Here is a 144,179-nt window from a genome sequence, read left to right on the forward strand (position 1 = left end):
AACAGATCAGGAATCAATGGCAGTGGGTAAGGATTGCGTACCGTAATTTTGTTAATCTCACGAAAATCCAGACAAGGACGTAAACCGCCGTCCTTTTTTTTTACAAAAAAAAAATCCAACCGCCACAGGAGACTTAGAGGGCCTAATGTGACCGGCGGCCAAACTTGTCTGTATGTATTCCTCCAAAGCCTTCCTCTCAGGAATAGTAAGGTTAAATAAACGACTTTTAGGAAGAATCGCTCCAGGGACAAATTCAATAGAACAATCATAGTCTCTATGGGGAGGCAAAACCTGCGATTCTTTCTCAGAAAAAACTCTCCAAAAATCCTGAATAGGAACAGGCAATTCTCCCCTATCCAAAGCTGCAATACGCCCGTTACAACACATGTCATAACATTTATGGCTCCAGGATTTAATTTCACTGGTAGACCAATCCAGTACAGGATTGTGAAATTTTAACCAGGGCAAACCCAATATTACTGGAGAAGGCAAGTTATTCAACACTACCAAATCCAATTTCTCATGGTGAACACCATTAATAGTGAGAGGAAATTCACTGACCTTGAGAGTAATATTCTTCAAAGGGGAGCCATCCACAGAAACCACAGCAATGGGGGATGATAAAGGTTCAGGTTTTAAATTGAGTTTTTCCACGAATCCCCCATCAATTACATTCAGTGTAGACCCGCAATCAACAAACACCCGAAATTCCATTAATTTTTCCTGAGCAATCGTGGAAGCAGCTAAAAATATACCCTTGGAATTTAAACAGGCAATACGGGCGTGACTGACCATTTTTTTTTCTTTCTTCATACGAAGCTCACAGCCTTTAATCAAATGACCAGATTTTCCGCAATAGAAACACAAGCCTTCCGAAAAACGACGGTCTTTTTCTTGAGAGCGAGGTGCCACCGATCCAATCTTCATCGGTTCACCACTGTTAGTACACACATTATCATAACCAGAAACTGACATAGCAGAGGATTTGCTCTCATTAACCCTAGCACGCAGTCTTCTATCCACCCGTATAGCTAATTGCATAGCCTGTTGCAAATCCTCAGGTGTAGGATAAGCAATTAGCAGGTCTTTAACCCTTTCACTGAGCCCAGCAAGAAATAGACTTTTCAGAGCAGAATCGTTCCACCCTGTTTGAGTGGACCAACGACGAAAATGAGTACAATATTTTTCCACATTACCTGATCCTTGTTTTAAACGTCTCAACTCAGTCTCAGCTGATGCCACACGGTCAGGATCATCATATAATAATCCTAAAGCAGAAAAAAAACTATCCACTGATCTGAAGCATGTATCACTAGGTTGCAAAGAAAAGGCCCACTCCTGAGGCTCTTTGCGCAAAAGTGACATTATGAACCCTACGCGCTGGGATTCATCCCCAGAGGACTTGGGTCTCAAACGAAAATACAATAAGCAAGCATTTTTAAATGAAAAAAATTCTCGATGTTCACCAAAAAATAAATCCGGCAAGCATACCTTAGGCTCCAAGAAATATGCTCCAGGACAGTTACTCACGTGCTGACGGAGCTCGGCCACTTCCAGAGAGAGTCCCTGCAGGTGTTTAGCCAAATCCTGAACCGACACCATGATGGAACAAAAAAAAAAAAAAAATCTTTCCTTAGAGAATTTGCAGGCTGGACTTACTGTTATGTTCTGCTACCAAAGCTAAGGAAAGAGAGGAGATCTGTCCCTACTATAGGACTCAGCTGAATCCCTACGATGTAACAGGGAACCTGATCCTGCGATCAGACCTGCTAAAGTCCTAATCTAGTCTGTACGGAGACCTATAGATGTGGGGAGGGAATCCCTACAAGTACTAAGGACTGGGAGGAATATGGGACACCTCCTAACAGAAATAGTAGCAGACAGACGAACAAACAAAATAGATAGAACATAGAGGTCCGAAGACCAAGCAAACTAACAGAGCTAGATACAGAGCACAGGCTAGCTAGAAAGTAGATATACAATGAAGTCCAGCAAAGCCAGAAGGGCGGAGCAGGATTAAATAGGCCAACAAGGTCATGTGACCAGCAAAGAAAAAAAAACCTAACAGCAAGGTTCTAACACATACTCTTATATTGGGATCCCTTCTTCCTCAAATTATTAGTAACCATCTGCCAAATGGTGAAAATAGAAGATAAAAATTGTTCTTCCTCTGGTAATCAAGAAGAACGATTACCATTAAAAGAACTAAACTGAGGATGGAACCCATATTCCCCGAAAAACGGGGACTTACCAGTCGATTCCTGACAGCGATTATTTACAGCGAATTCAGCTAATGGTAAATAGGTAACCCAGTCCTCCTGACTTTCAGAAACAAAACACCTGAGATACATCTTCAGATTCTGGTTAACCCATTCCGTCTGTCCATTAGACTGCGGGTGGAATGCGGAAGAAAACAACAAATGAATCCCCAGATGGGTGCAAAATGCCCTCCAAAACTTGGAGACAAACTGCACCCCTCGATCAGAAACAATATCGGTTGGGATCCCATGTAATGTAATTATCTCCCTAACGAAAACTTGAGTCAAATTTCTGGCATTCGGTAAAGCTAGTAATGCGACGAAATGAGACATTTTACTGAACCTATCAACCACCACAAAAATGACAGAACTCCCTGCCGACACGGATAGATCTGTGATAAAATCAACCGATAAGTGAGTCCAAGGTCTGCTGGGAATCTGGAAAGAATGAGGGGTCTTAGAACTCACGCAGAAACTGCAGGCGGCAACATCCTCATGAACACCTGGCCATCAAAAATGCCGGGAATGCAAATCAGCTGTAGCCTTATTACCAGGATGTCTGGCCAACACTGTATTGTGATGTTCTCTAAGGACTCTAAGATGGATATTTACAGGAATAGACAGTTTGCCAAGTGGACAGGCAGCAGGGCATCCCCCTGAGCGTCAACAACCTCACTTTCTAGATCAGAGCAGGTAGACTCCATAGCCACTCCCTTTTGAAGAAAAGGTACACAATTATCTCCTACCCTAGAGAAGCAATGGGATAAGGAATCTGCCTTAACATTTCTGTTCCCCGGCCTATAAGTGACGAAGAAGTTAAACCTGGTAAAAAACAATACCCATCTAGCCTGACGAGGTGTTAGACATTTAGCCAATTCCAGGTATACCAGATTCTTATGATCCATGGTTACCATCACATGGTGGACTGCCCCCTCCAAAAAATGACGCCACTCCTCAAAACCCCATTTGATAGCTAAGAGTTCCCTATTACCAATGTCATAATTCCTCTCATCAGGCGACAGTTTTTTAGAGAAATAAGCACATGGTTGCAATTTACCAGGAGACGCACCCTGCGACAACACCACCCCCACTCCCACCTCAGACGCATCAAACTCATTGATAAAGGACTGGACCACCTGGAGAAGTCCGTCCCCTTCCTGGTCATATCCGTAAGAGGTTTGGCTACTACCAAAAAGTTTTTTATGAACTTACGGTAGTAGTTGGCGAAACCTAAAAACCTTTGTAATGCCTTCAAATCTTCCAGAAGATCCCAATCCAATACCGTCCAGACTTTCGCTGAATCCATGCGCAAACTGGTGGAGGACAACACTTATCCTAGGAATGGGATCTCCTCAACTGAGAACATACATTCCTCAGGTTTAACATATAATTTATTGTCCAAGTATATGAAATACCTGTCTGACGTGTACCTGGTGTGACTCAAGGTCAGAAGAATAAATCAGTATGTCATCAAGGTAGATAACCACGAATCTGCCTATCAGGTGGTTAAAGATGTCATTTATAAAGTGTTGAAAGACGGCTGGTGCGTTCGTCAACCCAAAAGACATCACTAGATTCTCATAGTGTCCTTCAGGCGTATTGAACGCCGTTTCCACTCATCTCTCTCTTTAATGCATATAAGATTATACGCCCCCCTGAGGTCGATCTTAGAGAACCACTTAGCCCCTACAATTTGATTAAAGAGGTCTGGAATGAGCGGAAGCGGATAAGGATCACGCATAGTGATCGCATTGAGTTCATGGAAATTCAGGCAGGGACGTTACCCCCATCCTTTTTTTTTACAAAGAAAAACCCAGCGGCAAGGGGGAAACAGGATGGTCTGTTATGACCCTTAGCCAGGCTTTCCGTTATGTAATCCTTCATGGCCTGTCTCTCTGGACTAGATATACTATAGAGTCTGCTCTTGAACTGCTTGGCCCCATGCACGAGATTTATGGCACAATCATTGGGACCATGGGGAGGGCATTCTTGGCACCCCTGCTCTGAGAACACATCCCCAAAATCAGACAAGTAACTAGGCACAGACCGGGGACCCACCCTAGCCAACCAGGTACTCAAGCAGTGTCCTTGGCAAAACCCACTCCACTTAACTACAGTTATATGAAAAAGTTTGGGCACCCCAATTAATCTTAAGCTTAATGTTTTATAAAAATTGGTGTTTTTGCAACAGCTATTTCAGTTTGATATATGTAATAACTGTTGGACACAGTAATGTTTCTGCCTTGAAATGAGGTTTATTGTAGTAACAGAAAATGTGTAATCTGCATTCAAACAAAATTTGACAGGGGCATAAGTATGGGCACCTCAACAGAAAAGTGACATTAATATTTAGTAGATCCTCCTTTTGCAAAAATAACAGCCTCTAGTCGCTTCCTGTAGCTTTTAATGAGTTCCTGGATCCTGGATGAAGGTATTTTTGACCATTCCTCTTTACAAAACAATTCCAGTTCAGTTAAGTTTGATGGTCGCCGAGCATGGACAGCCCTCTTCAAATGATCCCACAGATGTTCAATGATATTCAGGTCTGGGGACTGGGATGGCCATTCCAGAACATTGTAATTGTTCCTCTGCATGAATGCCTGAGTAGATTTGGAGCGGTGTTTTGGATCATTGTCTTGCTGAAAGATCCATCCCCTGCGTAACTTCAACTTTATCACTGATTCTTGAACATTATTGTCAAGAATCTGCTGATACTGAGTGGAATCCATGCGTCCCTCAACTTTAACAAGATTCCCGGTGCCGTCATTGGCCACACAGCCCCAAAGCATGATGGAACCTCCACCAAATTTTACTGTGGGTAGCAAGTGTTTTTCTTGGAATGCTGTGTTTTTTTGCCGCCATGCATAACGCCTTTTTGTATGACCAAACAACTCAATCTTGGTTTCATCAGTCCACAGGACCTTCTTCCAAAAAGAAATTGGCTTCTCCAAATGTGCTTTTGCATACCTCAGCCGACTCTGTTTGTGGCGTGCTTGCAGAAACGGCTTCTTTCGCATCACTCTCCCATACAGCTTCTCCTTGTGCAAAGTGCGTTGTATAGTTGACCGATGCACAGTGACACGATCTGCAGCAAGTTGATGCTGCAGCTCTCTGGAGGTGGTCTGAGGATTGTCCTTGACTGATCTCACCATTCTTCTTCTCTGCCTTTCTGATGTTTTTCTTGGCCTGCCACTTCTGGCCTTAACAAGAACTGTCCCTGTGGTCTTCCATTTCCTTACTATGTTCCTCACAGTGGAAACTGACAGGTTAAATCGCTGAGACAGCTTTTTGTATCCTTCCCCTGAACAACTATGTTGAATAATCTTTGTTTTCAGATCATTTGACAGTTGTTTTGAGGAGCCCATGATGCCACTCTTCAGAGGAGATTCAAACAGGAGAACAACTTGCAAGTGGCCACTTTAAGTAGCTTTTCTCATTATTGCATACACCTGGCTATGAAGTTCAAAGCTCAATGAGGTTACAAAACCAAAAAAAGTGCTTTAGTAAGTCAGTAAAAGGTAGGTAGGAGTATTTAAAACAAGAAAATGATAAGGGTGCCCATACTTATGCACCTGTCAAATTTTGTTTGAATGCAGATTGCACATTTTCTGTTACTACAATAAACCTCATTTCAAGGCAGAAACATTACTGTGTCCAACAGTTATTACATATATCAAACTAAAATAGCTGTTGCAAAAACACCAATTTTTTATAAAACATTAAGCTTAAGATTAATAGGGGTGCCCAAACTTTTTCATATAACTGTACCTTCTGAGTCTGCCAATCTATCGCTGGATTGTGCAGAGCAAGCCAAGGAAGACCCAGAACCACAAGTGAGGGCAGACCCTCTAGCACATAACAGTCTAACACCTCAGAGTGTATGGCCCCCACCTGAAGCCGCAAATTATGGGCAAAATGAGTAAAGTGCCCCTGACTCAGGGGGGCGGAGTCGATGGCAATTGTGGGTATGGGTCTGGACAGAGTATGTGGACTGAGGCCTTGGGCCTGGACAAACTTAGTCGATCAAATTAATCCTTGACCCCACAGTCCAGAAAGGCCGACACCTCCACCTTAACACTAGAACTACCGGAGGGGTCATTTTGACCCTTTTGCTATTTATTTTTCCTATCTTTTCTAAAATTTTAACAAATGAGTTCTGAGTTTTTGTGACTTTTATTTATTCATGGTAGTGTATATTTTAGGACACAAAAATGAATTGTAATTTTTTCAGGGGCCCGGATTTTACAATTCATACCTATAAGTACTGAAGGGGTCAATTTGACCCCATACATAAAAGTAGTAGTAGGCAAGTCACCTAATATTACAGAGTACAGAAAATCCCAGTGCTTCTCCCTAATTATAGAGTGTAATTGTGTCTTTGCATATCAGGGATGATTCAGCATTTTGTTTTGTCTAAACTTGTCTGAACATGTTTGATCCATGTCTCTTCTAGCGATTTCTGTCTGCACTTCAGTAGCAAACATTACAGTTGAAGCTACAACTCTGTATGTTTGTACAGTGTCGTTTTATTACTTCTGCGATCTTACAAGTCCCTTTTTGCAACGTATATTTGAAGCATGAGTAAGCAGAGGGGTCTGACAAGTGATGAAATTTTGAAATGTCTTCAGAATTTATCTGAAAATGAGTCAGAAGAAGAAAATCAGGAACAAATAGACTCAGAGTCAGACTCAGAGTCTGATGAAGAATATTTTCCTCATGATATTTCCGAAGAATCAGATTCAAGCAGAAACAGTGATATAATTGATGATACCGAAGATTCTGGAGAGGATGATGGACGTCCTACTATGTCAACAAGATGTACGGCCACACCACAATTGCGGAGAGGTAGAGGAAGAGGGACCCAACCACAATATTTTGGATATGGAGGGAGAAAGAAAGGTACAGTGGACATTCCACCTGCTGTGGGCCATAAAGAGTCTTGTGGAACTGTGTGGGAAGTTGTCCCAATTGCTTCTGCATCTACTGGTCGACTGTCCCAACAAAACATTCTACGAGAAACAGCTGGACCCACCCCTTATGCCAAACGGGAGATCATCAATGGGAATGTATCAAGTGCATGGAGGTTGCTAATTGATGAACCTATACTGCGCCACATAAAAAAGTGTACAGAAATGGAGGCTCGCCAGAAACTTGAAGATGATAAATGGACAGTTTCTCTAATCGAGCTTGATGCATTTACTGCAATATTATATGCGAGGGGTGCATATAATGCAAATGGTCTTTCTGTAAAAACCTTGCGGTCAAGTACTTAGGGTCCTCGCTTCTTTCAAGACACTATGCCAAGAAGTAGGTTCGAAGAATTGATGTGATTTGTACGATTTGACATCAAATCCACCCGATCTGATACATTGAAGAATGACAAGTTTGCATTATTTTCTGAAGTGTGGAATCACTTCATTGGAAATTGTATACTGTGTTACAAACCTGGACAAAACCTGACAGTTGATGAACAGCTTTTTCCAACTAAATCAAGATGTCCTTTCACCCAATATATAGCCAATAACCCGGACAAATTTGGAAAAAAATTCTGGCTGGTAGCTGACGTAGAATCCAAATACCTCTGCAACGGGTTTCCATATTTGGGAAAAGATGAACAACGACCGGCTGATCGGTCTCTTGAACAACACATTGTTCTCAATTTAATGGATCTGACGCGCCCCTGGGCCTGTGTCGCGCTGCGTTGCGCACGCGGGAGCTTACCCGGAGCCGGATCTCATGAGGGTTGTAGTCTCGTGGCGGTGACCCGGTCCGTGCCCAGGGAGTCAAACTGAGCGGCGATGTAACAGCGGTAGATGTAGGACGACTACGCCACCCGTTGAATGCAGCTATGGAGCTGCCGCTGCAAGACAGTCCGCTGAGGCCGGTGGATGGATGGTGCAGCGTAGATGGTATAACCCCCAACGGGAGGGGTATGGCCTCAGGGCTGCAGATGTGGATGATGGGGGTAGCAGGAACCACTCAGAGACGGTGCGGTGTAATTCAGGGTCTTTACTGGTAACAACGATAGACCCTCCCGGAGTACTTGCTAGTGAACGGGGCCTGGTCAGTCCTTGAGCAGATGGGATCTCCCCTGGCCAGGCGGAGCTGTAGGCCTCCCAAACTGACTGTACTCTTCTGGCTACCTTGCTAGAAGCGGATATAAGTAGCCCACGTCCCTGAGTGTACCGTGTGGTGCTCACCCGTATGGCCGGTGACTCGGGGCCTTCTAATGACTTCCGCTCCACGATGGCGGTGCTGGTCCCACGCGTGTGACTGTGCCTTCGGGTTTCTGGGCCTGAGGACCTGAAATCCCCTGCCGGTCGGCTTCTGCTGCTGGGTAAGAGTTAGTCCCCACAGCCTCGGACGCCGGGTCCGGTAAGAAAGCTTCTCAGTCAGGGCGAGCTCTGCAGCTGCCAGCCCCTGACTCGTAGTAGTATTGCTTCTGCTGTTTCTTGTCTCTACTCTCCTTGACTCCAGGCTCAGGCCCCTGGACAGGGCCTGCCTGTGGAGCAGAGCCCATAGAGCAGCTCTGCTCCCTGTCTTCTCCTCTCAGAACTCACTAACCCTGCCTCAGCCCCAGGTCTATATAGGGGAAGTCCTTCCCCTCCCAAGACTGGGCAGGAGGTGTGGCATGCACAGGATCCCTGACCAAAGGACCTCCCACCTGCTCTCAGACATAACATTACATTACTCTGGAAACCAGACCCCTGGGGTGCCACATTCCCCCCTAGTGAAATTTAGTACTCCGGGACTAAACATATTTTTGTAAACATAACAGAGTACAACCAAAACATTATAATAAAGAGACACATAACGATGGTCACGGCGTGTCCGCAACCGGGTGCAGTCTTTGAGGAAAAACAAGGTGTCCATTTCACCAAAACAGGGAGACGGTGTCCATTTCACCAAAACAGGGAGACGTAACCAGGTAGGGGTTTGTCCTGCCCCAAGTCCTTAACAGTCTTTAGTCCATCCTGGGTTACGCTCCAACTATGTACAAAGGATTCCGGATAATCCAAACTGACACCTATAAATAACTAGAAACACATTATTATTTACAGGATATGGCCGCTCTCAGTCCTCGGCCAGTGGGGATGAGGGATGGCTGTTCACATTCCTCAGCCTGTGGGAATAAGGGATGGCTGCTCACAGTCCTCAGCCTGGTAAGGGATAGGGACACACGGGGAACAATTCACACTTGTCCCAACGAGGACCATATTTTAATTAGCAGCAGTCCTTGTACCCTGACGGGTAGCTATGTACAGTTCCACTTTACCGTACTTCAGTAACGGTGTCCTCCTGATGCTTCCTCCTTGTACTCTTCAGACCCGTCCGGATCCTCAGGGTAGTATGTGTCTGGACGATACCGCAGCTCCTCCTCAGTCAGACGGTGTACATGGAGGGCGTACAGTCCTTTGGCACCCTTATGCCGGGTGAAGGTAACCACATCACCCGGATAGAGATCACGTCCGCGGTGCCCGTCCGGGCTGGTATGTTGTGCGAAAAGATCTGCGCCCAGGGGTGGCACTGTGGAGGTTGAGGGCGCCGTAGGGGCGGCAGCGCCCGGGGCTACTCGGCCTTGCGACCAGGCCGGGGGTGCTTTGGAAGTAGAGGGCGCTGTTGGAACAGCGGCGCCCTGGTTCACTAGGCCTTGCGACCGGGCCTGGAGAGGGTCGCCGTTGATGACGCCCGGGGTCAGAGAGTGCGACTTTGGGCCTGGGCGCGGGCTGGTGGTGGCGGTGCCCAGGGCTGGAGGGCTCGGCCGCAGGGCTTGTTGCGGGGGCTGGAGCAGGTCGGTGTTCGCAGCGCCCGGGGTTAGCGGCTCCACCAGGGGGCCCGGGAGCAGGCTGACGCTGGCAGCGTCCGGGACAGGGAGACTCCTCTTACCTGCTCCCGCGACCGCTCCTGCGTCACGCGTCTTCTCCTGGTGCTGGTCGGGGCCCGCGACGGCTGGGGCGCTGCCGATGCTGGGCAGCTTAGTCTGCTGCCGGTCCGCCATCTTGCTGTCCGTTCCTGGTGTCCTCCTCCCCCCTAGTGGACCGTGGCCTACCTTGCGATGATCCTCTTCCGTAGGCCGCGGCTCCGCAGTGGATCGTCAGGGTTGAGGACCTTCCGTCGCGCTCCTGTGACGTCGGCGTCTGCTGGGCTCCTTCCAGGACCTTACGCAACGTCCGGACGTGAGGCGGGGCTTCAGTTCTCGCGCGCTTTCGGAGTCCACGCCCCTCTTCTTCCCGCGCGGTGTCCTCAAGATGGCGTCCAATGGCGGGAAAACTCCACGGATGGCGGGAAGAAGGCAGAAGATGGCGCCGGATGGCGGGAAACTTCACCGATGGCGGGAAGAAGGCTGAAGATGGCGCCGGATGGCGGGAATCTTCACCACAGGTAAGTTTGAAAAGTCTCTTTTTCAGGCACGCAGTACCCGGTGGTTGCGGGCACGAAATCCTGCCGACTACGCCAAAGTTGACGCGCCCCTGGGCCTGTGTCGCGCTGCGTTGCGCACGCGGGAGCTTATCCGGAGCCGGATCTCTTGAGGGTTGTAGTCTCGTGGCGGTGACCCGGTCCGTGCCCAGGGAGTCAAACTGAGCGGCGATGTAACAGCGGTAGATGTAGGACGACTACGCCACCCGTTGAATGCAGCTATGGAGCTGCCGCTGCAAGACAGTCCGCTGAGGCCGGTGGATGGATGGTGCAGCGTAGATGGTATAACCCCCAACGGGAGGGGTATGGCCTCAGGGCAGCAGATGTGGATGATGGGGGTAGCAGGAACCACTCAGAGACGGTGCGGTGTAATTCAGGGTCTTTACTGGTAACAACGATAGACCCTCCCGGAGTACTTGCTAGTGAACAGGGCCTGGTCAGTCCTTGAGCAGATGGGATCTCCCCTGGCCAGGCAGAGCTGTAGGCCTCCCAAACTGACTGTACTCTTCTGGCTACCTTGCTAGAAGCGGATATAAGTAGCCCACGTCCCTGAGTGTACCGTGTGGTGCTCACCCGTATGGCCGGTGACTCGGGGCCTTCTAATGACTTCCGCTCCACGATGGCGGTGCTGGTCCCACGCGTGTGACTGTGCCTTCGGGTTTCTGGGCCTGAGGACCTGAAATCCCCTGCCGGTCGGCTTCTGCTGCTGGGTAAGAGTTAGTCCCCACAGCCTCGGACGCCGGGTCCGGTAAGAAAGCTTCTCAGTCAGGGCGAGCTCTGCAGCTGCCAGCCCCTGACTCGTAGTAGTATTGCTTCTGCTGTTTCTTGTCTCTACTCTCCTTGACTCCAGGCTCAGGCCCCTGGACAGGGCCTGCCTGTGGAGCAGAGCCCATAGAGCAGCTCTGCTCCCTGTCTTCTCCTCTCAGAACTCACTAACCCTGCCTCAGCCCCAGGTCTATATAGGGGAAGTCCTTCCCCTCCCAAGACTGGGCAGGAGGTGTGGCATGCACAGGATCCCTGACCAAAGGACCTCCCACCTGCTCTCAGACATAACATTACATTACTGTGGAAACCAGACCCCTGGGGTGCCACAGATCCTTTTTTGAACAAGGGAAGAAATGTTACTACAGATAATTTTTTCACTTCATTGAAACTTGCCAATACACTGAAAGCCAAGAGAACAAGCATTGTGGAAACAATGAACCGTGCAAGAAAAGAGATTCCATCTTTGGCAAAAAACCTACGAACAAATACATATGAGACTACTCTGATGAAGAATGGTACATCACTCTTACAGTTTACCAAGGTAAACCAAACAAGAATGTCATTTTGCTCAGTAGTCTTCACCCAGATGTAGCAGTTGGAAACGACAAGGAAAAAAAAACGGAAACGGTAAAATTTTACAATAAAACAAAGGTTGGAATGGACACAGTAGACCAGATGGCTCGAAAGTACACCACAAAATCTGGAAGCCGCCGATGCCTGTTCAGGTGTTTTGTAATGTACTTGATTTAGCAGCTATAAACGCAACAATACTCTATAAAACAGCAACTGGGAGTCAAATTAGCAGACAGGAGTTCATTCTTCAGCTGGCATTAGACCTTCACATGAATTATTTGGAATCAAGAAGTGGCCCATCATCCGCAATGTCTGAACCACAAACAAAAGGACAAGAAATCCGCAAGCGTCGAAAATGTGGAGTTGGAAGATGCAACGAAAACAAAACAATTAAAACTTGCGCAAGCTGTAACAAACCAGTTTGTGGAAAATGCACTGGGAAAGTGGAAGAAAGTACTGTTTGTGTTAACTGTTGGACACCGCATGCTATGACCATGTAAAAGGAAAATGCGTTTAAACTGCTGTACTTGATCTTAACACTGTTCCTACTAAGTTAAAATAAATGTTCTTTAATTTATTGCCAAAAAAAAGTTATTTTTACTCCAGAGTCAGTACTTTTGATTGGGGGTCAAAATGACCCCTAATGGTAGTTATAGGCATTATGAAACATGCGGTAGTTCTAGTGTTAACTCCCCCCACAAGAACTATGGCTGGTGGAAAAAACTGTGTTTTACTCAAAGAGGTGATAACCCCCTCGCAACCCGGGCCACCTAGTTTTCCGGCGGTTGCTTATTTTGGGGTCGAAAAGGACACGTTCCCACGAAATGGCCCCTTTCTTCCACAAAAGAAACACACTCCCCCTTATGCCAGATGACCTTCAATTTACCAGAGGGAGATGCCGCACCCACCTGCTGCATGGGTTTCACAGGTGACTCCATGCTGACCTTGCTTGACTCCAGACCCCCCCCACACACACGGAGTTGACTCCCTATGTCTCTGGCAAAGACAGCGATCAACCTGAATTGCCAGTGACATGGCTGTCTCAAGGGAGTTAGGAGTCACATACAGAGCCAAAGTGTCCCTCACCCTCACTGTTAGCCCCTCACAGAACTGACTACGAAGATGGGCCACTTGGTATCCATGGCCCATCTCCTGAACTCAGAGCAATTACCTCCACCGGACGGTCTCCCTGCCGAAGTTGGCGCAATGTGGCCTCAGCTAAGGAGACACGATCAGGGTCATCATATATAAGGCTCAATACCTGAAAAAAAGCCTCCTCCATCTGAAGCAATTGTGAGTCAGATGAGAGAGAAAATGCCCATGCTTGGGGATCCCTCTGAAGGAGCGTGATCACTATCCCAACTCGTTGCTTCTCTGAACCCAAGGAAACCGGACGTAGCCTGAAGTACAGTTTACAGGCCTCTCTGAAGACAACAAACTTGTCCCACCACCCAGAGAACCTGTCAGACAATGCGACCTTGGGCTCAACTATGGCTTGTTTGAGAGACGCGCCTCCCACAACAGACATATTAGGGGACTGCAAGACCAACGTGCGTAAATCCACCACCTCCAGGCTGAGCTGTTGTAATTGCCCCATCATGGCAGTGATAGGATCCATCAAGGATCAGAATAAACGGCTGCGATTAGAGTTAATGTCACGACACAGCTGTCAAAAGATCCGGGACCAGGGGCACCTACCCTGTCTCTAACGCTAGGGGGTGCCCTAGCTCGCCCTACCTCCTAAATATGCCCTCTGCCTCTTCTTCTTCCCAAACTGGGGAAGAGAGGAGCTACTGTGCACCATAGTACACTAACCCGACGAACAGGCCAACACAGAGAGGGGTAAACAGAAAATCCAGGCACACAAAATATTCACTCACATATAACAGAGGAATGCACCGGGGTGTGAATGTAAGGAAATAAACCAAAGTAGAGAAGGTTAAGGGATAATCACGCATGAAAACCAAACAACAGTCACTGATTACTCCTCCAACTCTCCTTCTCATAACAACTCCTCTCCCTCCGTTAGCCATGCAGCAAGAGCTAGCTCTGACAAGGATTAGTTTCTGAGCCGAATTATAAAGGGAAAAAGAGTGGCTAACCGAGCTCAGCTGTGAACACAGGGATTTCCAACATGGCTGTTTAATCCCTGTTCTGCCAGAAGAAAATAAACACTTTTAAAATGTCGGAGATGTACTTTTTTGAGCTGGAGTAGGAGCCATCCGACTCTGTGGGCCTCTGGCTCCACATTGTCGCAGTAACCCCGTGACATCCGCCCACACAGTCATATTTGAATTTTGCCTGATCTGCTGCTGCAGACTGTGCTGAATGATTAAGACACTAATTTATTCAAATAGGGTATTGGGCAACTTTAATTCACAGGCAGCTGAAAAAGTGCATAATTTTGTAAGCCTTCTTGAAGCACAATAAACCAGCAGTTTAACCTATTCACACTTCATGATTAGTGATGAGTAGAGATGAGCGTTGTTCGACTCGAACTGTTCGCCAATCTCAAATTCGAGCTGTTTTGGGCGGTGTTCGAGCCGTTCGGCGAACACGAACGATTTGAAAAAAATTCGGCTGTTCGAGGTTATGTTCGATAACTGTTCGTGCACCAAAATCATAGCTGGATTTTTTCTCAGTAATGATGAAAATTAATGTTAATACGCAGTTTGAGTGTACAGTGGGGCGGGGGGAGGGGCAGGGGATGGATCTCTGCAGGAATAATGAAGATCTCCATTTTTTTTTCTCGTTCCCGCATTTACAGTGGGGAGGTGCAATCTGTCAGCCTATCAGCAGAGCACACACGGAGCGAACTGCTTTTATTCACACAAGCAAGGGCATGTGTGATTGGCAGTGTATGTCACATGTCCTTGCCCTATAAGACCAAGCCATTTTCCCCGTCGCCACCATTTTCTCACTGCTGCAGCTGCGTGTTAGACGGCACCGCTGTTGCTGTGTGCGCTATACCTTGTTAATTTAAAGCCAATTTTCGCACAAATCTACAGATAGCTTGGGAGTAGGGAATAGTTGTGATTGCAGTCCTTTTAAGGACTAGGTTACAGCATTTCCTACGACTTAACAGGCAGGTCTGTGCTCTTAAATAGATAGGTTGGGAGTAAAGACTAATTGTAATTGCAGTCCTTTTCAGGACTAAGTTACATCAGTTACTATCAGCTTTTGCCAGGCAGGTCTGTGCCAGTGCTGTGCAAGTTTTTTTCACAGCATTTGGCTAAATCTAGCAAAGCTAATCCTTTTTGGCCTATTGCAGAGTGTGTTAGTCAGTGGAGTAGCCTATTTGTGTTGCAAGCTACACCACCTGTGTATAGAATACCAATTTTTTCACTGCACCTAGTGAAGTAAAACCTTTTGGGCAAAGCATCATTCTATTAGTCCATCTCTACTGACCTCCATAAGGTTGCAAATTGAATATATTTTTTTTCTGCATCTAGCTCTGAAAAAATATTTGGGCTTCTAGCAGTGTGTGGGACTTGTTCTATTAGTCCATCTATACTGACCTCCATCAGGTTGCAAATTAAAAATAATTTTTATCTGCATCTAGCTCAGAAAAAATATTTGGGCTTCTAGCAGTGTGTGGGACTTGTTCTATTAGTCCATCTATACTGACCTCCATCAGGTTGCAAATTGAATATAATGTTTTTTTCCATCTAGCTCTGGAAAAATATTTGGGCTTCTAGCAGTGTGTGGGACTTGTTCTATTAGTCCATCTCTACTGACCTCCATCAGGTATCAAATTGAATATAATTTTTTTTCTGCATCTAGCTCTGAAAAAATATTTGGGATTCTAGCAGTGTGTGGGACTTGTTTTATTAGTCCATCTATACTGACCTCCATCAGGTTGCAAATTGAATATAATTTTTTTCTGCATCTAGCTCTGAAAAAATATTTGGGCTTCTAGCAGTGTGTGGGACTTGTTCTATTAGTCCATCTATACTGACCTCCATCAGGTTGCAAATTGAATATAATTTTTTCTGCATCTAGCTCTGAAAAAATATTTGGGCTTCTAGCAGTGTGTGGGACTTGTTCTATTAGTCCATCTATACTGACCTCCATCAGGTAGCAAATTAAATATAATTTTTTTTCTGCATCTAGCTCTGAAAAAATATTTCGGCTTCTAGCAGTGTGTGGGACTTGGTCTATTAGTCCATCTACAGTACAGACCAAAAGTTTGGACACACCTTCTCATTTAAAGATTTTTCTGTATTTTCATGACTATGAAAATTGTACATTCACACTGAAGGCATCAAAACTATGAATTAACATATGTGGAATTATATACTTAACAAAACAGTGTGAAACAACTCAAAATATGGCTTATATTCTAGGTTCTTCAAAGTAGCCACCTTTTGCTTTGATGACTGCTTTGCCCACTCTTGGTATTCTCTTGATGAGCTTCAAGAGGTAGTCACCGGAAATGGTTTTCACTTCACAGGTGTGCCCTGTCAGGTTTAAAAAGTGGGATTTCTTGCCTTATAAATGGGGTTGGGACCATCAGTTGTGATGTGCAAAGTCTGGTAGATACACAGCTGATAGTCCTACTGAATAGACTGTTAGAATTTGTATTATGGCAAGAAAAAAGCAGCTAACAGTCTATTCAGTAGGACTATCAGCTGTGTACCCACCAGACTTCTGCACATCACAACTGATGGTCCCAACCCCGTTTATAAGGCAAGAAATCCCACTTATTAAACCTGACAGGGCACACCTGTGAAGTGAAGACCATTTCCGGTGACTACCTCTTGAAGCTCATCAAGAGAATGCCAAGAGTGTGCAAAGCAGTCATCAAAGCAAAAGGTGGCTACTTTGAAGAACCTAGAATATAAGACATAATTTCAGTTGTTTCTCACTTTTTTGCTACGTATATATTTCCACATGTGTTAATTCATAGCTTTGATGCCTTCAGTGTGAATGTACAATTTTCATAGTCATGAAAATACAGAAAAATCTTTAAATGAGAAGGTGTGTCCAAACTTTTGGTCTGTACTGTCTACTGACCTCCATCAGGTTGCAAATTGAATATAATTTTTTTCTGCATCTAGCTCTGAAAAAATATTTGGGCTTCTAGCAGTGTGTGGGACTTCATCTATTAGTCCATCTATACTGACCTCCATCAGGTTGCAAATTGAATATAATTTTTTTCTGCATCTAGCTCTGAAAAAATATTTGGTCTTCTAGCAGTGTGTGGGACTTGTTCTATTAGTCCATCTATACTGACCTCCATCAGGTTGCAAATTGAATATAATTTTTTTCTTCATCTAGCTCTGAAAAAATATTTGGGCTTCTAGCAGTGTGTGGGACTTGTTCTATTAGTCCATCTATACTGACCTCCATCAGGTAGCAAATTGAATATAATTTTTTTTCTGCATCTAGCTCTGAAAAAATATTTGGCCTTCTAGCAGTGTGTGGGACTTGGTCTATTAGTCCATCTACAGTACAGACCAAAAGTATGGACACACCTTCTCATTTAAAGATTTTTCTGTATTTTCATGACTATGAAAATTGTACATTCACACTGAAGGCATCAAAACTATGAATTAACATATATGGAATTATATACCTAACAAAACAGTGTGAAACAACTGAAAATATGGCTTATATTCTAGGTTCTTCAAAGTAGCCACCTTTTGCTTTGATGACTGCTTTGCCCACTCTTGGTATTCTCTTGATGAGCTTCAAGAGGTAGTCACCGGAAATGGTTTTCACTTCACAGGTGTGCCCTGTCAGGTTTAAAAAGTGGGATTTCTTGCCTTATAAATGGGGTTGGGACCATCAGTTGTGATGTGCAAAGTCTGGTAGATACACAGCTGATAGTCCTACTGAATAGACTGTTAGCTGCTTTTTTCTTGCCATAATACAAATTCTAACAGTCTATTCAGTAGGACTATCAGCTGTGTATCCACCAGACTTTGCACATCACAACTGATGGTCCCAACCCCATTTATAAGGCAAGAAATCCCACTTTTTAAACCTGAGAGGGCACACCTGTGAAGTGAAAACCATTTCCGGTGACTACCTCTTGAAGCTCATCAAGAGAATGCCAAGAGTGTGCAAAGCAGTCATCAAAGCAAAAGGTGGCTACTTTGAAGAACCTAGAATATAAGATATAATTTCAGTTGTTTCTCACTTTTTTGCTACGTATATATTTCCACTTGAGTTAATTCATAGTTTTGATGCCTTCAGTGTGAATGTACAATTTTCATAGTCATGAAAATACAGAAAAATCTTTAAATGAGAAGGTGTGTCCAAACTTTTGGTCTGTACTGTATACTGACCTCCATCAGGTTGCAAATTGAATATAATTTTTTTCTGCATCTAGCTCTGAAAAAATATTTGGGCTTCTAGCAGTGTGTGGGACTTGGTCTATTAGTCCATCTATACTGACCTCCATCAGGTTGCAAATTGAATATAATTTTTTTCTGCATCTAGCTCTGAAAAAATATTTGGGCTTCTAGCAGTGTGTGGGACTTGGTCTATTAGTCCATCTATACTGACCACCATCAGGTTGCAAACTGAATATAATTTTTTTCTGCATCTAGCTCTGAAAAAATATTTGGGCTTCTAGCAGTGTGTGGGACTTGGTCTAGTAGTCCATTTATACTGACCTCCATCAGGTTGCAAATTAAAAATAATTTTTATCTGCATCTAGCTCTGAAAAAATATTTGGGCTTCTAGCAGTGTGTGGGACTCATTGTATTAGGCCATCTATACCAAGCTCCACCAGCTTTTAAATTAATAATAATTTTTAGCTGCATCTAGCCCTGAAAATAATTTTTCTTCCCAATAGTGGTAGCAATAGAAATATGGGGCGCGCGCCTGGCTTACAAAAATATACGCTTCATAACAAAAAACACCAGCCTAGCGCACTGCATTAATAAGATGGCATCATCGTCTCTCCCAGTGCTAGGCCTACTACCCAGGCTAGCATTCCTGTGCCTAAAACACAATGTATGAGTTCGCGCTAGCCACTATGCTGAGCGGTCTAAAGCTGCTGCTAACGCTTTATAACAATTAATTTGGCAGATTTTCACAGAGCTCTTCCACAACGCCCACCCATCGGGCAACAGTTGCCCACCTTCCCTATGGGATCCAGTGGAGAATAGTTGATGCCATTAATCAGAGCGTCAGTTGCCCCGTCGACGTGGCAAGCATACGGTAAGGCATGGGAAGAGTGGACACGACTAGTAGCAGGCAGACGGGTTGACCAATGTGAACAAGTCTGATCACAAGTCACCATAGAATTTCTCCACCAGCTAATGATGAGGGGCATATCAGGGGCGTCAGCGCAGCGGTGTCTGACCGGAGTAGCATTTCACTTCCAACTACTGAATTGGGGAGATGTGACAAAGATTCATCATCAGACAATCCATAAAAGGGTGGAAAAGGGGTCAGCCAAGTCAGGAGTGTAGACTAGAGATGAGCGTTGTTCTACTCGAACAGTTCGCCAATCTCAAATTCGAGCTGTTTTGGGCGGTGTTCGAGCCGTTCGGCGAACACGAACAATTTGAGAAAAATTCGGCTGTTCGAGGTTATGTTCGATAACTGTTCGTGCACCAAAATCATAACTGGATTTTTTCTCAGTAATGATGAAAATTAATGTTAATACGCAGTTTGAGTGTACAGCGGGGTGGGGGGAGGGGCAGGGGATGGATCTCTGCAGGAACAATGAAGATCTCCATTTTTTTTTCTCTTTCCCGCATTTACAGTGGGGAGGTGCAATCTGTCAGCCTATCAGCAGCACACACACGGAGCGAAGTGCTTTTTTTCACACAAGCAAGGGCATGTGTCATTGGCAGTGTATGTCACATGTCCTTGCCCTATAAGACCAAGCCATTTTCCCTGTCGCCACCATTTTCTCACTGCTGCAGCTGCGTGTTAGACGGCACCGCTGTTGCTGTGTGCGCTATACCTTGTTAATTTCAAGCCAATTTTCGCACAAATATACAGATAGCTTGGGAGTAGGGAATAGTTGTGATTGCAGTCCTTTTAAGGACTAGGTTACAGCATTTCCTACGACTTTTATCAGGGAGGTCTGTGCTCTTAAATAGATCGGTTGTGGGAGTAAAGACTAATTGTAATTGCAGTCCTTTTCAGGACTAGGTTACATGAGTTCCTATCAGTTTTTGCCAGGCAGGTCTGTGCCAGTGCTGTGCAAGTTTTTTTCACAGCATTTGGCTGAATCTAGCAAAGCTAATCCTTTTTGGCCTATTGCAGAGTGTGTTAGTCAGTGGAGTAGCCTATCTGTGTTGCAAGATATACCACCTGTGTATAGAATACCAATTTTTTTACTGCACCTAGTGAAGTAAAATCTTTTGGGCATAGCATCATTCTATTAGTCCATCTATACTGACCTCCATCAGGTTGCAAATTAAAACTAATTTTTATCTGCATCTACAGTACCTCTGAAAAAATATTTGGGCTTCTAGCAGTGTGTGGGACTTGTTCTATTAGTCCATCTATACTGACCTCCATCAGGTTGCAAACTGAATATATTTTTTTCTGCATCTACCTCTGAAAAAATATTGGGCTTCTAGCTGTGTGTGGGTCTTGTTCTATTAATCCATCTATACTGACCTCCATCAGGTTGCAAACTGAATATATTTTTTTCTGCATCTACCTCTGAAAAAATATTTGGCCTTCTAGTAGTGTGTCGGACTTTCTCTATTAGTCCATCTATACTGACCTCCATCAGGTTGCAAATTAAAACTAATTTTTATCTGCATCTACAGTACCTCTGAAAAAATATTTGGGCTTCTAGCAGTGTGTGGGACTTGTTCTATTAGTCCATCTATACTGACCTCCGTCAGGTTGCAAACTGAATATATTTTTTTCTGCATCTACCTCTGAAAAAATATTGGGCTTCTAGCTGTGTGTGGGTCTTGTTCTATTAATCCATCTATACTGACCTCCATCAGGTTGCAAACTGAATATATTTTTTTCTGCATCTACCTCTGAAAAAATATTTGGCCTTCTAGTAGTGTGTCGGACTTTCTCTTTTAGTCCATCTATACTGACCTCCATCAGGTTGCAAATTAAAACTAATTTTTATCTGCATCTACAGTACCTCTGAAAAAATATTTGGGCTTCTAGCAGTGTGTGGGACTTATTCTATTAGTCCATCTATACTGACCTCCATCAGGTTGCAAACTGAATATATTTTTTTCTGCATCTACCTCTGAAAAAATATTGGGCTTCTAGCTGTGTGTGGGTCTTGTTCTATTAATCCATCTATACTGACCTCCATCAGGTTGCAAACTGAATATATTTTTTTCTGCATCTACCTCTGAAAAAATATTTGGCCTTCTAGTAGTGTGTCGGACTTTCTCTATTAGTCCATCTATACTGACCTCCATCAGGTTGTAAACTGAATATAATTTTTTTCTGCATCTAGCTCTGAAAAAATATTTGGCCTTCTAGTAGTGTGTCGGACTTTCTCTATTAGTCCATCTATACTGACCTCCATCAGGTTGCAAATTAAAACTAATTTTTATCTGCATCTACAGTACCTCTGAAAAAATATTTGGGCTTCTAGCAGTGTGTGGGACTTGTTCTATTAGTCCATCTATACTAACCTCCATCAGGTTGCAAACTGAATATATTTTTTTCTGCATCTACCTCTGAAAAAATATTGGGCTTCTAGCTGTGTGTGGGTCTTGTTCTATTAATCCATCTATACTGACCTCCATCAGGTTGCAAACTGAATATAATTTTTTTCTGCATCTAGCTCTGAAAAAATATTTGGCCTTCTAGTAGTGTGTCGGACTTTCTCTATTAGTCCATCTATACTGACCTCCATCAGGTTGCAAATTAAAACTAATTTTTATCTGCATCTACAGTACCTCTGAAAAAATATTTGGGCTTCTAGCTGTGTGTGGGACTTGTTGTATTAGTCGATCTATACTGACCTCCATCAGGTTGCAAACTGAATATATTTTTTTCTGCATCTACCTCTGAAAAAATATTTGGCCTTCTAGTAGTGTGTCGGACTTTCTCTATTAGTCCATCTATACTGACCTTCATCAGGTTGCAAATTCAAAATAATTTTTTTCTGCATCTAACCCAGCCAATAGTTTTGGCCTAATACCACAGTTTGGCCACTCAGCTCTGCTCGGTTACCATCCATTTTTTTTTTGTGCAAACAACTCCAGAGTTGTGAATTAGTTAACCACCAAAATGAGTGGAAAAAGGCCTGCTGCTGGTGGAAAGGGGAATAGGCGTGTTGGGAAGGGGAAAAAAGGTTGTGTCCGTGGGGTAGGTGTTAAAGCAACAGTAACATCTGCAGAAGGAAGACCATCTTCCAGACAAACTAAAATGTCTACTTCTTTTAGCGGACAATGTGATAAGATCCCTTTCTTACGGCCACGCCAATCGCTACAAATTCCAGATGAGGCACAAAAACAGCAGGTGCTTCAACGGATATCAAGTGCACCTTTAAGTGGGCTCTCCTCCACATCAACTTCAACATCACAAATACTCCAGTCCTCAAAGGTGTCACCCAAATCGCACTTGCTTCCTCACAGCTCCCAAATCTCCAGCTGCCCGTCTGAGTATGAGGTAGAACAGATGGTTGAGTCTGCAGAGCTGTTTACTCATACTATAGCCTGGGAATCAGAGGTCGACTCCAGCGCTTCTGTGAATCCAGACGAGGAAATGATCTGCACTGATGCCCAGAATCTTTATGAGTCGGATCCAGGACCAGACGCAGAAGGTTCTGACCATAATGTAGACCCTCATTCCCAAACTGTAACTCCTGTTGGTGGAGACAATGAGGAAGACGATGATAAGACTCAAATACCTGATTGAAGCGACAACTTTAGTTTTTTGTCAGGGCAGGAACAGGTTGGCTCTGAGGACGACGGGTGTGATAACGCACAGGGTGATGATGATGAGGTCGGAGATCCCACTTACTGTCAACCCACAGTCAGCCAAGAGATGAGGTCAGCAGAGGAGGTGGAGGAAGATGCTAGTGACGACGAGGTCAGGTTGCGCCTTCCTGGACAGAGACGTAGTACTGGAAGCACGTCAACAACTGCATCCTCAAACACAACTCTGCCTCTCACCACAAGTCGTGGTGGCTCTTCAGGTCGCATGGGTGCTAAGCCTTGCATAGCCTGGGCATTTTTTCAGATCGATAAAGATGACCCAACTCGTGTTATCTGTAACATTTGTCAGCAAAAGCTAAGTAGAGGCCAAAAAATACATAGTTTGAGTACTTCATGCATGAACCGGCACATGGACATGGAGCATAAGTTGCAGTGGGAAGCTCAGTGTGCTACAATGCGGCCTAGCCGGCCGGGCCAACCACCGTCTGCCATATCTTGTGCATCCGCGGCCTCTTCATCCTCTGTGACTGGGGGGACAGCAGTCACACCTGTTTTGGGGCGCAGACCTGCCACCTCTTTACTAGAGATGAGCGTTGTTCTACTCGAACTGTTCGCCAATCTCAAATTCGAGCTGTTTTGGGCGGTGTTCGAGCCGGTCGGCGAACACGAACAATTTGAGAAAAATTTGGCTGTTCGAGGTTATGTTCGATAACTGTTCGTGCACCAAAATCATAACTGGATTTTTTCTCAGTAATGATGAAAATTAATGTTAATACGCAGTTTGAGTGTACAGCGGGGCGGGGGGAGGGGCAGGGGATGGATCTCTGCAGGAACAATGAAGATCTCCATTTTTTTTTCTCTTTCCCGCATTTGCAGTGGGGAGGTGCAATATGTCAGCCTATCAGCAGCGCACACACGGAGCGAAGTGCTTTTTTTCACACAAGCAAGGGCATGTGTGATTGGCAGTGTATGTCACATGTCCTTGCCCTATAAGACCAAGCCATTTTCCCCGTCGCCACCATTTTCTCACTGCTGCAGCTGCGTGTTAGACGGCACCGCTGTTGCTGTGTGCGCTATACCTTGTTAATTTCAAGCCAATTTTCGCACAAATATACAGATAGCTTGGGAGTAGGGAATAGTTGTGATTGCAGTCCTTTTAAGGACTAGGTTACAGCATTTCCTACGACTTTTATCAAGCAGGTCTGTGCTCTTAAATAGATAGATTGTGGGAGTAAAGACTAATTGTAATTGGAGTCCTTTTCAGGACTAGGTTACATCAGTTCCTATCAGTTTTTGCCAGGCAGGTCTGTGCCAGTGCTGTGCAAATTTTTTTCACAGCATTTGGCTGAATCTAGCAAAGCTAATCCTTTTTGGCCTATTGCAGAGTGTGTTAGTCAGTGGAGTAGCCTATCTGTGTTGCAAGATATACCACCTGTGTATAGAATACCAATTTTTTTACTGCACCTAGTGAAGTAAAATCTTTTGGGCATAGCATCATTCTATTAGTCCATCTATACTGACCTCCATCAGGTTGCAAACTGAATATAATTTTTTTCTGCATCTAGCTCTGAAAAAATATTTGGGCTTCTAGCAGTGTGTGGGACTTGGTCTATTAGTCCATCTATACTGACCTCCATCAGGTTGCAAATTAAAAATAATTTTTTTCTTCATTTAGCTCTGAAAAAATATTTGGGCTTCTAGCAGTGTGTGGGACTTGTTCTATTAGTCCTTCTATACTGACCTACAGCAGGTTGCAAATTGAATATAATTTTTTTCTGCATCTAGCTCTGAAAAAATATTTGGGCTTCTAGCGGTGTGTGGGACTTGGTCTATTAGTCCATCTATACTGACCTCCATCAGGTTGCAAATTAAAAATAATTTTTTTCTGCATCTAGCTCTGAAAAAATATTTGGGCTTCTAGCAGTGTGTGGGACTTGGTCTATTAGTCCATCTATACTGACCTCCATCAGGTTGCAAATTAAAAATAATTTTTTTCTGCATCTAGCTCTGAAAAAATATTTGGGCTTCTAGCAGTGTGTGGGACTTGGTCTATTAATCCATCTATACTGACCTCCATCAGGTTGCAAATTGAATAAAAAAAATTTCTGCATCTAGCTCTGAAAAAATATTTGGGCTTCTAGCGGTGTGTGGGACTTGGTCTATTAGTCCATCTATACTGACCTCCATCAGGTTGCAAATTAAAAATAATTTTTTTCTGCATCTAGCTCTGAAAAAATATTTGGGCTTCTAGCAGTGTGTGGGACTTGGTCTATTAGTCCATCTATACTGACCTCCATCAGGTTGCAAATTAAAAATAATTTTTTTCTTCATTTAGCTCTGAAAAAATATTTGGGCTTCTAGCAGTGTGTGGGACTTGTTCTATTAGTCCTTCTATACTGACCTCCAACAGGTTGCAAATTGAATATAATTTTTTTCTGCATCTAGCTCTGAAAAAATATTTGGGCTTCTAGCGGTGTGTGGGACTTGGTCTATTAGTCCATCTATACTGACCTCCATCAGGTTGCAAATTAAAAATAATTTTTTTCTGCATCTAGCTCTGAAAAAATATTTGGGCTTCTAGCAGTGTGTGGGACTTAGTCTATTAGTCCATCTATACTGACCTCCATCAGGTTGCAAATTAAAAATAATTTTTTTCTGCATCTAGCTCTGAAAAAATATTTGGGCTTCTAGCAGTGTGTGGGACTTGGTCTATTAGTCCATCTATACTGACCTCCATCAGGTTGCAAATTGAATAAAAAAAATGTCTGCATCTAGCTCTGAAAAAATATTTGGGTTTCTAGCGGTGTGTGGGACTTGGTCTATTAGTCCATCTATACTGACCTCCATCAGGTTGCAAATTAAAAATAATTTTTTTATGCATCTAGCTCTGAAAAAATATTTGGGCTTCTAGCAGTGTGTGGGACTTGGTCTATTAGTCCATCTATACTGACCTCCATCAGGTTGCAAATTAAAAATAATTTTTTTCTTCATTTAGCTCTGAAAAAATATTTGGGCTTCTAGAAGTGTGTGGGACTTGTTCTATTAGTCCTTCTATACTGACCTCCAGCAGGTTGCAAATTGAATATAATTTTTTTCTGCATCTAGCTCTGAAAAAATATTTGGGCTTCTAGCGGTGTGTGGGACTTGGTCTATTAGTCCATCTATACTGACCTCCATCAGGTTGCAAATTAAAAATAATTTTTTTCTGCATCTAGCTCTGAAAAAATATTTGGGCTTCTAGCAGTGTGTGGGACTTGGTCTATTAGTCCATCTATACTGACCTCCATCAGGTTGCAAATTGAATAAAAAAAATTTCTGCATCTAGCTCTGAAAAAATATTTGGGCTTCTAGCGGTGTGTGGGACTTGGTCTATTAGTCCATCTATACTGACCTCCATCAGGTTGCAAATTAAAAATAATTTTTTTCTGCATCTAACCCAGCCAATAGTTTTGGCCTAATACCACAGTTTGGCCACTCAGCTCTGCTCGGTTGCCATCCATTGTTTTTTTGTGCAAACAACTCCAGAGTTGTGAATTAGTTAACCACCAAAATGAGTGGAAAAAGGCCTGCTGCTGGTGGAAAGGGGAATAGGCGTGTTGGGAAGGGGAAAAAAGGTTGTGTCCGTGGGGTAGGTGCAGAAGAAAGACCATCTTCCAGCCAAACTAAAATGTCTACTTCTTTTAGCGGACAATGTGATAAGATCCCTTTCTTACGGCCACGCCAATCGCTACAAATTCCAGATGAGGCACAAAAACAGCAGGTGCTTCAACGGATATCAAGTGCTCCTTTAAGTGGGCTCTCCTCCACATCAACTTCAACATCACAAATACTCCAGTCCTCAAAGGTGTCACCCAAATCGCACTTGCTTCCTCACAGCTCCCAAATCTCCAGCTGCCCGTCTGAGTATGAGGTAGAACAGATGGTTGAGTCTGCAGAGCTGTTTACTCATACTATAGCCTGGGAATCAGAGGTCGACTCCAGCGCTTCTGTGAATCCAGACGAGGAAATGATCTGCACTGATGCCCAGAATCTTTATGAGTCGGATCCAGGACCAGACGCAGAAGGTTCTGACCATAATGTAGACCCTCATTCCCAAACTGTAACTCCTGTTGGTGGAGACAATGAGGAAGACGATGATAAGACTCAAATACCTGATTGGAGCGACAACTTTAGTTTTTTGTCAGGGCAGGAACAGGTTGGCTCTGAGGACGACGGGTGTGATAACGCACAGGGTGATGATGATGAGGTCGGAGATCCCACTTACTGTCAACCCACAGTCAGCCAAGAGATGAGGTCAGCAGAGGAGGTGGAGGAAGATGCTAGTGACGACGAGGTCAGGTTGCGCCTTCCTGGACAGAGACGTAGTACTGGAAGCACGTCAACAACTGCATCCTCAAACACAACTCTGCCTCTCACCACAAGTCGTGGTGGCTCTTCAGGTCGCATGGGTGCTAAGCCTTGCATAGCCTGGGCATTTTTTCAGATCGATAAAGATGACCCAACTCGTGTTATCTGTAACATTTGTCAGCAAAAGCTAAGTAGAGGCCAAAAAATACATAGTTTGAGTACTTCATGCATGAACCGGCACATGGACATGAAGCATAAGTTGCAGTGGGAAGCTCAGTGTGCTACAATGCGGCCTAGCCGGCCGGGAGAACCACCGTATGCCATATCTTGTGCATCCGCGGCCTCTTCATCCTCTGTGACTGGGGGGACAGCAGTCACACCTGTTTTGGGGCGCAGACCTGCCACCTCTTTACCCGCAACAGCCAGCGTGATTGGCAGGTCATCATTTTCTTTGGAGGTGGTAACACCAGCTGGTCTTGAGCGCTGTCCGACATCGATAGCACCACCTTTGGATCAAGGCAACCTAACATGTCCGCCTGCATCTTCCTCACAGACCAGCAGTTTGCCGGGGACACCCTTATCAACCCCGTCTAAGCACAATAGCCAGCCCTCGGTCCCTCAGATGTGGACAAGTAAAAGACCATTTCCTCCTAGCCATGAGAAAGCTAAGAGGTTGAATTTCACCATCTGCAAGCTCTTGGCTACAGAAATGCTGCCTTTCCGCCTGGTGGACACAGAGGATTTTCGAGACCTTATGTCCGTCGCAGTGCCCCAGTACCAGATGCCCAGTCGGCACTACTTCTCAAAGAAAGGTGTGCCTGCGCTCCACCAGCATGTCGCACACAACATCACCGCTTCTTTGAGAAATTCTGTGTGTGACAGGGTGCATTTCACCACAGACACTTGGACGAGTAGGCATGGACAGGGGCGTTACATGTCGCTGACTGGGCACTGGGTAACTATGGTGACAGCAGGACAAGGGGCTGCTGTCCAAGTCTTGCCGTCCCCACGAGTTGTGCGTCAATCCTCTTTATGTCAAAGTTCCTCCACTGCTTCTGCCTCCTCAACCTCCTCTCGGTCTTCCACCTGCACCCAAAGCCTGTCTGGTCATGCCACAAGCTTTCTAACTGCGCAGAAGGGATCCTGCACACCTCCTTACTATGCTGGCAGTAGGGCTCAACGTCATCAGGCGGTTTTTACATTGAAATTTCTGGGAAATGTGAGTCACACAGCTGAGGAGTTGTGGTCAGCTCTGGAGAACCAATTTCATGAATGGTTGTCTCCACTGGACCTGAAACCAGGGAAGGCCGTGTGCGACAATGCTGCAAACCTGGGTGCGGCCCTTCGCCGGGGCAATGTCACACACGTGCCTTGTATGGCTCACGTGTTGAACCTGGTTGTCCAGCAATTTTTAGCCCACTATCCCAGACTAGATGGCCTTCTGCAGAGGGCACGGTCGCTGTGTGCTCACTTCCGCCGTTCGCATCCCGCAGCTCAGCGACTTACATCTCTACAGAAGTCGTTGGGCCTGCCACTTCACCGGCTAAAATGCGATGTGCCTACCCGGTGGAATTCAACTCTGCACATGTTGCAGCGACTGTGGCAGCACCGACAAGCCCTGGTGCAATACGTTCTGACGTATAGCCTGGGCCAACGAGATTCAGAGGTGGGGCAAATCACGCTGGAGGAGTGGTCTCAGATCAGGGACCTATGCACCCTTCTGCACAGTTTTGAAATGGCGACGAAGATGTTTAGTGCTGACGATGCCATTATCAGCATGACTATTCCGGTGATTTACATGCTGGAGCACATGTTAAACAGAATTCGGAGTCAGGTGGTGGCACAAGAGGAGGTGGAGGAAGTAGAGGAGGAGGAGTTGTATGCGGAAGGGCTAACATCTGCAAGGTCCAGACGGTCGGCAGCACCAAGGCGGCAGGCATGTGAGGGTGGGGGAGATGATTTTACCAGGGCGCATGGTAGCAGCCAAACTAGTGAGGAAGGTGCAGGAGCCCAGGAAGAAGTGGAGGACGAACTGATGGAAGACTCATCAGATGAGGGAGACCTTGATCACATTTCTGTTGTGCGAGGTTGGGGGGAGAGGACAGAGGAAGGAAGCATGATTGTTACCTCGCCACCAACACAACAGGGACTTGGTGCTCCTGGATGCGCAACACACATGAGTGCCTTCTTGCTGCACTACCTGCAACATGACCCTCGAATTGTGAGAATTAGAAATAATCCTGACTACTGGGTTGCCACACTGTTAGATCCCCGGTACAAAAGTAAATTTGCAGAAATTATTCCTGCCATAGAAAGGGATGCACGCATGCAGGAGTATCAGCAGAGACTGTTGCAGAATCTTACATGTGCTTTTCCACAAAATACCAGTGGTGCACGTAGTGAATCTCACAGTTCCAACTTGCCAACCGTGGGACCGTAAAGTGTTCAGCACTCAAACCGTAACAGAACCACAGTATCTGCTGGTAACATCAATTTTGCGGAATCATTTCACCACTTTTTTAGCCCATCCTTTGCAAGGCCACAGGAGACAAGAAGTCTGACACATAGTCAACGCCTAGAGACGATGGTACAGGAGTATCTCCAAGTAAACATTGAAGCCACGACTGTGTCACTGGACCCTTGCTCTTTTTGGGCTTCCAATTTGGATAAATGGCCGGAGCTAGCCACTTACGCCTTGGAGATCTTGTCATGCCCCGCAGCCAGCGTTCTGTCTGAACGTGTGTTCAGCGCTGCTGGTGGTGTGCTGACAGATAAGCGCACGCGGCTCTCCACTGATAATGTAGACAGACTCACGTTCATAAAGATGAACAAATCATGGATCCGAAACGACTTTTCTACCCCTGTGTCATCCTGGGGAGAGTAAAAGCTTGATGATTGGTTAAAATCACCCTACCAACCGTTTTAAGACTGTTGCAGAATCTTACATGTGCTTTTCCACAAAATACCAGTGGTGCACGTAGTGAATCTCACAGTTCCAACTTGCCAACCGTGGGACCGTAAAGTGTTCAGCACTCAAACCGTAACAGAACCACAGTATCTGCTGGTAACATCAATTTTGCGGAATCATTTCACCACTTTTTTAGCCCATCCTTTGCAAGGCCACAGGAGACAAGAAGTCTGACACATAGTCAACGCCTAGAGACGATGGTACAGGAGTATCTCCAAGTAAACATTGAAGCCACGACTGTGTCACTGGACCCTTGCTCTTTTTGGGCTTCCAATTTGGATAAATGGCCGGAGCTAGCCACTTACGCCTTGGAGATCTTGTCATGCCCCGCAGCCAGCGTTCTGTCTGAACGTGTGTTCAGCGCTGCTGGTGGTGTGCTGACAGATAAGCGCACGCGGCTCTCCACTGATAATGTAGACAGACTCACGTTCATAAAGATGAACAAATCATGGATCCGAAACGACTTTTCTACCCCTGTGTCATCCTGGGGAGAGTAAAAGCTTGATGATTGGTTAAAATCACCCTACCAACCGTTTTAAGCTTTCAAATTACTAATCATGTTTATCTGTATCTTGACTGGAAAATAATTTGGGCTTTGTAGCAGTGTGCAGCACTGATCCTATTAGGCCATCTATAATAAGCTTCACCAGATTTAAAATTAAAAATAATTTTTAGCTGCATCTAGCCCGGAAAATAATTTTGGGGCTCCGAGATGCGCAAGACACATAAGTGCCTTCTTGCTGCACTACCTGCAGCATGACCCTCATATTGTCAGAATTCGAAGTAATCATGACTACTGGGTTGCCACACTCTTAGATCCCCCAAACTTTTCGATCAACCTTTTCATTTTAATAAAGACCAAAAAAATGGTAATTTTTGAAATTATAAGCATTAGCAGGTTGTTAGAAACTGAAATCAAACAGTTTTCAACTCAAAACTTTATTCTAGGTGATGTTACATTTTCACATAGGACCCCTTGTTCGAAAGGAGCTTCTGAACTCTCTCGTCCATTGAATTTGTCAGGTTTTGGATGGTTTCTGCTTCAATTGTTTTGCATGAGGACAGAATACCCTCCCAGAGCTGTTGCTTAGATGTGAACTGCCTCCCGCCATCATAGACACTCCTTTTAATGATGCTCCAAAGGTTCTGAATGGGGTAGAGGTCAGGGGAGCATGGGGGTCACACCATAAGTTTGTCCCCTTTTATGCCCATATCAGCCAGAGATGCAGATGTTTTATGTGCAGCATGAGATGGTGCATTATCATGCAGAAAAATGATCTTGCTGTGAAATACACGGTTCTTCTTCTTGAACCATGGCAGGAAGTGCTGTTTGAGAAAATCCACATACATTATGGAGTTCATCTTTAGCGCCTTCAGGGATCCTAAAGGGGCCGACAATCTCTCTCCCCATGATTCCAGCCCAAAACATTACTCCACCTCCTCCTTGTTGGCGCTGTAGCCGTGTTTGCGTGGGGTGTCCATCAACCAGCCATCCTCCACTCCATTCATCTGGACCATCGAGCGCTGCACGGCACTCATCCGTGAACAAAACAGTTTTGAAATCAGTCTTCATGTAATGTTTGGCCCACTGGAGCCGTTTCTGCTTGTGTGAAGTGGATAGAGGAGGTCGACAGGATGGCGTATGCACAGCTGCAAACCTCTGAAGGACCCTGCATCTTGTTGTTTGGGGGACGTTGGAGGCACAAGCAGCTTCAAAAACTTGTCTGCTGCTATGACAAGGCTTTTTTGCCACTTCTCTTTCAACCTGACGTAATTGCCTGTAGGAAAGAGTCCTCAATTTGCCCTTATCAGCACGCACACGTGTGTACTGTGAATCAGCTACATACTTCTTGATTGCCAAGACACTTCATCCTGATCATCGCACAATGTTGATTGTATGCCTTGACCTAAACACTCCACAATTTGTTGCTTCTCAGCAGCCGACACATCCTTTTTCTTTCCCATTTTGGCAGAAAATGTAGGCTGCTTAATAATGTCAGAGAGCCTTCATAAGTAGTCTTGCCTTTCATTGGACACACCTGCCAAACTAATTAGCACAGGTGTCTGCAATTGCTTACAGTGATATAAAGAGCCCTGACACACATCACCATCAATGAGTTTAACTGACAAACAAACAAATTCTTCCCTTATCACTCCTAAACACTTTTTGCATAATAATTTGGAACGCGGTGTACATGTGCTTTTCCACAAAACACCAGTGGTTCACGTAGTGAATCTTACAGTTCTAACTTGCCAACCGTGGTCTGTATGGAATTGTTCAATAAAGGGCCCAAAATTAAGATAACATAGATGGGAGAGGTCTCTATGAATAGGAATTCCTAAGTATTTGATACCCTGTGAGGGCCAGGCAAAGGGAAAGTTGGACTGGATGGAATCCTATATGGATTTAGGGAGGGAGACATCGAGGGCCTCAGACTTCGCTGCATTGATTTTAAAATTTTACCATGTAACAAAGTGATCTATTTCAGCCATAACAGCAGGGATGGATATATGTGATTGAGTGATATATACTAGGACATCATCAGCAAATAGAGAGCACTTGTACTCGGTGCCTCCCACCTCAATCCACCAAATATTGGGGTTATGGCGAATTGATGAGAGCAGGTGCTCCGTCACTAGGATGTATAAGAGAGGGGACAGAGGACATCCCTGCCTTGTCCCATTGGTGATTGTGAAAGGTGATGAAAATGTTCTGACGCACCCCCTGGGCCTTGGGACACCCGGAGCCGGACCCTTTTTGGTGGATGCTGGTGGTTGTAGTCTTCGTGGCGGCGATCCGGTTCCGTGGCTCAGGGCGGTCAAACCAGTGGCGGAACTATTTATGTGGTTTTGATGTTTAAATGTCCGACTACGCCACCCGTGGATTGCGGTCAGAGTGAACCGCCGCTACAGGGCAGACCGCTAAGGCTGGTGTTGTGGGTGCAGCGGAGCGTAGCATAACTCCCCACGGGAGGAGTATAGCCTCAGGGCAGTGTATGCGGAGGATGGGGGTGATGGTGCAGGGCAGCAGCAGTAACGACACGGAGTCAGTGATGCAGTTCAGGGCCTTTACTCACAGTTCTTATTATCCAGACCACGTCTGCAGGTAACGGCTGCCCACGTCGTACTGTGCTCACCAGGTGAGGGGCTCAGACAACTCCCAGATAACTTTGGAGCGCTTCACAGGACCCCCTTTGTGTGTCCTTTGTCTGGCCTTTCTTACCAACACTTCTGTCCGGCTGCCTCGGGCCTCCTCTTGGTAAACTTGGCGCCAGTTTCCCTGACCCTATGTGGTGCCTTCCTAGCGGGTGGAGCAAGGGGCTGCGCCACATAAAATGTCAGAGCCTCCGGTTTCTAGCTGAGGGTCGTTTCCTGCCTCCACTAGTTCGGGGACCGGTCTCCCCCTTTGGCCTGACCCCTCCACGCAGGTGGATTCGGGCGTGCGGTGGCGACTCGCCCGTCCGCACCCCTGGGATCCCTTCATTCCTCGTTCCTGGAGCCTTCTCCGCTCCTCTTCCTTCCTTCTCCCTCTTGCAGGCCTGGGCCTCTGTTACTAGGCCCGCCTCCGGAGCAGAGCTCATGCAGAGCCCCTGCTCCCTGCCACTTCTGCTCAGACTTCTCTGCACTGAACTAAGATGGTGCCCACGTTTTATACTCCCTTCTCAATGCACCCAGGAACTGCTTCCTCCCTGCTCCTGCACTACAGGGTTCCCCTTCCTCAGTGTTCCCTCCCCCCACTCCAGCCAGGGACAGGGACTGTCGTGCCCATCTCAGGGGCATATTGGTCGCCCTGCCCCACGGCAATGTGGTGTAATGCATGCAGGTGTCGGGTCCTGATCCACACTCCATCCTTACCTGAGAGTGAGATATCACACCTCTGGGTGAGGTGCAATACGTCTGTAGCAACCGAGCCCTCAGGGTGCTACAGTTCCATTTATCTTCAGCCTAGGTGACGTATTGCGATACAGGGCCGTGATTTTGGCTATAAAAGGGTCCCCTAGACCCCTACCCCAAGCTCTTTAAGAGAATCATATATGGCGTGCCAGGAGACTCTATGGAATGCTTTCTCAGCATCCAACGAGAGTATCTAATTACAAATTTTTAACTGCATCTAGCCCAGGAAATACTTTGTGCCTAGTAGCAGTGTCTGCTAGTCAGCGGATTATCCCGGCTGTTAAGCAAGCTACACCACCTGTAGTTTAGACACTTAATTTTTTCAAAGGAAATGCTTCGGGACCATGGGATACTTAGTGAAGAGCATCAGGAGGCACCCCAAGGCATAGGGGCTGGGACTGGCAGTAGGATGCCTTGCGGTGGACAGCCGAGCTCGATCCTTATAAAAGCTTTTTAACTGCAGAAGCTTTAGTGGACGCTACTGGAGCTGGAATTACCGCGGCTGCTGGCATGAGACTTGCCCTCCAATAGATCCTTGTAAATGGATTTAAAGTGTATTCATTCAAATTAGAGAGACAATTTAAATTAAAAAGCTTAGAGCTGCCTCCACCACAGGGGGGCTCGCTCGACCCACCAGCGGACAGGCACCAGTATTGGGAGAGGGGGGCTGGCCGTCAGGGTTCACCGCGGCTCTGGCACAAACCCGGCGACACGGAGGTGGCACGGGCAGGAGCGGACTGGCCGTGTCGGCTTCTCACTTTTTGGATTTTAGAAGGGCATGACATGCCTATATCTGTGTCTCCCCCTCCTTTTACTCCTCCACCTCTTTTATTTTCGCATGACTATATGTACTTGTCACTTTTCCATGTGTTAGTTATGCCTTCTGAGCAGTTTGTCAGCTTTTGGACACCTTTGAAGGTGTTTTCTATGTGTTTCTATGTGTTTTTGTTTGCCTGCCATTGGTTTTAACGGTGTTCGAAGGTGTTCGACGAACAGTTCGACGAACAGTTCGTCGAACACACGGGTGTTCGAGGAACCGAACCGAACTCGAACACTACGGGGGTGGCTCAACACTACTCTTTACCCGCAACAGCCAGCGTGATTGGCAGGTCATCATTTTCTTTGGAGGTGGTAACACCAGCTGGTGTTGAGCGCTGTCCGACATCGATAGCACCACCTTTGGATGAAGGCAACCTAACTTGTCCGCCTGCATCTTCCTCACAGACCGGCAGTTTGCCGGGGACACCCTTATCAACCCCGTCTAAGCACAATAGCCAGCCCTCGGTCCCTCAGATGTGGACAAGTAAAAGACCATTTCCTCCTAGCCATGAGAAAGCTAAGAGGTTGAATTTCACCATCTGCAAGCTCTTGGCTACAGAAATGCTGCCTTTCCGCCTGGTGGACACAGAGGATTTTCGAGACCTTATGTCCGTCGCAGTGCCCCAGTACCAGATGCCCAGTCGGCACTACTTCTCAAAGAAAGGTGTGCCTGCGCTCCACCAGCATGTCGCACACAACATCACCGCTTCTTTGAGAAACTCTGTGTGTGACAGGGTGCATTTCACCACAGACACTTGGACGAGTAGGCATGGACAGGGGCGTTACATGTCGCTGACTGGGCACTGGGTAACTATGGTGACAGCAGGACAAGGGGCTGCTGTCCAAGTCTTGCCGTCCCCACGAGTTGTGCATCAATCCTCTTTATGTCAAAGTTCCTCCACTGCTTCTGCCTCCTCAACCTCCTCTCGGTCTTCCACCTGCACCCAAAGCCTGTCTGGTCATGCCACAAGCTTTCTAACTGCGCAGAAGGGATCCTGCACACCTCCTTACTATGCTGGCAGTAGGGCTCAACGTCATCAGGCGGTTTTTACATTGAAATGTCTGGGAAATGTGAGTCACACAGCTGAGGAGTTGTGGTCAGCTCTGGAGAACCAATTTCATGAATGGTTGTCTCCACTGGACCTGAAACCAGGGAAGGCCGTGTGCGACAATGCTGCAAACCTGGGTGCGGCCCTTCGCCGGGGCAATGTCACACACGTGCCTTGTATGGCTCACGTGTTGAACCTGGTTGTCCAGCAATTTTTAGCCCACTATCCCAGACTAGATGGCCTTCTGCAGAGGGCACGGTCGCTGTGTGCTCACTTCCGCCGTTCGCATCCCGCAGCTCAGCGACTTACATCTCTACAGAAGTCGTTGGGCCTGCCACTTCACCGGCTAAAATGCGATGTGCCTACCCGGTGGAATTCAACTCTGCACATGTTGCAGCGACTGTGGCAGCACCGACAAGCCCTGGTGCAACACGTTCTGACGTATAGCCTGGGCCAACGAGATTCAGAGGTGGGGCAAATCACGCTGGAGGAGTGGTCTCAGATCAGGGACCTATGCACCCTTCTGCACAGTTTTGAAATGGCGACGAAGATGTTTAGTGCTGACGATGCCATTATCAGCATGACTATTCCGGTGATTTACATGCTGGAGCACATGTTAAACAGAATTCGGAGTCAGGTGGTGGCACAAGAGGAGGTGGAGGAAGTAGAGGAGGAGGAGTTGTATGCGGAAGGGCTAACATCTGCAAGGTCCAGAAGGTCGGCAGCACCAAGGCGGCAGGCATGTGAGGGTGGGGGAGATGGTTTTACCAGGGCGCATGGTAGCAGCCAAACTAGTGAGGAAGGTGCAGGAGCCCAGAAAGAAGTGGAGGACGAACTGATGGAAGACTCATCAGATGAGGGAGACCTTGATCACATTTCTGTTGTGCGAGGTTGGGGGGAGAGGACAGAGGAAGGAAGCATGATTGTTACCTCGCCACCAACACAACAGGGACTTGGTGCTCCTGGATGCGCAACACACATGAGTGCCTTCTTGCTGCACTACCTGCAACATGACCCTCGAATTGTGAGAATTAGAAATAATCCTGACTACTGGGTTGCCACACTGTTAGATCCCCGGTACAAAAGTAAATTTGCAGAAATTATTCCTGCCATAGAAAGGGATGCACGCATGCAGGAGTATCAGCAGAGACTGTTGCAGAATCTTACATGTGCTTTTCCACAAAATACCAGTGGTGCACGTAGTGAATCTCACAGTTCCAACTTGCCAACCGTGGGACCGTCAAGTGTTCAGTACTCAAACCGTAACAGAACCACAGTATCTGCTGGTAACATCAATTTTGCGGAATCATTTCACCACTTTTTTAGCCCATCCTTTGCAAGGCCACAGGAGACAAGAAGTCTGACACATAGTCAACGCCTAGAGACGATGGTACAGGAGTATCTCCAAGTAAACATTGAAGCCACGACTGTGTCACTGGACCCTTGCTCTTTTTGGGCTTCCAATCTGGATAAATGGCCGGAGCTAGCCACTTACGCCTTGGAGATCTTGTCATGCCCCGCAGCCAGCGTTCTGTCTGAACGTGTGTTTAGCGCTGCTGGTGGTGTGCTGACAGATAAGCGCACGCGGCTCTCCACTGATAATGTAGACAGACTCACGTTCATAAAGGTGAACAAATCATGGATCCGAAACGACTTTTCTACCCCTGTGTCATCCTGGGGAGAGTAAAAGCTTGATGATTGGTTAAAATCACCCTACCAAACGTTTTAAGCTTTCAAATTACTAATCATGTTTATCTGTATCTTGACTGGAAAATAATTTGGGCTTTGTAGCAGTGTGCAGCACTGATCCTATTAGGCCATCTATAATAAGCTCCACCAGATTTAAAATTAAAAATAATTTTTAACTGCATCTAGCCCGGAAAATAATTTTGGGGCTCCGAGATGCGCAAGACACATAAGTGCCTTCTTGCTGCACTACCTGCAGCATGACCCTCATATTGTCAGAATTCGAAGTAATCATGACTACTGGGTTGCCACACTCTTAGATCCCCCAAACTTTTCGATCAACCTTTTCATTTTAATAAAGACCAAAAAAATGGTCATTTTTGAAATTATAAGCATTAGCAGGTTGTTAGAAACTGAAATCAAACAGTTTTCAACTCAAAACTTTATTCTAGGTGATGTTACATTTTCACATAGGACCCCTTGTTCGAAAGGAGCTTCTGAACTCTCTCGTCCATTGAATTTGTCAGGTTTTGGATGGTTTCTGCTTCAATTGTTTTGCATGAGGACAGAATACCCTCCCAGAGCTGTTGCTTAGATGTGAACTGCCTCCCGCCATCATAGACACTCCTTTTAATGATGCTCCAAAGGTTCTGAATGGGGTAGAGGTCAGGGGAGCATGGGGGTCACACCATAAGTTTGTCCCCTTTTATGCCCATATCAGCCAGAGATGCAGATGTTTTATGTGCAGCATGAGATGGTGCATTATCATGCAGAAAAATGATCTTGCTGTGAAATACACGGTTCTTCTTCTTGAACCATGGCAGGAAGTGCTGTTTGAGAAAATCCACATACATTATGGAGTTCATCTTTAGCGCCTTCAGGGATCCTAAAGGGGCCGACAATCTCTCTCCCCATGATTCCAGCCCAAAACATTACTCCACCTCCTCCTTGTTGGCGCTGTAGCCGTGTTTGCGTGGGGTGTCCATCAACCAGCCATCCTCCACTCCATCCATCTGGACCATCGAGCGCTGCACGGCACTCATCCGTGAACAAAACAGTTTTGAAATCAGTCTTCATGTAATGTTTGGCCCACTGGAGCCGTTTCTGCTTGTGTGAAGTGGATAGAGGAGGTCGACAGGATGGCGTATGCACAGCTGCAAACCTCTGAAGGACCCTGCATCTTGTTGTTCGGGGGACGTTGGAGGCACAAGCAGTTTCAAAAACTTGTCTGCTGCTATGACAAGGCTTTTTTGCCGCTGCTCTTTCAACCTGACGTAATTGCCTGTAGGAAAGAGTCCTCAATTTGCCCTTATCAGCACGCACACGTGTGTACTGTGAATCAGCTACATACTTCTTGATTGCCAAGACACTTCATCCTGATCATCGCACAATGTTGATTGTAGTCATGCCTTGACCTAAACACTCCACAATTTGTTGCTTCTCAGCAGCCGACACATCCTTTTTCTTTCCCATTTTGGCAGAAAATGTAGGCTGCTTAATAATGTGAGAGAGCCTTCTTAAGTAGTCTTGCCTTTCATTGGACACACCTGCCAAACTAATTAGCACAGGTGTCTGCAATTGCTTACAGTGATATAAAGAGCCCTGACACACATCACCATCAATGAGTTTAACTGACAAACAAACAAATTCTTCCCTTATCACTCCTAAACACTTTTTGCATAATAATTTGGAACGCGGTGTACATGTGCTTTTCCACAAAACACCAGCGGTTCACGTAGTGAATCTTACAGTTCTAACTTGCCAACCGTGGTCTGTATGGAATTGTTCAATAAAGGGCCCAAAATTAAGATAACATAGATGGGAGAGGTCTCTATGAATAGGAATTCCTAAGTATTTGATACCCTGTGAGGGCCAGGCAAAGGGAAAGTTGGACTGGATGGAATCCTATATGGATTTGGGGAGGGAGACATCGAGGGCCTCAGACTTCGTTGCATTGATTTTAAAATTTTACCATGTAACAAAGTGATCTATTTCAGCCATAACAGCATGGATGGATATATGTGATTGAGTGATATATACTAGGACATCATCAGCAAATAGAGAGCACTTGTACTCGGTGCCTCCCACCTCAATCCACCTAATATTGGGGTTATGGCGAATTGATGAGAGCAGGTGCTCCGTCACTAGGATGTATAAGAGAGGGGACAGAGGACATCCCTGCCTTGTCCCATTGGTGATTGTGAAAGGTGATGAAAATGTTCTGACGCACCCCCTGGGCCTTGGGACACCCGGAGCCGGACCCTTTTTGGTGGATGCTGGTGGTTGTAGTCTTCGTGGCGGCGACCCGGTTCCGTGGCTCAGGGCGGTCAAACCAGTGGCGGAACTATTTATGTGGTTTTGATGTTTAAATGTCCGACTACGCCACCCGTGGATTGCGGTCAGAGTGAACCGCCGCTACAGGGCAGACCGCTGAGGCTGGTGTTGTGGGTGCAGCAGAGCGTAGCATAACTCCCCACGGGAGGAGTATAGCCTCAGGGCAGTGTATGCGGAGGATGGGGGTGATGGTGCAGGGCAGCAGCAGTAACGACACGGAGTCAGTGATGCAGTTCAGGGCCTTTACTCACAGTTCTTATTATCCAGACCACGTCTGCAGGTAACGGCTGCCCACGTCGTACTGTGCTCACCAGGTGAGGGGCTCAGACAACTCCCAGATAACTTTGGAGCACTTCACAGGACCCCCTTTGTATGTCCTTTGTCTGGCCTTTCTTACCAACACTTCTGTCCGGCTGCCTCTGGCCTCCTCTTGGTAAACTTGGCGCCAGTTTCCCTGACCCTATGTGGTGCCTTCCTAGCGGGTGTAGCGAGGGGCTGCGCCACATAAAATGTCAGAGCCTCCGGTTTCTAGCTGAGGGTCGTTTCCTGCCTCCACTAGTTCGGGGACCGGTCTCCCCCTTTGGCCTGACCCCTCCACACAGGTGGATTCGGGCGTGCGGTGGCGACTCGCCCGTCCGCACCCCTGGGATCCCTTCATTCCTCGTTCCTGGAGCCTTCTCCGCTCCTCTTCCTTCCTTCTCCCTCTTCCAGGCCTGGGCCTCTGTTACTAGGCCCGCCTCCGGATCAGAGCTCATGCAGAGCCCCTGCTCCCTGCCACTTCTGCTCAGACTTCTCTGCACTGAACTAAGATGGTGCCCACCTTTTATACCCCCTTCTCAATGCACCCAGGAACTGCTTCCTCCCTGCTCCTGCACTACAGGGTTCCCCTTCCTCAGTGTTCCCTCCCCCCACTCCAGCCAGGGACAGGGACTGTCGTGCCCAACTCAGGGGCATATTGGTCGCCCTGCCCCATGGCAATGTGGTGTAATGCATGCAGGTGTCGGGTCCTGATCCACACTCCATCCTTACCTGAGAGTGAGATATCACACCTCTGGGTGAGGTGCAGTACGTCTGTAGCAACCGAGCCCTCAGGGTGCTACAGTTCCATTTATCTTCAGCCTAGGTGACGTATTGCGATACAGGGCCGTGATTTTGGCTATAAAAGGGTCCCCTAGACCCCTACCCCAAGATTTTTAAGAGAATCATATATGGCGTGCCAGGAGACTCTATTGAATGCTTTCTCAGCATCCAACGAGAGTATCTAATTACAAATTTTTAACTGCATCTAGCCCAGGAAATACTTTGTGCCTAGTAGCAGTGTCTGCTAGTCAGCGGATTATCCCGGCTGTTAAGCAAGCTACACCACCTGTACTTTAGACACTTAATTTTTTCAAAGGAAATGCTTCGGGACCATGGGATACTCAGTGAAGAGCATCAGGAGGCACCCCAAGGCATAGGGGCTGGGACTGGCAGTAGGATGCCTTGCGGTGGACAGCCGAGCTCGATCCTTATAAAAGCTTTTTAACTGCAGCAGCTTTAGTGGACGATACTGGAGCTGGAATTACGCGGCTGCTGGCATGAGACTTGCCCTCCAATAGATCCTTGTAAATGTATTTAAAGTGTATTCATTCAAATTAGAGAGACAATTTAAATTAAAAAGCTTAGAGCTGCCTCCACCACAGGGGGGCTCGCTCGACCCACCAGCGGACAGGCACCAGTATTGGGAGAGGGGGGCTGGCCATCAGGGTTCACCGCGGCTCTGGCACAAACCCGGCGACACGGAGGTGGCACGGGCAGGAGCGGACTGGCCGTGTCGGCTTCTCACTTTTTGGATTTTAGAAGGGCATGACATGCCTATATCTGTGTCTCCCCCTCCTTTTACTCCTCCACCTCTTTTATTTTCGCATGACTATATGTACTTGTCACTTTTCCATGTGTTAGTTGTGTCTTCTTAGCAGTTTGTCAGCTTTTGGACACCTTTGAAGGTGTTTTCTATGTGTTTCTATGTGTTTTTGTTTGCCTGCCATTGGATTTAACGGTGTTCGAAGGTGTTCGACGAACAGTTCGACGAACAGTTCGGCGAACACACGGGTGTTCGACGAACCGAACCGAACTCGAACACTACGGGGGTGGCTCAACACTAGTGTAGACGTCCCATCCCGTGTCACTAAAACTGATTTCTCACATCATATCCCTAACACTATTAACATGACACTCACAATTTGAAGCAACAATCCTGTCTACTTCATTTGTGATCGCCTTCTTCGGGGCGCTATGCATAAGCGAATTAGTCCCTCAATCCAAAATTACCACCAGTGGAGGCCTATTACACCAGGACGTAGTCATAGCCAATAATGCAATACGTCTACGCATACACAAATCGAAAACGGTTCCAGCGGGCAGGGGCACTTGGGTACTTCTACAACCCACAAACGGTACACTGAGTCGGGTAACAATAGTAAAAACATATCTAACCATCAGATCACAAAGTAATTTCTTCCTATCACACATTGATTATCGCCATTATCAAGATACCAGTTCCAAGCTATATTTAATAAATGCATAACATCGGCAGGGAACCACCCCAAATATTACAGGACACACTCATTCCGCATAGGCGCGGCCACGGAAGCAGCAAGAGCAGGACTGTCAGAAACGGAAGTTCAGAGGAGAGGGAGATGGCGATTCACGTGTTTGGCAAGATACATAAGACCGGACTTGTTATCGTAACGTGGTTTGTTTCTTTTACAGGTGACGCTAAGCCAACAGTGTGGGTGATAGGCCACTCGTATATATATTGGGCAGAAAAAAGGGCAAAAGTCCACCCAGGCGGGAGGAAATTAGAGTTTCATAACACATATTTCAACTGGAGAGGTATTAGAGGCCTGCTATGGCCACAGGTACTAATGGAGGTAATCAAGGTAGGGAGAGAGGCAAGATGTCCGGTCATCTTAGTTATACAGGCCGGGGAAAGCAACCTAGGTCATCACAAGAGCGCATAACTAATGGCAATAATGAAACTAGACACTGAGCGCTTCAGAGAATTTTTCACAAAACTAGCTATAGTATGGTCAGAGATTGTGCCGATAGCGGTATGGCAAGGTGTGCGAGACATCACGGCCATCGAACGGACAAGGCGGGTAATAAATATTCGGATGGCAAAATTTAGAAGAGACAGAGGCGGTGTAGTGGTACGGCACCGACAACTGGAAGGAGATAAAGCAGGCCTCATAAGGCCCGACGGTGTTCACTTAATGGATATTGAACTGGACATATTACTGTCAGGACTCCAGGACGGAGTGGAACAAGTGTTAAGAGTGATGGGTGGGGGTCAGAGTCCTGCATACGAGTACGCAGGATCCTTCGTGGCCTGGAAATAGAAAGGACATGTTGGAGAGTTACACTTGTTGGCCAACTTGCCGGAGTGGAGACCCAGGGCATGCTGCAACAAGCTGAATTATTTTAGAAATAAAATGCCTTTCTAATGGAATGAGTATAAAGAGTTAAAAAAGCTGTGACCGATCCTCACCCATCCAGTTGTAAGAGTTACATTATTGTATTGTCAAGGAAAGGGGGGCGGTAGGGGGGCTGAGCGTCTGGGTTTGGTTGATGGTCCCCACAGTCTGCCTAGGCTAGATGCATTTAAAAATTCTTATTAGATACACAGGCGGTGCAGCTTGCTTCGCAGCTTGGCTACTACGGCCAAAGTATTGCCTGGGCAAGATGCAGTTAAAAATTCTACGCTGACTAGCAGACACTGAAGATTTGGAGCAGACCTCTGAGTAAACAGCTCTTCAGACTCAACCATCTGTGTTACCCCAAGCCATAGTGTATGTAGTTTCTTACAGTTAAAAGGGGGTGGGGAGCGACCCAACCCACCTGGAATTGACGATGCCAACGTCACGTAAGACACAGCAAGGGGACTCCAAAAAGAGTCTCTGTTTTTTCCCAAAATTGTGGCACAGACACCACTTAACCCTAGAACGCATACCTGGGGCCTCGCAGGCCCGCCCTGTTAATTGTTTTCTATTTTCTGCAAGATTACTTTAGTTAGAATTTTGAAACTCTAGGTATTCTTCATGTATATAGTTGTTTGCATTTGAGTTTGAGTTATTCCATGCTATTTGCACACGGGCCTAAAAGGCCCCAGGTATATGAAAGTGTAGATTTTTATGGTCATGCGTTCTAGGGTTAAGTGGCATCAATTGCCCCACAGTTGCTTAAAACGGTTGGTGAGTTGATTTTACCAAATCCTCAAGCTTTTAGTCTCCCAAGGATAACACAGGGGTAGAAAAGTCCTTGCGAATCCATGATTTGTTCATCTTTATGAACGTGAGTCTGTCTACATTCTCAGTGGACAGCCGCGTGCGCTTATCTGTCAGCACACCACCAGCAGTGCTGAACACACGTTCAGAGAGAACACTGGCTGCAGGGCATGACAAGATCTCCAAGGCGTGAGTGGCGAGCTCCGGCCATTTTTCCAGATTGGTATACCAAAATGAGCAAGGGTCCAGTGACACAGTCATGGCTTCGATGTTCACTTGGAGATACTCCTGCATCATCCTCTCTAGGCATTGACTATGTGTCAGACTTCTTGTCTCCTGTGGCCTTGCAAAGGATGGTCTAAAAAAGTGGTGAAACGATTCCACAAAATTGCTGTTACCAGCAGATACTGTGTTACTGTTACGGTTTGAGTGATGAAGACTCGACAGTTCCACGGTTGGCAAGTTAGAACTGTGAGATTCACTACGTGCACCACTAGTGTTTTATGGAAAAGCACATGTAAGATTCTGCAACAGTGTCTGCAGATACTCCTGCATGCGTCAATCCCTTTTTATGGCAGGAATTATTTCGGCAAATTTACTTTTGTACCGGGGATCTAAGAGTGTGGCAACCCTGTAGTCGGGATTACTTCGAATTCTGACAATCCGAGGGTCATGTTGCAGGTAGTGCAGCAAAAAGGCACTCATGTGTCTTGCGCATCCAGGAGGACCAAGTCCTTGTTGTGTGGGTAGCGAGGTAAGAATCATGCTTCCTTCATCTGCCCTCTCCCCCCAACCTCGCACAACAGAAATGTGATCAAGGTCTCCCTCATCTGATGAGTCTTCCATGCCCATCGCCAGTTCGTCCTCCACTTCTTCCTCGGCTCCTGCACCTTCCTCAACAGTTTTGCTGCTACCATGCGCCCTGGTTAATACCTCTCCCCCACCCTCCCATGCCTGCCACCTTGGTGCTGCCAACCGTCTGGACCTTGGAGATGTTATCCCTTCTGCATACGACTCCTCCTCTACTTCCTCCACCTCCTCTTGTCCCACCACCTGACTCTGAATTCTGTTTAATGTGTGCTCCAGCATGTAAATCACAGGAATAGTCATGCTGTTAATGGCATCGTCGTCAGCACTAAACATCTTCGTCGCCATTTCAAAACTGTGCAGAAGGGTGTGTGGCGCCCCTGAGGGTTCAGTCGCCACGGAGTTACTGCATCTCACCCAGAGGTGTGGTATCTCACCCTCAGGTAAGGAAGGTGTATGGCTCGGGACCCTAACACCTGCATCCAACACATACCCGCAGTGGGGGTAGGGTGAGATTGCTCCTAATGGAGAGCACAGTCCCAGGTCCCTATCTGGTGGGAGGGTCCTATGTAGTGGGTGCTTAGGGGAGCAGCTTAGGGGAGCACATGACAGGGAGAGTATAAATAGGAAGCCATCTTAGAAAGAGCAAGCCAGTCAGAGGAGGAAAAGTGACAGGAGCAGAGGCTCGGCATGAGATCTGCTCTGGAGGCGGGCCTAGCCTGGGAGGCCCAGGACTGAAGGAGAGAAAAGAGGAGTGGGAGCAGGAAGGCTCCAGGAACCGAAGGGACCCTAGGGCTACGAGCCGTGCAGAAGGCCACCCGTACTCCCGCTGCTACCAGGAGGTAGAGGAGTCAGGCCAGATAAGGGGAACCGGTCCCTCAACTAGCGGAGAAACAGCAAGGCTCAACTAGAAACCGGAGGCTGCAGCATTTCATGTACTGCAGGCAAAAGTCCACACCAGTCTCACTAAGAAGGTAGCCACATAGGACCCAGGGGACGGAACACAAGTCGCCCGCCAAGGCCCGAGGATACCGGATAGAAGTGTCACTGGGTGTGAGGTGCAGGGAGAAGGCCAGAGAATGGACACACAGAAGGGGGTCCTGCTAAGTACTCCGGAGCTTTCTGGGGCTGGACTGAGCCCCTCAATGAGTACGCACAGCACAACGGGTGAGATTGCTCTGGTACCTGTAATCTGGACTGCAACAACTGTGAATAAAGATCTTGGGACTGCATCACACGGACTCTGTGTTCATTACTAACTCCCTGCACTACAACCACCATCATCCACCCACACTGCCCTGAAGCTACACTCTTCCTGTGGTGAGTAAAAATACCATTGCTGCAAAACCACCAGCTTCAGAGGACTGTTCCGCAGCGGCGGCCCCTTTGGCCGCACTCCACAGGTGGCGTAGTCGGACATTATAAAATCCATATATACAAATTACCCTTGCATTGACCGCCCTGGGTCAAGGACCGGGTCACCGCCACAGTGACTACAACCCCCAGCATCTACCGGCCCGGCTCATGGTACCCCACGGCCCAGGGGGTGCGTCAACTTCATAGGTCCCTGATCTGAGACCACTCCTGCAGCGTGATTTGCCCCACCTCTGGATCTCGTTGGCCCAGGCTATACGTCAGAACGTATTGCACCAGGGCTTGTCGGTGCTGCCACAGTCGCTCAACATGTGCAGAGTTGAATTCCACCGTGTCGGCACATCGCATTTCAGCCGGTGAACTGGCAGGCCCAACGACTTCTGTAGAGATGTAAGTCGTTGAGCTGCGGGATGCGAACGGCGGAAGTGAGCACACAGCGACCGTGCCCTCTGCAGAAGGCCATCTAGTCCGGGATAGTGGGCTAAAAATTTATGGACAACCAGGTTCAACACGTGAGCCATACAAGGCACGTGTGTGACATTGCCCCGGTGAAGGGCCGCACCCAGGTTTGCAGCATTGTCGCACACGGCCTTCCCTGGTTGCAGGTCCAGTGGAGACAACCATTCATGAAACTGGGTCTCCAGAGCTGACCACAACTCCTCAGCTGTGTGACTCACATTTCCCAGACATTTCAAAGTAAACACTGATGCCGTTGAGCCCGGCTGCCAGCATAGTAAGGAGGTGTGCAGGATTCCTTCTGCGCAGTTAGAAAGCAGGTGGCATGACCAGACAGGCTTTGGGTGCAGGTGGAGGACCGAGAGGAGGTTGAGGAGGCAGAAGCAGTGGAGGAACTTCTAGATAAAGAGGATTGACGCACAACTCGTGGGGATGGTTAGACTTGGACAGCAGCCCCTTGTCCTGCTGTCACCATAGTTACCCAGTGCCCAGTCAGCGACATGTAACGCCCCTGTCCATGCCTACTAGTCCAAGTGTTTGTGGTGAAATGCACCCTGTCACACACAGAGTTTCTCAAAGAAGCGGTGATGTTGTGTGCGACATGCTGGTGGAGCGCAGGCACACCTTTCTTTGAGAAGTAGTGCCGACTGGGCATCTGGTACTGGGGCACTGCGACGGACATAAGGTCTCGAAAATCCACTGTGTCCTCCAGGCAGAAAGGCAGCATTTCTGTAGCCAACAGCTTGCAGATGGTGAAATTCAACCTCTTAGCTTTGTCATGGCTAGGAGGAAATGGTCTTTCACTTTTCCACATCTGAGGGACCGAGGCCTGGCTGTTGTGCTTAGACGGGGTTGAGTAGGGTGTCCACGGCAAACTGCCGGTCTGTGAGGAAGATGCAGGCGAACATGTTAGGTTGCCTTGATCCAAAGGTGGTGCTCTCGATGTCAGAGAGCGCTCAACACCAGCAGGTGTTTCCACTTCCCAATGAACTGACGACCTGCCAATCACACTGGCTGTTGCAGGTAAAGAGGTGGCAAGTCTGCGTCCAAAAACATGTGTGACTGCTGTCCCCCCAGTCACAGAGGATGAAGAGGCCGCGGATGCACAAGATGGGGCAGACGGTAGTTGGCCCAGCCTGCTAGGCCGCATTGTAGCACAGTGAGCTTCCCACTGCAACTTATGCTTCATATCCATGTGACGGTACATGCATGAAGTACTCAAACTATGGATTTTTTGGCCTCTACTTAGCTTTTGGTGACAAATATTACAGATAACACGAGTTGGGTCATCCTTATCGATCTGAATAAATGCCCAGGCTATGCAAAGCTTAGAGCCCATGCGACCTGAAGAGCCACTACGACTTGTGGTCAGAGGAAGAGTTGTGGTTGAGGATGCAGTTGTTGACGTGCTTCCAGTACTCCGTCTCTGTCCAGGAAGGCGCAACCTAACCTCGTCGTCAATAGCATCTGTGACGCCCCGCTGCGCTTGGTATCACAGATCCTAGAAGAGTGTATTGATGGAATCCTCCACAAGAGGCCCCCATAAACATTCACACATCTCCACCTTCCACCTCAGACCAGCAGAGGGAGCCCGTTAGGGATATAAATAGGGAAGGTGGAGCTACGCAGTTCAGTTCCTCTGAAGAGTTCCTGCAGTAGAGAAGCCTAAGAGAGGTCAGTCTGCAGTGGAGCTCAGTCTAGTCTAGAGAACTCAGTTAATAGTTCAGCAGTGGAGCACGAGGCTTCGGCTAGCTAGATTCAGGGAGCCCAGATAGAGCTTAAGGTGTGCCGGCGCCGTAAGATCGGTGAAGCGCAGCAAGCTGCCGTTAGTGTGTATAGCCTAGTGAAGGCCCGAGTAGGCCGAAGGCGAGTGGCAAGTTAGTACATAAGGGGCAGAGGAGCTTAACCAGCTCACCCCGAAGCATTTACCGGACACCGGATCCGAGCTTACCGGGATCTCTATGACCCAGTAAGGCATAACCGGAATCACTGGAGAACTACAAGTCCCAGGATTGCTAAGGTGTTGATACGTAACACAGCCAGGAGACGCTTAGGCCCCGCATACTGGGAGCGTGAACTCCAAGAGAAGGCCCTACCACAAGGTCAGCCAGCGCAGGACAGAGACAAAGTTAGGCCTAGCTCCAGGCAGGTCAGAAACTTACTACGCAGAGGCAAGAAACAGGAGGCCCTACACCCGCTCATTGGGGAGGATCCGGATATGCACCCTTCACCCTACAGTGCTCCGGGATGTGCCTGAATTTCCTCCAGTAAAAGGTACTGAAGTGACTACCGTGTCCGTTCCCGTTCTTGCTCTGACCCAGCTGGGTCTCGCCTGTCCTGCATTCCCCCTGCATACGCTGCCCTGAGACCTAGCTCCACCTGTGGGGAGCTATACCATCGAGCTGCCTTATCACGGGTCTCAGTGGACTGCTGCAGCGCTGGTGCTTCTCACCAGATACCACAGGTGGCGTCACGAACTCTTATAAAATTAACAATTATCCACCCTTTTAAAGAGTGACAGGGTACGGGCCAGGGAGCCGACCACCGTGACATCCCCAAGGCCAGGCAAAGGCCCAGGTACCGAGTCATCCCCATCCCCTGGGCTAGTCACATCCTCCTCCACCTCCTCCGCTGACCTCATCGACTGGCTGACTGTTGGTTGACAGTAAGTGGGATCTCCAACCTCGTCATCATCACCCTGTGTGTTATCACACCCGTCGTCCTCAAAGCCAACCTCTTCCTGCCCTGACCGAAAAGTCAAGTTGCCGCTCCAATCAGGTATTTGAGTCTCATCATCGTCTTCATCATTGTCTCCACCAACAGGAGTTACAGTTTGGGAACGAGGGTCTACATTATGCTCAGAACCTTCTTCATCTGGTCCTGGATCCGACTTATAAAGATTCTGGGCATCAGTGCAGATCATTTCCTCATCTGGATTAACAGAAGCTCTGGAGCAGACCTCCGTTTCCAAGGCTATAGTATGAGTAAACAGCTCTGCAGACTCAACCATCTGTGTTACCCCATACTCAGACGGGCAGCAGGAGACTTGGGAGCTGTGAGGAAGCAAGTGCGATTGGGGTGACACCTCTGAGGACTGGAGTATTTGTGATGTTGAAATTGAGGTGGACGAGAGCCCACTTGAAGGAGCACTTGATATCCACTGAAGCACCTGCTGTTTTTGTGCCTCATCTGGAATTTGAAGCGATGGGCGTGTCCGTAAGAAAGGGATCGTATCAAATTGTCCACGAAAAGAAGTAGACATCTTAGTTTGGCTGGAAGATGGTCTTTCTTCTGCAGATGTTATCCCCCCCCCACCGCGGGGGGGCTCGACCCACCAGCGGACAGGCACCAGTATTGGGAGAGGGGGGCTGGCCGTCAGGGTCCACCGCGGCTCTGGCACAAACCCGGCGACACGGAGGTGGCACGGGCAGGAACGGACTGGCCGTGTCGGCTTCTGACTTTTTGGATTTCAGAAGGGCATGACATGCCTATATCTGTGTCTCCCCCTCCTTTTACTCCTCCACCTCTTTTCTTTTCGCATGACTATATGTACTTGTCACTTTTCCATGTGTTAGTTATGTCTTCTGAGCAGTTTGTCAGCTTTTGGACACCTATGTGTTTCTATGTGTTTTTGTTTGCCTGCCATTGGTTTTAACGGTGTTCGAAGGTGTTCGACGAACAGTTCGACGAACAGTTTGGCGAACACACGGGTGTTCGACGAACCGAACCGAACTCGAACACTACGGGGGTGGCTCTACACTAGTGATGAGCGAGCATGCTCGCCACTATTCGGTACTCGGCCAAGCACCACAGTGCTCGGTAGGTTCGGTGCTCGGCGAGTATTTTTCAAATGCTTGGGCAGGAGCTCGGGTCCCCGCCCCGCATTTTTGGCGCTTTTTAGACAGCCAATTAACATACAGGGGTTGCCTGCCAGTCACTGTAATGCCGTAGCCATGTTGATTGTGGCATTACAGTGATTGGCTGGCAGCATAGCGTCATCAGGTCTATATCAGACCCAGTGACCCTATGCTAGTCACAAGCTACCGTTTTGACAGGTAGAGTAGGGAGAGCTGCTGCTGAGCTAGGGAGAGAATTGGCTGTTATTAGTGAGGTATTAGGTATTCCACAGCTAACAGTCCTTCTAATGACTAATCCAACTGCATATATTACTGGTGATACCAGGAGTTAGGCAGGCAGAGTTTGTGGACACTGTATACAGCAAAATAGGGTCCATTGCATATTCTGTCTACTACTGTTACAGATATTCATAGCCCTCAAAATTAGGGCTATTCATTTGCTATTAATCATGATTTTTTATATCAATATTGCCACTGCCTAAAACAGTGGTCATCAGACATAATCCGATATTATTGCGGTAATAATCGTCACATTTTTGGAGCGTGCCAAATATTACACTCCAGTTAAAGTCTGCCAGTTGTGTGTTGTTCAACCTATTCACACTTGGTCGCTGATCAATACCACATCTGTTAGGCCACTGCCTAAAACCGTGGTCATCAGGCATGATCCGATATTACTGCGGTAATAATCGTCAAATGCTTTGGAGCGTGCCAAATATTACACTCCAGTTAAAGTCTGCCAGACATGATCCAATATTACTGCTGTAATAATCTTGACATTTTTTGGAGTGTGACAAATATTACACTCCATTTAAAATGGGCATGGCGGGTGGCAAGAGATGTGGAAGTGGACGTGATTCTAATGGTGCATGCAGAGGCCGGTGCCGTGGGCAAGATGAAACTGTGCCTACTGAGGGAGCACAACAAACACCCACATCATGTCGAACTACCTTCCTGTCCCAATTTCTAAGGGGCCATAGAACACCATTCTTGAAGCCGGAGCAATGTGAAAAGGTTGTTGGTTGGATAGCAGATAATGCTTCCAGTTTGCCACCACCACCACCCTGTCTTCCACACGGTCCAGTCTCATTAGCCGTGAGTCTGGACCACATATTCCTCACCCTGATCCTTCTTCCTCCCACCATGCCGAGTGCCCAGAGACAAGTGATCCCACAATTGGACACTCTAAAGAGCTGTTCTCTTTTCCATTTATAGATTCGGGCCTCTCGCCTGGCCCACTTCAAGTGGGGCAAAAGGAGATTGCATGTAGCGATGACCAAAGAGGGAAAGTGTAATTATGGTCAGAAGAGGTGGATGATGATGATGAGACACAATTGCCTGAAATTCAGGAGGAGGCCCAGGATGCATACGTGGAAGACGAGGTGGTGGACGATGAAGTCACTGACCCAACCTGACAAGGTGATATACATAGTGTGAACAGCAGCACAGAGGGCGAGGTAGGCGTAGCACCACAACAGGGAGGAACAAGCAGTGGGGTGGCCACAGACACAAGTGTTCCCAGGAACAGCAACACAAGTTTTCAGTCCAACTGTTAGGTCTTCCAGAGTCTGGCTCTTTTTTAAAGACAGTCCAGATAAGCCCAAAAAGACCATTTGCAACATCTGCCATGCCAGCTCCAGCAGGGCAGCAAAACTACCAGCCTGACCACCAACAGCATGCTCAGGCACATGACAGCAAAGCACCCGACTAGGTGGGCTGTATGCCAGGGTTCACAACAAGCACATGTCATTGCACACTCGCAACCACCACCATCACAACCACATCCACACCCTTGTGCCAGCGTAGCGTTCAGTTGTCCCAACCTCAGTCCTTTGAATGCAAGTGCAAATATGCAGCCAACCACCCACAGTCTACAGCGCTATACTGCCACATTTCTCGACTGCTTGCACTTGAAATTTTGCCTTTTAGGCTCATGGAGACAGAATCTTTCCGCAACCTGATGGTGGCGGCCGTCCCTCGGTACTCATTCCCCAGCAGCCACTATATCTCCCGGTGTGCCGTCCCCGCCTTACACAAGCACGTGTCCCAGAACATTATTCATGCCCTGAACAACGCAGTTACTGGGATGATCCACCTAACCACGGTCATGTGGACAAGTGCTTGTGGCCAAGGACGGTACATCTCGCTGATGGTACGCTGGTTTAATATAGTGGAAGCCGGGACCCAGTCGGACCCTGGGATGGAACACATCCTCAGGACACCGAAGAATGCGAGCCCTGGGTCAATCAGGGTTGCCCCACATTCTAAAGATCCTGTACCTGCTCCTCCTTCTTCTCTTCAGCCTCCATCTCCGAAATGACCACATCAGTCGGAAGCTGGATGCACTGGAGCACTGCCTCGGCCAAGCAGCAACAGGCTTTGCTGAAGCTAATATGCTTAGGGGACAAACCGCACATCGCTGCAGAGTTGTAAACAGCTGTAACAGAGCAGACAGATCTGTGGCTGTCATTGCTGAACCTACTTCCATGCATGGTCGTGTGTGACAATGGCCGTAGCCTGGTGGTGGCTCTGAAACTAGGCGAGCTCGCACACGTACCATGCCTGGCTCATGTGCCCAACCTAGTGGTTCAGCGGTTTCTCAAAACCTGCCCGGATCTGCCTGATCTGCTTGTGAAAGTACGCCGTGTGTGTGCACATTTTCGAAAGTCAACTACAGCTTCAGCCGCCCTGGCGGTGCTTCAGCAGAGTTTGCAGCTTTCAGCTCACCAACTGGTGTGCGATGTTACCACGCTTTGGAACTTAACGTTGCATATGTTGGGAAGGATTTGTGAGCAGCAGGGGGCAGTTATTGAGTGCAAGCTTCAACACGCCCATCAGTATTTAGGTCAGCCTCCAAACATAAGAGCTGATGAGTGGGTATGGATGTCTGACATCCAAAACTTAGAGGACTCAACCAAGATGGTGAGCGGCGATGACGCCATAATTAGCGTCACCATTCCGCTTCTCTGTCTACTGAAATGCTCGCTGCTCACAATTAAAGAGGAGGCATTGCAGGCAGAGCACGGTGAGATGGGACAAGGAACCATACAGGATGATGCCACACAGCCCACCGTCATCTCAACTTGGATTGCGTGATAATGAGGAGGAGGAGGGAGACGAAGAGGCGGAGGAACAGGAGCTGTTTTCCTGCACTACAGATGGTACTACCCACACAACAATCATTCCGTCTGTTCAGCGTGGATGGTCTAAGGAGAGGGAGAAGGAAGAGGACCATGAGGAGGATGAGAAGGAGGAGAGCATGGACAGTCACCCTCTTGATCAGAACAAGAAAGACTTGGCAGTTGGCAGTCTGGCACACATGGCTGACTTTATATTCCGCTGCCTCTCTCGTGACCCTCACGTTGTTCACATTTTGGCTGACAGTAATTACTGGTTGGTCATACTTCTAGACCCACTCTATAGGAGAATTTTCTATCTCTCCTTCCAGTGGCAAAGATGTCTAATAAAATGTTGCCGAACCAGAAGGCCCTTGATGAGGAATTATTAAAAAAATTACCATCTGAAAACGCTAGCGGGAGAGGTCACAGTTTGTTGGACAACCAAGGAGAACAGGCGAGGGAGACACAAATATGATGCAGCAGAGGCAGTGGAACACTGTCAAAGGTGTTGGACAGTTTTTTCAGACCCTCCCAGTAACCAGGCACTTAGGCACTCTGACAAGGAGGTAAACATTTTGGAAGATGCTGAATGAGTAACTTGCCGACCGTACCAACGTCCTCCGTGATTCCACTGTGCCTTATAACTATTGGGTATCCAAGCTGGACATGTGGCATGAACTGGCTCTCTTTGCCTTGAAGGTTCTGTCCTGCCTTGCCATTAGCGTTTTGTCAGAGCAGGTTTTTAGTGCCGCCAGGGGCATTAAAACTGATAGGCGCATCCACCTGTCAATTGAAAATGCTGACAGGCTGATTTATCAAAATGAACAAGGGCTGGATTGGACCAAACATCTCAACACCACTGGATGACAGCAGCAGAACATAAAGTCAAATCCAGTGTCTTTTTTTGGGGGGGGTCTATTCCCATTCAGTGCCCCTCTTCACACCCAGACATGGGTAAACACTTCCTGATTTTGTCTATTTTCTGTTGTCCTCCTCCGTCTCCTTCTCCTCATCCTTCACCACCATATCACCAGGGTGACTGTGATGGTACACCCACATAATTCTTTTAAGGGTGTTTATGATGCCCGTAGGAATTTTTTTTAGAGGCCTACCTCTAAAATTCTGTAAGCTATACAGTATGTTCATGTACACCCCAGGGGTAAATGTTTTTCAGCCCATGCACTTAGTGCATGGGCATTACCAGTATAGGAGACTCACTCCTTAACAGTGGTAACAATTTTTTTTAATGAGGACTTCCTCTATGTTTCTTCAAAGGGTTATTGGAGTGCATCTAATTTTTTGGCAGCATTTGCAGACACTGCATGGGCATTACCACTATAGGAGACCCATTCATTAATAATGGGAACAATTTTTTTAATGAGGACCTCCTCGAAGTCTTTTCAAAGGGGTATTGGAGTACATACAAATTTTTGGCAGCCCTTGAACTTGCTGCATATGCATTAACAGTATAGGAGACCCACTCCTTAATAATGGGAATAACAAAACATAGCCCGCTGATGGCCCTCTAACAATAGTGAGGGGTGACTGCTGCCCCTTTAACAATAGTAAGGGTCGTCTGATAGCTTTGTAAAAATAGGCTTTGTGACTTTCACACTCCCTTCTTCATAAATGAAACAGGATGTGTCTGATCATGTCTCACACACCACATGGCCAGATAAGGTAATAAAACATTAAAATTACATTTTTCAATGTATGAATGTATTTTTCACCATTGAAAACAATGGAAAAGTTCAAAAATGCCTCAAAAAACACCATGTGTGAACACAGCCCAAGGTGTGGAGAAGCATTTTTGTTTTTGGTTATTTATTTTGCCTTATATACAATTCATTACCCTTGAAAGAATGTTCCTTAACATTTTTTCCAGGAAAATCCATTTTGGCTTTGTTTTTGTATGTTTTATTGTGAATCCATTAAAGTGGCGTAATACTCTGACAACATTGTTTATAGCAGTGACCTGGGAGTCAGAGATGCTTCCAGTGGTCTTCCCCATCCTGTTCCCATATCATTTTAGCACTGTTCCCATGGATTAGGCCAACTTTTAGGCCCCCCCCAGACCTTTGGGGGGGAGTCACCAGAAATATGCTTGGGTTTCCCATTGACTTACATTCGGCTCGTTGTTCGGGTCGAGCACCCGAGCATTACGATTTGCTCGACCAGAGCAATGAGCACCCAAGCATTTTAGTGCTTGCTCATCACTATTCATGATGGTTAAATATGTCATGGAGTATACCAGAGACTTTGTAACTTGCTCAGAAGCAGAGTCCGTTACACACTGGGCAGATGTCAGCTATATTATATAGCAGGTATTTGTCTGTATCAGCAGTGATCGGTGCGCCTGCAGATTGCTACTCTTAACCTCTTGAATATCGCTGTCAATCACAGACAGCAGCATTTAAAGGCCAGGATCCAGCCTGGACGATAGTTCGGGCACCCATCCTACCCCTCTGTGTTGCAATCGCATGTTGCTGATGGATTGCAGATCTCTGAATATTTCTGACTGAAGATCTTTTCTGTGAAGTCCAGTCTGTGGCTGAGCATCATAGAAGACTGTCAATTTTACTTTTTACAGAAACACTGCGGTATTGTTGGGTATAGAACAAGTGATCACAAATTGAAGACCCTTAAGGGGAACAACAAATTAATTAAAAGTATAAAAAAAAAGTTCAAAAATATATGGAAAGATTGAATGAATATAACAATTTGAATCACTCCCTTTTTGTACAGTTAACAATAAAGAAATGTTAAAAATATATTTAGTACCACTGTTTCCAGAGTAGTCCGATTTATCAAAATATATAATTAATTAAGCTGATTAGTACACAGTAAAAAAAAAACTCAAAACACTAGAATTGTAGTTTTTCGGTCTCCACTATACAGTAAAAGATTTTAATATGAGGTGATAAAAATATAGTATATACCCTAAAACTATGCAAATAAAAACAAAAACTCGTCATGCAAATAACAAGCCCCCACACAGATCTACCGATGGTAATATAAAAAAGTTATTGGTTTTGGAAAATGGTGAAACAAATCTAATTTTTTTTTTATTTTACAAAATTCTGAACTTATTTAAACCACTTACCGACATCCCATACGCCTTTAAATGGCAGCCGTTAATGGCTACCGAACAGTTCCTTGATGGGAGAGATGTGTCACAGAGTTGGTTATCCTCAGTGAGGTAAGCCCAGAAGGCTGGCTCCAGCACAGATAGGGATGAGAGTGTTCATAGGGCATACTGTATCAAGGGCCGGGTTTAGGAGCAGTCAAAAAGATGGGTGGGACTGGCTTTTCCCTTATCTTCACCCTTGGGTGTGGTATGGCCTATATAAAGTAGCCAGACTGTCTCATTAGCTGTCTGTGTTTACAAGGTTAAATACCTTGCTTGTGTGGCTCAGTCTCTGCTAGAGGATAAGTGAAGGACTGACATCTAAATGGGTGAGCCCTCACTATATATGGATTTTTATTTTCTGTTTTTGGTTCTGTTATACCTTTTGTACCTGTTTTGTTTGGACTTTATCTGGAAGCTTATGGATATAATAAACTTCAACTGTTATGGACCTGACCAGATTACCTGCCTGTGTGATCACTACTGTCTGAAAGCGTGTGAATCTACACACAACCTATCAATGTAGAATTTTTGGTAACTTCCAAAAAATGAACTGGAGCACACGTAAATCTCTACACACACACACACATACATATATATTGTAAGGCAGCACTAGTCATCATAATGGGGAATACTCGCTGCACCGGGTCAATTAAGCACACGTGCAATGTCCTTCTGGTATTTCCTCAATACAGCAGTTTATTGCACTTCATAAACCACAGTTCACTGGGTCCAACTCAGCGGCACGCCGACACACATATATATATAATGTTCCCGAGCCAAGTGACACACCGGCCCACTTGCTCCAGGTACAGCCTTCAGCAAGGTAATAACATAGCAATGTCCATATTAATGTCCATATAACACAGGGTATTACCTTTGCCGGGTTTAGCTGTCTCAGTCCATTACTCCGCCACCACTGTGGCTTTGCGGCTTCCCAGGTAGGGGTCTCCAGCCGTCGTTCCCTCAAAGGCCACTGACATCCACACAGGATCCAGGCTCTGCCTTTCAGAACTCTTCCTCAAACCTCTGCTTTCCAAGGCCACTAGCATCCACACAGGATCCAGGCTTTGCCTTTCAGGCACCAGGCTTCACTCGGCCTCACTAGGCCTCACACGATCGGTGTCCCACACACACGGGAACAGGCCTTACGCCTCTCTCACAGAACACACCTGTCTCCGATCAAGCAGGGTTTATATATGCATCCTGTGCACACACACACACATACTGACAGGACCTTGCTGATGTCACAGTCATGTGATCAGACAGACATTCTGTGCGCGCAGGACCTGTGCTATGTCACAGTCATGTGACCAGTCACCTGAGGGGGAAGGTACATGGTCAGGTAAAACACATCCTGGACCATTACCGTAATGCCAGCAAGTCGCTGCATTACATATCCCCCCCCTCTGTTCAAACTTGTGTGGTTGAACACATAATATACACAATCACTATAACCCCCAGTTCACATAGAGACCATCTACTTTACAATTGTGCTACTCAGCCCCTGGAACCTTAGTCAACGACATTAGCCCATTCCTTAGGGACCTACCATTTGTCACTGTCACTGACTTCGTCAGGTCACCTTTCCGGGTCATAACCTTGTCAGAGCTCCCCCGCTCCCTGCGGTCAGTTGTAACCTTGTCAGGTCTCCCCCGCTCCCAGCGGTCAGTTATGCAGCGGTGTGACTCACATGCCCTGGTATCTAAGGTCCGGTTCGACTCCGTAATGTCCCGTCCTCTATTGGGTCGTTTGTATGGGCTGCTCAAACCTGAGTTACTGGAGGTCTCACTACCTCTAAACCCACGCCCACTACTCTCAGGACATCTTGAAAGGTCCCTAACTCCAGCTATAGCTGTTCTGTTATTTAGGGGGCCCTTTCTCTGTCTGGTCTCATAATTTCTAGACGGCTGCTATCTTCTGCTACTCAGATGATGGTGTCTATCCACTCGCAGTCTAGCGAGATTCAACTGTTCTACCTCTTGCAGGTAGGTTACTCGGTACTCCAACAGCATGCGCCTATATCCCAGGCTTTCTTCTGTTCCTACAGCGGAGAATGATACCATGCCATCTTCATCTGGTATCCAGTCCTGACGATCACGTGGCCTGCTTACTTTCACCACACCAGACTGCTTGACCATCATCTGCATGGCTCGACCATTTCTCCCAACGAGCTTCCTCACCAGAACATGAGGCACCCGGATGACCTCTTCACGCATACTGCGAGCTTTCCTCATCAACTCCAGTTGTCTAAAGGCTTGTTCCGTCTTCAACCGGAGAAACCGCTTCGTGCGAATACATCGCCAGTGCATGTCACTTAGGATAGCCACCCTCTTCACTGTGACTTCGGTCGTGGACAGGACCACCAGCTGTTTAGCTTCTGAGGTCAAGTACACCTTAAAGGCTCCCACGGACTTCTTAAACTCCTCATGCACGGACTCACTGGTGCATTCTTCCCTCAAATCCTCTACGAGGCACTTGTACCGAGACGTTTCGGTCTCACCAGTGGTTTCCAGACGATCAACCAGCTCAGGTTTCAGGGACAACTGACCTCCAGCTTCTTCACCCTGTATGCTTCCCCTGAGCTGCCTCACAGCTACAAATTCACGAATTTTCGTCTTGACCACTTTCATCTCATATTTATCTGTGGTTAACACTCTCTTAGCTCTCCTCAGGTCCACCTTCTCATGGTATAATGGAGTGAGTGCAACATGTTCGCCCTTTTCCTTCTCCAAGAAGGCCTCGTTCACTGAGTGATACTTTGTCAGATGACTTTTGAGCCTGGAAACTTCTTTCTCTAGCTCCACCACTCGCCTCTCAGTGGCCCGTCTCTGAAGCTCCTCTTGCTTCCAATGGGTTTGTAGCGACTCCTTGAGCTCCTTGATCTCAGCTCCTACATCCACCGAATCATCCGAGCTCACATCTCTCGAGGAGGTATCTGCTTTATACCTCCCATCTCCAGTGACCAACTCCTGGCACTGGTCTGTGGCTTCTCCAATAGACTCCATCATCTTTTTCTGCTCAGCTTCCATCTTGCTGACCGCTTCCTTAAGGCACGTCACCGCCCTCTGGAGAGTATCACAGGACATCTGTATCTCCTTCACCTGAGCTTCCAGACCTAGGGTCTTCCTGTGGAGATCACCATTTTCATCACGGGTGTCCTGCAGGGTGGTCTCAACCACTTGGCGCATGTGCTCTGCATCCACCTTATCCTCGTCTAGCTTTACTTTAACCTTGAGGAGATCCTCATAATCTCTCCTACGTTGTTGCAGTTCCTTACCAAACTTTTCATCGCACTCCTTCTTGGAGTCACACAGTTTCTGGTGGAACTGTTCGCGCAGTCGTTCTAGGATTTGTTCACATCCAGAAACACCATCCTGCCGCGCCTCCTTCTCAAGCTTCAACTGCAAAACCTCTTCCTTGAATTTGCGGCGGTCCTCCTTAATTGGTAGAACATTTCATTCCACTGGTTAATTTCCGCGTGGCTTTGCTCCACGTCTCGCTGCCAGTTCCTCATAAGCTGGTGTATTTTCTGCTGTTCAGACTCCAGGATCAACTGGTCTGAGGACACGTTCCCCAGGTTTTCACATAATTGCTGCACATCACTCTGACCCTGCTGGCCGATATGCTCCAGCTCTTGGTCACGACTGGCCGCCTCCTCTTTCAGGGCTGTCAGATCCTTCTGACTTGGTACCGTACCGGAGGTTGCTACTGGCAACGTCACCTCCTCTTCTACCTCTAATGGAGGATCCCCACTTGAAGCAAAGGCACACAGTACTACATTCTCTTTATTTTCATTTTCAGCCAAGTCTGCAGGAGCAACCTTTTTGTGGCCCTTGCGCCGTCTACGAGATGGGACTTTCTCACCTCGTCTAGCCCCTCCTGACTGAACTCACTTTTTACTTTCATAGTGTCACAGTCAGCTACGGGGTCTGTGTCACTCCCCATGGTGTTGTGGACTAACAGGTCACCTCCCACTTTGACATCACCCCCTTCTACTGGAGTTTCCCCGTTATCAACGGTCACATTGTCATTTTTAGGAGGTACCAACCCACCACCATTAATTTTTTTTGATTTTCTATCCTCCACGCTGTTTTGAACAACCGCCCCTTTTATAGACTCCGCCCCCTTTTTAACAACCACACCGGCAGGGGAATTTTTACAAGAAAAATCAGCAATAGTCTTAGGACTTAGTTCACAACAGCTCTTACCACCTCCCCGGGCACTCTGGGACAACACTGGCGCCCCCAGAGAGTTCATAGAATGGTCCACTGCCACCATTCTATACGGTGCCCACGGCTCCTGTGGTTCCTGCACCATGTCCAGTTTCATGTCCAGTAGACGTTTCTCAAATACCTGCTCCGGTTTTAACAGGCACTTTAATCGCTCTAATCGCTCAATAGCTTCAGACTCAGTTGCTGCTCCTTTTACAGCCATTTTTATCTGCTCCTGCATTTCCTCAGGACACTATTCACACACCGCTCTCCCCGGAAAAATTTTCGTGGCCCCGCCGAGCCGCAGCAAAACTGGATTTGAGTGCGATGACAACCTTCGCAACCCCGCCGAGTGGCAGCTAGATGCTTTAAACTTCGTGAGCCCCGCCAAGCCTCAGCAAACCAGGTTTGAGTGTGACGTCAATCTTCGCAACCCCACCGAGTTGCAGCCAGATGCTTTAATCCACACTCGTCGTCCTGTGCCGTTGCCCCTAGCAACCGGGCTGCAGTTGCCCCTAGCAACCGGGTTGTCGATGCCGCTAGCAACCGGGCTGCCGTTGCCCGCATTCTCAAACCATATGTAAGGCAGCACTAGTCATCATAATGGGGAATACTCGCTGCACCAGGTCAATTAAGCACACGTGCAATGTCCTTCCGGTATTTCCTCAATACAGCAGTTTATTGCACTTCATAAGCCACAGTTCACCGGGTCCAACTCAGTGGCACGCCGACACACATATATATATAATGTTCCCGAGCCAAGTGACACACCGGCCCACTTGCTCCAGGTACAGCCTTCAGCAAGGTAATAACATAGCAATGTCCATATTAATGTCCATATAACACAGGGTATTACCTTTGCTGGGTATAGCTGTCTCAGTCCATTACTCCGCCACCACTGTGGCTTTGCGGCTTCCCAGGTAGGGGTCTCCAGCCGTCGATCCCTCAAAGGCCACTGACATCCACACAGGATCCAGGCTCTGCCTTTCAGGACTCTTCCTCAAACCTCTGCCTTCCAAGGCCACTAGCATCCACACAGGATCCAGGCTTTGCCTTTCAGGCACCAGGCTTCACTCGGCCTCACTAGGCCTCACACGATCGGTGTCCCACTCACACGGGAACAGGCCTTACGCCTCTCTCACAGAACACACCTGTCTCCCATCAAGCAGGGTTTATATATGCATCCCGTGCACACACACACACATACTGACAGGACCTTTCTGATGTCACAGTCATGTGATCAGACATTCTGTGCGCGCAGGACCTATGCTATGTCACAGTCATGTGACCAGTCACCTGAGGGGGAAGGTACATGGTCAGGTAAAACACATCCTGGACTATTACCGTAATGCCAGCAAGTCGCTGCATTGCAATATATATATGTATTTTATGTGTATATGTGCTGCATGCAACATGTATTTTGAGGGTCTCCAAAAGCCACAAGAAGGCAGTACACAAGTACAAATTGCTTCCTCCATCCCATGTTGTATCCTGGTGAGTGTTTTGTCCAAAATAAATATGAGGGGAATGATATTATAGCTTCTTCAAAGGGCTTAAATAGGCAACACACATCTCTCATCATCTGCCAATTCAAAGCCCAGGCTCCAGTTAGCCTGCTGCATGATATAATCCGGCACCGCTTTAAGTTGCTCATACAGACAATATGCAGCATCGAATTCCAGCAAGTTGCAATGATGCAATTCAGGTGGCTATCTGATAGATTATTATGTTTTTAGATTATTATGTTTTTACAAATCCTGGGGGACATGCGAGAAGGTGCAATAAAAGGTAGATAACCGCTGCTTAGCTGTGAAACCAGATGTAGCACCCTATCGTGGAGGCTTAATACCTGCCCTGATTGTGGTGATGCATCACTGTCACTCAAAACATTCACCGAGTGTACTGTCCATAGTTGCTACTCCATGTATCTACGCAATGCACATTTCACAAGTCTAAAAAGTAGCCCACATTCTCCTGCACATGAGAAAAAAATGTGGGCATCCTTCTCTGTGAGGATTAATGGCAGTGGGTGTCTTCAAACAAAGTTGAGCATACACCATCATTTCTTGAAGAGGTAGCCCCTTCCACTATGTGGACCACCAGCAATTTAACCATGTAGGAGTTGAATGGGCATCCAATCATCAGTGAGGAATAAATAACTGGTGGTGCGATTGAGAAGGAGGAAAAGAAGTTTGAGGGCAAAAAGCAGTATTTTTGGATGACAATAATAATGTTGATACCAACCCAGTACTACTTAAGGAGGTGCCCGGTTTACAGAAAGGCAAGAGTAATAAGGAGTAGAAGGACTTGAGTCTTGCTCGAGTTGCTCAACAGCTTGCTTTTCCCAAATGAGCAGGTGATGTTTCTTCATGTGCTGATGGAGACCCGTAGTTCCTAGTCTAATCAAGTCTGGACATCTATGGCTAATTTCCTGGCTGCAGAACGTGTAGGTTGATTTGTTGCTGTTTTCCATATTAGAAAAATAGTCAATGCTTAGGGCTGGCAGGTAATTTCCTGCTGATCCTTGTTTTCCAATTATGTTAAGTCATTTAAGAAGTAATCTGTTATGAAGTTGAACGTGTGGATGTATATACTTTCATTAATGTGTGTGTTAACATACATGTATGTTAATGCATGTTATGACCACTCCATTGTTGCATTGCAAGGTTAGGCTGGGACCCCCAGAGATCCATCCATCCTTTATAGAGTGATTATATAGAACCAACACATCATCATACTCCAGCAATGTGCGTCATTTGAATATTATTACAATATGTGCCTGTTAGGAATTTATTAGTTCTATTATTTTATTGCATAATAGAATTGATATTGATGATCAAATCCAGATATGGAAATATTTGACATTTTTGTTTGCTACTTATTTTATTTTTCAGACCCCTGACATGTTTTCAGTTCACTAAAAGCATTACCACTCTGTGGCAATCCTGAACTAATCCAGGTGTTTTTATGTAATAATATATTGTATAACTCTTTTTGGTCTAAAAATAGAGGGTACATTGGGTACTTTTGTTTCTCCTGATACAATTAAAACAGGCTGATTGTTCTCTAATTGAATTGATCCCATATATTTGTGTGTGTGAGATACTGTTGGTTAATTAGAAAGCAGGCTTCACTGGAGAAGAAAACAGTGATAATAATCTGTTTGCAATGCTGCAGAATTTTGGTGGAAGAGTAAGCAAAGAATTACAAATTCACAATATTTTTCATTATCTATTTTTCAAGTTAAATATAGTCATAATAATGGAAGTATCAGTTTCATATATACAGCTGACCAATACATTTTTTGGGGAGATCAATAGAAACTGTATACTGTATAGAAGAAGACAGAGGTTGGATCTTAATAGAGGCAATAGGCAGCTAAAGTATTAAAAAACATCTATGGTGCTTTGCTTAAAAATAAAACAAAGGTACTACTACTACTACTTCTAATAATAATACTAACATTATTATTTTGCAATAACATTGCGTTTGCAATATATGTTTGTTGTATGTGCAGAAAAGAAATCTCCTGACTTGCTTAATATGTGACCTGGACATGACATACAGTTATGAATTTGTGTCCCATTAAATGTATAGGTAAAAAAAAAGGAATACAGATTATTTTTGGCAGGCTTTTACATTGAAAACACTTTCATATATCAATCAAGAAATTATAAACACAAGAGTTGAATAGAATAGCATATTAACATTTTCTTTTAACATGTCTATTAACATTTAGCATATAATTGGGATTAAAAATGTAACTATATTAGGCTATGTTCACACATCATAGTTTTTCAGCGTTTTTTGCTGTCGATTTTTATGCAAATTTTCAGCTGCTTTTTGCAGTACAAGTGAAGTCTATGAGAAACCAGAATTTTCTGTTCACACATCATGTTTTTTTTTGTTGCGTATTTTGTACCTTGCATCTTTTTTTGGAAAATAGAGTATGTCACTTCTTTCAGCATTTTTTCAGCGTTTTTCACCCATTGGAAGTAATGGGTAGTTAAAAAACGCTGAAAAAAACATGAAATGTGAACATGACTATCAGGTTTTGCTGCATTTTTAGTGGAAATAAGCAAGTACATTTAGTTTTGTGAATTTACCATCTTACTGTTAGGGGGAGCGGTTGCAGACAACTTTATTTAATGGAACACAACCGACCCCGGGGTCCGCGATGCGGCCTAAAGGACTGCTGCCGAACACTTCCCGGGTGGAAAGGCAAACGACAACTAAATGATGAACCCTTCCGTGTTAACTTCACACCGGACAGGGTATAGCGGTACGCTCTATCTCCGTTTACTGTTCGGTACAGGCGCTACACTATAGGAGACGGCGCTAGCTTGCGGGTGATTCCCGCTGGGTATTCGAGCACTCAGCCGGCGTGCTACCGGACTGAGCAAACTCGCTCTATTAAACTCACAGGCGGCTCGGGGTGTAAGGGCGAACCCCCTGGTCAGAGCCAGTCAGCGAAGCGAAGATACCTGCCTCTATGAAGCTAACCTGCCTCTATGGAGCTAAACCTGCCTAGTGGAAACTATGGCTCTTTGAGCCCGGAGTCAGCGTGCACACCCCGAACAGCTAGCTCAAATGATCTGAGCGCACCGCCATGTTTGTGGGCGGGCCTTTTAAAGATTAAGCCCTGCCCCACTGTCGCACCATTGGTGATGACACCCGTGACCAATCAGGCGGTGCCAGGTCACCGGGTCAGGTGGGTGCCAAACCACCAATCTTGATCCGCCAGGTCACGGACATGCTCAGTGCGGCGAATCCTGGACTTAGACTCCACGAGCCCTGTCTCCCTCTGCAGCCTATGCTTAACACTGCTAGGCACAAATGCCTGGGAGACAATATGCTGGGCTCGTGGAACAGCTAGGCATTGAGGCTGACAACAATGCTGAGCAGTATCAGCCCTGGCTGGCCTGGAAACAGACCGATGCCTAACACTTGTCTTGGTCACTGAGATGGTTGTTTGTATTAGGAGAGTTTAATTAAATTAGTGATGTGTACACTAGCTGAGCTATGTGTGAGATTGAACAATACCTGTGGCCCAGGGAAGTATGAAATTAAAAAATGCCTGTGAATGGTAAACCCTATAATGTGAAGGTAAATAGTGTCATACAAACTCAATGCATTGCCAGTATCTAAACTGTTCCTGAACAATTCACTTCCCCCACTATGCCAATACAAAAAGGAGATTTTTTTTCACATAACTTTACGTACATGCATAAAGAGACAAAAGGACAGTGACACGCTGAAAAAATGCGTAAAATAGCAGCAAAACCTGCATTTTTGACACAGCTTCTTTCCTGCCAGAGATCAAGTTTTGCTGCAGATTTGTGATACCAAAAAAAAGATGATGTGTGAACATACCCTTAAGGTAATTTATTGCTATATGAACATGATGCATGCTGGCAATCTGTAGTAGTTCACAAAAAACGTGTGTTCTGTATGAATTAAAACAGCAAAATAAGATGTTTAGTATCTACAATATAGCAATAAAGTCATGTAACAAATATAATACAACACAGGTGCCTCATATATTGTGATACTGCTAATGTTCATAACTATTGAACATTAACAGTATTTAAGACAAAATATATACCTCTTATTCTGGTAAATATGTACTGCTATAGTCTTGTGCATATTTTGCTAAACAATTGTTAAAAGTAATCTTCTCACTTCAAAAATACATGGTTATTTTTAATAAGAATATTCTCAGTACTCAGGATTTTCTTTAATTATGTATTGTATATTAATTTAAACCTTAACATGTATCCTTATTTTTAATAATAATAATAATAATATTTAGTGCAATCCAGAAAGTTTTAAATTATTTAAACTAAATAGTAGCCACTTAACATTTGTTTTGTTTTTTTTCTTTGTCTACATCTCGGCCTTAAAGGGAACCTGTCCCCAGAAAAAAATGTTATTAATTCTGAGTATTCAGAATGGCAGCTGTAACCACGCCCCCGGCCCTGACCGACAGCCGGCCCCAGTGTAGAGATAGTGTCAGTCAGTGTCGGGGCGCAGTTACAGCCGCCGCTCTGTATTTTCAAGAGGGATGACTGAACCGTACCGGCGCCGCCTCTGTGACTGAAACCAGAATGCTGGGGGCAATAAATTTCATTTTCTCCCCTCAGCGTTTAGCTACGTGCAGGCTCCGGGTAGGTTAGTAATGCTGTTAACCTGAAGATTAGCCCCATATCTGCAGGTTAATAGCGTTTTTTCTGGTGACAGATTCCCTTTAAAGGAATGGCCCAATACCTAGAAAGCCCATTATAGATATCTATATTTAAGCCCTAACTACTTTTGTAATTATCTTTATTATTAAATTCCCTGCACTTCTACCTATTCTGCTACATCCTATAAGTGTTTGTTTTTTTCACTTTACCTTCTGTGACAATTCATTTGAGTGATCTCTCAAATGGGAAGTCGCAGGAGGCTGCGGCTGCACTCACTTCTCTTCAGCGTCTATCACCCCACCTGAAACAGGATATCATCAGGAGGTGGTGCTTCGTTCACTTATCACAGCTAATGTCACCGCTGTCCACTGATGACATCCTGATTCAGTAAAGATGATATAAAAGTGGTTACATCTTCAATCACCACCTTAGCCATCACAGTATTTGCTTCCAATATCATAGTCTCTTTCCCAGAAACAAATTGTCATCAGGAGGCAGTGATAGAATCAGTATGGGTGACACCAGTCCTACCCCCTCATGACCTTATGTTTAAGGGTGGTGGTAGAAGCAGAGTAAGTGACAGCAGCACTGCCCTACAGCATCTATCACAACCCTCAACGAGAAACTATCAGCTATCAACAGGAGTTAGTACTGCAGAGAAAAGACATGGCCATAATGGCTGTTATGCTGATGAATTGATATCTGTGATGAAGGAATATGATCAGTGGTTGTTGTTTAATTAGCATCTAAAGTTTTTTTCTAATGATGTCTTATGTGCATCGGGGCGGCCTACCAGTAGGGTCTTTTCAGCTCCTTTCCCAGCGTCCTGTGATTCTTTTACAGGTCACTGATTATTCAGTGATCTGCCTCCTTCCTGAAATTTCATGCAGTCGCCACCGCCATTGGAGTGGGCGGTGGCGAAACAGCAGGATAGGGAGTAGTGTAGGCAATTTAGTAGTAAACCTAATTACAAAAGTGGTTAGGGCTTAAAAATAGGAAATTATAAAGGGCTTTATAGGTATTGGGACACTCCTTTAAGCTCCATATTGTAAAGTTCATGATTCTTCCATTGTATGTAATCTTCTTCTTCCATCCTTTCTAATCAAATGGAACCTGTCAGGTGATTCATGCTGCCTGAACCACAAGCAGCATATATCAGAGACAGACTCCATCATTAAAAATATCTATGTTTTACTGGGAACAAGGTGACTAAGAGGACAAGTCACCACATGGAAAAGTCAGTTGATTCCATCCAATCTTATACTATAGAGAGTATTACTATTATATAGTCCCAAATTGCTTGAGAAATAAGGAAAACACAAGTGGGGTGTAAGGGTATTTCAATTATTTATGTAATAGAAATGTACTGTGGAGCATTTGTGGGCAGATGTTGCCATGTAGTGGATGGAGACAGCTGGTGTAGGCACTTGAAATAGTGCTGGAACAAACAGATTGGAGACTGGTTGCACGAGAGGAAACAGAAGCTGAGTGTCCAAGGGGCATGTTACCCGCTGTGATGCAAGGGAAAAAATACAAAAGCAACAGGGGACAGGAGAGATGGTCAGTTGTCGTCTGGACTAGTACCAAGTCACAATCTGTGGAGACCAAGCCCTAAGAAGACACATTGGAGAACGCAAGATCAGCACTGGATGTTGAATAATCAATCGGTGCTGAGTCTTTCCAGAGGATAGGAAGTCTTCTTTACCAAAGTGAAAACAAAAGATGGCAGAGGTTTGATTGTGTGAGCAGTGGTTTGATTGGACAAGCAAAGGAATAAATCATGTGAGCAGCAGCCTGATTGGGCGACCAGAGGAATCGATTGTGTGACTAGAGGAATCGTTCGAGGGACCGAAGGGATTGATCAGTGAGCAGTGGGGAAAGTGAATTAATCTCCCCTGAGACTGAAGATGATGAGAGAATATCTGTGATGCATAAAACTTCTGTCCACAGTGTGAGACTGGGCCGAGGCTTGCGGCCTAACAGAAGTGCATAGTTGTTGACTCCTACTAGCGCCTGGAGTGACGGTCGGCACTAGAAGTTGGAGCGGGCTGACAGAAGCACTTAAGGATTTGGCTTGCGGCCTAGCGAAAGTGTGTATTTGGTGGACACCTGTTACGACCTGATGTGAGCAATATCAGGGCAAGGACTAGCACCTGACTGGTAGTGACAGAACTAAGGGAGAGCACAAGGTAACAATACATAATCTGAACTATTGTTAAAGTAAAATTGTCAATTTCTTGTGTTTCCACTTGCCTTACTAATTGTGTAAATAATTAATGAATAATACCTGTTCTTTTATAACCACTGAGTCTGTGTCCTCTGTGCCGCTGCATCCACATATGTGTTTACAGGAGCTAATACTAATAAACCGGAGATCTATAAAGGCTATCACAGGAATTGTCTCTGTTACAAAATGACAAACCATTACTGCACATCCTTCCTTAATCCTAACACTAAAGAATAGTGATGAGCGAGCACTAAAATGCTGGCGTACTCGTTGCTTGGGTCGAGCAAATTGGAATGCTCGAGAGCTCGGTCCCAGTAACGAGCCCAATGTAAGTCTATGGGAAACTCTAGTATTTTTCTGGCGGCTCCCCTGGCGGTCTGCAGAGGGCCTAAAAATTGCCCAAATAAATGGGAACAGTGCTCAAACGACATGGAAACAGCATGGGTAAGACCCCTGAAAGCATCTGAGACTCCCAGGTCACTACTGTCAACAACATTGTCAGAGGTATTACGCCACTTTTACAGACTCACAATAAAACATGCAAAAACAAAACCAAAATGGATCTTCCTGGGAAATATGTTAAGGAACATCCTTTTCAGGATAATGACTTGCATATAAGGCAAAATAAATAACCAAAGCCAAAAATGCTCCTCCACACCTTGGGCTATGTTCACACATAGCATTATTGATGCGGTTTTGCACTTTTGCATTGCTTTCAACCAAGAGAAATGCATTCACCGGGAAATGTCATTTTAACATTTTACAACCTTATCTGGCCATGTGGTGTGTGAAACAAAGTCATAAACACAATTTTTACAGCTTTAGAATTCTTAAAGGGCCAGCAATCGGCTATGCTTTGTTGTTCCCATTATTAAAGAGTGGGTCTCCTATACAGTTATTGCGTACGCAGTGACTGCAAGGGCTGTCAAAAATTTGGATGCAACCCAAAACCCTTTGAAGAGACATAGAGGAGGGTCGCAGTAAAAAAATGTTCCCATTATAAAGGAGTGGGTCGCCTATAGTAGTAATGCCCATGCTGCGACTGCAAGAACTGCCAAAATTTGGGAAAAATCCCACTAACAATTTAAAGACACATAGAGCTGGGTCACAGTAATGACATGTTCCCATTAGAAAGGAGAGGGTCTGCTATCCAGTTATAGGGTATGCAGTGAGTCCAAAGGCTGCCAAAATTTAGGAAAAACCCTACTAACAATTTAAAGACACATGGAGCTGGGCTAAAGTTACAAGTACGACATGTTCCCATTAGAAAGGAGTGGGTCTCCCATACTGTTTGCTTATGCAGTGAATGCAATGGCTGCCAAAAATGTGGAGGAACTCCAGTGTCGCTTGCAAGTCATGTAGAGGTCGGAGGGCCTCCTGAAAACAATTTTCTCATTATTAGGAAGTGGGTCTCCCATACTGTTTGCTTATGCAGTGAATGCAATGACTGCCAAAATTTTGGAGGAACTCCAATGCCACTTTCAAGAGACATAGAGGTCGGAGGGCCTCCTGAAAACAATGTTCCCATTATTAGGAAGTGAGTCTCCCATACTGTTTGCCTATGCAGTGAATGCAACGGCTGACAAAAATCTGGAGGCACTCCAATGCCACTTGCAAGCGACGTAGCGGTCAGAGGGTCGCCTGAAAAAATGTTCCTATTATTAGGAAGTGGGTCTCCCATACTGTTTGCCTATGCAGTGAATGCAACAGCTGCCAAAAATTTTGAGAAACTCCAATGCTGCTTGCAAGAGACGTAGAGGTCGGAGGGCCTCCTGAAAAAATGTTCCAATTATTAGGAAGTGTGTCTCCCATACTGTTTGCCTATGCAGTGAATGCAATGGCTGCCAAAAATTTGGAGGAACTGCAATACCCCTTGCAAGAGATGTAGATATGGTGATATGGAGGAGGATGTGGAGGATGAAGATGAGGAGAAGGAGGAGGACAAGAGCAAATAGACAAAATCAGGAAGCGTATACCCATGTCTGGGTGTGAAGACAGAGGTGCATGGGAAGAATTAGACCTCCCAAAAAAAATACTGTATTTGAGTTTTTGCTATGCTGCTATCATTTGGTGATGTTGAGAAGTCTGGCCAATCCAGCCCTTGTTCATTTTTATAAGAGTCAGCTTGTCAGCATTTTCAGTTGACAGGCGGATGCACCTATTGGTTAAAATTCCTCTGGCAGCACTAAAAACCCGCTCTGACAGAATGCTAGCAGCAGGGCAGGCCAGGACCTCCAACGCATAGAGAGCCAGTTCATGCCATGTGTCCAGCCCGGATACCCAATAATTATAAGGCACAGAGGAATCATGGAGGAGGGTGGTACGGTCGGGAAGGTACTCCCTCACCATCTTCTGAAACTTTTCCCTCCTTGTGTGAGTACCCCGTGTCTCAGGGCCTGTGCAATGGGAGGGTCTGAGAAAACTGTCCCAGAACTTTGACAGTGTTCTCCTGCCTCTGCTTGATTGCATTTGTGTCTCTCTCGCCTGTACTTCTTGGATGTCCAACAAACTGTGACATCTGCCGCCAGCGTTTTCAGATGGGAACTTTTTCAATAATTTCGCAACAAGGACCTTCTCGTACTGCCTCGTTTTATTAGGCCTGTCCTGTGCGGGAATAAGAGACACAAAGTTCTCATTGTAGCATGGGTCAAGAAGTGTCACCAACCAGTAATGACTGTCACCCAAAATTTGGACAACGTGAGGGTCACGGGAAAGGCAACGTAACATTAAGTCAGCCCTGTGTGCCAGACTGCAAAGAGGCAAGACTTCCGTGACCTCACCAAGAGAACAACTGGCCATGCTCTCCTCCTTATCCTCCTCCTGCTCCTCTTCCTCCTCCTCCCTGTCCTCAGGCCATCCACGCTGCACAGACGGTATGACAGTTGTGCAGGTATTACCGTCTATAGCGCAGGAAACTAGCTTCTGTTCTTCCTCCTCCTCCTCTTCCTCATTGTCACCCAATCCACATTGGGATGAGATGAGGCTGGGCTGTGTGGAATCACCCTGTATGGTTACGCCATGTCATCGCGCTATGCCTGCAATGCATCCTCTTTAATTGTGAGCAGAGAGCTTTTTAGAAGACAGAGAAGCGGGATGGTGACACTAATTATGGCGTCATCGCCGCTCACCATCTTGGTGGAGTCCTCAAAGTTTTGGAGGATGGTACATATGTCTGACATCTATGTCCACTCCTGAGGTCTTATGTGTGGAGTCTGAACTGAATACCGACGGCCTTGTTGATGCTGGTAGTCAACAACTGCCCTCTTCTGCTCACAAATCCTTCCCAACATGTGCAATGTAGAGTTCCAATGCGTGGGGACATCACAGATCAGTCGGTGAGCTGGAAGCTGCAAACGCTGCTGAAGCATGGCAAGCTGTAGCTGACTTTCTAAAATGGACACACAGGCGGCGTACTTTGACATGCAGATCCATCAGATGTGGGTAGATTTTGAGAACCCGCTGAATCACGATGTTAAGCACATAAGCCAGTCATGGTACGTGTGTGAGCTTGCCTCGCCTCAGAGCCGCCACCAGGTTCCGGCCATTGTCACACATTACCATGCCTGGCTGTATGGACAGCGATCTCAGCCACAGATCTGCCTGCTCTTTCAGAACTGTCCATAACTCTTCAGCGTTGTGCGATTTGTCACCTAAGCATATTAGCTTCAGCACAGCCTGCTGCCGCTTGGCCAAGGCAGTACTGCAGTGCTTCCAGCTTGCGACTGATGTGGTCATTTCAGAGATGGAGGCTGAAGAGGAGAAGGAGGAGGAGGTGTAGGAGCTGTAGAATGTGAAGGCAACCCTAATTGACCTAGGGCCCTCAATCCTCGGCTTCTGGAGGGAGTGTTCTGTCCCAAAGTCCAACTGGTTCCTGGCTTCCACTATATTGACCCAGTGTGCTGTCAGCGAGATGTACCGTCCCTGCCCACAAGCACTTGTCCACGTGTCCATTGCTAGGTGGACTTTGGCAGTAACTGCGTTGTTGAGGGCACGGCTAATGTTGTGGGACAAGTGCTTGTGTGAGGCGGGGACGGCACACTGGGAGAAATAGTGGCAGATGGGGACCGAGTACCGAGGGACGGCCGCTGCCATCAGGCTGCGGAAAGCTTCCGTCTCCACGAGTCTAAAAGGCAACATTTCAAGCGCAAGCATTCACGATATGTGTGAATTTTTAGTAGTGTGGCCTGTGAGGTCATTGGCTGCGTATTTGCGTTTGCGTTCCAAGGACTGGGGTACGGACAAATGAATGCTGCGCTGGGACAAGGATATGAACATCCTTGCTGATGGTGCTAGTTGAGAGTGTGCAATGACACATGCAGGGCGGGAGGCATCTAGGCATGCGCCATGGACAGGAGATTGGAGTGCACACACAACAGCGGAAGAAGCAGTGGTGTCACCCTCAGACACTATTTCAGGACCCTGGAGTTCTGCCCACTTAGTCAGGTGCTTTGCTACCATGTGCCTGATCATGCTGCTGGTAGTCAGGCTGCTAGTTTTGCTACCCCTACTGATGCTATCCTGGCAGGTGGTGCAAATGGCCTTTTTGGGGTTATCTGCAGAGTCTTTAAAAAACAACCAGGCTCGGGAAGACCTAACAGTTGTATTGGCAACTTCCGTCGTGTTGGCGTTACAAGGAACACTTTCCTGCCGTGTGTCTGTGGCCACAACACTGCTTCTTCCTGCCTGTTGTGGTGCTACTCCTCCCTCCTCTGTGTGCTGCTGTCCTCGCTCTTTATGTCCGCCTGACAGGTTGAGTCAGTTACTATATCATTCACCACCTTGTCTTCCACTTCATCACCCTGGTCCTCCTCCTGAATTTCTGGCAATTGTGTCTCATCATCATCATCATCCACCTCTTGCGACAGTAATTGCACTCTCCCACCATTGCCTTCATGTGACCATGGCTGCTCAAATATTTGGGCATCGCTACACGCGTTCTCCTCTTGACTCGCTTGAAGCTAGCCGGGTGAGAAGCCCGAATCTACAAATGGAAAAGTGAGCAGCTCTTCTGAGTGTCTAAGTGTGGGATAAGTTGTCTCCGGGCACTCAGCATGATGGAAGGAAGGAGGATATGGGTGAGAAATATGCGGTCCAGACTCACAGCTACTGAGATTTGACCATGTGGAAGACAGGGGGGTGGTGGTGGTAGCTAAGTGACAGGAAGCATTATCTGCTATCCAATTAATAAACTTTTGACCCTGCTCTGTGTTCAATAGTGATGTACTGCTGTCCCCTAGTACTGTAATTGGGACAGGAATAGAGATGAGCGATGTTCGACTCGAACTGTTCGCCAATCTCAAATTCGAGCTGTTTTGGGCGGTGTTCGAGCCGTTCGACGAACCCGAACGATTTGCAAAAAATCCGGCTGTTCGAAGTTATGTTCGATAACTGTTCGTGCACCCAAATCGTAACTGGATTTTTTCACAGTAATACTGTTAATCAATGTTATTAGACAGTTTCAGTGTAGAGTGGGCGGGGGGAGGGGCAGGGGATGGATCTCTGCAGAAACAATGCCGATCTCCATTTTTTTTTTCATTCCCGCATTTACAGTGGGGAGGTGCAGTTTGTCAGCCCTTCAGCAGTGCACACACACAGCGAAGTGCTTTTTTTTCACACAAGCAAGGGCATGTGTCATTGGCAGTGTATGTCACATGTCCTTGCCCTATAAGACCCAGCCATTTTCCCCATCGCCACCATTTTCTCACTGCTGCAGCTGAGTGTTAGACGGCACCGCTGCTGCTGTGGGCGCTATACTTTGTAACTGTGTGAATTGCAAGCGAATTTGCTCTTAAATAGACAGATAGGTTTAGGGAGTAGGGACTAGTTGTAATTGCAGCCCTTTTGAGGGCTAGGTTACAGCAGTTCCTAACACTTTTTGCCAGGCAGGTCTGTGCCAGTCCTGTGCAAGTGTTTTTCACAGCATTTGGCTAAATATAGCTCAGCCAATCCTTTTGGGCCTCTAGCAGTGTGTGTTAGTCAGTGGAGTAGCCTATCTGTGTTGCAAGCTACACCAACTGTGTATCTAATACAAATTTTTTACTGCACCTAGCCAAGTAAAACATTTTGGGCATAGTAGCAGTGTCTGTTACTAATTGGAGTAGCACATCTGTACCAAGCTACACCACCTTTGTATTTAATAACAATTTTTTACTGCATCTAGCCCAGTAAATACTTTTGGGCCTGTAGCAGTGTCTGTCACTCATTGTAGTAGCCCATCTGTACCAAGCTACACCACCTTTGTATTCAATAACAATTTTTAGCTGCATCTAGCCCAGTAAATACTTTTGGGCCTGAATCAGTGTCTGTTACTCATTGTAGTAGCCCATCTGAACCAAGCTACACCACCTTTGTATTTAATAATAATGTTTTCATGCATCTAGCCAAGTAAAATCTTTTGGGCCTGTAGCAGATTCTGTTACTCATTTTAGTAGCCTATCTGTACCAAGCTACACCACCTTTGTATTTAATAACAATTTTTTACTGCATCTAGCCCAGTAAATACTTTTGGGCCTGTAGCAGTGTCTGTCACTCATTGTAGTAGCCCATCTGTACCAATCTACACCACCTTTGTATTTAATAACAATCTTTAGCTGCATCTAGCCCAGTAAAAACTTTTGGGCATAGTAGCAGTGTCTGTTACTCATTGTAGTAGCCCATCTGTACCACGCTACACAACCTTTGGATTTAATAACAATTTTTTTACTGCATCTAGCTAAGTAAAACCTTTTAGGCCTGTAGCAGTGTCTGTTACTCATTGTAGTAGCCCATCTGTACCAAGCTACACCACGTAAGTATTTAATAACAATTTTTTACTGCATCTAGCCAAGTAAAACCTTTTGGGCATAGTAGCAGTGTCTGTTACTCATTGTAGTAGCCCATCTGTACCAAGCTACACCACCTTTGTATTTAATAACAATTTTTTACTGCATCTAGCCCAGTAAAACTTTTGGGCCTGTAGCAGTGTCTGTTACTCATTGTAGTAGCCCATCTGTACCAAGCTACACCACCTTTGTATTTAATAACAATTTTTTACTGCATCTAGCCAAGTAAAACCTTTTGGGCATAGTAGCAGTGTCTGTTACTCATTGTAGTAGCCCATCTGTACCAAGCTACACCACCTTTGTATTTAATAACAATTTTTACTGCATCTAGCCCAGTAAATACTTTTGGGCCAGTAGCAGTGTCTGTTACTCATTGTAGTAGCCCATCTGTACGGATATGAAGAGATACTAAATAACCAATGGTGCACAAGCTTATGGCCTCCGTATTGGGCAGAGCAAGTGCTGACAAAAAACAGACACTCCTGGAACTCTTCCCAATAGTGGTAGCAATAGAAATTTGGGGCGCACTCCTGGCTAACAAAAACATACGCTTCATAACAAAAAACACCTGCCTAGCGCACTGCATTAATATGATGGCATCATCGTCTCTCCCAGTGCTAGGCCTACTACGCCGGCTAGCATTCCTGCACCTAAAACACAATGTATGGGTCCGCGCTAGCCTCGATGCTGAGGGGTCTAACGCTGCTACTAACACTTTATCACAATTCAATTGGCAGATTTTCACAGAGATCCTCCCCAACGCCCACCCATCGGGCATCAGTTGCCCACCCTCCCTATGGGATCTAGTGGCGAATAGTTGATGCCATTAATCAGAGCGTCAGTTGCCCCGTCGACGTGGCAAGCATACGGTAAGGCATGGGAAGAGTGGACACGACTAGTAGCAGGCAGATGGGTTGACCAATGTGAACAAGCCAGATTACAAGTCACCATAGAATTTCTCCACCAGCTAATGATGAGGGGCATATCATGGGCGTCAGCGCAGCGGTGTCTGACCGGAGTAGCATTTCACTTCCAACTACTGAATTGGGGAGATGTGACAAAGAGATTCATCATCAGACAATCCATAAAAGGGTGGAAAAGGGGTCAGCCAAGTCAGGAGTGTAGACGTCCCGTCCCGTGTCACTAAAACTGATTTCTTACATCATATCCCTAACACCATTAACATGACACTCACAATTTGAAGCAACACTACTGTCTGCTGCATTTGCGATCGCCTTCTTCGGGGCACTATGCATAAGTGAATTAGTCCCTCAATCCAAAATTACCAACAGTGGAGGCTTATTACACCAGGACGTAGTCATAGCCAATAATGCAATATGTCTACGCATACGCAAATCGAAAACGGTTCCAGCGGGCAGGGGCACTTGGGTACTTCTACAACCCACAAACGGTACACTGAGTCGGGTAACAATAGTAAAAACATATATAACCATCAGATCACAAAGTAATTTCTTCCTATCACACATTGATGGAACGCCATTATCAAGATGCCAGTTCCAAGCTATATTTAATAAATGCCTAACATCGGCAGGGAACCACCCCAAAGATTACGGGACACACTCATTTCGCATAGGCGCGGCCACGGAAGCAGCAAGAGCAGGACTGTCAGAAACGGAAGTTCAGAGGATAGGGAGATGGTGATCCACGTGTTTGGCGAGATACATATGACTGGACTTGTTATCCTAACGTGGTTTGGTCCTTTTACAGGTGACGCTAAGCCAACAGTGTGGGTGATAGGCCACTCGTATATATATATTGGGCAGAAAAAAGGGTGAAAATCCGCCCATGCGGGAGGAAATTAGAGTTTCATAACACATATTTCAACTGGAGAGGTATTAGAGGCCTGCAATGGCCACAGGTACTAATGGAGGTAATCATGGTAGGGAGAGAGGCAAGTGGTCCGGTCATCTTAGTTATACAGGCCGGGGGAAACGACCTAGGTCATCACAAGAGCGCATAACTAATGGCAATAATGAAACTAGACACTGAGCACTTCAGAGAATTTTTCACAAAACTAACTATAGTATGGTCAGAGATTGTGCCAATAGCGGTATGGCAAGGTGCGCGAGACATCACGGCCATCGAACGGACAAGGCGGGTAATAAATATTCGGATGGCAAAATTTAGAAGAGACAGAGGTGGTGTAGTGATACGACACCGACAACTGGAAGGAGATAAAGCAGGCCTCATACAGCCTGACAGTGTTCACTTAATGGATATTGGACTGGATATATTCCTGTCAGGACTCCAGGACGGAGTGGAACAAGCGTTAAGAGTTATGGATGGGGGTCAGAGTCCTGCATACGAGTACGCAGGATCCTCCGTGGCCTGGAAATAGAAAGGACTTGTTGGAGAGTTACACTTGTTGGCCAACTTGCCGGTGTGGAGACACAGGGAATGCTGCAACAAGCTGAATTATTTTAGAAATAAAATGCCTTGTTAATGGAATGAGTATAAAGAGTTAATAAAGCTGTGACCAATCCTCACCTATCCAGGTGTAAGAGCTACATTATTGTATTGTCAAGGAAAGGGGGGCGGTAGGGGGGCTGAGCGTCTGGGTTTGGTTGGGGGTCCCCACAGTCTGCCTAGGCTAGATGCAGTTAAAAATTCTTATTAGATACACAAGCGGTGCAGCTTGCTTCACAGCTTGGCTACTGCGCCCAAAGTATTGCCTAGGCTAGATGCAGTTAAAAATTCTTATTAGATACACAGGCGGTGTAGCTTGCTTCAGAGCTGGGCTACTACACTGACTAGCAGACACTGAAGCTTTGGAGCAGACCTCTGAGTAAACAGCTCTTCAGACTCAACCATCTGTGTTACCCCAAGCCATAGTGTATGTAGTTTCTTACGGTTAAAAGGGGGGGGGGCGACCCAACAAACCTGGAATTGATGATGCCACATAAAACACAGCAAGGGGACTCCAAAAAGAGTCTCCATTTTTTCCAAAAATTGTGGCACAGACACCATTTAAGTGGCATCATTTGCCCCAGAGTTGCTTAAAACGGTTGGTGAGGTGATTTTACCAAATTCTCAAGCTTTTAGTCTCCCCAAGATGACACAGGGGTAGAAAAGTCCTTGCGGATCCATAATTTGCTCATCTTTATGAACGTGAGTCTGTCTACATTCTCAGTGGACAGCAGCGTGCGCTTATCTGTCAGCACACCACCAGCAGCGCTGAACACACATTCAGAGAGAACGCTGGCTGCAGAGCATGACAAGATCTCCAAGGCGTGAGTGGCAAGCTCCGGACATTTTTCCAGATTGGAAGCCCAAAATGAGCAAGGGTCCAGTGACACAGTCATGGCTTCGATGTTCAATTGGAGATACTCCTGTACCATCCTCTCTAGGCGTTGACTATGTGTCAGACTTCTTGTCTCCTGTGGCTTTGCAAAGGATGGTCTAAAAAAGTGGTGAAACGATTCCACAAAATTGCTGTTACCAGCAGATACTGTGTTACTGTTACGGTTTGAGTGATGAAGACTCGACAGTCCCACGGTTGGCAAGTTAGAACTGTGAGATTCACTACGTGCACCACTGGTGTTTTGTGGAAAAGCACATGTAAGATTCTGCAACAGCCTCTGCTGATACTCCTGCATACGTGAATACCTTTCTATGGCAGGAATTATTTAGGCAAATTTACTTTTGTACCGGGGATCTAAGAGTGTGGCAACCCAGTAGTCGGGATTACTTCGAATTCTGACAATCCGAGAGTCATGTTGCAGGTACTGCAGCAAGAAGGCACTCATGTGTCTTGCGCATCCAGGAGGACCAAGTCCTTGTTGTGCTGGTAGCGAGGTAAGAATCATGCTTCCTTCCTCTGCCCTCTCCCCCCAACCTCGCACAACAGAAATGTGATCAAGGTCTCCTCATCTGATGAGTCTTCCATGCCCATCGCCAGTTCATCCTCCACTTCTTCCTCGGCTCCTGCACCTTTCTCAACAGTTTGGCTGCTACCATGCGCCCTGGTTAATCATCTCCCCCACCCTCCCATGCCTGCCTCCTTGGTGCTGCCGACCGTCTGGACCTTGGAGATGTTATCCCTTCGCCATGCGACTCCTCCTCTACTTCCTCCACCTCCTCTTGTCCCACCACCTGACTCCGAATTCTGTTTAACGTGTGCTCCAGCATGTAAATCACCGGAATAGTCACGCTGATAATGGCATCATCAGCACTAAACATCTTTGTCGCCATTTCAAAACTGTGCAGAAGGGTGCATAGGTCCCTGATCTGAGACCACTCCTGCAGAGTGATTTGCCCCACCTCTGGATCTCATTGGCCCAGGTTATACATCAGAACGTATTGCACCAGGGCTTGTCGGTGCTGTCACAGTGCAGAGTTGAATTCCACCGTGTCGGCACATCGCATTTCAGTCGGTGAACTGGCAGGCCCAACGACTTCTGTAGAGATGTATGTCATTGAGCTGCGGGATGCGAAAGGCGGAAGTGAGCACACAGCGACCGTGCCCTCTGCAGAAGGCCATCTAGTCCAGGATAGTGGGCTAAAAATTGCTGAACAACCAGGTTCAACACGTGAGCCATACAAGGCACGTGTGTGACATTGCCCCGGTGAAGGGCCGCACCCAGGTTTTCAGCATTGTCGCACACGGCTTTCCCTGGTTGCAGGTCCAGTGGAGACAACCATTCATGAAACTGGGTCTCCAGAGCTGACCACAACTGCTCAGCTGTGTGACTCACATTTCCAGACATTTCAAAGTAAACACCGCCTGATGCCATTGAGCCCTGCTGCCAGCATAGTAAAGAGGTGTGCAGGATTCCTTCTGAGCAGTGAGAAAGTGGGTGGCATTACCAGACAGGCTTTGGGTGCAGGTGGAGGACCGAGAGGAGGTTGAGGAGGCAGAAGCAGTGGAGGAACTTCTAGATAAAGAGGATTGACGCACAACTCGTGGGGACGGCAAGACTTGGACAGCAGCCCCTTGTCCTGCTGTCACCATGGTTAGCCAGTGCTCAGTCAGCGACATGTAACGCCCCTGTCCATGCCTACTCATCCAAGTGTCTGTGGTGAAATGCACCCTGTCACACACATAGTTTCTCAAAGAAGCGGTGATGTTGTGTGCGACATGCTGGTGTAGCGCAGGCACACCTTTCTTTGAGAAGTAGTGCCGACTGGGCATCTGGTACTGGGGTACTGCGACGGACATAAGGTCTCGAAAATCCTCTGTGTCCACCAGGCAGAAAGGCAGTATTTCTGTAGCCAGCAGCTTGCAGATGGTGAAATTCAACCTCTTAGCTTTGTTATGGCTTGGAGGAAATGGTCTTTTACTTGTCCACATCTGAGGGACCGAGGGCTGGCTGTTGTGCTTAGACGGGGTTGAGTAGGGTGTCCCCGGCAAACTGCCGGTCTGTGAGGAAAATGCAAGGCGGAAAAGTTAGGTTGCCTTGATCCAAAGGTGGTGCTCTTGATGTCGGACAGCGCTCAACACCAGCTGGTGTTTCCACTTCCAAATGAAATGATGACCTGCCAATCACACTGGCTGTTGCGGGTAAAGAGGTGGCAGGTCTGCGTCCAAAAACATGTATGACTGCTGACCCCCAGTCACAGAGGATGAAGAGGCCGCGGATGCACAAGATGGGGCATACGGTGGTTGGCCCGGCCGGCAAGGCCGCATTGTAGCACAGTGAGCTTCCCACTGCAACTTATGCTTCATATCCATGTGACGGTTCATGCATGAAGTACTCAAACTATGGATTTTTTGGCCTCTACTTAGCTTTTGGTGATATATATTACAAATAACATGAGTAGGGTCATCCTTATAATTCTGAAAAAACGGCCAGGCTATGCAAGGCTTAGAGCCCATGCGACCTGAAGAGCCACCACGACTTGTGGTCAGAGGCAGAGTTGTGGTTGAGGATGCAGTTGTTGACATGCTTCCAGTACTCCGTCTATGTCCAGGAAGGTGCAGCCTAACCTCGTCGTCAATAGCATCCTCCTCCACCTCCTCTGCTGACTTCATCGACTGGCTGACTGTGGGTTGACAGTAAGTGGGATCTCCAATCTCGTCATCATCACCCTGTGTGTTCTCACACCCGTCGTCCTCAGAGCCAACCTCTTCCTGCCCTTACCGAAAAGTCAAGTTGTCGCTCCATTCAGGTATTTGAGTCTCATCATCATCTTCATCATTGTCTCCACCAACAGGAGTTACAGTTTGGGAATGAGGGTCTACATTATGCTCAGAACCTTCTTCATCTGGTCCTGGATCCGACTCATAAAGATTCTTGGCATCAGTGCAGATCATTTCCTCGTCTGGATTAACAGAAGCTCTGGAGCAGACATCCATTTCCCAGGCTATAGTATGAGTAAACAGCTCTGCAGACTCAACCATCTGTGTTACCCCGTACTCAGACGGGCAGCTGGAGACTTGGGAGCTGTGAGGAAGCAAGTGCGATTGGGGTGACAACTCTGGGGACTGGAGTATTTGTGATGTTGAAGTTGAGGTGGAGGAGAGCCCACTTGAAGGAGCACTTGATATCCATTGAAGCACCTGCTGTTTTTGTGCCTCATCTGGAATTTGTAGCGATGGGCGTGTCCGTAAGAAAGGGATCGTATCACATTGTCCACGAAAAGAAGTAGACATCTTAGTTTGGCTGGAAGATGGTCTTTCTTCTGCAGATGTTACATCCCCCCCACTGCAGGGGGGGCTCGACCCAGCAGCGGAAAGGCACCAGTATTGGGAGAGGGGGGCTGGCCATCAGGGTCCATCGCGGCTCTTGCACAAACCCGGCGACACGAAGGTCGCACGGGAAGGAATGTACTGGCCGCGTCGGCTTCGCACTCCAGCGTAGTCTCTCTGCCCACTTGTGACCGTAACCTCAAAGAGATGCGCAAGCGGCTTTTCTTCCCATTGCTGTTCCCCGCCCAGCAGGAATGTGGGGGAGCCCAGGTCTGCCTTCCACTGTACTCCCTTACCTCCCTCGCCCTCTTTCCTTCTTCCGTTCTCCATCTAACCCCTCGGCTCTGTGGTGTCCACTCTCCCTCCAGCTCTCTCCTTCTCACAGGTGGACTACCGCGTGTATTCACACTGTGGTGAATCTTTTGGGCCCAGGCATAAGAAGTTGTCGAGGTAATGGATAATATGTGCCCCCTTAGAAACGTCCATTACAACCCATTCGAGGAAGCAACTAAACGCCTCAAATAGTGAGCAGGATCTGGACCACCCCATGGGCAAACAGCGATCTATATAGTATACTCCTTCCTAGAAGCAGCCCAATAGGTGGACACTATTTGGAGGCACAGGTAGTAAGTAACCGGAATGTCTGTTTTAGCCATTTGGGTGACCCTTCCCAACTTCTTGACAAGCCTGATTGCCTTGTCAAAGGATGTACAGTATATACTACTGTACTTGGTTCCACGTCGATGTTATCGTTTACTGACCTGCCCCTTGGATATGACAAATGGTAGATTAGTCCGAATGTATTGGGTTCCGTTTTTGGCACAACTCCCAACGGGGATACCACTACGTCTTGTAAAGAAAGTGTTCTGAATGGAACCGCCATTCTACCTAAAGATATTTCTTTTTTTAATTTTCTTGTCACGACGTCTGGGTGTTGGTAGGCTGATTTTAGATTTTTACTCCAGCCTTTCTTGATTTTAGAAGGGCATGACATGCCTATATCTGTGTTCCCCCTCCTTTTACTCCTCCACCTCTTTTCTTTTCGCATGGCTATATGTACTTGTCACTTTTCCATGTGTTAGTTGTGTCTTCTGAGCAGTTTGTCAGCTTTTGGACACATTTGAAGGTGTTTTCTATGTGTTTCTATGTGTTTTTGTTTGCCTGCCATTGGTTTTAACGGTGTTCGATGAACAGTTCGACGAACAGTTCGGCGAACACACTGGTGTTCGACGAACCAAACCCGAACACTACGGGGGTGGCTCAACTCTAGACAGGAAGGTCGAGCGACAAGATGTGGGTGGTTGTTGTGACACAATTTCAGCTTGCCCACGGCCACGTCCTCGGCCTCTGCATGCACCATCACCATCACGTCCACTTCCCCATCCCTTGCCACGCACATTGCCCATTTTAAAGGAGGACAATAATTTCCACGTTCAAGAGATATGGCTGATTTTGAAACACAGCTATATGTGATTCATCTGACAGAGAGCCATGATTTTAAATAGCAGGCCTGTAATTTACTAATATTATTCTACACAGAGACATAGTGTGAATAGCTTGACCGACACACTGCAACTAAATGAAAATGGAAGAAATGGCTGATTTTGGACCACTCTTATAGTTAATATGTCTGACAGAGAACCACTGTTTTAAATAGCAGGCCTGTAATTTACTAATACTATTCTTCACAGACACCTTGTGTGAATCGCTTGACTGACACACTGCAACGAAATGAAAAGGCAAGAAATGGCTGAATTTGGAACAATTTTATAGGTGATATGTCTGACGGAGAACCACGGTTTTAAATAGCAGGCCTGTAATTTACTAATATTATTCTTCACAGACACCTAGTATGAATAGCTTGACCGACACACTGCAACAAAATGAAAAGGTAAGAAATAGCTGAATTTGGAACACTTTTATAGGTGATATGTCTGACGGAGAACCGCGCTATTAAATAGCAGCCCTGTAATTTAGTAATACTATTCTTCACAGACACCTAGTGTGAACAGCTTGATCGACACATTGTAGCGAAATGAAGATGGAAGAAAGGCTGATTTTGGAACACTCTTATGGGTGATATGTCTGACAGAGAACCATGGTTTTAAATAACAGTCCTGTAATTTACTAATATTATTCTACATAGAGACCTAATGTGAATAGCTTGACCGACACACTTCAACAAAATTAAAAGGCAAGAAATGGCTGAATTTGGAACACTTTTATGGGTGATATGTCTGATAGAGAACCACGGTTTAAAATAACAGGCCTGTAATTGACTTATATTATTCTTCACAGACACCTAGCATGAATAGCTTGACAGACACACTGCAACGAAATGAAAATGGAAGAAATGGCTGATTTTATAACACTCTTTTAGGTGATATGTCTTACAGAGAAACACAGTTTTAAATAGCAGGCCTCTAATTTACTAATATTATTCTACACAGACACCTAGTATGAATAGCTTGACCGACACATAGTAACAAAATGAAAATGGATGAAATGGCTGATTTTGGAACACTCTTATAGCTGATATGTCTGACAGAGAACCACAGTTTTAAATAGCAGGCCTGTAATTTACTAATATTTTTCTATACAGAGACCTAGTGTGACTAACTTGACCGACACACTGCAACGAAATGAAAATGTAAGAAATGGCTGATTTTGGAACACTCTTATAGGTGATGTGTCTGCAGAGAGCCACGGTTTTAGATAGCATGCCTGTAATTTACTAATACTATTCTTCAGTCACCTAGTGTGAATAGCTTGAACGACACACTGTAGCGAAATGAAAATGGAAGAAATGGCTGATTTTGGAACACTCTTATAGGTGATATGTCTGACAGAGAACCACGGTTTTAAATAACAGGCCTGTAATTGACTTATATTATTCTTCACAGACACCTAGCATGAATAGCTTGACAGACACACTGCAACGAAATGAAAATGGAAGAAATGGCTGATTTTATAACACTCTTTTAGGTGATATGTCTGACAGAGAACCACAGTTTTAAATAGCAGGCCTCTAATTTACTAATATTATTCTACACAGACACCTAGTATGAATAGCTTGACTGACACATAGTAACAAAATGAAAATGGATGAAATGGCTGATTTTGGAACACTCTTATAGCTGATATGTCTGACAGAGAACCACAGTTTTAAATAGCAGGCCTGTAATTTACTAATATTTTTCTATACAGAGACCTAGTGTGACTAACTTGACCGACACACTGCAACGAAATGAAAATGTAAGAAATGGCTGATTCTGGAACACTCTTATAGGTGATGTGTCTGACAGAGAGCCACGGTTTTAAATAGCATGCCTGTAATTTACTAATACTATTCTTCAGACACCTAGTGTGAATAGCTTGACCGACACACTGTAGCGAAATGAAAATGGAAGAAATGGCTGATTTTGGAACACTCTTATATGTGATATGTCTGATAGAGAACCACAGTTTTAAATATCAGGCCTGTAATTTACTAATATTATTCTAAACAGACGCCTAGTGTGAATAGCTTGACCGACACACTTCAATGAAATGAAAATGGAAGAGATGGCTGATTTTGGAACATTCTTATAGGTGATATGTCTCACAGAGAAACACGGTTTTAAATAGCAGTCATGTAATTTACTAATATTATTCTACACAGAGACCTATTGTGAATAGCTATACTGACACACTGCAACAAAATGAAAATGGAAAAAAAGGCTGATTTTTTAACACTCTTATAGGTGATGTGTCTGACAGAGAACCACGGTTTTAAATAGCAGACCTGTAATTTACTAATACTATTCTTCACATTCACCTAGTGTGAATAGCTTGACCGACCCACTTCAACGAAAGGAAAATGGAAGAAATGGCTGATTTTGGAACACTCTTATATGTGATATGTCTGACAGAGAGCCATGGTTTTAAATATCAGGCCTGTAATTTACTAAATATTATTCTACACAGTGACCAAGTGTGAATAGTTATACCGACACACTGCAAAGAAATGAAAATGGAAGAAATGGCTGGTTTTGGAACACTCTTATAGATGATATGTCTGACAGAGAACCACGGTTTTAAATAGCAGGCCTGTAATTTACTAATACTATTTTTCACAGACACCAAGTGTGCATAGCTTGACCGACACACTTCAATGTAGTGAAAATAGATGAAATGGCTGATTTTGGAACACTCTTATAGGTGATGTGTCTGACAGAGAGCCACGGTTTTAAATAGCAGGCCTGTAATTTACTAATACTATTCTTCAGACACCTAGTGTGAATAGCTTGACCGACACACTGTAGCGAAACGAAAATGGAAGAAATGGCTGATTTTGGAACACTCTTATATGTGCTATGTCTGATAGAGAACCATAGTTTTAAATATCTGGCCTGTAATTTACTAATATTATTCTAAACAGACACCTAGTGTGAATAGCTTGACTGACACACTGCAACGAAATGAAAAATTAAGAAATGGCTGATTTTGGAACATTCTTAAAGGTGATATGTCTGACAGAGAACCACGGTTTTAAATAGTAGGCCTGTAATTTACTAATACTATTCTTCACAGACACCTAGTGTGAATAGCTTGACCGACACAGTTCAATGAAGTGAAAATGGAAGAGATGGCTGATTTCGGAACACTCTTATAGGTGATATGTGTGACAGAGAACCACGGTTTTAAATAACAGTCATGTAATTTACTAATACTATTCTTCACAGACACCTAGTGTGAATAGCTTGACCCACAGACTGCAACGAAATGAAAATGGAAAAAATGGCTGATTTTTGTACACTCTTATAGGTAATATGACTGACAGAGAACCACGGTTTTCAATAGCAGTCCTGTAATTTACTAATATTATTCTACACAGAGACCTAGTGTGAATAGCTTGACGACACACTTCAATGAAATGAAAATGAAAGAGATGGCTGATTTTGGAACACTCTTAGAGGTGATATGTCTCACAGAGAACCACGGTTTTAAATAGCAGTCATGTAATTTACTAATATTATTCTACGCAGAGACCTTTTGTGAATAGCTTGACCGACACACTGCAACGAAATGAAAATGGAAAAAAAGGCTGATTTTTTAACACTCTTATAGGTGATGTGTCTGACAGAGAACCACGGTTTTAAATAGCAGACCTGTAATTTACTAATACTATTCTATGCAGAGACCTAGTGTGAATAGCTTGACCGACACTCTTCAACGAAATGAAAATGGAAGAAATGGCTTATTTTGGAACACTGTTATAGATGTTATGTTTGACAGAGAACCACGGTTTAAAATATCAGGCCTGTAATTTACTAATACTATTCTTCACAGTCACCTAATGTGAATAGCTTGACCGACACACTGCAACAGAATGGAAAAGGAGGCCAATATTTTTCACATTCAGTTCAAATTTCTGGACTTTTATCGCCGAAATATGAAACAGATCTGGCTGTATTCTGCAGTGCTAACAAGCAAATGGAGCAGAAAAAATGTTGCACTCTGGATTGCTTTTTAAGCAAATAAGCAGGATTAAGATAATAATAAATTTGCCCTGGCCCTTGATATCTGGGGCTATGTCTACAAATATCTGTAATGATTACAGCAACAGCAGACAGGACGTTGATTGGACCCTCTTGCACTATATGCACTGCAGTCTGCCACATACAAATCTCTCCCTGTTTCAGCAGCACCTCTCCCTACTCTGTCTGTTTCTGGGGTAGACTGTGATGAGCCTAGTGGTGCCAGGTCTTATATATACTTGATGATGCTGTGCTGCCAGCCAATCACTGTAATCCCACAACTAACATGGCTACGGCATTACAGTGCATGGCAGGCAATCCCTGCATGTTCATTGGCTCTCTAAAGAGCGCCAAACATGCAGGGAGAGGACCCGAGGTCTCGCCCAAGCAACCCGGAAATACTCGCGAGCTTGTCAAGCACAGCGATGCTGGGGCGAGTACCGAGCAGTGGCGAGCAGGTTCGCTCATCACTACTAAAGAACTGTTTCGTATTACACAGAATTTGATTTGTCACTCATCATATGTAACATATGTCATAGAATGTAAATTTCCTTAGACTTATATGGAAAAAATACCTTACCACTTCGTTAATTTGACTTGTCAGTCATCATATGTAATATATGTCATAGAATGTAAATGTCCCTAGATTTATGTGGGAAGAACTACCTTACCATTTTATTAATAAACACAGACATAATATCAAAACCAGTTACCAGCTTCTCTGTGTTAAGAACACAGTTGGAAATTCTATAGAGATGATTCCAATCTGATTACTATTACCTGATAATTATAATCCCAAAAGACAAACTATCGTTTTGAGATCCTTAAAAAAAGAGATACGTTTTCAATCTACAATTTACACTCACTAACTCCAAAAGAACTGAATGAAATCAACAAACTGATATACAAACTGATATAATAACATATTATACAGCATTATCAGTGTATTTCATCATTGTTTATTTAATTTTCACATTTACATATTTACGGCATCAATATAAAAAACGGTTTTACTGTTGATTCCTAATAATTTTTGTAGTCTGCCTAGTCTGGATAATATTTCTATAATATACCTTAAAACCATGTTGAACTATCTGTTCTTTTAATCATTTTTATATTATGCAATTTACAGTATAGTTATAGCATTTATGTAATTTCCTAGTCATTGTCCACGTGATCTTCAGAACAATCTCCGGCAATCGTTGCATACAAGACAAAAGCAAGTTTCATAGAACTCTATTCCATCCTCCATTGACATCTTGTTCAGCACCGTGATGGTGTTTGAGAGTGGTGGCTTGAGGTCAATGGAACACCTGTTGCTGCATGTCGACTCATAGTCTAAAGTCATGCAAATGCCTTTGAAAGGTATTCCTTAGTCTTGGTATTTGACGTCCAATATCGCTTGCAATACAGAATGGATCGAGTGGTATGGCCATTTCTTCAAAGTGTCTCAGGAGCCATTTTTCAACACAAAAACGTAAGGCTACATGCTGCTTTTGTGCTACTGTGAACAACCTGCATGGTCTAATCATGATATCATGATACCATGGTCTGTAGCTTCTCTTCACCTGTCTTCAATTTAAGCACATTTGGGATGTTAATGGTTGGCAATTGCAAAGGGAGCTGCTAGCAACAGATCATGTTAGCATGCCAAAGTACAGTGGTATGAAAAAGTGTTTGCTCCCTTCCTGATTTCTTATTCTTTTTTCATGTTTGTCACACTTTAATGTTTCAGATCACAAAACAAATGTAAATATTTGATAAATATAACACAAGTAAACACAAAATGCAGTTTTTAAATGAAAATCTTTAATATCAATGGAAAAAGAAATCCAAACCTACAGGGCCCTGTGTAAAAAAAGTGACTGCCTCCCCACCTTAAAACATGAATTAACTGTGGTTTATCACATCTTTGGGAAGCTGAGTTTAATTTCCCTAGCCACACACAGACCTGATTACTGCCACACCGATTCTCAATCAGGAAATCACTTAAATAGGAAATTTATTTTTATAGGGTTGATCTTAATAGCATAGAAAGGGGCCATGCATACTGGCCCCCTCCGAGGCTAATAACATCAGCTCAACCACCCCAGAAATGGCCCATCAATAACATGCGCCAAATCTGGTGCTTAGCCTCACTTTTCCCACTTGCCCTGATGTGGTGGCAAGTGGAGTAATAGAGTTGGGGTTCATGTCAGCCTTGTATAGGCAGCTGACATGAAGCTCAAGTTAGTAATGGAGAGGCATCTATAAGACAGCCCCATTACTAACCCCATAGTCAAATTGTTAAAGAAAAAACAAACACCCTGAATAAAGTACTTATTTGAAATAATGACACAGACTCTTTTATTGATTCTAAATTTACCAAAAACAATTATACTTACCTAACGCCCAGTCCACTGAAGCCAATGCCCCCTTTAAAAAAACAAAAATAAAAACAACCATATCCCTCACCTATCCAACATGATGAAATAATCCACAATGTCCAACGAAGATCTGGATCAGTTGTAGAGCAGTGACATCAGCAGTCACTGATGTGGCTGCCCTACAAGATAGCTGGCTACACACTGACACAGGCAGTATGTAGCGCTGAGCTGCCACCAAAGAGTTCACTGGAATTTATCAGCTGATGAACCCCTGTGATCTCACTTATGGCACCAGCACTGCGTGAGAACTTTCTCACAAGGCAGTGCCATAAGTGCGATCACCAGAACTCATCAGTGAACTTCCGGCAGCTTATTGCTACACACTGCGAGAGCGATCATGCTCCTCTCAGTGTACCACCGGCTGCTGGGTAGAGCTGTCACATCTCTCAGTGTGACTGTTCTACAAGTGATGCAATCACCGTGGGACAGTGTGGATAATGGCATATAGGTGAGGATTATAAAGATTTATTATTTTTTATTTTTTACAGGTGATATGGGCATTGAGGATTAGGTGTAGGTGAGTATAATTGTGTTTTTTTTATTTCAATATTTACTTATTAATTTAAACAGTTTTTTTTTTCATTGTAGCACAGGCGCCAGCTGATGAGAGACTACTTCTCCTGCTTGTGCTCACTGTTAACAATGACAGCAGGCGTAGGCTGATGGGAGTAGTAGTACTCTCATCAGTCTACGCCTGTGACCCGCAATAAGCTTTTTACCGAGGATCACAGTGACAGCTGACAGCATGATCCCGCAGCACTCTGAGCTGCGGTAACTATTTAACCGCCATTCAAAGCCCGTTTTCCCCACTGTCATGCAGATGGCAGCATGGGGAACATCCGAACCCAAACAATAACACAGACTTCCTAAGAAAGTCCATGTTCGGGATCCATGCCCAAACACTAGGTGTTCAGTACAGATGCCGAACTTTACTGTTCGGTTCGCCCATCTCTAATCAGGAATAAATAGTCTAAGTTAGTGAAGTGAAATGAAAAAAATATAGGCATAAATTAAATTTATGGAATCAAATGACTAAAAATTGCCATGGGCATATGTATTCACCCCTTTTGCCATGAAGCCCCTAAAAATTTCTGGTGCATTTACCTTCAAAAGTCACATACTTACTGAAAGGAAGTCCACCTGTGTGCAATCTAAGTGTCACATAGTCTGTCAGTATATACACACCTTTTCTGAAAGGCCACAGAAGTTGAAATATCATTAACCCTTTAGTGATCAAGCTAATTTTGACATTAATGACATGGCCAAATTTTTGAAATCTGACCAGTGTTACTTTATGTAGTAATAACTCTGGAATGCTTCAATGGATCCCAGTGATTCTGAGACTGTTTGTTCAATATGACTTGCATTTATTTGTGAAAATATCACAATTTTGGCAAAAATTTTGACATTTATTTTTCAAATTTTCAGTCTTTATGTCCTTAAACCAGTTAGTCATGCTGTACAAAATAATTAATAAATAACATTTTCCATATGTCTACGTTACATCTGCATCATTTTTCAAATGTTATTTTATTTTGTTAGGATGTTAGAGGGGTAAAAGTTTAGCAGCAATTTCTAATTTTTTCAACAAATTTACAAAACCTTTTTCTTTAGGGACCTATTCAGATTTCAATATACCTTGAGGGGCCTATTTATTGGAAACTCCCCAAAAAGTAATACCATTTTAAAAACCACACCCCTCAAATTCTTCAAAACTGTTGTCAGGAAATTGTGTAACCTTTCACGTATTACACAGGAATTAATGCAAAGAGGAATGAAAAAAAAAATACACTTAAATTTTACCTTTAAAATATTGCTTCAACCCCAATTTTTTCCCATTTGAAAGAGATATCACCAAAAAGTGGACCCCAGAGTTTGTTACCCACTTTATTTTGAGCGCAGCGATACCCCTCATGTGATCGAAATGTTCTGTTAGGACAAACAGAAGGGCTCAGAACAGAAGGAGAAACATTTGAATTTTGGATCACAATTTGGCTGATATAGATTGCGGGCAACATGTCACATTTGCAGGGCCCCTAAGGTGCCTAAACAGCAGAAACTCCACATAACTGACCACATTTTGGAAATTACACCAATCAAGGATTTTATCAGGGGTATAGTGAGCATTTTGAACCCAAAGGTAGTACATAGAATTTGATAACATTAGGTCATCATATTGAATATGTCATCATTAATGTTGAGCGCAAGTGCTCGCTTCTCAAGTTTGCATCGGGTGCTCGGGTACGCAACAAGCATAGCGGGTGCTGGAGCAACATGCTCGAGTCCCCACCCCACATGTTTCACAGATGTTAGACACACAAAAAAAAAACATGCGGAGATTGCCCATGTGTGGCGGGCAATATGTATATATCGTCATAATTTTTTTTAACCTTTGAAAAAGCCCTAAGCCCAACCCTAACCATAATCCCTTACCCTATGCCTAATCCTTATGTTAAGCCCAACCCTAACTCTAAGTCCAGCCCTAACCCTAACCATAATGGCAAAGAATGAAAGAATAAAAATTGTAAAATAAAAACAATTTAACCTGACTAAGGGAATTACACAGGGGCAGATGATTTACTAATTGGGCTTTGATCACTGTGAAAGGGTCTATCACAGTGATCAAAAGTCAGAAACCAATAGGAAAAATCCCTGCTGTTGCAGGGTGCCAGCTGCCAGATCTTGTCTGGCACACTGCACATGTGACCCCCATTTTTCTTCATGATGAGGAGGCAGGGGACTGGAGGACAGAGAAGGAGGGCCTGGGGAATTGCGGAGGTACCGAGGGTGGCTTGGTGTCATAATTTTTCTCTCCTCTGACATATTATATCATGTCAGAAGAGAGAGAAATAATTTGAGTAGCAGACACACTTTATGTTGCGTGATCGGGGACTGGAAAAGCTGGCCCTAATCATGTTCTTCAGGGTCTCAGCTACCCCCGGCAGCTGAAACCCCAGAGATTTTCCAACTCTGGAGGGGTGCTATAGGCTTATTGCCAATCATCGTTATGGAACGGCGATGAGGGAATAAGGTCCCTTAGCGACCACTGTTTTAATGTGCATTGGTGGTCGTTAAGGGTTTATGCAAGAGGCACCACTAACCAAACAACACTATGAAGACAAAGTTATTGAGAAGTACAAGTCAGGGTTGGGTTATAAAAATAAATCCCAAAGGCAGCACAGAGACAAAAGGTAACGCTGAAGGAGCTGCAGTGTTCCCCGGCCGAGACTGGAGTATCTGTCCATATGACCACAGTAACCCGTACACTCTATAGAGATGGCCTTTATGGAAGAGTGGGCAGAAAAAAGCCTTTACTTACACACAAAAATTGTAAGGCTCATTTAGAGTTTGCCAAAAGACATACGGGAGACTCCACAAATGTATGGAGGAAGGTGCTGTGGTCAGATGATACCAAAATTGAACTTTCTGGCCACTAAAGTAAACGCTATGTCTGGTTCCAAATCAACACTCCGCATCAACCCAAGAACACCATCCCCACAGTGAAACATGGTAATGGCAACATCATGCTGTTGGGATGTTTTTCAGCAGCAGGGATAGGGAAAATGGTCCGAGTCGAGGGAAAGATGGATGGTGGGAAATACAGGGATATTCTTGAGCAAAATCTTTTTCAGTCTGTTCCCAGGCCTTAATCCAATTGAAAATCTGTGGTCAGACTTTAAGATTGCTGTTCAACAGAGGAATCCATCGAACTTAAAGGAGCTGGAGCAGTTTTGCCTTGAGGAATGGGCAAAAATCCCAGTGGATATGGAAAGCTCATAGAGAGTTATCCAAAGCGACTTACAGCTGTAATTGCTGAAAAAAGAGGCTCTACAAAGTACTGACTTTAGGGGGGTGAGTAGTTATGAAGTTTTCAGCTCTTTTTGTTATTTGCTATTTGCTTCGCAATAAAAAAAAAACAAACAAATGTTGACAGTTGTAGGTATGTTCTTAAAAAAACCTGAAATTTTAGCTTATAAGGTAGCAAAAAATGAAAATGAAAAAAAAAATGCCAAGGGGGTGAATACTTTGGCAAGTCACTGTATATATACCTGACTTTCTTTGATGCTTATATTGGTGTTCATACCTGATGAATGGGGCTGCTTTGTTCCTAAAATGCATTAAATGATTATCATCAGCTAAAGTAAAAAAACCTTCATATACCTTACTTTTTGCACTGTATGTTTAATCCTTTGGTTGTTCTGAATCTTCAACTGGAAAGTAGAATAGTCATGGGGTACAGGTCCCACCGTTCTCTTAACCTGACTGTTTGAATGACTGGTCTCTCCTTATGAGTTCATAGAAAGGCTGGTCAGTCAAGGTCAGAGAAGTTGGAAAGACTTGCCCCTGTGACTAGCAAGCTGCTACATGTAATAATAGCTATGACTTAGATCACAAAAATCCAGCAATATATAAATTAAATCCTACAAATTAAATTTCTTAGAATGAAATATAATGAGGAAGAGTTATCAAAACCATCTAAAAGAAAAGTGCAACTTTCATTTTACCAAACGTTTTTAAAAAATAGTCTTTGGTCCAATATAATACTTGTACAAACCAAAAGCATGAACAATGCAAATTACATATCATAAACATTATGACAATGTTCAAAGTTATGCTTGTGCCATTCTAGTAATGTTGGCCATCTATCATTTGACTAATTTTGAATAAATATTAAAAAGTCGCTTTTGATTCAATACATTTTAGTACTAGAGATGATCAGATCTGACGAGATTCAAATTCACTAAATCTGCATTAGATGTAGAAAAAAAAAAAAAAACACCAATACTAACCTCAATGCTCGCCCTCACTGCTCATTATCCCACATGTGGTCCTTGGTGTCTTTTCTTACCGCCAAGTAAGTACAGTCTGCTAATTGTAGTGTTTATGCCCTTTGGTTTGTAGGGGTATTATATTGATATTTGGAAATATGCTTGAGTAATCATTTCCTAATTTATGTAATTGATACTTATTTATCTTGAAAGTATAAAGAGTGGAATATTCCTTACTAGCGTTGCTCCTTGTTTTTTTCATATTTGTATAGTCATAGTCTATGGTACAGAATGGTGCTTTGGTTGCTCGCAGGTGCCACTGTATCTGTGTATCTGTGCAGTCATCTGGGATGCTGATGTATGAGAATTTTATTACCTGCTACAAAATCACATGCTGATTAGCATCTTTTTATTGATCGCTCAATATTCCCAGGTGGCCAACTATGCTGGTCCAGGAACACATTGGTGTAGTAGTATCCAGTATGGGCAATCATCTAGGACTGACATTTTACCTACACTAATACAGTGCATTGTGAAAGTATTTGTCCCCCCCTGAACTTTTCAACCTTTTTTCCATATTTCTGGCTTCAAACAAATAGATATAAAATTCTAATTTTTTGGGGAAGAATCAACAACAAGTGGGACACAATTGTGAAGTGGAATGAAATTTATTGGATGTTTTAAACTTTTTTAACAAATTAAATACTGAAAAGTGGGGCGTGCAATATTATTCAGCCCCTTTACTTTCAGTGCAGCAAACTCACTCCAGAAGTTCAGTGAGGATCTCTGAATGATCCAATGTTGTCCTAAATGACTGGTAATGATAAATAGAATCCACCTGTGTGTAATCAAGTCTCCATATAAATGCAACTGCTCTGTGATAGTCTCAGGGTTCTGTTTCAAGTGCAGAGAGCATCATGAAGACCAAGGAACACACCAGGCAGGTCTGAGATACTGGTGTGGTGAAGTTTAAAGCCGGATTTGGATACAAAAAGATTTCCCAAGTTTTAAACATCTCAAGGAGCACTGTGCAAGCGATCATCTTGAAATGGAAGGAGTATCAGACCACTGCAAATCTACCAACACCAGGCCGTGCCTCTAAACTTTCATCTCGAACAAGGAGAAGACTGATCAGAGATGCAGCCAAAAGGCCCATGATCACTCTGGATGAACTGCAGAAATCTACAGCTGAGGTGGGAGTGTCAGTCCATAGGACAACAATCAGTCGTACACTGCACAGATCTGGCCTTTATGGAAGAGTGGCAAGAAGAAAGCCATTTCTCAAAGATATCCATAAAAAGTCTCGTTTGAAGTTTGCCACAAGCCACCTGGGAGACACACCAAACATGTGGAATAAGGTGCTCTGGTCAGATGAAACCAAAATCAAACTTTTTGGCCACAATGCAAACCTATATGTTTGGCGTAAAAGCAACACAGACCATCATCCTCAAAACACCATCCCCACTGTCAAACATGGTGGTGGCAGCATCATGGTTTGGGCCTGCTTTTCTTCATCAGGGATAGGGAAGATGGTTAAAATTGATGGGAAGATGGACTGAGCCAAATACAGGACCATTCTGGAAGAAAACCTGTTGGAGTCTGCAAAAGACCTGAGACTGGGACGGACATTTATCTTCCAACAAGACAATGATCCCAAACATAAAGCAAAATCTACAATGGAATGGTTCAAAAATAAATGTATCCAGGTGTTAGAATGGCCAAGTCAAAGTCCAGACCTGAATCCAATCGAGAATCTGTGGAAAGAGCTGAAAACTGCTGTTCACAAACGCCCTCCATCCAACCTCACTGAGCTCGAGCTGTTTTGCAAGGAAGAATGGGCAAGAATTTCAGCCTCTCGATGTGCAAAACTGATAGAGACAAACCCCAAGCAACTTGCAGCTGTAATCGCAGCAAAAGGTGGTGCTATAAAGTATTAACTCAAGGGGGCCGAATAATATTGCATGCCCCACTTTTCAGTTTTTAATTTGTTAAAAACGTTTAAAATATCCAATAAATTTCGTTCCACTTCACGATTGTATCCCACTTGTTGTTGATTCTTCCCCAAAAAATTAGAATTTTATATCTTTATGTTTGAAGCCAGAAATGTGGCAAAAGGTAGAAAAGTTTAAGGGAGCCAAATACTTTCACAATGCACTGTACATAAAGTAATCTATTAAGATTAAGAGATACTTGTGTTACTAATATATTTTTCTTACAGAGGTGGACTGGGAATTACTGATCCCACTTCTCGCCTGTAAAAATTATTAGGTCTGTACAGTTTTTCAGCATCTGCATGTAAATAAGAGAATTTTAGTTTACTGACTTTAAACATCAAAAGTCTTAAGAAATGGTGGATAAATAAAATGTAAAGAATATTACAAAGTTTTAGAACTTTTTATAGTGCTATGGTTATATTGCATGCAATGTTACTTTTATTATGCGCACCATGAGGCAAATCTACTATAGTTACTTGTCTGGCATTCAGTTTAGATCTGTTCAATATGTCCAGCTCTCTAGTTATAGAAATCGTTTGGTCAAGCAATTTATTATGGCAAAAAAATACAATAAAGTGGATTCTAATGACTACTACAACTCGTGCTTTTTATCATTTAGAATATTGCTCTATTAATTTGAGTTTACATTTGCACATTGTTTTATAGTTCACTACTACCACTAATATATTGTACTTCATTCATTTTAATAATAATAAAAATAATCCAGAATTATTTGTGGAAAGAATATATATTATAGGATTAGTTATGCTCAAATAGAAATTTTAATATGTAGAGACAAGATGATTTCACATGAGGTCACCAAGAGGCTCAAAGCTGTGTTGGTGGTCCTGTAATTAAAGAATGATGGAAAAAATATCAAGCACATACTTGAAGCTGTAGCCGAAAGTCTACGGGTAATGGAGGCCAAGCATCAAATGACCATTTCCCAGTCACCAACCACAGTTACTTTGAAGGCTTCAATAGCCAAAACTACAAGCAAAAATATTCCTTTCATCACAGAAAAATCCACCAATTAAACTTGGAGAAAGTGGTTCTTGTTCTTGAAATTCCCGAATCATTGCAGACTTTTATGACTTATAAGCCAGATACATAATCCTTGGTGTTGTTTATTTAGGTGAAATATGAAATGGAAAATGTTATGAGTTAAATTTTTCTTTTCACTGCCTTATCAAGAACATTGCACAATGTTCAGCTGTGTATGAATGTCTATAAATATGTTTTTTATAGTGTATAGAAACCAAAATGAATACAGTCATTGGGCTCCCTAGAAGCATTTGAGACAGAGTCTCTCAAACACCATTTATAGTTATGGAGCGATTGGACCACCTTAAGTGTCAACCACTCATAGCCATAATATGAAGTTACAAGGTCCCCATGAGAAATCTGTAAAAGCGCCCCATATCTACCATGTGCCACTTTTAATATGTGTAGGGACCAAAATGCCACCAGGGCCCAGTAGTTTCTGCAAGCCCTGAATCCCTTAGCGTTCCACCACTGGGTACTGTATGTCTTATACTCTAACCTATTATAATTTAAAGGAGGTGTATGTTTTATTACAGTTTTGTTATAATGCATCCCAGAAAATAAAATGATAAGCTGTAACCTGACAGTAAATATTCAATTCTCTTTTAGGACCAGCACAGGTAGAATATAGCTTTACATTGTGCAAATTGAGACCCATTGGCTGGCTTCATAATGAGGTCCTACAATAGATGATTAATGAATGTCCCAAATGAGTGTCTACACTCTGTTAAATCTGATTAAAAGGGTATTAAAAGTTTGGATTTCTTAATCAGACAACCCTTGCCATAATACATGAATTTAAAGAGGAAATACAATTGAATTGATATTGTATTATGTCACATGAGTAAATTATCATAATTTTGAAACTTGTCATCTCAAACTCCCACTGGCTCCCAGGATACAAAACTTTGAGCTGGTTAAAGGGGTTTCAGTGCTCTATGGAGCTTTTTATGCTGACAATCAGTAGTGGTCAGAGATTATAGACTTCATCAATATGATCATCTTACATCAGAGTTGCCAGCTTATTAAAAAATGACAGACAGACAATATTTTTTACGGACACATTAGAAAACCATAATAAATCATCATGATTACAAATGGTGATGCATGTCTATAGCCCATAATTCTGATATGAGATATCAGCTGCATGCATTGTAAACTGTAAAATAATGATAATTACAGTCAAAATAATGTGTATAACTTTCTTCAGCTTTAAAAAAAATCACGGATGCCTTCAAACTTTTTTACAGAGAGGGCGAAAAAGTGCCCTATTTTTATAGACTTAGAATCTCTGGATAGTTGGCAACCCAGTCTCATATATAAAAGGGCCCATAAATTTTAAATAACGGTTGGTTGACAGCTGTCTCTCCTTGCTAACCACACACGCTGACACTTAAGGCCCCGTCACACTTAGCAATGCTGCAGCGATCCCGACAACGATACGACCTGTCAGGGATCGTTGCTGTGTCGCTATGTGGTCGCTGGTGAGCTGTCAAACAGGCAGGCTCACCAACGATCAGGGGAGCAGCGACATCGTGGAAAGAATCTTTCCACGATGTCCTGCTCCTGGTTACCAGCCTGCTGAAGCAGGAGCAGGCTGGTAACCATGGTAAACATCGGGTTACAAGGGGCACATGCGCACCTAGTAACCCGCTGTTTATCATGGTTACCACTCTGCTACGATGAGCGGGAGGTTACCGCTCACTTTAGCAGGCTCGTAACCATGATAAACAGCGGGTTACTAGGTGCACGTGTGCTCCTAGTAACCCGATGTTTATCATGGTTACCAGTCTGATCGCTGCTTCCGCTGGTCACACACAGCGATGTGTGCTGACCAGCGGGAGGGAAACGACCAAAAAAAGGTCCAGGACATTCTGCAGCGATCAGCGAACTCACAGCAGGGGCCTGATCGCTGCAAAGTGTCACACATAGCGACATCGCTGGTGAGGAGGCTGTTGCGTCACCAAAACCGTGACTCAGCAGCGATCTCGCTAGCGATCTTGCTAGCTTTAGAATGGCTGAAAGTACATGTGTTTTAAATACAGGCAGAGATAAGCCACTATCTATCAAGGATAGGATGTTGTAATTCATCATGTCCGAACCTTCTCTCACCAAAATAAGCTGCTGTAGTAGAGTCAGTAGGCCACCACATACATTACATCATGGTCATTCAGTCTCATGAAATCGGTGGGCTCACTTGACATCAAAGTCTATGAGGGTCTTAGGATCATTATTTACAATTAATTTCCTCAATATATTGTTAACAAAAAGGATTACAGACTAATAATTATATAAATACAAAGCGTGCACACGCAGGATAATAAAAACCGGAAGTCAAGTAGTCATAGAATTTTAATGGATATCCACCATTACCAAAGCATTGCATAGATAGTATCCTGTATATAAATCTGAGAATTATATAAAGTGATAGTGCAAAATCACAGATAAAAATGCAGGAAATATTCATTGCTTAATATGATATACATCATCATGATGGTGATGATACATAGTCACAGTTGTAGGTGTAGACAACATTCACTGATCAGTAAAATAATCATGATCATAGTAATAATAGTGCATAATCATAGTTATAAGTGTAGTTGTTACTCGCTGTTCAGTATGGTGATCGGCATCATGATAGTATTAATGCATGAACATGAATATAGGTGCAAGTAATACTCACTTTCCAGTGCAGACTCCCTCTCCCGAGTGGCATCCACCACGACGCACGTTTCAGCTGTTGCCTTCCTCACGAGGTGGCTTCATCAGGAAAGGACGCATGATGTGCATGAGCATCCAGGAGCAACCACTGCTACCACATCATGTGACCTGTGACACCGTGATCATGTGGGGTAACTATGTGACCCAACGTAATGGGGCACATAAAGATACAGTCGGCAAGGAAAATCCAAACCCCAGAACGTGCATTCTAACCGCCGATTCCACATACATAGAGTGAACAGAAAAAAAGGAGATAAAATTTGCAGAGCATTTACAAAATAATGAATGCAGTATTCAAAAAGTATGCCTTAGATGGCAATCATGATATAGGATTGTATACATATACACAATTATTTTTGAATTTTTTTGACATAGGAATGGCACAGACTGTCACAATATATAAATAATAATAACAATAAATAGTAAGAAAGATATTGCAAATATATGTGATACAAACAAATAATAAAAACAAATAATAACAATATACTACGAAAAAATGAAAAATAAATAAAAATAGAAAGAAGCTATATAAAAATTACAATAGTAAAGAAGAAAAATATATGCAAAATATATAAGAAACATGCAAACTATGAGAATATATCATGAATAGGTAATATCTTTTGTCCAAATTAATATAATTTTTTTAAATTACCGTATTTTTCGGATTATAAGACGCACCGGACAATAAGATGCTCCTAGATTTTAAAGGAGGAAAATAGGAAAAAAAATTAAGCAAAAACTGTGGTCATGATGCCCTGTTATGGGAGGGGGGGGGGTCTGCTGCTGACACTGGTATTAGGGTAATGTCCCGCAATTCTGTTAATATACTCCATCCTGGTATGTATGGCTCCTCCTTCCTGGTATGCATGGCACCCCTTTACCCCCATCCTGGTATGCATGGCACCCCTTTATCCCCCATCCTGGTATGCATGGCACCCCTTGAGCCCCCATCTTGGTATGCTTGGCACCCCTCTGAGCCGCCATCTTGGTATGCATGGCACCCCTCTTACCGCCCATCCTGGTATGCATGGCACCTTCTGAGCCCCCATCCTGGTATACATGGCACCCTCTGAGCCCCCATCCTGGTATGTATGGCACCTTCTGAGCCCCCATCCTGGTATGTATGGCACCTTCTGAGCCCCCATCCTGGTATGCATGGCACCCCTCCGAGCCCCCATCCAGGTATGTATGGCACCTTCTGAGCCCCCAACCTGGTATGTATGGCATCTTCTGAGCCCCCATCCTGGTATCTATGGCATCTTCTGAGCCCCCATCCTTGTATGCATGGCACCCTCTGAACCCCATCCTGGTGTGCATGGCACCCCTCTGAGCCCCGATCCTGGTATGCATGGCACCCTCTGAGCCCCATCCTGGTGTACATGGCACCCCTCTGAGCTCCCATCCTGGTATGTATGGCACCTTCTGAGCCCCCATCCTGGTATGTATGGCACCTTCTCAGCCCCCATCCTGGTATGCATTGCACCCACTGAGCCCCATCCTGGTATGCATGGCACCCCTCTGAGCCCCCATCCTGGTATGTATGGCACCCTCTGAGCCCCCATCACGCTGCCTACAAAAAAAAAGAATAAACACTCATACCCACCTCCTCTCTCCTCCAGCGCTGTCCCACTCTACTGCCAACACTTTCACTGTGTGAGCCGCGCATGGCAGGGCGCGCATGGCGTCCCTGCCATGCGCCCTCACACAGTGTGAGATGCTGCGCTGGAATAGTCACTGCTCCCCACGCCGGGACTCTGCGCATGGGGAGCAGTGACCATTCAGTCTGTTCAATAGCCGGCACACTGTACCGCAGTGCAGCTCCTGCTGCCGCTCTGTAGTCAGTGTGCCTGCTATAAGACCATGGATATTCACTACAACCCGTGGGACTTTTTGTCTGCCCCCTTCCCAGGAAAGGAGGCTTGCTGTGGGATTGGCCTCCGGGGCTGGGCCCCCAGCTCCTGCCCCCCGGTCCAAGCCGGCGGGGGGCAGGAGGAATACCATCGTGGCTGGGATGACCAGGTCCGGAAAAGGCAAGGCGTCCGGCATGAAGACCAGAGGGACCCCCGAGGCCACGGCCACGGCAGCTCCTCCCCCCGGAGTACGTGCAGGGATGCTGCAGCGGTGCCCCCTGATTGGGGCACCAAGGTGGCGAAGGAGTCCACTGTCATCTATGGCTCCCGCATCCATGCGCACCTCTGCGAGTATGAGGACGCCTCTAGGAAGCTAAAATTCCTCTGGGGGGAGTTGAGGGTAGCTCAGGAGAGGTCCGACAGGGCCTCTAGCAGCAAGAAGCCTGAGCTATCTGCCGCGGTCAGGAGGATTAAGAAGGCCATCCAGGAGGTGGAGAACCGGCGGTGTACCATCCTGGCTGGCAGCGGGCCATTCAGAGAAAAGTTGGAGAACGACGACCGGTTCAGAGCCATGGCCGGTGGATCTCTGGAGGGGTCACGGAGCTCCAGCCAGGTGGTGGCGGTGGAGGATGAGGAGGAAGAGGACTGTGAGGAGGAGGTTGCACGCTACCCGCCATCTGGTGGCCTGGTAAGTGATCTCCAGGCATCGCATAGCGGGATAGCCCCTCTGCAGATGGCTCTCCCGTCTGACTCTAGCCCTTCAGAGGGCAGCGGGAGCGAAGGGGAGGATGAGGATGGTGGTAGTACTAGTGAGGGGGGCTGCTTCGTCATGAAGCAGATCAGGCAGATTGAGTCCCCGGTACGTTTTAACCAGCTGACGTTTGGGGATGAGATCTGCGAGGACGAGGCAACCAGGAGGGGGATGAAGAGGAAAGCGAAGAGAGCTATGAAAAAGAAAACATCGGTAACACATAAATTTGTGTATGTCCCCCTCTCTGGGGCCCCCCGGTCCCGTTGTGCGGCACCCGCCACCCACCCCGGCTCGGGCCCTGATGTGGGTCTGCAGCGAGGGGGCGGGGAGACTATAGGCCATGGTACGCAGAGCGCCGCCTGTTTGTAGTAATGAAGGTGGTGTGTCGGATGTGTCTGACATGGAGCATGGCACGGAGGGCGGCCCGGCGGCGGGCAAAAACCATGGTGGTGCTCAGGCTGGGTCCCCTGTGAGAGAGGGGGCTGGCCTGCGGGGGGCGGCGAGCGTAACTGCCGCTGCCACCTGCTCTGCTGGCGGCACACCGGCAGCCGGGGCCGCATCTCCGGCGGCGTGTGCTGGGAAAGTGTCTGAGTCCCTCACTCACGGATCCGTTAAATCTGGATCACTTTTGGGGACCCAGGCATCCGGTAAGGCATCTGGCGGGGCAAAAAGTGCGGGGCCTGCAGCTCCAGCAGAGCCGGTTCGTAAAAGGAAGGTGGTGGGGCCTGCTCCCCCGGCGGGGTCCGTGGCGAAGTCGGGGCCCCCGGCGCAGGGGCCCAGTAAGGGGTCGGCGCTGAGGGCTCTGCCGCCGGTGGATGCCGAGGGGGAGTGGCCTAGCCTGGGGCCGGCCGCCGGAGTTGCTGTGGCCAAGCTCTTTGTGGCTAAGGGAGTGACGGTGGGGGGAGCTGTGCCTCCGGGAATTGGTGCCGCTGGATCAGGGACCCCCGAGAGTAGACCCGGCTCCGGGCCGGTTTTGGGGGTCCCGTCGTGGCCATTTTCGGGGGGCGTGGCCTCCCTGGCGTCCCCCACCCATGTGGGAGTGGCCACGGAGGGCCGCACTGTGCTGCCAGGTGCATGGGGGTGTGGCTTCACAGGTGGGGGCCGCCCATGTAGGAGTGGCCACAGTGAGCAGTACTGTGCTGCCGGGAGATGGGGGCGTGGCTTCCCGAGCCGGGTCTGCCCATGTGGGCGTGGCCACGTCCGGGGGCGGGGCTTAGCGCAGGCGCCGGTGGCTGCTCCTGGAGCAACAGACACCACAGCTGCGGCCAGTGCCAGTGTGGGGGCTGCCGCTGTAGCTGATGCGGGTGCCTGTGTGCCGGGGTCCGCTGTGTCTGGGGGCTTACCTGGGGCAGGGGATCCGGCACTGCGGGTATCCAGGAAAGCTGGATGGTGCAGTGGGAGGAGCTACACCTGGCTCTCTTCCTGCCAGTAAATCAGGAAGCTCCAGGTATGCTGGGAGCAGTGGTGCTGCACTGCTTAAGTCCTGCAGTGTGGTGCTTGATAGGCCAGCAGCATTAAAAGTGAACCCCCTGGCAGGGAAGATGCCACCAGCAGGCGGCAGTACTGGCAACACAAGTAATATGGACGGTGGTAGTGAAACTGTGCCCAGAAAGTGTACACAAAAAAAGAAAAACATTGACCCCGGTGCACATGGGAGTGGGAGCGGGGCGAGTGGGGTGATTGTAGACACAAATGGGGATGGTGTGGGTACGAATGTGTCTGTGGCTGGGGATGCAAATGGTGGGGTGTCTGCGGTAGGGTGCGTAAATGGAGTGTCTGTTGGTAGCGGAGAGCACAGGGGGAGGACTGGTCCATCTGCTCCCCCGGCCGCGAGCCCCCGGAGTTTTGCGGGGGTAGTGGCTGGGGCCTCGGGGTCCTCTCGGGGGGTTTCCTCGCCTCTGGACCTCAGGGACAGTGACTTGCGACTCCGTTTTCTGGAGGCCCTCAAGAAAGGAGAACGGACGATCACAGTAGAGGGAAGAGAGGTGGATCTGGCCTTTTGGCTGGACAGGCATGGCCAGGCTGCCTTCCAAGATAAAAGGGAGGGGGAAACAGTGTGGTCCTTCCCGACAGCCGGGCAGGGGGTGGCCAGGAGGAATGTAGTCCGTCTTCGGTGGAGGGGTAGTGAAGCGTGCCCGCCTAGAGCGAGGGTCGTGGAGCTCCTCCTGAAGATGGACTTCAGGGCAATTGACATCTTTGCCCTGATCCATCATTTTGGTACCTCCATCTTTGACATCAGTTTTGTTCGGCCGGAGGGCTTAGAGCTTTTCTGGTCGAATTTTGAACTGGTGAAGGGGGAGCCCGGCTGGCGAGACTTTGCCGTACAGGCGGTGTCTCGCCAAAATGGCGTAAAGAGGGTGACCGTTCTAACAAATAACGAGTCACTCTCAGGGATCGATATTATGACGTGGCTTTCTCGTTATGGGGAAGTCACAGAGGTCCCAAAGAAGAACAGGGACGAGTTCGGCATTTGGTCAGGGGGCTGGACCTTCATGATGAAATTGAAGGTTTCAGGTGGTACTGTCACTCACATCCCCTCCTCGGCATTCCTGGGGAGGGACAGGATCCGGATCTTCTACCAGGGGCAGCCGAAGGTCTGCCACAGGTGCGGTGACCCCCGCCACTTCAGCGCGGGCTGCAAGGTGCAGAAATGTGCCTTGTGTGGCGGGGTAGGTCATCTGGCCGCGGCCTGTGGTGACATTAGATGTCACCTGTGTGGTGATCTAGGTCACCCGTATAGCCGCTGCCCACATTCCTTTTCCAACACCATCTCTGGTCAGGCGGAGGAGGGCCGCGGGGGGGTCCCCAGTGGTTCATCTTCTGCTGGAACTGGAGGTGGGGGCGGGAGGGGAGTTGAGGGGTCAGGGAGGAAAGGCGAGGCAAATACACCTGCCCACCAGTGGCAACAGGTGAGGCGCCGAAGGGACAGGGGGCAGGATAAGCCCCAGACGACTGGGGTGATGACTGTACCCTCCCCGGAGGTTGCAGCCAGAGCCTCTGAGGCCCTGGGGGAAAAGGCGGTGAGCGAGGAGATCAGGAGGATGGAGAGGGAGGAGGCGGCTGCTTCCGATAACTCCTCCCAGTATGAAAGTCTGGATGAGGGGATGGTGGAGCAGCCAAAAAAATCAGGTGACAAAAGTACCAGTAGTCGGAGGAAAAAGAACAGGAAAAGGGTAAAAAAAACTAAAGCCCCCCCCTTGACCACTACGGTGCCTACGGAAGGGCTCACCGGCTCCCCTCTGATCCCCCTCTCCAATCGGTTCCAAGCCCTCGATGACTCTGCTGTGTCGGAGGTTGGGGGTAAGGAGCCGGAGACAACATCTGGGGTGCCTTCAGGGGGCGGCGGGGTCTGTCCCCCGGGGGACTCGGCTGCCCCTGGGGGGGGGACTGCCCCGGGGTCTGGAGGCGAGGAAACCTGTGCTAGGAAGGAAGTGTCCGATGCTGGAGGGGCGGGCATGGACACCTCGGTATCCCTAAAGAGGAGGGGTGACTCGGGCTCCTCCTCAGAAGGCGAGAGGAAAAAGGGGGGTACGGGGAAAAAGAAGGCCATCTAACTCAATCACCCATGATGGCGGAACCTACCCCGTTGACTCTGGCGTCGATTAATGTCGCCAGTATAAAGTCAGATGCGGCCAGATTTACGGCCTTTGATTTTTTCACCCGAGTTGAGGCTGACATTTTATTTTTGCAGGAGACCAGACTAACGGACATGGGGGCCATTTATAAAGCAAAGAGGGAGTGGAGGTGTGGGCCCTCATACTGGTCTCTTGCGGCCGAGCCGTATAGCGGGGTAGCGGTCCTTTTTAAGGCCGCTTCGGTGGAATGCAGACGGGTGATTGAGGTAGAAATGGGGAGGTGCTTGGTTCTTGATGTCTTCATGAGGGGACAGGAGCTCCGGCTCATTAATATCTACGGCCCGCAATCTAAGTGGGACCGTAAATGTCTCTTCCTGAAGGTCAAGCCCTATCTTTTTACAAGCCGACAGGTGGTCTTCGGTGGGGATTTTAACACTGTAACTAGATCCCGTGATAGGGGAGGCCCCGGAGACCGGCTGGCTTATGATAGCATAGCCCTGAATAGCATAGCAAGTGAAGCTCGCCTGGTGGATGTCCACATCCGGCACACCCCTTTCATAGGGGTAGCAGTAGGTCTAGGATAGATAGGTTTTATTTAAAGGAGGAGGCCGTCTCTTCTGCAGTGTCCGCTGTGGAGGTGGAATTCTCCGATCACTGTTTCATTTTCTTTTCCTTGAATGTTACAGAGACCCCCCGGATGGGGAGAGGCCTGTGGAAGCTGAATTCGTCCCTGTTGGAAGAAGCTGATGTAAGACAATCCTTTGAGGAATTTCTTCAGAGCCAGGTACCTCTCTTGGGTCTCTGTAGTACTAAGTCTGAGTGGTGGGAGATCTTCAAAAGAAGGGTTGCAAGGTTCTTCCGTCAGCTCTCGAGCCTCAGGTGCCTGAACAGGCACCGCCTGTATCGGGATCTGGGGAGGAAACTCGAGCAGCTCGTCTCGACTGGAGGGGACCGTGAGGAAGTCTCTAGGGTGAAGGCCTTGCTCAAGGGGTGCCAGTATGATAGGCACACATCCTTGGTTTTTGAGAGGGATTTCGGGAGGTACCGCTCGCCCGACCCTTACAGGAACTGCAGGATGTCAGTGAGTTGTAAGGTGGCAACAGGACTGATCGACAGTACGGGGTCCCTGAACAGATCCAAATCAGGGATCCTGGAGGTGGTCAGATCCTTCTACTCGCACTTCTTGGGGGGGAGGGAACCTGATCGGGATGAGATGTCGGCTTTCCTGGCTGAAACCATCCCTGAGCCAGGGGATGACCCCTCTCTTCATGTTTTGGTGGAAGCAATCAGGGAAGAGGAAGTGAGACGGGCGGTTGATGGGCTCCGGCCCAAAAAGTCGCCTGGTCCGGATGGCTTAACATCCGAGTTTTACAAGACTTTTAGGGACTCCTTGGTCCCCCTCTTGACTGAGGTGTTTAATGAGTGTCTCTCCTCGGACGCTCTGCCCAGTTCAATGAGGAAGTCAGCCCTGATTATTCTGTCAAAGGGTAAAGACTCGTCACGTATTGAGAATTGGCGTCCCATAGCGCTTCTCAATACGGACCGAAAGGTTCTGGCAAAGGTGCTTTTTAATCGGTTGGTGAAATTTGCACCCCGGCTCCTTTCGGGGGCCCAGCACTGCTCTGTTCCAGGCCGCAGCACATTTAGTGCTGTGCTCGGTGTCCGAGAGGCAGTGGAGCAGAGCAGGTCAGGTCACTGGAAGGGGTACTTGCTGTCCTTAGACCAGGCGAAAGCCTTTGACCGGGTTAACCACGAGTACCTCTGGTCCGTCCTTCTGAGGTATGGTCTGCCCGGGAGGTTTGTTGATTGGTTGAGAGTTTTATACAATGGGGCAGAGACTTTTCCACTTGTGAACGGTTGGGTCGGACCCCCTTTTGAGGTGAAGTCTGGTGTCCGCCAGGGCTGTCCACTGAGCCCACTGTTATACGTATTTGCGATTGACCCCCTTCTAAGGAGGGTGGAGCGTGGACCGTTGGTGGGAGTCGGGATGGACCAGGTGGAACCAGATGCCACCTTGAGGGTAGTGGCGTACGCCGATGACGTTTCCCTTTTTGTAACCTCGAGAGGGGAGGCAGATTGGGTCATGTCTGAGGTTGAGCGCTACTCGGTGGCATCCGGGTCCATGATCAACCGGGATAAGTGTGAAAGTCTCTGGCTGGGAGGGGGAGATCCTAGTTTTGATTTCCCGGACACTCTTCCAGGGCCTCAGGCCACAGCAAAAATACTAGGCATCAGTTTCGGCCCGGGGGACTACCCCCAGCAAAACTGGGAGGGCAGACTTAAGATTGCCGCCCAGAAGGTGGATCAGTGGAAGGGCTGGTCCCTGACCCTGAGGGAAAGGGTTAGCCTGGCCAAAGGGTATTTGCTTCCTTTACTAATATACCTGGGCAGTGTCTGCATCTTGCCAGAGCCTCTTTGGACACGGGTCTACAGCCTGTTCTTTCAACTATTATGGGGGAATAGGCTGAACCTAATCAGGAGGGAGGTCACGTACCGCACGAGGAGACTGGGAGGGTTGGTTATGGTCAACCCAGTGGTGTTCCTAGTAAACACCTTTATTAAGGCAAACATCGCCAACCTCTGGTTAGAGAGGGCTCCTCCGTGGGTATTCTCCTGTAGGGGGTGGTTTCGGCCTTTCTTCCAGGAATGGGAGACAGGAGGGCAGGTGAAGGACCTTCGAACGCCTCATGGGCATCTTCCGGCTTATGCTACCCCGGTTCTGAAGGTGATCCGTCGGTGGGGTCTGGGAGTGTGGGAGATCAGGACCTTGTCAAGGAGGTTACTTGACAATAAGGTCCTGTTGACCCACTTTCAGAAGCCCCTGGCGCTCAAGGATTGCCCAAGCCAGGATCTAGAGGTAGGGCTTGGGTTATTGAACTCTAAACGGATCCCCTTGAAGTTTTGGGACTTGGCTTGGCGCTGCTTCCATGGGAGACTGTATGTGAGGGACAACCTGAAGTACAGGAACTCTGATGACCGGGATTGTCCCCGCGAGGAGTGTGGCGGCATGCTTGAGAGCATGGAGCACTTCCTGCTTCGGTGTCCCTTTAATACAGAGGTCTACAGTAGGGTGGGTGCTTCCATTGGCTGGCCCAGGCTGGCAGGCCTTTCCTATGCGGAGTGGGCCTATGGGGCATTCAGGTCCCTGGGTGGCCGAGATCAAGGCACTGTTTTCTTAGTTAGCTTAGTGACTAGGTTTTACACGTGGAACGCACGGTGCTTAGTGTCCACCCAGCAGAAAGCCCTCCCCCGGGAAGAGGTGATTAGGAACATCCTGGGTGACCTGGCAAAAGTGCGCTCGCTGGAGTATGAGAGGCTGGGTGCAGGGAGGGCTTCCCTTCTATGGAGGGGGTTCTAATTCAATGTGCCCTAGGGAGAGTTAGGTTATGCGTGTCTGTGATAGGGTGAGTTAATCTCCTTCTATACTTTATATTTTTTTTTTGTAGGGTCAGGTCGTTGTGTAGGGTCAGGGAGGGACAGACATGGACAGTCATCAGGGATAGGTAGTTTAGTATTAGGTTGGTAGTGAGGGTCAGTGAGGGACAGGTAGGGACAGGTAGGGAAAGATTGGTAGGGCGCTAGGGACAGGTTTTTTCTTTTCTTTAATAGGGAGGGACAGGGTGTTGTGTGTTAGATTAGGGTGAGAGCCTCTGTAGTCTCCAGTTTCCTGGTGGTGGGCTGCTCCCCTCACATTGTAGTTTTTTGTTTTGCGGTATTGGAATCGGAATATAGGGCTTGCAAGCACTGAACTTGGGTCTGATTTTTGATTTATGGTTGGTTCTTTGTGGTTTGAAATTATCATGTTACTGCTAAGTGTTAAAACTGACTTTTTATGTTGTGTATTGTATGTATATGTGTATTATATGTATATATATGTGTATTGCGCGTGGGGGGATGTAGTTTTAGGTTGGGTGGGGGGTTTCGAGGGGGAGGGGGAAGGGGTGTTTTTGTAAAAAAAAAAAAAAGAAAAATGGACATCCTGCGGGATGCGGGAAAGGGACCGTTTTTGCGCGTAAATGGCCACAAACTTTCGTGGGACCTTGTTGGTGTTAAGAGGCCACAGACTTTCGTGGGACCTTGGGTGTTTAAAAATGGTGGTGGGGAAAAAAAAAAAAAAATTTGTGTGTAGAGTGTTAGTTTTGGCCAGGTGGCCCATCTCTTATTTTTTGCGGTGGGCCGGTTATTTAGTTTTCCTTTTTGGGGTTTGGTGTGAATGTGCAGGTATGAATGTTGCGGATGTTAGGGGTCTTGTGCGCTTTAGGGCGTGGCCTGGCTGGTAGGTACGGAAGGTCTTCCCTTGCTGGGGGGTCTTTTGGAAAGAACGAAGACGTTTTGTGTCTTGTGTTTCGTGTCAAGTGTCATGTGTTAGTTTGTTGGACTCTATATAATTTTTGGATTTGGGCTATGTCTTGCTGGGGTTTTTTGTTTTTCTTGTATAATGTTTGTATTTATGGTTTATATTTGTGTTTTGTTTTTGTGTTTTTGTACTTTTATATAAAATAAAAAAAAGAGTTCCAGCTCCAGTAGCGTCCACTACACTGTGTGCAGAATTATTAGGCAAATGAGTATTTTGATCACATGATACTTTTTATACATGTTGTCCTTCTCCAAGCTGCATAGGCTTGAGAGCCAACTCCCAATTAAGTAAATCTGGTGATGTGCATCTCTGTAATGAGGAGGGGTGTTGACTAATGACATCAAAACCCTATATAAGGTGTGCTTAATTATTAGGCAACTTCCTTTCCTTTGGCAAAATGGGTCAGAAGAGAGATTTGACTGGCTCTGAAAAGACCAAAATTGTGAGATGTCTTGCAGAGGGGTGCAGCAGTCTTGAAATTTCCAAACTTTTGAAGCGTGATCCCCGAACAATCAAGCGTTTCATGGCTAATAGCCAAAAGAGTCGCAAGAAGCGTGTTGGCCAAAAAAGGCGCAAAATAACTTCCCATGAATTGAGGAAAATCAAGCGTGAAGCTGCCAAGATGCCATTCGCCACCAGTTTTACCATATTTCATAGCTGCAACGTTACTGGAGTATCAAAAAGCACAAGGTGTGCGCTACTCAGGGACATGGCCAAGGTAAGGAAGGCTGAAAAACGACCACCTTTGAACAAGAAACATAAGATAAGACGTCAAGAATGAGCCAAGAAATATCTTAAGACTGATTTTTCAAAGGTTTCATGGACTGATGAAATGAGAGTGACTCTTGATGGGCCAGATGGATGGGCCAGAGGCTGGATCAGTAAAGGTCAGATAGCTCCACTCCGACTCAGAAGCCAGCAAGGTGGAGGTGGGGTACTGGTATGGGCTGGTACCATCAAAGATTAACTTGTGGGACCTTTTCGGGTTGAGGATGGAGTGAAGCTCAACTCCCAGACCTACTGCCAGTTTCTAGAAGACAACTTCTTCAAGCAGTGGTACAGGAAAATGTCGGTATCGTTCAAGAAAAACATGATTTTCATGCAGGACAATGCTCCATCACATGCATCCAACTACTCCACAGCATGGCTGGCCAGTAAACGTCTAAAAGAAGAAAAAATAATGACATGGCCCCCTTGTTCACCTGATCTGAACCCCATAGAGAACCTGTGGTCCATCATAAAATGTGAGATCTACAGGGAGGGAAAACAGTACACCTCTCGGAACAGTGTCTGGGAGGCTGTGGTGGCAGCTGCATGCAATGTTGATCGAAAACAGATCAAGCAACTGACAGAATCTATGGATGGAAGGCTGTTGAGTGTCATCATAAAGAAAAGTGACTATATTGATCACTAATGTTTTTGGTTTTTGTTTTTGCATGTCAGAAATGTTTATTTCTAAATTTTGTGCACAGATATTGGTTTACCTGGTGAAAATAAACAAGTGAGATGGGATTATATTTGGTTTTTATTAAGTTGCCTAATAATTCGGCACAGTAATAGTTACCTGCACAAACAGATATACTCCTAAGATAGCCAAATCTAAAAAAAAAAACACTCCAACTTCCAAAAATATTAAGCTTGGATAGTTATGAGTCTTTTGGGTTGATTGAGAACATAGTTGTTCATCAATAATAAAAATAATCCTCTAAAATACAACTTGCCTAATAATTCTGCACACAGTGTAAAGCTGCTGCAGTTAAAAAGCTTTTATAAGGATCGAGCTTGGCGGTCTGCCGCATGGCGTGCTACTGCCAGTCCCAGCCCCTTTGCCTTGGGGCGCCTCCCCGATGCTCTTGACTGAGTGTCCCGGGGGCTCGAAGCGTTTCCTTTGAAAAAATTAAGTGTCCAAAGCACAGGTGGTGTAGCTTGCTTAACAGCTAGGCTACTCCGCTGACTATCAGACACTGCTACTAGGCCCAAAGTATTGCCTGAGCTAGATGCAGTTAAAAATTGTTATTAGATACAAAGGCGATGTAGCTTGCTTCAGATGGGCAACTCCACTGACTACGAGACACTGCTACTAGCCCAAAAGGATTTCCTGGGTTAGATGCAGTAAAAAATTGGTATTAGATACACTGGCGGTGTAGCTTGCTTCACAGCTGGGCTACTAGCTGACTAGCAGACATTGAAGCTTTGGAGCAGACCTCTGATTCCCAGGCTATAGTATGAGTAAACAGCTCTGCAGACTCAACCATGTGTGTTACCCCAAGCCATAGTGTATGTAGTTTCTTACGGTTAAAAGGGGGGGGGCGACCCGACCCACCTGGAATTGATGATGCCAATGTCATGTAAAACACAGCAAGGGGACTCCAAAAAGAGTCTCCATTTTTTCCAAAAATTGTGGCACAGACACCACTTAAGTGGCATCAATTGCCCCAGAGTTGCTTAAAATGGTTGGTGAGGTGATTTTCCAAAATCCTAAAGCTTTTAGTCTCCCAAGGATGACACAGGGGTAGAAAAGTCCTTGCGGATCCATGATTTGTTCATCTTTATGAACGTGAGTCTGTCTACATTCTCAGTGGACAGCCGCATGCGCTTATCTGTCAGCACACCACCAGCAGCGCTGAACACACGTTCAGAGAGAACGCTGGCTGCGGGGCACGACAAGAACTCCAAGGCATGAATGGTGAGCTCAGGCCATTTTTCCAGATTGTCAGTCCAAAATAATCAAGGGTCCAGTGACACAGTCATGGCTTCGATGTTCACTTGGAGATACTCCTGTACCATCCTCTCTAGGCGTTGACTATGTGTCAGACTTCTTGTCTCCTGTGGCCTTGCAAAGGATGGTCTAAAAAATTGGTGAAACGATTCCACAAAATTGCTGTTACCAGCAGATACGGTGTTACTGTTACGGTTTGAGTGATGAAGACTCGACAGTCCCACGGTTGGCAAGTTAGAACTGTGAGATTCACTAAGTGCACCACTGGTGTTTTGTGGAAAAGCAGATGTAAGATTCTGTAACAGCCTCTGCTGATGCTCCTGTATGTGTGAATCCCTTTCTATGGCAGGAATTATTTCAGAAAATTTACTTTTGTACCGGGGATCTGAAAGAGTGGCAACCCAGAAGTCGGGATTATTTCGAATTCTGACAATCCAAAGGTCATGTTGCTGGTAGTGCAGTAAGAAGACACTCATGTGTCTTGCGCATCGAGGAGGACCAAGTCCTTGTTGTGTTGGTGGCGAGGTAAGAATCATACTTCCTTCCTCTGCCCTCTCCCCCCAACCTCGCACAACAGAAATGTGATCAAGGTCTCCCTCATCTGATGAGTCTTCCATGCCCATCGCCAGTTCGTCCTCCACTTCTTCCTCAGCTCCTGCACCTTCCTCAACAGTTTGGCTGCTACCATGCGCCCTTGTTAATCCCTCTCCCCCACCCTCCCATGCCTGCCGCCTTGGTGCTGCCGACCGTCTGGACCTTGGAGATGTTATCCCTTCCACATACGACTCCTCCTGTACTTCCTCCACCTCCTCTTGTCCCACCACCTGACTCCGAATACTGTTAAAAGTGTGCTCCAGCATGTAAATGACCGGAATAGTCATGCTGATAATGGCATCGTCAGCACTAAACATCTTCGTCGTCATTTCAAAACTGTGCAGAAGGGTGCATAGGTCCTTAGTCTGAGATCACTCCTGCAGCGTGATTTGCCCTACCTCTGGATCTCGTTGGCCCAGGCTATACATCATAACGTATTGCACCAAGGCTCTTCAGTGCTGCCACAGTCGCTGCAACATGTGCAGAGTTGAATTCCATCGTGTCTGCACATCACATTTCAGCCGGTCAACTGGCAGGCCCAATGACTTCTGTAGAGATGTAAGTCGTTGAGCTGCGGGATGCAAACGGCAGAAGTTAGCACACAGCGACCATGCCCTCAGCAGAAGGCCATCTAGTCCGGGATAGTGGGCTAAAAATTTCTGGACAACCAGGTTCAACACGTGAGCAATAGAAGGCACGTGTGTGACATTGCACTGGTGAAGGGCCGCACCCAGGTTTGCAGCATTGTCACACACGGCCTTCCCTTGCTGCAGGTTCAGTGGAGACAACCATTCATGAAACTCGGTCTCCAGAGCTGACCACAACTCCTCAGCTGTGTGACTCATATTTCCAAGACATTTCAAAGTAAACACCGCCTGATGTCGTTGAGTCCTGCTGCCAGCATAGTAAGGAGATGTGCAGTATTCCTTCTGTGCAGTTAGAACGTATGTGGCATTACCAGACAGGCTTTGGGTGCAGGTGGAGGACCGAGAGGAGGTTGAGGAGGCAGAAGCAGTGGAGGAACTTCTAGATAAAGAGGATTGATGCCCAACTCATGGGGACGGCATGACTTGGACAGCAGCCCCTTGTCCTGCTGTCACCATAGTTACCCAGTGCCCAGTCAGTGACATGTAACGCCCCTGTCCATGCCTACTCATGCAAGTGTCTGTGGTGAAATGCACCCTATCACACACAGAGTTTCTCAAGGAAGTGGTGATGTTGTGTGCGACATGCTGGTGTAGCGCAGGCACAGCTTTCTTTGAGAAGTAGTGGCGACTGGGCATCTTGTACTGGGGCATTGCGACAGACATAAGGTCTCGAAAATCCTCTGTGTCCACCAGGCGGAAAGGCAGCATTTCTGTAGCCAAGAGCTTGCAGATGGTGAAATTCAACCTCTTAGCTTTGTCATGGCTAGGAGGAAATTGTCTTTTACTTGTCCACATCTGAGGGACTGAGGGCTGGCTGTTGTGCTTAGACGGGGTTGAGTAGGGTGTCCCCGGCAAACTGCCGGTCTGTGAGGAAGATGCAAGCAGACATGTTATGTTGCCTTGATCCAAAGGTGGTGCTCTCAATGTCGGTGTGCGCTCAACACCAGCAGGTGTTTCCACTTCCAAATGAACTGACTACCTGCCAATCACACCGGCTGTTGCGGGTAAAGAGGTGGCAGGTCTGCGTCCAAAAACTTGTGTGACTGCTGTCTCCCCAGTCACAGAGGATGAAGAGGCCGCGGATGCACAAGATGGGGCAGACGGTGGTTGGCCCGGCCCGCTAGTCCGCATTGTAGCACAGTGAGCTTCCCACTGCAACTTATGCTTCATATCCATGTGATGGTTCATGCACGAAATACTCAAACTGTGTATTTTTTGGCCTCTACTTAGCTTTTGGTGACAAATGTTACAGATAACACGAGTTGGGTCATCCTTTGCGATCTCAAAAAATGCCCAGGCTGTGCAAGGCTTAGAGCCCATGTGACCTGAAGAGCCACCACGACTTGAGTTCAGAGGCAGAGTTGTGGTTGAGGATGCAGTTGTTGACGTGCTTCCAGTACTCCATCACTGTCCAGGAAGGCGCAACCTAACCTCGTGGTCACTAGCATCCTCCTCCTCCTCCTCCTTGAGGTGGAGGAGAGCCCACTTGAAGGAGCACTTGATATCCGTTGAAGCACCTGCTGTTTTTGTGCCTCATCTGGAATTTGTAGCGATGGGCGTGTCCGGAAGAAAGGGATCGTATCACATTGTCCACGAAAAGAAGTAGACATCTTAGTTTGGCTGGAAGATGGTCTTTCTTCTGCAGATGTTACTGTTGATTTACCACCTTACCCACGGACACAACCTTTTTTACCCTTTCCAACATGCCTATTCCCCTTTCCACCAGCAGTAGGCCTTTTGCCACTCATTTTGGTGGTTAACTAATTGACAACTCTGTAGTTGTTTGCACAAAAAATGATGGATGGAAACCGAGCAGAGCTGAGTGGCCAAACTGTGGTACTAGGCCAAAAGGATTGGCTGGGTTAGATGCAGTAAAACAATTTTATTAGATACACAGGCGGTGTAGCTTGCTTCACAGCTGGGCTACTCCAATGACTACGAGACACTGCTACTAGGCCCAAAAGGATTTCCTGGGTTAGATGCAGTAAAAAATTAGAATTAGATACACAGGCGGTGTAGCTTCCTTCACAGGTGAGCTATTCCACTGACTATGAGACACTGCTACTATGCCCAAAAGGATTTCCTGGGTTAGATGCAGTAAAAAATTGTTATTAGATACACAGGTGGTGTAGCTTGCTTCAGATGGGCTACTCCACTGACAACCAGACACTGCTACTAGGCCCAAAAGGATTTCCTGGGTTAGATGCAGTAAAAAATTAGAATTAGATACACAGGCGGTGTTGCTTCCTTCACAGGTGGACTACTCTGCTGACTACCAGACACTGCTACTAGGCCCAAAAAGATTTCCAGGGTTAGATGCAGTAAAAAATTAGAATTAGATACACAAGTGGTGTAGCTTCCTTCACAGGTGGGCTACTCCGCTGACTACGAGACACTGCTACTAGGCCCAAAAAGATTTCCTAGGTTAGATGCAGCAAAAAATTAGAATTAGATACACAGGCGGTGTAGCTTCCTTCACAGGTGGGCTACTCCGCTGACTATGAGACACTGCTACTAGGCCCAAAAGGATTTACTCGGTTAGATGCAGTAAAAAATTGTTATTAGATACACAGGTGGTGTAGCTTGCTTCAGATGGGCTACTCCACTGACTACCAGACACTGCTACTAGGCCCAAAAGGATTTCCTTGGTTAGATGTAGTAAAAAATTTGAATTAGATACACAGGCGGTGTAGCTTCCTTCACAGGTGGGCTGCTCCGCTGACTACCAGACACTGCTACTAGGCCCAAAAAGATTTCCTGGGTTAGATGCAGTAAAAAATTAGAATTAGATACACAGGTGGTTTAACTTGCAACACAGATAGGCTACTCCAATGACTAACAGACACTGCTACAGGCCCAAAAGGATTGGCTGAGCTACATTTCGCCAAATGCTGTGAAACACACTTGCACAGCACTGGCACAGACCTGCCTGGCAAAAAGTGCTATGAACTGCTGTAACCTAGCCCTCAAAAGGGCTGCAATTAGAACTAGTCCCTACTCCCTAAACCTATCTCTCTATGTAACTGGAAATTCGCTCACAATTCACACAGTTATACTGTATAGCGCCCACAGCAGCAGCGGTGCCGTCTAACACTCAGCTGCAGCAGTGAGAAAATGGTGGCGACTGGGAAGATGGCTGGGTCTTATAGGGCAAGGACATGTGACATACACAGCCAATGACACATGCCCTTGTTTGTGTGAAAACAAAGCCCTTCGCTGCGGGTAGGCTGACAGACTGCACCGCCCCACTGTAAATGCGGGAAAGAAAAAAAAATGGAGATCGATATTATTTCTGCAGAGATCCATCCCCTGTCCCTCCCCCCGCCCACTCTACACTGAAATTGTCTATTAACATTGATGAACAGTATTACTGTGAAAAAATCCACTTAATCTTTTGGTGCATGAACAGTTATCGAACATAACCTCGAACAGCCGAATTTTTTGAAAATCGTTCAAGTTTGTCGAACGACTCGAACACCGCCCAAAATAGCTCAAATTTGAGATTGGCAAACAGTTCGAGTCGAACACCGCTCATCTCTAGCTGTAAGCCATAATCATCAACATTAACAGAAATAAACACTTGAAATAGATCACTCTGTTTGTAATGACTCTATGTAATATATGAGTTTCACTTTTTTATTGAAGAACTGAAATAAATTAACTTTTTGATGATATTGTAACCTGTATGTGAATGGATGAAGAAATGGTTTGATGGATGATGAATAGTAATAAGCGAGCACTAAAATGCTCGGGTGCTCGAAGCTCGGGTCGATAACATTGGAATACTTGGATGCTCGACCCGAGCAACAAGCCCAATGTAAGTCTATGGGAAACTCAAGCATTTTTCTGGCGGTTCCCCCCCCGGTGGTCTGCAGAAGGTCAAAAATTGGCCAAATCGATGGGAACAGTGCTCAATTAAACGTCAGGCAGGCAGAATATATAGGCAGACAGGCAGGCATGAAAAACATAGCAGGGCACTTGGAACACACTAATGCCCTCCGATTTTCATGCACCCTTCTCTTTAAAAAAGCCGGCAATTCAGCAGCGGCATACACCGGTACCCGACAATTTAGAACAGAAAGAATAGAGCATCAAACATAGATTAGCTAGATAGAAACATGTCAGTCACATATATAATAAGTACAGTGACAGTGTTGGTTACTGTACTTGTCATTTAGTATTAAAATAAAGGATTTATTAAAAAAAAAAAATTGGCTAGGGGTTCACCGTAATTTTAGTCTTTAGCGGAGGTTAAGCAGACGGCTGGGGTGAATGTTTGAAGTCTGGGAAGGGGGTAATACCCACGGAGCTTCCAAGGCTACTAATATCAGCCCCCAGCTGAATACTTAGCCTTTACTAGCTATTAAAATGGGGGACCCCAAAAAAATGATGTAGGGTCCCCCTATTTTAATAGCTAGCAAAGGCTAGTCAGACAGCTGGGGGCTGATATTAATAGTCCAGGAAGGGTGCCATGAATATTGGCCCCCTCCCAGGCTAGAAACACCAGCCGTCAGCCGCCCCAGAAATGGCGCATCCATAGGATGCGCCAATTCTGGCACTTAGCCTCGCTCTTCCCACTGCCCTGTAGCGGTGGCAGTGGGGTAATAGGGTTGGGGTTTATGTCAGCTTATAATGCCAGCTGACATCAAGCCCAGGTTAGTAATGGAGAGGTGTCTATAAGACACCCCCATTACTAACCCCATAGTCAAAGTTAAAAAAAACACAAACACCCAGAATAAAGTCCTTTAATTGAAATAAAGACACATTCCTTTATTGTTCTAAATTAAACCCTACTTACCGTATCGCCCATTCCAGCTGAAGCCAACGATCTCCTGCAATAAAATTAAAATAATAAACCAACTCATCCTTACCTTTCCATGGTTCCCAGGACAGCTTCCGCTCTGCTAGATTGACATGACAGGCTGGATCGCAGCAGAACGCTGCCATCCAGCTTGACATGCCGCAGACACTGAGAAGCTCCTCAGTGAAGCTCCTCAGTGTCTAGCTGTGACGGCATCCAGATGAGCCGAGTTCGTGTCCAATGAACTAAGCTCACCTCATGGTTGAATTCTCCTGCGCATGCGGTGCCGGCAAATGACGTCACCGCTTGAGCAGGAGAATTCTCCCACGCTGGGATGGCATTGAGATGACAGGCTGGATCGCAGCAGAGCGCTGCCATCCAGCTTGTCATCCTTCAGAGAACCCCACGCCAATTTTTTTTTAAATAAATCCATTATTTTAACACTAAATGACAAGTACAGTAACCAACACTGTCACTGTACTTATTATATATGTGACTGGCATGTTTCTATCTATCTAATCTATGTGTGATGCTCTATTCTTTCTGTTCTAAATTGTTGGGTACCGGTGTATGCTGCTGATGAATTGCCGGCTTTTCATGTTTCACTGTGAGCACTTTTCCCATCGATTTGGGCAATCACTGTAATGCCACAACCACCATGGCTGCGGCATTACAGTGAGTGGCAGACAATCCCTGCATGATTGGTGCTCTAACTAGCGCCAGACATGCAGGACGGGGACCCGAGCTCCCGCCCGAGCATCTCGAAAGTACTCGGCGAGCTGTGAGCATCTCGAGTACTGCTCAAAAGTGCTTGGGCGAGTACTGAGCAGTGGCGAGCATGCTCGCTCATCACTAATGATGAACTCTGTGAGAAAATAAGTGAAATAGTGAATAGGTGAGAGAAAGGAAGTATAAGGATAAAATGGGTAATACAATAAGGAATAAAAATAAATTATACTCTAAAAGTGTATATCGTTTTGAATCAAAATGTGTTACAAGTAAATCAATATGAAGTACAGTATATAAACCAAGAAAAATTATATACAAGTGTATCAATATAAAGCACATAAAATAGGAAAATGTGATTGTAGTCAGGACAAATGATAGTGAAAGATGAATATGAAATTGTAAAAATAATGAGGCAAAAAAACAAGATGTGTAAATGAATATCAAATTGGAAACCAAAGTGGGGAAAATAAGTATTTGATACACTAACGATTTTGCAAGTTTTCTCACTTACAAAGAATGGGGAGGTCTGTAATTTTTATCGTAGGTATACTTCAAGTGCGAGAGGCAGAATCTTAAAAAAAAATCTAGAAGATCACATTGTATGATTGTTACATAATTAATTTGCATTTTATTGCATAAAATTAGTATTTGATCACCTACTAACCAGCTAGAATTCTGGCTCTGACGGATCTGTTAGTTTTTCTTTAAGAAACCCTCCTACTCTGCACTCATTAAGTTTATTAATTGCATCTGTTTGAACTCGTTACCTATATAAAAGACACCTGTCCACACATTCAACCACACTCCAACCTCTCCACCAAGGCTGGGATGGGCTACAGGAAAATAGGCAAGCAGCTTGGTGAGAAGGCAACAACTGTTGGCACAATTATTAGAAAATAGAAGAAACTCAAGATGACTGTCAATTTTCCTCAGTCTGGGGCTCCATACAAGACCTCGCCCTCTGGGGTACGGATGATTCTAAGAAAGGTCAAGAATCAGCCCAGAACTACACAGGAGGACCTGGTCAATGACCTGAAGAGAGCTGGGACCAAAGTCTCAAACATTACCATTAGTAACACACTATGCTGTCATGGAGTAAAATTATGCATGGCACGTAAGGTCCACCTGCTCACACCAGAACATGTCCAGGCCCGTTTGAAGTTCTTCAATGACTATATGGATGATCCAGAGGAGGCATGAGAGAAGGTCATGTAGTCAGATGAAACGAAAATAGAACTTTTTGGTATTAACTACACTTGCCGTGTTTGGAGGAAGAAGGATGAGTACAACCCCAACCGTGAAGCATGGTGGGGAAAATATCATACTTTGGGGGTGCTTTTCTGCAAAGGGGACAGGACAACTGTATTGAAGGGAGGGAGGATGGATGGAGTCATGTATCGCGAGATTTTGGCCAACAACCTCCTTTCCTCAATAAGACCACTGGAGATGGGTCATGGTTGGGTCTCCCAGCATGACAATGACCCAAAACACAGCCAGGGCAACTAAGGAATGGCTTGGTAAGAAGCATTTCAAGCTCTTGGAGTGGTCTAGACAGTCTCCAGACCTGAAACCTGTAGAAAATCTTTGGAGGGAGTTGAAATTCCATGTTGCCCAGCAAAAGCCCTGAAAAATCTGGAGAAGATCTGTATGAATTAGTGGGAAAAAATCCCTGCTGTAGTCTGTACAAACTTGGTCAAGAACTACAGGAAACGTCTGACCTCTAATTGCAAACAATGATTTCTGTACCAAATACTAAGTTCTGTTTTTCTATTGTATCAAATACTTATTTCATGCAATAAAATACAAACTAATTATGTAAAATAATTGATTAATTCTGTAAAAATCATACAATGTGATTTTCTGGATTTTTTTTAAGATTATGTCTCTCGCACTTGAAGTGTACCTACGATAAAAATTACAGATCTCTCCATTTTTTGTAGGTGGGAAAACTTGCAAAATCGGCAGTGTATCAAATACTTATTTTCTCCACTGTATATAAAACACACAATGTGACAATGTCTATAAGGACCAACCGTGAATGAAGATACATCATCATAGAAAAAAGGAGGACAAATGAAAAAATATATCAAAAGAAAAAAATATATTAACATGACAAGTCTGCTGATATTCGGTAGAAAGGTCGCAACTCCTGGTTCGGAACAATACTTATCCTCCAGACAGCAACTTAAACCCATATAATGAACCACTGGAAAAAGAGGAAAAAATTATATACATGTCAAATAAGGTAAAGAATACACCCTAATGTATAAAAAAGCTAAAATAAGTATAAACAAGAGGAATTCAAATAAAAATGAATATTAAAAATAACAATAAAACCCTCAACCAGATGACATATTAAAAATAACAATAAAACCATCAACTAGATGACATGTGGCAATCAGACAAAAGGGGCATAACTAATATTCTCATTGAAGCCAAAAGGATGGACAGTGTTTAGAGTCCATATCCACTCAGTCTCACATTGGGCAAGGTTTTGGTTAACATTGCCACCTCTAAAACTAGTGGTAAGTTTATCTATGAAGCAAGCTTTGAAGAGAGAAGTATCACAATTTTGGTGGATTTTGAAAGTCTCAGAATTGTATTTAGAATAAACATGTCCTTTTTGATCTGTGCAGCAGCAATGCCAAGGACATGTTCGCGGACCTGTATCTATAGTTGTCTGGCAGTGAGCCCAATATATATTTTCATGCAAAGGCACATGACGTAATAAACAACAGCTTTAGTTGAAACATGAACACTAAATTTGTAGAGTGATATGAAAAATCTTGAGTGCCTTTAAATCGGTGAAAGTTTTGGTATGTTCTACATTAGGACATGCCATGCACCTTCCTCAGGGTGAACATCCACTAGAAGGTGGTTGTCTCTCTAAAAAGGTAGTAGGAGAGTCAACGTGATAGTGACTCCTTAGTAACCAATCACGAAGATTTCCATATCTACCTATATACAATTTATATGTATAGAAAATAGAAGCAGCACCATCACAGTGTAGGGTGCATATCCAAGACATGCCTCAACCAGGCCCCATAATGGATCAATCCAAAAAACATCAAGACTGCTCTGATAAGTGAAAAAATGAGATGCCTTTATTAGTGCATATCCAATAGTAATGTTTCAGTTTCTCTTAAAACCTATTTCAAGCAATTATAATGTGCAAGGCAGTGACTTAAAATATTAAAATAGTGTATTGAAAATATGAGCACTTAATGATTAATCAATAATCATAAAGTACATGATTGTCAGGAACAACAGACGAGAAGGGGGAAGGTCACGCAGATCCCACCGCTGTCACCAGTTTGTCAGGTGAAGTAACTCTAGTGCCTCCAATCATTAAGACAATTATGCAATTGGCTGATGAGTGATGGATGAGGCCACAACTGCTTCCACTGCTAGGCCAGTTATTGGGGAGCTCACACTGAGCGTATGGTATATACACCACCAATTTCAAAAGCATGGAATATAAATATGTACATACACTCCATAATAGCAAAAAAAAAAATACTAGCTGCCACCACCTATCATTTATACAGGCCTATTAGTCATTATGAAGGGAAGGTGAACACTCTCACAGCGAAAGTGGAACACTCTCACAGTGAACTATGTTTTATAGAATGAACAAAGACAGACATCCAAACTCTCATTTTTGTTAGATAAAGGTTACGCCCTCATACCTCGCCTTGGTGAGCTCATATGGGGGCTGGTTGTGGTATGTGCTAGGTCTGTTACAATTTTATGAGATCCCTAACTTTCAGGATATCTTCGTCCTTGTGGTCCCAGGTGGTAGATATTGTCATCATGTTTCTAATCACGATTTTCCTTGCCTATAGAGATGAAACATGGCATGATTAGCACCATCCACTAGGACAATATAAATTGGAGGGGTTAGAATGGCCTTATGGTGATGTGAGTGAAGGCACTTTGCTATGATGCCGGAAATATATCTCCCATAAATATTTGATTAATGAAAACCCCAATATTCATCACTGACCACTGGCTTCAAAAATTTTGGAAAACTCTCAGAAAAATCCTTTGAACATAGGAAGCCCTTATACTTCTCCACCTCTGAATAAACTAATCCCAGCTTTGGTGTATAGCTCCCAGAGTAGATATCCTATTGTAATTACATGGTCACTGCAGGAGACCCATACTTCAAAGGAGGTTCAAGTGTCAGCTCCCTCCCACTTCCTCAGTTATAATTAGCTTTTCTCTTCCCTAGCTATAATTAATCCCATGTTTTCAATGTGAGGGTGAAATGTCCCCTCTCCAGAGATGTCTTTTTTTCTATGTCAATGATTGTACAAATTTAATAATGAATACCAAATGTGCGTATACATTAAAATCATGATTATAAGATGCACCAAATATAAAATTCATCATCCTATACTATAATCAAACATTGCTCTTGACTCCTTCAGGGTACTGTTGCGCATGTATATCACATTGTTGGATTTAAAGGGGTTGTCTGGTTTTAAGCTACAATTCTGCAGTCACTCTATGTGAATGCAGACTTGTGAACCCTTACATTGCGCACATTGTGCACTGTGAGGATTCTCTGGTGCCACCACCGGATGCAGGAGGCCATGTGACCTCAAGTATGCGATTTGGAGACTTCTGGTCACATTCTGACGAGACCTATCCGGTGTCGCTCAATACAATTGTAGTAGGGTCATGACTGCATGTATGCAAATTGCATACTTGAGGTCATGCGCTTGATGCTCCTGGTGCTGGCACTGAAGAATCCTCACAGTACGCAGTGTGCATGATGTGAGAATTCACAAGTCTGCAGTCACATTGGGTAACTGCAGACTGGTAGCTCATAACTGGAAAACCCCCTTACTGTATACACACTTGATTTGTACAATCATGCACTTTATGATTAATTTCATCAATTTGATATGTATTCATATAAATGTATTATTTCATTATCACACCCATTGGTATATCATTATTATGAAATGTTCACTATGTGCTGTATGAAATTATATTTGATATTATTGATCAATTAGTAAATATATGATCATGTTTGCAATATACTATTTAAAGTCACTGTTTTGCACTTTATGATTGCTCGAAAAAGGTTCCAGGAGGAGCTGTAATGTGGAAATTGGAAATGCATTAACAAAGGCATCTCATTTTTTCACAAAACTTAATTATATTTTCTCTTAATGTTGATATTGTTTTTGTTATTTGTTATGGTAAGTCCGGTATGGTCTGTGGAACTCATTAGATATAGAAAAAAAAGTTATTAACTTGATAATCCCTACTTACAAAAAAATATCCCTGACTATATTTAATACTATGCACTTGACTAACTCTGTCCTGTTTTGTTGAATAGACTACTATGGTTACATAGATCTTATCCTAAAATTCATCCTTCACCAAACATGACTCATAATCTTAACATTCTTTCCAAAGATCATTGTAATAAATTATAGTGGATGAGTTTAAAATAGCTTTTCACGTTCTACCATGGACAAAATAGAATATATACATGTGTACAGGCAGTACTTGGCTATGCAGTCAATCCGTGGAAATGAGAACTTTTCAATAACCTAATTTCATAGATTAATCAGCACTTGTTTGTCGTCAACACATTAAGATTGCATAGGAATTTCTCGTATTTTCTCTTAGGAGCTTGGCTTGACCTCTTTGGCATGGTGTCATGTTTTGACATTTGAGTCGAGCTCCATATCAAGTGTTGACATACTTGATTCTTCTTCTTTAGGGTTAGCCATCTGAGATAAACATTGCTTTTGTTCCCAATTAGCATTTACCTGTACCTCCGGCAAATAAAAAGCCCTTACTAGAAGACAAAGCAATCATCAGTCAGAGGATCCGATACCTAGTATTTGTATTCTTTTGATCCAAACATGACATAGGTCTATGAAGACATATAAGGGGTCTAATTGTGAGTGGACATACTTTATTATTATGCGATGACAGATGACTACCTCCAACACTGATAAAGTATCATCAGTGTGGAAGTTTACCAGAAAAGAAAAACCTGATGTTATTTTTGTTTTGAGTAAAAAAAAGTTATTGGGAGTGTGTGTTTAAATTTTCTGCATTCACATGACATTTTTCTGCAGTATTTGATATTATTTTTTTTTTCTTTATTAATTATAGTAAAATATTTTGCCTTAGTTTTAGAGAAAAATGCTAAAAATTGCAACATATAAAGCATAAAACATCTCCAGTATTTGGAGTGGTTGGCATCTGTACCATACTTTTTTCAGAAATTAATTCTGACATATTTTTTTCTAGATCAATTACATACTGCATCTGTAGCTAATATTTACAAGTTGTCTTCAATAAATTAATTAATAATGAAAAAAAAAAATCTTTGCTACAAAATAGTAAAACCATATCACATTTCCCATGTGAATTTAGTCTAAAGGAGTCTCAATTGATACAATTTTTATAGATGTGCGTATCAGACATTATAATCTCATCATTTCTTTCATTGTAATTGTGAGGCATTCAGTTGTCAGCGCATTCTAGGTCTTGAAGTTCCTGAACAACTAGAAAGCCATGAGCTGCAGACCACTGATGCATTTGTGTGCAACCCATTATATTTGCGGTATTTTGAACATGCATGTCTATGTCCAATGTTGTAAACTAGTTCAATATGTTGGGTATGATGCAGGATCTAAACGTTTTTTTTACTTTAGATGTTATTTTAGACAACATGTAAGACCGAGCTGGAACAAATACAGTGTTAGGCTACGGTTACACTATCAGTATTTGGTCAGTATTTTACATCAGCATTTGTAAGCCAAAACCAGGAGTGGAACAATCAGAGAAACAGTATAATAGAAACACGTCACCACTTCTGCATTTTTCACCCACTCCTGGTTTTGGCTTACACATACTGATGTGAAATACTGACCAAATACTGATAGTGTGATTATAGCCTTAGATTGAATCAGGTATGTCTATGCAAAGTGAACAAGATGGTAATGAGATGCAGCCAGAAGAATATAAAAGACTTGTAGGCTTTTAGAAATAGGAAGCTAATATGGCTTATAGCTTGGACAGAAGAAGTCTAGATAAAAAATGAATGTTTTCAAGTGAAAGACTAGAGTTATTTACTGTACATATGAATTTAAGGGCACATGTATTACTGATTGAGGCACACTTTAAAAAGATATTGAATTTAGGGAAAATGTGAACATTGTTAAAAATTACGTGAATATTTACAGGGATTTTCTGGGCTGTAGGCAAATTTTTGCATCCACTCTATATGACTCCATGTGCAATGCACACACTGTTACAATTCTCCTGTATTGCCAGTGTGTCACCCTGGCCTGGATGCCACAAGTGTAATAAAGCTGTGTCTGAGAGCAAGGGGGAGGTTCTCTGGTTAGGGGAACATTAGCATGCAATGCCTCCTGTCTCAGGCCAGTAGGGGGAGCAGGCTGCCCCTATAAAAGCTGGTACTGGGGACAGGGTTAGCGAGAACTGGATTGCCTGTCTCAGCTTTGAGACGTGTCCCAGAGTGGAGCAGGGACAGAAAGTTGATTGCACCTAAGAGGAAGTGTGGCAGTAGGAGAGAGCCACAAGCCAGAGACAAGAGGCGAAGAGAGCCTGTCTTGGCAGATAAAGACTTACTTTACCAGACTTTGGTGTCTGAGGCTGGAAGGATTCTACATCCCCCAGCAGAGAACCAGTCCGGAAGGGACTATACATTCCTTGGCCTAAGAAGTCTTGAGGCCCTGCCACAACCGAAGGGACCAGTGAAGCCGTACAAGGCTGGGAGCAGAAAGGAACCCACGTCGCAGGCCATACAGGCGAGAAAACACGGAAAGCTCGGAAACGTGGGCTGTTACCCTATCAGGAGGGGATAGCCAGAAGGAGCGTAGAAAGCACGGTAGGCCTACACCCTCACCCTGACCAGGGCCAATTTCCCCGTTGCTCTCAGATATCCAGGTCCCCTCCTAGCTGGGACTGTTTGTGGGTCAGTTTACCTGTTCAAGTAAAGACCCTGGACTGCAACCTGTTGTCTGTGTGCTCCTTGCTCCTCCAGCAATATCATCACTGGGACTCTCACTACCATCACTCCCACCATCCACCACACTGCCCTGGGGCCGCACTCTTCCCGTGGGGAGTCACACCATCCCTAGCTGCACACCTCATCAGCCCCAGCGGTCTGCATGCAGCGGCGGTTCCTAATAACCGCAATCCACGGGTGGCGTAGTCGGACATTATCAACCAGTACATAGCAGACTACCATTGGCCTGACCACCCTGAGCCGTGGGACCGGGCCGCCACTACTACCCCCATCGTTTCCCTATTGCCCGGATCCGCGTGCCCCACGGCCCAGGGGGCGAGTCAGCTTTGGCGTAGTCGGCAGGATTTCGTGCCAGCAACCACCGGGTACTGCTTGCCTGAAAAAGACTTTTGTAACTTACCTGTGGCGAAGTTTCCCGCCGTCCGGAGTCGTTTCCCGCCATCCGGAGCCGATTCCCGCCATCAGACGCCATCTTGGACCGTTTCCCGCCATCTTCTGCCGTCTTCCCGCCATCCGCAGCTGTTTCCCGCCATCGGACCCATCTTCAGGACGCCGCGCGGGAAGAAGAGGGGCGTGGACGTCAAAACCGCGCGAGATCCGAAGCTCCGCCCCACGCTCCGACGCTGCGCAAGGTCCTGGAAGGGAGAAAGAGCGACGCTGACGTCATCAGGACGCGACGCCAGGTCCTCATCCAGAGCAGCAGCAGCGGAGCCGCGGCCTACAGAAGAGGATCGTCAGAAGGTAGGCCACGGTCCACTAGGGGGGTAGAAAGATGTCGGACACAGAGGCGCCCACTACCACCAACGCAGCTGCAGCAGCGGTGATGCCCTTTTCCTTGCCCTACATCCCTGGAGCGGCCTGGCTGCCCAAATACTCAGGGGAGCCCCATGCCCTAACTGACTTCAAGGAAAGACTGTATAGTTTGTTCCAAGTTTACCCCCTGACAGAGGAACAGAAGGTCAGCATATTGACAGGGCAGTTAACTGGCGCAGCCCAAAGGGAGGCAAAATCATGGCCCATTGAGGAGAAAGGGACTGTGAAGGGTATTCTGGCAGGGCTGCGGGGTACCTTTGATACACGTACCTCCGCTGAAATTAAAATGAGGTTCTATGGATGTAAGCAGCGGGCACAGGACAGCATCAGAGACTATGCCCTAAATCTGCAGGAAGCCTTGAGGGCTATTCAACAAACTGACCCTGGCAGTGTGCAGGAAACCGATAAGCTGCTAACAGAACAATTCATAGAGGGTCTGCTGTCCAGCGCCCACAGGGCCCAGCTGCGCCTCATGTTCTTCCAGAACCCCGACCTGACCTTTGCCCAATTTAAGGACAGGGCCATAAGGGTGCTCCGTGAATCTGCAACCAGTGGCGCTATAAACCCCCGGCGCCCTGCTATCACCTACCACCAGGAGGCGGCGCCCTCCTCTATGGACTCCGTGGAGGCTGATGCACAGGCCCTGAACCAAGCCCCGTCGAAAGGCCTGCACCACCAAGTCCAGGAGCTGACCAGGAGCATCGCGGCATTGACCAGGACCGTCCAGGCGTTGCAAGTGGACCCGTCAAGACCCATCGAGCTGGCTTCAAGTCCGGAGGATGTCCCGTGGCGTCGACAGAGGAGGATCCCGTCATTCCGAGGGAGGCCCACAGACCGCTATGCAGAGGATGGACAGCCCATTTGCCGTCGATGCAACCAGCCCGGACACATTTCCAGGTACTGTAATTTAAACGGGTCCAACCTGGGGCAGAGGGCCGACCCCCAGGCATAAGATCACCAGGCCCTTATATTTGGCGTGATAAGTACGTTGGGGGGCGCCCGGTTTTACCCGTGGTGCTGGACGGTATCCCCATGAGCGCCTTGCTGGATACTGGGTCGCAAGTAACCACAATCCCTTATGTACTTTTTAAGCAGTATTGGACTGATGCTGATATCACACGGTATCCAGACAGTAACTTGAGCATCATCGCCAGTAATGGCTTACCCGTGCCGCAGATGGGGTTCAAGGAGATGACCATTAAAATTGGTAAAGTTGAACTGCCGGCACAGGGAGTGATTATTGTGGACATTGACCGTCATGAAAGTCACCCTAAAATAACTGTGGGTACTAACATAATTGAAAATTGTCTTTCAGAAGTAATTGTAATTCTACAACAGGTGGCGGTGAATGCTAGTTCCAGCCAAAAGAGAGTCCTCAACAAGGAGATAAAAGCCCTGATGAGACGGCAGCAGGTAGAACTGTCTGGTGGTGAGATCGGTAGCGTGAGACTCAGTGATCCATTCCCCATTTCCATGCCTCCCAAAAGTGAAATGATGATCTGGTGTCGGACTGCAATCGGGTTGAGAGGTAGAGACTACCAAGCCATGGTAGAACCCGTGTACTCAGACAGCACGCCCACCATTTTGACAGCCCGGGGGGTGGTTGATATCCGTTATGGGAGGGTGCCCGTCCGCATCCTCAACATTGGGGAGAGGGAGGTACACTTACCCAGGTACGCTGCACTCGCCAAACTGTTTGTTGTCGAACACCAAGCTATCAGGGCCGTGGAACCCTTGCCTCCATCTCCTCAGGCGGAGGGTAATGGCTCCCAGAAACAAAAGGAGGACTGGTGCCAGAAACTCCACGTGGGTGCTGACTCCACTCCCCTGCACCAAAAACAAGGAGTCTACCGGGTGGTACAGGAGTATGAGAGAGTCTTTAGTAAGCACCCGCTAGACTTCGGCAGAGTAAAGGGGATAGAACACCACATCCCCACCGGGAGCCACCCACCAATAAAAGAGAGGCACAGACCTGTACCCCCTGCACATTATCAGAACGCCAAGGGTATGCTAAGGGAGATGAAAGAAGCTGGGGTCATTAGAGACAGCTGTAGCCCCTGGGCAGCCCCTTTGGTTCTGGTCAAAAAGAAAGACGGCACCATGAGAATGTGCGTGGACTATAGACAAATCAACCGTATCACCCACAAAGACGCATATCCGCTGCCTAGAATAGAGGAGTCTTTAGCCGCACTAAAATCTGCTAACTTCTTTTCTACTTTGGACCTTACTAGCGGGTACTGGCAGGTTACTGTGGCAGAGGCTGACAAGGAGAAGACCGCCTTCACCACCCCGATGGGACTGAGCGAATTCAACTGTATGCCTTTCGGGCTCTGCAACGCACCAGGGACCTTCCAGCGGCTGATGGAATGCTGTCTAGGGCACCGAAACTTCGAGACGGTCCTCCTCTACCTGGACGACGTGATCATCTATTCGAAGACCTACGAGGACCACCTAAAGCACCTGGCCGAGGTGTTCGAAGCCCTGGCAGGCTATGGCCTGAAGGTGAAACCATCGAAGTGTCACCTGCTGAAACCAAAGGTCCAGTACCTAGGGCACGTGGTAAGCGCGGAAGGAGTGGCCCCCGACCCTGACAAGGTCATGGCAATCAAGAGCTGGCCAAGCCCCTCGAACATCAAAGAGGTGAGACAGTTTCTCGGGTTGGTAGGCTACTACCGAAGGTTCATCCCCGGGTTCACTAAGATGGCAGCTCCCATGCAGGACCTTCTGATCGGACAGTCTAAGTCCAGAAGTCAAAAGCCACCCTTCAAGTGGGATAAACCGGAAGAGGAGTCCTTCCGCCAGCTAAAGTTGGCCCTCACAGGGGATGAGATCCTGGCCTACCCTGATTACGGCCAGCCTTTTATTCTCCACACAGATGCCAGTAATGTGGGACTGGGAGACGTACTGTCCCAAAACCAACAGGGCAGAGAACGGGTGATCGCATACGCCAGCCGGAAGCTGAGGCCCACCGAGAGGAACCCGGAGAATTACAGCTCCTTCAAGCTAGAATTCTTGGCGGTGGTGTGGGCCGTGACGGAACGCTTCAAGCATTACCTGGCCTCCGCAAAGTTCACCGTGTACACGGACAACAACCCGTTGACACACCTGGACAATGCAAGGCTGGGTGCCCTGGAACAGCGGTGGATGGCCCGTCTCTCCAACTATGACTTCGTGATCAAGTACCGGGCAGGCAAAACCAACGCCAACGCGGATGCCCTATCAAGGATGCCTCACTTACCTGAAGGTGACGAAGACCCAGAAGAGCTGGAGGAGGTAGAACTCCCCGCGTTTCACCGGTATGGAGCCGCTCAACACTCTCACCGCGTGAAGGAGGAGGATCTAACAACTGTGATGATGAATCCCCTACCTCACCACAGCTGGGCCGAGACCCAAGATAGTGACCATGCAGTCCGCCTGGTGAAAGATCTGCTGACCCGGGAAGACGCCCGCCTAGATCCAGATGCCCCAGAGGAAGCCAAGCAGCTGTGGAAGGAGAAGAGCAAGCTGTTCCTCTACGAAGGCAAGTTGTGCAGAAGGATTGTCAACCACCGGACGCATGAGCTGACCTGGCAAGTCGTGGTCCCAAGGCGGGATGCAGCTATGGTCCTGGGGGCTTACCATGACAGAGCGGGGCACTTCGGTTGGAAGAAACTGGAGTTCCTGCTAAGAGGAAGGTTCTTTTGGGTCGGCATGAGAGGAGCAGTAGAAAAGTGGTGCAGAGACTGTGGCCCTTGTCACCTGAGGAGGAAGGACCGCACCAGCCAGAAGACACCCTTGAGGCCCATCGTCACCACGCAGCCTCTTGAGCTGGTAGCTCTGGACCACGTCAAATTGGCTCCAAGCCGGTCCGGATACATCTACGCCCTGACAATCGTGGACCACTATTCCCGTTTTCTAGTGGTGGTCCCGGTAAAGGACTTGACAGCCCAAACAGCGGCCCGAGCCTTCCAGCAATACTTCTGCTGTCCACACGGGTATCCGGAACAGTTCCTGACAGACCAGGGTCCAGCGTTTGAAGCTGAAATCTTCCAGGAGTTCTGCAACCTCTATGTTTGTAAGAAGATTCGGACAACGCCTTACCACCCCCAAACCAACGGGATGTGTGAGAAGATGAACAATATAGTCATTGATCTCCTGAAGACGTTGCCCCTGGAGGAACGCAGCCTGTGGCCAGAAAAACTGCCGGACCTGGTAGACATGTACAACAACATCCCGGTGAACGCTACAAACTGCACCCCGGCTTACCTGATGCGAGCTAGACCAGGTAAGCTGCCCGTAGACCTGGAGATGGGAGTCCTAATACCTGAGGACACCTCCCCGGATGCGGACTGGGATACGGAAAGGCAACTACAGTTCAAGAAGGTACAGGAGAGTGTGGAGAAGAGCCTGGCCCAGGTGAGAGAGAAGCAAGAAAGACTCTTCAATCAACACGCCCCTGCTAGTCCCCTAGAACCTGGTGAGCAAGTCCTAAAGCGAAAAAGAAGGCTACATAAGTTGGACGACCAGGGAACCCTACACTGTACTGCAGTCTGACCACGACAACCCAAAGGTGTGCGTAATCACCAAGGACGGAGGAGAAACCACTAGTGTCGTCTCCAGGGACCACCTCAAAAGATGCCCTGAGCAACTCCATAGTGCAGAAGAGGATCAGAGTGACCTTGAACCCGCAGAGGACAAGGAAGAAATGATCAGCACCGTGCTCGGAGAGTTCCCTCAGTCCTGGACGCGCATAAATGATGCCATAGTGGTACCTGTCCTGCATTTCCTGCAACCGGCACAGCAACAACCAACACCAGAGCCGGAAGGTGAAGAGGAGCAAGCGGTTCCAGAGGCAGAAGAGCCTGTTCCAGCAGCCCAGGAGAGTCAACCCTCTGCTGACAGTGAGCCTGCCATGCCTGCGGTAAGCCAAAGGACCCGCAGACAGCTGCCTACCCTACCTGTACATCCAGCTGGTAGCTGTACCCCTAACGCTAGTGGGGAAAGCCAGGTTAGTCCACCACCAGACAGTGGGTTAAGGAGGTCAACCAGGAGCACAAAGGGACAGATACCCGCTCGCTGGAGAATATAGAGTGTACTAAATTGTAAATAACCTTGTTGCCAAATGTTGAATTGTTTGCCAAAGTTACCTGCATGTTTATTGATAGTGTGTTTCAGTTTCTTGCAGTTACCGTAAGGATTCACAGGTTATGGACTTTTATAACCGGGACCTTGTATGGACTGCATTCTGAGCCTAACCCAGGAATGAACTAAGACTGTAAAGGACTTGGGGTAGGACAGACCCCCACCTGGTTAAGGCTCCCCGTTGTATTGGTGATATGGACACCCGGTCACAGGCCACACTGTGACCTTAAGAACTCAATCTGTGCGTCGTCTGTCTGTTAATGTTTTATAGTTATGCATATTGTCTTTGTTTATTGTTTAGTCCCGGAGTACTAAATTTCACTAGGGGGGAATGTGTCACCCTGGCCTGGATGCCACAAGTGTAATAAAGCTGTGTCTGAGAGCAAGGGGGAGGTTCTCTGGTTAGGGGAACATTAGCATGCAATGCCTCCTGTCTCAGGCCAGTAGGGAGAGCAGGCTGCCCCTATAAAAGCTGGTACTGGGGACAGGGTTAGGGAGAACTGGATTGCCTGTCTCAGCTTTGAGACGTGTCCCAGAGTGGAGCAGGGACAGAAAGTTGATTGCACCTAAGAGGAAGTGTGGCAGTAGGAGAGAGCCACAAGCCAGAGACAAGAGGCGAAGAGAGCCTGTCTTGGCAGATAAAGACTTACTTTACCAGACTTTGGTGTCTGAGGCTGGAAGGATTCTACATCCCCCAGCAGAGAACCAGTCCACAAGGGACTATACATTCCTTGGCCTAAGAAGTCTGGAGGCCCTGCCACAACCGAAGGGACCAGTGAAGCCGTACAAGGCTGGGAGCAGAAAGGAACCCACGTCGCAGGCCATACAGGCGAGAAAGCACGGAAAGCTCGGAAACGTGGGCTGTTACCCTATCAGGAGGGGATAGCCAGAAGGAGCGTAGAAAGCATGGTAGGCCTACACCCTCACCCTGACCAGGACCAATTTCCCCGTTGCTCTCAGATATCCAGGTCCCCTCCTAGCTGGGACTGTTTGTGGGTCAGTTTACCTGTTCAAGTAAAGACCCTGGACTGCAACCTGTTGTCTGTGTGCTCCTTGCTCCTCCAGCAATATCATCACTGGGACTCTCACTACCATCACTCCCACCATCCACCACACTGCCCTGGGGCCGCACTCTTCCCGTGGGGAGTCACACCATCCCTAGCTGCACACCTCATCAGCCCCAGCGGTCTGCATGCAGCGGCGGTTCCTAATAACCGCAATCCACGGGTGGCGTAGTCGGACATTATCAACCAGTACATAGCAGACTACCATTGGCCTGACCACCCTGAGCCGCGGGACCGGGCCGCCACTACTACCCCCATCGTTTCCCTATTGCCCGGATCCGCGTGCCCCACGGCCCAGGGGGCGAGTCACCAGCACAAGTGGGCCAAGTATACAATTTGCATATTTGCGGTCACACGTTTACTTGATGCTCCTCTGCTTCCCTCAATGCTCTATTTATAAAAGTGGATGAGAATTTAGTCGGCACATGAATGAGATCTCCTCTGATATGTCTTTTTTCTACACTAAACAAGCCCATCTTTTCTAACCTCTCATTGACTCATTCCTGACTTGGAACTGACTCTAACTTCCCAAAATCTTTTTTTAAAATGTGGAGCCCAAACCTGGATCCCATATATTACAAGTGATTTATAGAAGAGTAATAATACATTGGGATCACAGGACTTTGTCTCTCTTTTAATTTTCTATAATATCTTATTTGCTTTTTAACCCCTTAGTGACCGAGCCAATTTTTACCTTAATGACTAGTGATGAGCGAGCACTAAAATGCTCGGGTACTCGTTGCTCGAGTCGAGCAAATTGGAATGCTCGAGTGCTCGGTCCGAGTAACGAGCTCAATGTAAGTCTCTGGGAAACTCGAGCATTTTTCCAGCGGCTCCCCCCGTTGGTCTGCAGAGGGCCTAAAAATTGCCCAAATCGACGGGAACAGTGCTCAAATGACATGGGAACAGCATGGGAAAGACCCCTGGAAGCATTTCTGACTCCCAGGTCACTGCTGTCAACAATGTTGTCAGAGGTATTACGCCACTTTTACGGACCCACAATAAAATATGCAAAAATGAAACCAAAATGGATTTTCCTGGGAAATATGTTAAAGAACATCCTTTCCAGGGTAATGACTTCTATATAAGGCAAAATAACAAAATAAATAACGAAAAACAAAAATGCTCCTCCACACCTTGGGCTATGTTCACACTAGCGTTTTTGATGAGTTTTTGCACTTTTGCATTGCTTTCAACCAAGACAAATGCATTCACTGGGAAGTGTCATTTTAACAATTTATACCTTATCTGGCCATTTTCTCTATGACACATAATAAGACACATGCATACAGTGCTGAAAAGACATGGGAACAGCATGTCGAAGACCCCTGGAAGCATCTCTGACTCTAAGGTCACTGACTAATAGTGTGCCCATCATAAGTGATCCTTGGTGCATTCCTTGGAATGCAAGCGAAAGTATGCAGCCAGCCACCCAACCACAGGCTGTAATACAATACTGCCAAATTTTTGACAGCTGATTGCACTTGAAATGTGGCCTTTTAGGCTTGTGGAGGCGGAAGCTGTCCACAAACTCATGCCTCGTGTCCATACTTGGTCCCCAGCCGCCACTATTTCTCCTGGTGTCGTCTCCGTCTTCCACAAGCACGGGTCCACAACATTATCCATGCCCTCCCCAGTGCACTCACTGGGAAGGACCACCTAACCACAAATACGTGGTCAAGTGAATGTGGCCAGGGACGGTACAGAGCCAGTCCACAGCATTTTTTCTGAGAGTTGTATGTCACCACAGCCATAGTCTTTAGCTTGGTGAAAGGACTTGGGAAATTGTATCTAGTCCAGCTGACATTTCTCCCAGGAAGTCCTCTAAAGCAGTTTGCACTTGAAATGTGGCATTTTAGGCTCATGGAGGTGGAAGCTGTCCACAACCTCATGGCGGATGCGTCTGGATGTTCATACTTGGTCCCCAGCCGCCACTATTTCTAACGGTGTCGTCTCCATCTTCCACAAGCACGGGTCCCACAACATTACACGTGCCCTCCTCAGTGCACTTACTGGAAAGGACTGACTTACCACAAACACGTGGGCAAGTGTATGTGGCCAGGGACGGTATGGGGCCAGTCCACAGCTTGTCGGTGAGTTGTATTTCACCACAGCTTTATCTTTTAGCTTGGTGATAGGACTGACTTTTGGGAAATGGTATCTACTCTGGCTGTCATTTCTCCGTCACCAGGTTTCGCCCATTGTCACACACGACCATGCCTGGCTGTATGTTCAGCAGTGAGAGCCACAGATCAGGCTGCTGTGTTACAGCTTTCAACAGCTCTGCAGCGGTGGGCAGTTTGTCACCTAAGCATTAAGCATGTTATCTTCAGCACAACCTGTTGTCGCTTGGCCAAGGCAGTGCTGCATTGCTTTCAGCTTGTGACTGATGTGGTCTTTCGGAGATGGAGGCTGAACTGGAGGAGGAGGTGCATGAGCTGGACAATGTGATTACATTGAGGTTACATTGGCGACTCTGGTTTTTATACTAACGAAAGATCCTACAGTGTTTTTTTTTTTTTACATTATTTTTTAAGACAAATGCTTTTACCGGGAAATGTCATTTTAACATTTTACAACCTTATCTGGCCATGTGGTGTGTGACACATCATCAGACACATCCTGTTTCATTTATGATGGAGGGACTCTGAATGTCACAAAGCCTATTTTTATAAGGCCATCAAGTGGCCCTTACTATTCTTAAAGGGCAGCAGTCGGCCCTCGCTATTGTTATAGAGCCATCAGCCAGCTATGCTTTGTTCTTCCCATTATTAATGAGTGGGTCTCCTATACAGTTATTGCGTATGCAGTGATTACAAGGGCTGCCAAAAATTTGGAGGCACTCCAATGCGCCTTGCAAGTGATGTAGAGGTCAGAAAGCCTCCTTAAAACAATGTTCCCATTATTAGGAAGTGGGTCTCCCATAGTGTTTGCCTATGTAGTGAAGCAATGGCTGCCAAAAATTTGGAGGAACTCCAATGTCCCATGCAAGAGTCATAGATATGTTAATATGGTACATATGGTGGTGTTATGGTGGTGGAGGATGAGGATGTGGAAAAGGATGAGGACAAGAGCAAATAGACAAAATCAGGAAGCGTATATCCATGCCTGGGTGTGAAGACAGAGGTGAATGGGAATAGAGTTAGACCTCCCAAAAAAACTGTATTTGAATTAATGTTATGCTGCTATCATTCGCTGGTGTGAAGAAGTCTGGCCCAATCCAGCCCTTGTTCATTTTTATAAGTGTCAGCCTGTCAGCATTTTCAGTTGACAGGTGTATGTGCCTATCGGTTATAATTCCACCGGTGGCACTAAAAACCCGCTCTGACAAAACTCTAGCGGCAGGGCAGGCCAGGACCTCCAAGGCGTAGAGGACCAGTTCATGCCACATGTCCAGCTTGGATACCCAATAATTATAAGGCACAGAGGAATCAAGGAGGATGTTGGTATGGTCGGCAAGGTACTCCCTCACCATCTTCCAAAACTTTGCACTCCTTGTAAGAGTACCCTCCTGCCTCAGGGCCTGTGTGATGGGAGGGTCTGAGAAAACTGTCCCAGAACTTTGACAGTGTTACCCTGCCTCTGCTGGATTGCATTTGTGGCTCTCGCCTGTACTTCTTGGTTGTCCAACGAACTGTGACCTCTGCCGCTAGCATTTTTCAGATGGAAGTTTTTTCACTAATTCTGCAACAGGGACCTTCTCGTACTGCCCCATTTTATTAGGCCTGTCCTGCAAAGGAACAAGAGACATAAAGTTCTCCCTGTAGCGTGGGTCTAGAAGCATCACCAACCAGTAATGACTGTCACCCAAAATTTGGACAACGCGAGGGTCATGGGTAGGGCAGCTTAACATAAACTCAGCCATGTGTGCCAGACTGCAAAGAGGCAAGGCTTCCATGTCTTCCCCAATAGGATGACTGACCATTCTCTCCTCCTCATCCTCATTCTCTTCCTCCTCCTCATCCTCCTACTCTTCCTCCTCCTCCCTGTCCTTAGGCCATCCACGCTGAACAGACGGTATGGCAGTTGTGCAGGTAGTACCGTCTATAGCGCAGGAAACTAGCTCCTGTTCTTCCTCCCCCTCTTCCTCGTTGTCTCCCAATCCATGTTGGAATGAGATGAGGCTGGGCTGTGTGTAATCACCCTGTATGGTTCCTTGCTCCATCTCATCGTGCTCCGCCTGCAATGCATCCTCTTTGATTGTGAGCAGAGAGCGTTTCAGAAGACAGAGAAGTGGAATGGTGATGCTAATTATGGTGTCATCGCTGCTCACCATCTTGATGGAGTTCTCAAAGTTTTGGAGGATTGTACAGATGTTTGACATCCATGTCCACTCCTGAGGTTTTATCTGTGGACCTGAATACTGACAGCCTTGTTGATACAGGTAGTCAACAACTGCCCTCACAAATCCTTCCCAACATATGCAATGTAGAGTTCCAACGCGTCGGGACATCACACACCAGTTGGTGTGCCGGAAGATGCAAACGCTGCTGAATCACAGCAAGAGCGGCGGAAGCTGTAGCTGATTTTGTAAAATGGGCACACAGGTGACGTACTTTTGACAAGCAGATCCGACAGATCCGGGTAGGCTTTGAGAAACTGCTGAACCACATGATTAAGCACATGGGTCAGGTGTGGTACGTGTGTAAGATCGCCTCGCCTCAGAGCCGCCACAAGATTCCTGCCATTGTCACACACGACCATGCATGTCTGTAGGTTCAGTGGTGTCAGCCACAGATCTGCCTGCTCTTTCAGAGCTGTCCACAACTCTTCAGCGTTGTGTGGTTTGTCACCTAAGCATGTTAGCTTCAGCACACCCTGTTGCCGCTTGGCCAAGGCAGTGCTGCAGTGCTTCCAGCTTGCGACTGATGTGGTCATTTCGGAGATGGAGGCTGAAGAGGAGGAGGAGGTGCAGGAGCTGTAGAATGTGGGGGCAACCCTGATTGACCCAGGGCCCGCAATCCTCGGCATCGGGAGGACGTGTTCCTTCCCAAGGTCGGACTGGGTCCCGGTTACTACTATGTTAACCCAGCAAGATGCACCGTCCCTGCCCACAAGCACTTTTCCACGTGTCCGGGGTTAGGTGGACTTTCCCAGTAACTGCATTGTTGAGGCCACGGCTTATTTGTGGGACATGTGCTTGTGTAATGTGGGGATGGCACACCGGGAGAAATAGTGGCGGCTGGGGACCGAGTACCAAGGGACGGCCGCCGCCATCAGGTTGCGGAAAGCTTCCTTCTCCACGAGCCTAATAGGCAACATTTCGAGTGCAAGCATTCACGAAATATGTGAATTTAGTAGTGTGACCTGTGGAGCGTTAGCTGCGTATTTGCGCTTGCATTCCAAGGACTGGGGTAGGGACAACTGAACGCTGCGCTGGAACAAGGACGTGGACGTGCTTGCTGATGGTGCTATTTGACAGTGTTTAACAACAGGGGAAGGGTGGGATGCATCTTAGCATGCTCTATGGACAGGGGATTGGCGTGCAAGCACAACAACGGAACAAGGAGTGATGTCACCCGCAGACACTGTTGCCTGACCGTGGGGTTCAGCCCACTTTGCTGCCCTGTGCCTGATTATGCTGGTGGTGGTCAGGCTGCTAGTTTTGCTACAACTGCTGATGCTGGCCTTGCAGGTGGTGCAAATGGCTTTTCTGGGGTTATCGCCAGAGTCTTTAAAAAACAACCAGACTAGGGAAGACCTAACCGTTGTAATGGTAACTTCCGTCATGTTGATGTTGCGGAGGACGGTTGCCCGCCTTCTGTCTGCTGCCACAACATTGCTTGTTCTTGATTGTTGTGGTGCTACGCCTCCCTCCCCCTGTTGCTGCTGTCCTTGCTCTGCATGTCACCTTGCCAGGTTGGCTTAGTGACTTCATCGTCCACCACCTCATCTTCCACTTCCACACCTTGGTCCTCCTCCTGACTTTCTTGCAATTGTGTCTCATTATCATCCACCTCTTGTGACAGTTTCCCACTGTCGCCTTCGTGTGACTGTGGCTGCTCAAATATTTGGGCATCACTATGTGCAATCTCCTCTTGCCCCGCTTCGAGTGAACCAGTCGAGAGGCCCGAATCTATAAATGGAAAATTGAACAGCTCTTCGGAGTATCCAAGTGTGGGATCAGTTGCCTCCGGTCACTCGACATCATGGGAGGAAGGACAATCAGGGTGAGGAATATGCAGTCCAGACTCACGGCTACTGAGAGTTGACCGTGTGGAAGACAGGGTGGTGGTGGCTAAGTGACTGGAAGCAATATCTGCTATCCAACCAATCACCTTTTCACACTGCTCTGGGTTAAATAGTAAAGATGAGCGTTGTTCGACTCGAACTGTTCGCCAATCTCAAATTTGAGTTGTTTTGGGCGGAGTTCGAGCCGTTCGGTGAACACGAACGATTTGAAAAAAATTCGGCTGTTCGAGGTTATGTTCGATAACTGTTCGTGCACCAAAATCATAACTGGATTTTTTCTCAGTAATGATGAAAATTAATGTTAATACACAGTTTGAGTGTACAGCGGGGCGGGGGGAGGGGCAAGGGATGGATCTCTGCAGGAATAATGAAGATCTCCATTTTTTTTTCTCTTTCCCGCATTTACAGTGGGGAGGTGCAATCTGTCAGCCTATCAGCAGCGCACACACGGAGCGAAGTGCTTTTTTTCACACAAGCAAGGGCATGTATCATTGGCAGTGTATGTCACATGTCCTTGCCCTATAAGACCCAGCCATTTTCCCCGTCGCCACCATTTTCTCACTGCTGCAGCTGCGTGTTAGACGGCACCGCTGTTGCTGTGTGCGCTATACCTTGTTAATTTCAAGCCAATTTTCGCACAAATCTACAGATAGCTTGGGAGTAGGGAATAGTTGTGATTGCAGTCCTTTTAAGCACTAGGTTACAGCATTTCCTATGACTTTTATCAAGCAGGTCTGTGCTCTTAAATAGATAGGTTGTGGGAGTAAAGACTAATTGTAATTGCAGTCCATTTCAGGACTAAGTTACATCAGTTCCTATCAGTTTTTGCGAGGCAGGTCTGTGCCAGTGTTGTGCAAGTTTTTTTCACAGCATTTGGCTAAATCTAGCAAAGCTAATCCTTTTTGGCCTATTGCAGAGTGTGTTAGTCAGTGGAGTAGCCTATCTGTGTTGCAAGCTACACCACCTGTGTATAGAATACCAATTTTTTACTGCACCTAGTGAATTAAAACCTTTTGGGCATAGCATCATTCTATTAGTTCATCTATACTGACCTCCATAAGGTTGCAAATTGAATATAATTTTTTTCTGCATCTAGCTCTGAAAAAATATTTGGCCTTTTAGCTGTGTGTGGGACTTGTTCTATTAGTCCATCTATACTGACCTCCATCACGTTGCAAATTGAATATAATTTTTTTCTGCATCTAGCTCTGAAAAAATATTTGGCCTTATAGCAGTGTGTGGGACTTGTTCTATTAGTCGATCTATACTGACCTCCATCAGGTTGCAAATTCAAAATAATTTTATCTGCATCTAGCTCTGAAAAAATATTTGTCCTTCTAGCAGTGTGTGGGACTTGTTCTATTAGTCCATCTATACTGACCTCCATCAGGTTGCATATTGAATATAATTT

The sequence above is a fragment of the Phyllobates terribilis genome, unplaced genomic scaffold (genome assembly GCF_046119375.1).
Source record: "Phyllobates terribilis strain yellow unplaced genomic scaffold, ASM4611937v1 Scaffold_3__8_contigs__length_932513732, whole genome shotgun sequence".
Classification (NCBI taxonomy): Eukaryota; Metazoa; Chordata; class Amphibia; order Anura; family Dendrobatidae; genus Phyllobates; species Phyllobates terribilis.